A 144,179-nucleotide genomic window follows, 5' to 3' on the forward strand; every position below is an offset into this window, starting at 1 on the left:
TATATTTTATGACAAAACTATTTTTAGCTAGACTTTTAAAATTCATTGTATATAAATTAATTTACACTATATTATTATCAGTTTTTAGAAAGATTGTTCTGATGATGCGCTAAATGAAATTAATTAATAAACTTTTTTTAAATGAGTGACTTATGTTTAATATTTTAGTCTAGAATCGAATAGAGCTCAAAAATTATTTTTAATGTAAAAGTACATTAAGGACTTATGTTAAATATAAATGTAAAGTAACACGGTAACAAGTTGTGGACTTTCCTTTTATAGCAGCATCCTTTTCTATAGTACGCTAATCTACTAACTTAACGATGGTTCTCTAAACTAAAAGCCTCCTTGATTGTGAATAGAGATTTTAACTTATTACATGCCTTATTAGAGTTGTTAGAACTTATTTCAATACTTAAAGTAACTTATTTTGAGCGTATCATATGTAATAATATAAACTAAGATAAAATTTTATAAAAAGCACAAATTTGCATATTTATCTATGTCGAAAACAATAAAAGTTTTTAAGTAACATACGAAATTTTCACAACATGCACTAACGCAGTTTATTGACTAAACTGCTTCATGTGTTGTGTATCGTATAAAAGTAAGTATTTTAATTCACTGTCCACTCGTTTATAAACACAACAACTCGTCAGGCTGGATAGTTCTAATTACCAGACAGTGTTGCAAAATGACTAAGTTGAAGGTAAATTTAAATAAAGTTAATATATATTTTTGAGCATTACAGTACTATATTACTTAATTTTACAATTTCCTAATGACGGATGACTTGAAGGTACGAGAGTTTGAGAAACTTTGACTACTAGAACTAAAAGTTACCTTTAATTAAACGTCCTTGTAACTGTTTTATCAAATTTTTCAAGTCCATAAATTATAGTATTTATTATTTAAATGTTTGGGATGGGTGTCACTTTTATACGAAGTAAATTTTGCACGAGTCTACACTTTGCACGTATTCATCCTGACCCTAGTTGTTGCTTTAATCCTAACCTTGACACTAACCCTAAGTTTAACACGACCCTGATTCTAATAATAAAAGGCCCGCTGTCAGCCGGGATCAACTATGCGTAACTGTGCATAACAGAACAAAAATAAATGATAATAATAAGTTAAAAAGAATAGTGATGCAATAAATTAAAACAAAAATATAATAAATAAAACCAAATTATTAAAAATAAAATTCGTTCTGCTTCTCATTTCTTCATCTTCTTCGGTTTTTTATAGTAATCATTTTTCCTTTCTTTCAGTCTTTTGTGTACAGTAGATCTCTATTTAGCGTAGTCATTTGCAAGAAACTCTAACTCATCAGTTCTTATATTCAAACTTTTTAGGTCGCGCTTGTATACGTCCTTAAAACGTAGTTTTTGACGACCTCGGTTGCGTTTGTCAACGATCAACTCGTCATACAACAGAGACTCTGGGATTCGCTCAGCACCCGTCTTCAGAACATGACTGAGTCAGCAAAGCCTGCGCTGACTGAGGGTAAAGTACATGGTGGTAAGACTAGTACGTCTCAACACTTCCTCATTAGTGATCTTTTGTTGCTATGCAATTCTAAGGATACAACGAAGGCATATCGTTGGTTAAAGGTATTAATTTTCTTCTCCTGCATGCTAGACAGCGTCCATGTTTCATTACCGTACAGCAGAGTACTGCATACACAGGAACAATAAACGTTAGCCTTTATGCGAATGCTTAATTTTTGGTTGTCTCAAACTCTTGCAGTCAAACGAGCGAAAGTGCCTGAGGTAGGCAGCCTTGCCTTACCCCACTTTTGATTTTAAATGAATCAGAAATACTACCATCATATTGGATGCTTGCCCCTGTGTTTGTGTGTGAAAAGACTTCACAACGTTAAATAAATTTAGAGGAATTCCAATCTTTAGCAGTATAGCAAATAGTCCTTTTCTACTCACTAAGTCAAAGGCTTTAGTAAGGTCAATAAAAGCGATGTATAAAAACATGTTCTTTTTACTTTTCTTGTAACTGACGTACAGAGAATATCATGTAAGTGGTAGATCGTTTAAACCTAAACAAACATTGAGACTCAGGGTTTACTCTTTCAGCCAGCTTCTGGAGTCGAGGAAGAATTACTCTTGCAAAAGCTTTACCAGCAATCGCAAGAAGACAAAATTTCTTGTAATCATTGCAGTCCGGTCTTGAACATTTGTTTTTATATAAAGTTATGATCTTAGCATCACGCATGTCTTATGGAACCATACCTTGCCTCTAACACTTGACTAAAATTTTATGTTAATGAGGTAGTAAGCATGACTTACAACTGTGGAGCAAGTCCGCTGGCCTGCCGCCACTGCCTGGTACTTTTTAAGGGCCATCATACCAACGGCTTTACTGAGTTCTTCAGTAGTTATTTTGATCATAGTTATTTTGCAATCCAGGTCATCCATCATTGGTAGATTATCCATGATGATAGAAGCATCATCAGTAATAATATTCTGTGTAGAATACAAAAGAAAAAGTGTTGAACCCATCTATGTTGATCCAACTGCTTTTCTGATTTCTTCATAGACTGATTTGGTATTTCCTCTGTCAGCAGTATGTTGAATACGAGCACTAGCTTTTAACCAAAACCCAGTACCGCATTTTCTGGCTACTCTTCGAAAGTTTTTTCTAGCTTCACGAAGTCTCTTTTGACTCGAGCAACTTGGGTCATGTTGATAATCAACATAAGCCTGTCGCTTTATCTCTAATAGAGGAAGTAATACCTTGATGTTTTCTTCAAACCAGTCTTTGCTTGTATGTTTATTCTTTCCAAAAGATTTCAAGGCATTCTGGTTTATACTTTATTGGATAATCAATATGACCCTAGCTCCGTGCAAAAGTGAGGCTCGAGCAAAAGGTACACCGTGAAAAAGTGACGCTGTGCAAAGTTGACGGCTCGTGCTAAAAGAAGCCTTCGTGCAAAATTGTCATCGTGCAAAAGTGACCCTTTTTGCAAAAATTACTTCGTGCAAAAGTGGCTCTTCATGCAAAATAGATCCGTCCCCAAAGTTTTAGCATGTATTTTTATTTACAATTTGTAAACTATTTTTTTTGCTCATTTCTCTATATAACTTTTGAAAACTCTATATTATACCATACATTTTTACTGATTAAGACCAGCTAATTAAGTGTAAGACTAAAAATCAAAAAAAGTAAGACTCATGTTTGATACAATATAAAACATTTTTACGTTTTGAACTAATTTTGTTTTAAGCGTTTTCATTAAAAAATAAGTAAATTTGTTTTTAATTTTTACTATTTTTAAAACTATTTATTATATCAGTAAGTAAAACTTAGTAAAATATTTAGCTTAACGTACCGAAGTCTATTAGGTAAAATTACTTTGAATTTGAATAAAGTTTCGAGTATATAATTTGAAACCATGTTTTTTTTCAGCCTAAACTTAACTAAAAAATAATTTATACCACTATGCTATTGCAAACATTTATGAAAAAAGTTTATTTAACATGAGGCAAATAAAAAATTTAATGTCTAGTAAAAATTGCTGTATTTTATTGATTACTTGTAACTGTTGGTTTTTTTTTACTTATTAATAAGAATTTTCAACAATTATAAAAGTATTTACAAATAGTTGGTTTTCGAGTGTGCTGCGTTAACATTAAATGTAAATCAGAAAGTTAAAAAGTTATAGTTTTTCTTTATTTTTAAATAACATTTAGTTTTTAATAAAAACATACTTTTGGTTGACCTTTAAAAAATGAAATAAAAATCAATGGATCATCCTACAATCCACAACAATAAACACCAAGTTAAATTTAAGTGAATTTTTATTGTTTTGCTATTACTATATTAGACTTGTCCTTGAAATGTCTATGACACATGTTAAAATAATTTCAATGATCATAACTAATTTTATAAATGATTAACTTTGCACTTGTTTCGCAACAATATATGTATATATTTATTGTGTTATGAACATAGTAAAAACTAAAGTTTTAAAAAGTATATTAATCTAGTTTACTTGTAATTTTATAAAATCCTTGGAAGAAATATTTATTTAGTCAAGCTTGAGTCTATTTATTCTATATTTTACTAGAAACCGTAAAAATAATTTCAGATTTATATTTGACGAGTTTTAAAAATATTATGTAGTTGTTGCTGGATCAATTTTTTTATTTAAATAATTTTATGTGAAACAAACTTTGTTTCAAACAACTCATTTTTAAACATTAAGCAAAAATGTTTAAAGTATAACTTTTTTTTTTTTATGTTTTACTAAGTTATAGTTTTGTTTACTAAAGTTAAATAAAGTATAAATAAAGATATGCCAAGTAAATATTTTTTATACAACTAGGTTTAGTTGAACAAAAAATGCGATCTCTTCAAATAAAAAACTGCACATAATATTACGATGTTGATTCTATCTAAATTATACAGTTAACGCTTAAAACAATTAATGAAACTTTTTTTTTTATGTCTAAAAAGCATTAGTTGATCGTTAAAGTGGATTTTTTTAAATTTTTAACCAATGGTATTTTTTTAAAAGACTATCAAAGCTTGCAACATTAAAACCATGAATTTTAAACTTTGGCGCTAAAACAACTGCTAATACATAGTAGTTTTATTTTAAGTATTTTAACTATACTAAACTAGAAATACTTTCTAGTTTAATTTATTTGATAATGAAAAAAATTAAATCAGCTAATTAAGCTAGTTTAAAAAATCAATTTACAAATAATTCGCAAATATTAGATTTTTAAACTAGATAGCTAACGTAATAAAATGATAGTAGAGTGCGGATTCGGACTACCCTAGCTATCAATAGCATAAGACTTTTTGCTAATTTATGTAAACCAAAATGCAAAATTTAAATAAAACTAGTACAACATTTTGTATTTTTAAGGTGAAGTTTTTTTTTTCAATAAGCTTAAAGCTAATTTCATTTAAGTATATTTAATTTTTTAATAAACATAAACAAAAGTACTTTTCGTCCAAGATCATCAGCATTTAACTATCGATCAAAACTGCTGTAATAACATTATCTAGTAATAACTAAGAAGTTTAAATCTATAAAAATTAATAATCGTAAGACAACAGTTAATAAATTGTTTGTTATAATGTGGATAGTTTCAAAAAAATAGCAATACTTATTGATTTCCATTAAACTGTTTAGAAGCAATTAACATCTTAGGCCTGATACAAGAACTCAGCAAATAAGTTAAGTTAGTCTCTTTGACCATATTGTTCACTTTGTTGAGTTTACATTGATTAATACATTTAGTTAGTTAGTACAGTTGTGAAACATTTTTATTTCACTGATGCATTATTTAGTTAATTATTATAGTTGTGTTACATTTAATTAATCTTTTAAAGGTTTATTTTTCTAAGTTATAACCAATTGATTTATTAAAACTGTTTTAAATAAAAGTTTTATAATCATTAGATTTAAAATCATACTAAAACAAACCAACGATAAAAACTTACAGTCTAAAATTACACTTTTAAACTATTTAATTTGAATTTAAATCTAATAGTTTTTCAAAGTAAACAATAATATTTCTTTAGCTTCATCATTTTTTTTTTGTGCTTAGCGAACTATTATCATCGATTTGTTCCGAAAATTACTGAAATAACTGCTCCTCTCAATGAGTTATTTAGAGGTCGTCCTAAATCCACTAATCGAACTAAATTTAAATCAATGAAAGCCATATTCAAGCCTTTAACAACACAAAAGCTATATTAACACATACAACATATATTAGCACATAGATTGTCTTACGAAGATCATAGCCGCTAATGCTATTTTCAGATGCATCTGATACACATGTAGGAGCTGTTCTGGAACAGGAAGGTGAGAATGGAGAGATGCATCCTTTAGCATTCTTTTCAAAGAAATTGACACAGCTTAAGATTGTTAGCTCATCTTTTTATAAAGAGCTTCTTGCTCTTTATTTAAGCTTGAAATGTTTCCAATAAAATATTTTGGGCAGGAGGTTGTTAATAAGGTCGGAGAACAAGGCGTTTGTTGGGGCCATTAACAACAAATTAAAAGACCAGTCCCCTAAAGAGCAGCAATAAATCAGGATTACTGAAGAATTTGATCCATAAATTGCACACATAGCCGGATCTAACTACATAGTTGCGATGCTCTAATCAGGCCACCTTAGATAACAGCGATGCATGTAAGAGTATATCAACAAGATTCCAATTATACATATAGTTCTGAGTTTAGCGGCAGCGAGCTGAGCATAGATACTTTTGATGACACTGAGCAAGTAGTAAACTCAGACGTTTATCACTTAGGAAAGTCAAGTTCAGACGTAGAGTCTATAAGCTCAAAAACTCTGGATAGAGAGGCTATTGCAGTTTTCCAGAGTATGGAACCAGACTTCATCAAGCATGCACGCCTTTTAAAGAAAACTGTTCAGTTTACAAGACCTAAAAACATGGCATGTTTTATAGAGGATAGTTCTTCATAAATTAAGCCTGTTATATTGCCTGAACCGTTGCGTCTTACTGCAAACAACGCAGTTCATGATAGGCTTCACTTGGGAATTGATAAATCTATAGAAGTCATAACGAGAACTTTCTGGGGGCTGAAGTTAAAGGATGACGTCAGTCATTGGGTTAGTAACTGCACCACGTGCCAGCAGACGAAATTTCCCAGGAATAACAGGCCAAATATAGTTTTATTTTTTCCCAACAACACCCAACGTTTCCAATTTTCACATTTGGACCTCTTAGGTCCATTGGATAGGTCAATTAACTATAAATACGTTCTGTTGATCAAAGACAGAGCAACTTGGTTGTTAGTCACGGCTCTCATACCAGGTAAGGCCGCAATGACTGTTAGGAATGCCTTTGTATAGAACTGGATAGGGCATTATGGAGTGCCTTAAGTTGTTCTGTAAGATAACGGAAAATAATTCAAAAATTATTTATTGCAGGAGGCGTGTGAGCAATTTGGGAATTAAACAACGGTGTACGTTTTCAAGAACGCCACAGACGAATGGATATGTTGAAAAATAGAATCGGACAGTCAATGTGGCTATTTGGTCACTAGAAGATATGAAAAACAAGTAAGAAACAAATTGGGCACTTCACCTCCCATTAATTACTAGCAATATAAACAACTCATTTATTGAAGGTTCCCCATAAACCCCGGCTCAGTATGCTTTGGATGCTCTTTAAACTTATGTGGCCGAGTTCTTTTTAACTAAGTCGATGAGCTTCATCAAATTAATAGACCATCTCCTTTTGAAAATGTTGTTTTCATAATTTTATGGCTGATATCAGCCGCAAGTTGAAGAAAACTAAAATTTATTCATCTTACACCAACCAGACCTTTTTGATTGAAATTACGTGTGGCTCATAAAAAATAACAGGAAAAAACTAGATAAGTTGTATCAAGGGCCATACAAAATGGTAAGGAATAGATCTACAGAGCATTCTTTATATATTATTAAGGTTGGCAATGTGGTCATAGTATCTATAAGAAACTGTCGTCCCTTTAAACTTTATTGATGAAGTAAAGGTATTAATAGCTATAACTTAAGACCGAAAATGCCAGTAAATTACACAGAAACCCATAGTTCAGACGCATAAGGCATGCTTAATGGTATGGCAGACCATTTTGGGTTTGGGCTGTAGAATTTTTTTTTTGATATCGACTATTACTAGTTTGTTAATTTATTTTGTTTTTATTATTGTTTCTAATTTTTAACAAAAATGTTTATATCTAAAGTATTAGGAAATTTAAAAATATTTTTTCGTTATTTTTTAGTGTTTTTATGTTATTAATTTTAAAGTAAATTTTTTTATGAATACAAAATAGCTTAAAAAAAAAGTTGAAGAAATTTTTATGACAAGATACATTTATCAAACTAACTATTTATATGGGAGCCGATCATTTCTAACACGCTATCATTTATACCCCAATCATTTCTAACCCGATCACCTCTAATCCGATCATTTCTAACATGATTATTTCTAACCCAAGCATTTCTGGCCCGATCATTTCTGATCCGATCATTTCTAACTCGTTTGTTTCTAACCCGTTCCTTGCTAACGCAGCCATTTCTTACCCGATAATTTCTACCCAGATCATTTCTAACCCGATAAATACTAATCCGATCATTTATAACCTGATAATTTCTAACCCGATAACTTCTAACTCGATCACTTCTAACTCGATCACTTCTAACCCGGTCATTTCTAACTCAATTGGTAAAAGTTTTTTTTTTAATACAAAGTTGTTATTTTATTGAAATTCATGTTTATTTGTCTCAAACAAAACGAAGTGTTTATATAGTTCTACTAAAAATGTACTTATAATTTTAACTTAATTTGAACTTTCTATAGTTTAAAATTAATTACCTTGTTTTGATCGTTTTTTTTTATAAATTAAATAATAATTTTTTAAAATCAATAGTTTTGATTATATAAGAGTTACTAAACAAAAATAATATTAATTTAAGGTGAATTTTAAAACTTTTTTCTTGATTTAAAAGTTTTAACTCACAACAATTTAATCTAGTAAATTTTTCAAATAACTTAATTGATAATTTGCTACAGCTATAAAATGCTATACTTTTTTCCAATTTGCGTTTATTGGGTCGATGCTACAGCCCATAGAAAAAAATGGGACATTTTTAATTTTTATAGTCTGCGTAGCATATCTCAAAAAACTAACATAATTTTGTACTAACTATCTTTTCAATATTCTTCAGTGAATTAACCTTACTTGTCAGCGTGTTTTTTTTTAGATATTGGTCATTTTTAGTTTTTCCAATTTTGTTTTTAACTAATGTCTTCCTGCTTAGTCAATTTTTTCAATCTTAGTTCTCTGACGAATGAAAATACTTTTGTTAAGCATTAGAAAAAATAATTTTAATATTTTTATTTACGCTATGCAAACTAAGAAACACTAAAAGGTCTATAAATGTTTCTTAGTTTGCACGGCAGTTAGAAAAAACTTAAAATTGTTATTTTTATTTTTATTAAATAGTTAATATTGTTATTCTGTCAGTGAATTTAGATTTTCTAATTTATCTTTTTTGACTAAATAAGAAAACCGTAATTAAAGACCAAAAATGAAAAAACTAAACATTGCCATTATCGCAGTTAATTCACTAAAGGATATTGAAAAGAAAATTAGTAAAAAGGTATATTTTTTTTAGATATGCTACGCAGACTAAAAACACTAAAAGGTCCCTTTTTTTCTATGGGCTTTAGTACCGTCAAGTATAACAACGTCAAGGCCGTTGATGATCAAGTCTCGCCTAGTTAGTCTTCTCTTAAATTTTTAGTTTTGTCCTTTGTTTAAACTTTTTTGTTTCAAGTAGAAATTTATTAAGACTTATGTTGATTTTGCTTTTAATTTACTTCTTTAAAAAAAGTTAAAACAATGTAAGCACGTTCAAAATAACACAAAAAAAAATAAATTAAAAAAAAATGGTTAAATTAAGTATAACTACGATCAAAAGCTAATAAAAACTTTTTTATATAAAGTAAACTTCATTGTAAAATATATATCAACTTAAGTACTAGTTTAAGAAGTAATTAAAAAATTTGTTTATTATATAACCTTAAGTAAAAGTTTTAAGAAGATTAGCTTGACGAGATTTAATAATAAATTTAAGGAAAAGTTTACCACTAGTAAAAACAAAAATATTTAAGTTCGTTTAAAGTTTGTTTAAATTCTATCCTCTAAAAATTTCTGTGCAAGTTGTAGAACAATTTTTACAAGTTTTTAAGCTAAGTGAAACTTACAGACTATACAATAGTAATATCAACTGTACAAAACTAGCGCTTGATTTTCAGCGTTGCATCTAGACTGTAATGTGAAGATCCATCTATATTAATGTTAAACTTTTAAATGTTAAACTTTTAAAGTTTATTTGCTCTAAAAATTTGTTTTACTTACGTAATTGACGATAAGATATAACTTAAAGATAGTTAAAACAGCTTAGTTTAATAATTTAACAAAACAGAAAAAAATAATTCTAGTAAACTTTCTTAACCATAAAAAAAAATCGATTTAAGCAGATTGATATAAAGAAAAAGTCAAAATAAGGAAAGTTATTGTAAATAATAATAATAATAAATTATAACAAATTGATTATTTACAATTTAGTTTAATGAAGACTCTAAAAACATAAAGATATGCTTAAAACAAATAAAACTGTACTTTAATTAAACAAAAATTTGGTAAAAATTAGTTTGTTTTCAAAATAAATACTGATAGAAATAATTAAAAAAACAACAAATTTTTACTGGTAAGGTTAAAAACGATCGGGCTAGATCGGTTTAGAAATAATTGGGTTAGAAATGATCGAGTTAGAAACGATCGGGTCAGAAGTGATCAGGTTAGAAGTGATCGGGTTAAAAATGATCGGGTTAGAAATGATCAGGTTAAAAATGATCGGGTTAGGAGTGATCGGGTTAGAAATGATCGGGTTAGAAATTATTGTAAACCATTTATTATACTGTTAATATGATTTTTTTAAATTGAAATTTCAAATACTAGATGCTTTTTAAGTTTATAACAAGTTTTAAAACAGAATATCAAGTTTTGTTGAAAAATTATTTTATTAATAACGCTGAAATAAAGTCATGATCAAAATTTATCCTAACATTATAACTTAAAAGAGAACAATTTTATGACTTGAGACTTATCTAAGTTTTTTGATGGTGTAAAAGTTAATTCTTTTTTTAGTAATTTACTGTAACCAACTAATTTTAACAACAATTGAAAACGGGAACCGCTCAGTTCCAACCCGCGCACAATTCCCGCCCGATCAATTCCAACCCAAATCAAATCCCACCCGATCATTTCCCACCCGCACAATTCCCACCTGACTCAAATCCCACCCGATCATTTCCAACCCAAATCAAATCCCACCCGAATCAAATCCCACCTGATCATTTCCCACCCGATCATTTCCCACCCAAATCAAATCACACCCGATCAAATCCAACCCGAGTCTAATCCCACCCGAACCAAACCCCACCCGAGCATTTCCCATCCGATCATTTCCCACCCGCACAATTTCCACCCGAATCAAATCCCACCCGATCAAACCCCACCCAAATCAATTCCCACCCGATCATTTCCCACCCGAATCAATTCCCATCCACATAATTCATACCTGGTTAATTCCCACTAAATTATCAAACCCGATTATATTTATTCTTGTACGACTTAAAAATTTTAATACGTTTGGAAAACACATTCAAGTTTTAGTATTTGTGTTTTTTAAAATCATTTGAAGTATGAAATTAGTAAGGTAAAAACGCTTTTTTATTTAAGCAAAAATTGTTACTGTTGCTTGTTTTATCATGTTTTTAGTTTAATGTCATTTTTGTTTGTTGATAACTACTATAATTAAATAATTACGACTTGCGAGCAACAGAAACTTGGTCTGTTACTTGTAAAATGCTACCATTGTTACTAAATTTAATCCAGATCAGGTTTAAATAATAATTAAGTTTTTAGTATCGGAACCATTTTCTATCATGGTAACTAATTTATGTCTAACTAATTTTTTTTGAACGATTTGGAACAATTGACATTGACACTTAATTATATTTTAGTTTTTGTAATTAATTAAAACAACAAAATAATATAGTACTGTACAACATAGTTTTCTTTAATAAGAACTTTGGAATTTGAAAATTATATTAATGCTTGTCTTATTAAACTCTAGACCTAAATTACTTTTGTTCGTTGATTATTAGATTTTTTTAAATAATTATGGCTGGCAAGGAAAATTGGCCTATCTTTTGTAAAATGCTTTTACGGCTAATACAATTTAGTCCAAATCAGCTTCAAAGCAAATACAAGTTTTTTTAGTATCCAAATTATTTTTTATAACAAAGTATTCTACGGTAACTGATTTATGTCCAATTAAATATACCTTTGTAACGACTGTAGAAATTTGTATTGCACGGCATAATTTTTTAAGTGCAACTTTTAAAATTATTTTGTTTTATTAAGCTTAATGTTTCATATTTCTTGTTTAAAACAATACTTCCTAAGTTTAATTTAACACCAATTTTAAGTATTTGATGCCTGCGGCAAGAATTGCTTATTATAGAAAAATTGGTCTTTTTAAAAAAATATTTGTTATTCAAAAAAGTTCTTATTCGGTTGTTATTCAATTTTTTCTTTAGTTCTTAGCTTTTAAACCAACTAAATTAATTGTGTACTTTATATACCTAAAAATGAGCTTATTTTTATTGTAACTATGAAGTTTTTTTTTTCTAAAACATATGTTTTATTATTTATGTGAAAATAGATGAGTTAAAAAAAAAATTAAACAACAAACAAAAACTTACTGTTACACAAAGACTGATTGTAAGTGTATAAAATAATACAGGGTAAAAAACATTTGTCTTACTGTTTAATTTAAAATCAATATAATCTAAAATATGTTTAAATGCATACTTATCAATTGTCTTTTATGCTATTTTTAAACACTTCCTAAAAAATATTATAACTTAATATCTACCTCTATAGGACTTTTAATAATTGTTTTTTAAATATGTATGTTAAGAGCACTTTCAATAAATTTATCTTCATTAAGAATGTAATGTAGTATGAGAATTAATCAAAGATTTATAATTATAAATATTATTAACCAATTTCAGAAATAAAATAATTTAATAACGAACAAAAACGAAAACTGGCACAGATACTACAATATTTAAGTTATTGGCTTAAATGCCTTATATAAAAATTGATTCAACTGAATCAATCCCACTAAAGAACTTTGAATTTTTTTTTAACGTTGTGTTCTACATTTTTAAATAACTAAAATATCAACATTTTTTAAAATATAGAGATGAAAAATTGAATGTATATTTATAACCAGACAAATTATCAATAAACTTCCAGGTAACCGCACAGGTTCCAGGTAACCAGTTTAAATACCCCCCTGCAATTATGTACAGCTTATTGAAAATGAAAACAATAAAAATTTGTTAAATTAATAATTTCTCTCATTAAAAGTTATTATGAAAAAAAAATTTAATTGTTAAACGTTATTAAAGAAAACTTTTTTAGTCAAAATACATGAGGTAATATGAAATTTAAATTTAAAAAGAATGGAACTTGACTGAAACTTATAATCAATCTTTCTTCTAAACTTTACATGTAAAAAAATTCAACGGATTAGAATTTATGCATAAAACTATTGATCTAAACTAACCGTATAACATATATAAAGGTTCATGATTATTTTATTTGAAATATTTATGAACTGGATTGAGTCGAATGAGAATTCATTCGAGTGATAACTTACCTGGATGGGAATTGAACGTGAGGGAATTTATCGGGTGGGAATTGATCGGTTGGGATTTGATTTGGCCGGTATTTAATTCGTGTTGGAATTGTGCGGGTTGGATTTGATTTGGGTGGGATTTAATCGGGTGGGATTTGATCGGGTGGGATTTGATCGGGTGGAAATTGATCGGGTTGGAATTGATTCGGGTGGGATTTGATTCGGGTAGGATTTGATTCAGGTGGGAATTGATCGGATGGGATTTGATTTGGGTGGGAATTGATCCGGGTGGGATTTGATCGGGTTGGAATTGATCGGGTGGAAATTGATTCGGGTGGGATTTGATCCGGGTGGGAATTAAGCGGGTGGGAATTAAGCGTGGGTTGGAAATGTTAGTATACCATTGAAAACATAGAAAAAAATTCCCTAGAATACAACTTAAAAAAAAGATTCTTAATTCTTATATTTGATGTTTTTATTGATTTTCGTTTGAAGATATTTAACATTTTTCATTTTTGATATGTGATATCTAATTTATATTTGATATTCTAATGATTTTCTTTAAATATTTTCTATAAATTTTTAATTTCTATTACTATAGTTTTTTTTTCTTCTCATATAGTCTACTGTTTTCCCTGAAGAGAAAGAGGAAGAGAAGTGTGATGTTGCTACACACCATTACTGTTGTTATTATTTTATTTTGAGAAATATTCTACCAAGAAAGGATTGCGTGTTTTATAATAAAAGTAAGGAATAGAAGTGTAACGGACCTAATTTAGTATCAATATGAACCATTTTTAAATTTGAAAAATTCTGTTGTTGGGCAAGCTTTAAAACACCAAATAACAGGTTTACAAGTTTACTATAAGAAGTTTGAAGTTGATTGCTATAACGATCTGTCATCAGCTAGCTTGGTTATTGAATTGGTGTGGATTTTAGAGTGTGGACTTACCTGTTGGAACCTGAAATGACAGTGAGAGTCAATTGCCATTCAGTGAACAGACAACAAGAACTCATTTTCATTGAACAGTGTATTGCTAGTTATTTTTATAGTTGTTATTGTAATTTTAAATTAATGTTATAATAGTAAAATAGTTATAGCTTGGCCACATCTGTCTGGGGCGTACTTAAACATCTGAACTGGTTTGCCGTTGAGACCTGTTACGTCCGCGGCCTCTGTCTTACCTACTACAAAATCAAACTGAACAAACCGGCTTTGCGCGTTTACCTTAAAAACTTATTATGGTTGTTTTTGATAATGGCAGTTTGATAAACTAATATATTACTGTGTTGATCGTCACGATGAATAAAACCGTAGCCTTTGCTAACACACCAATCGGCCAATATTCCAGATACTAAAGTTTTTTTAGTGACTGAATTTTATTGTTTTGCTCTTTGTGACGTTGTAATTATACTAACTAAAGGAGTTTTTGTGGTTGTAAGTTAACATAGTTGAACTACTTTGTCATTATCTTAATGCTCAGAAGTATTTTGGTTTTAAGTGCAACCATTAACATTATGGTTGCTATTTTCAATATTCTTGTTGTCCACAAGGTTTTGACCGATGTGTCTTTGGATTTTTAAAAAGTAATTTGATTTAGACCGCTTTTATTAAATCTGTACCATAATTTTAAAAGTGGGTGTTGTCAAACAAGTTTTTAGGTTGTCCATGCCCATATTTGTTACGTCGAGTTGGAGGTTTATTTCTTATATGATATGGAAACTGCTATTTTTGTTGTGTTTTTGTTGTGTATAAAAATATTTGCAGTACCTCCTTGTCTTACGAATCAAGCAACCATTTGCCTACTTCACTGTTGAGATTTTAAGTACCGACAGAGTGAAATTGATTCTTTGGCAGTAGAACCCGTGGTAAAACCCCTTTTTTTCATGAGGTATGTACGTAGGATTTCAAAAATACTATCTCGAAGCTCTGTAGATAGATTACGTGCTGACATGTCATTGTTTGGCCAGAATTCATGCTTACTCAATATTTTTCCACATAGACAATAATGCCATGGTCGGCCGCTCTTTCTTCAAAATACAAAAACCGCGTCTTTGCATCCTCAATATCAAATTAAAATGGCTTCAGCTACCTGAGTCTCTAATCCACCAATCCATATGACTCAGGGTATAAGCGCTGCTTTGTATATTTTTCAGTAAACTTATGGTCTCAGGGTGTTAGAGCTCGTACCTCTGGCTGAATAATTTGGTGTTTCCCTTAGTATAAGGGCACTGTTACAATTTTGGAATAACTTTTCTTATACCCAATCTACTTTGTTCCTAGCCTGTCCTAATTATCTCTCAAACCTGTTTAATCTGATCTACCTGAGTCACCTCCCAAATTAACTCCTCAGGTTTTTGCGCCTAAGCAGATGTCATTCATCTTATAATGCTATAGCTGCTTTTTATCTTTCAAATTTCTATCTCATCAGTCTTATTTCTCTCAAATTATCTTCCAAAGTACTTGTTAACCCACTAGAAGTAGAGACTATGTGATATACATCGTGGCTTTATTGGCATTTTTAACGGTCGAGCATTACTACATCTATAGTAGTATTAGAACGTTTTATGTCCCTGTTAGAGTCTGGTCACCAGCCCAGCCTGATTTTGGGTACTACCTCCAAGGACGTTTAGAGGCTTTTGACCTATTTTTTGAGCTAAACACTTCAAATTTTCAGAGTTATTCTTGATTTTCTGATTCATGTTATTTTTAGTATAAATATATACCACCTTTTCATTTTAATAATATGTGAATTGCTGTTTAAAAAGTGTTATTTTAATCAATAACTAGTTATTCTGGTATGTAAGTAATTGTTAAAATGTTTTCAATACAGAAGCTAGCAACAACCAAAAATATAATACTTTCTTAAAACAATAACAAAACTTACTTACTTACTTCTTATCTAATATATGACGCTACCTAAGTTTTTTAAACATAAACGTTCATTAAAGATTTGACAAAGCATTTTATTGATTACTTTTGTTTTTGCAACAGTCTTGATAGTAATAATAAAAATTGTGGAGTTCATTTAAAGATAGCATAAAACTTTAAAAGCTTTTTTAATAATTTACATATATAACCTCAACCTAATAAGTACTTTTTTATCTATCGTCCAACCAATAAATAATTTAATACAAAGTAAACTCTAAACAAAACAGAAAATTATACTTATGAATTTTTAGTTATATTTTAGTTAAGCAGATTATTAAAATAGATACAATGTTTCACTCCTATAAAAATCTATAAAAGATCTCCAGTTTTTAATAAAGTCTTATTCCAGTAGGACGTAGTTCAAAAAAAAAAAAGATTTAAAACTTTAGATCTCATATAAATCTATAGGATCATAATCTACAGGAGTTAGACTGTATATTTTCTGCAAAAATAAAATCTAATTCGTCTCCTTTAAAATAAATAAGTTAAGAACTCTTTTTGTTCAGTATCAAGTAAACTACAATATCAATCTTTAGTTATCAAAATAACCTAACAAAGCAAAGCAAAAAGTTAAAAAATTCAACAAAATTATGTTTAAAAAAACGTTTTTTATAAAACAAACTGTGCTATTAGAATTTCCATCAAATTTTAGTCATTCCATCAAATTGTGTTACTTATAGCACAGATTACAGAAAAACATCGTTAAATCTAAGAAAATAAGTATACTTCAAAATTGTTGCTATTAGATATCACATAATAGGAAAATGTTACAATATGTTATTTTTAACAATAAAAATAGTTATGTTCAGCGAAAAATGAGTACTTTAGAATAAATTTATTAATTTACAATTTAGTTAGCTTAAACTTTAAATACCACAGTAAAAAAATCAAACAAAAATTTATATATAACATTTTATCATACTATCGTTAAGATATATAATGTTGTCACATCATATTATATTTGTTCTTTATTTCTTGTTTAAAACTAATTGCTTATAATCTAAATATAGTTAACTATTAATTTTTAGAAATTATATAAGAAATCTATTGAAGTAAAGTTTCTACTTTTTTGCATAAAAACCTGCATGCGATATTAGTAAAAAAGTAATGAACTTTTTATGTTTTTTGAATTTGTTGGTTTTAAGTAAAGCCAGAGAAGTCGTTCCACCATGTAGTAGGTAAGATTTTTAATTTTTTCTAATTGTTGTTTTCATTAAGACAATAAATTACGCTAGTAATTCTCTGACACTTAATTTAAAATATTTTGTTGTATCAAAAAGACTGTAAAAAAAATAGTTTTTATTTTGATTATTTTTCTATATAATGTTTTCAATATATAATATACTATTATAACTTAATAATATTACATTATATTTGGAAACCAATATTTTTTTTTTAAACAACTTAATAAAATATCTTTTTTGCTCTATAAAAAACGCTTTAAATTGACCATGGTTTATAAAATCATCATTGACATATAACAATAAATTTGTTGCACTGTTATTTTTAACGGAGTCTTAAAAAAGTTTAGGTTTTTTATAGCAAAACGTCTTTCACTAGAACTAAAAAATATTATTAGTAGTGCCTTAGGGGTAAAACACATCAAAAAAATTGATATTAGTTTAATTTTCTTTTAATTAGCTATAAGTTTATTATTACGGTTTTCATACACTTAAATTAGTTTTTGAAATATTTGACTCAGCGTCGGAGAGTTGAATAAGTTTCGTATCTAAAGACCAAATAAAGAAGATCAAAAAAGACAATATCTTTTTCTACAATTTTTATTTAATTAATTTTAAACTTTCTTCGACTAACTTTAGCTTTATGATAAAAGGTAATGTATGTTTTGGAAATACGATGCTTATTTTTTTGTTTATGTAATTTTTCACAATAGGACTTTTTTAATAGTTCAACGACCATTTCCTTTAAATTTAAGTTTATTTTCTTAGGAAATAAAAAAGAAGATACATTTTTAGTAAATTTTTCAAAACTTTGAGAAAATCCGCAATAGAAAGTTTTTTTTATTAAGTTTGTAATTGGAATTTTTTTTTACAGATAATATTTTATAGGTTAAGTAGGAACTTGTATTTGATAAAACAAGTTCATAGTAAAGTACTTAAGCTTTTTGATAAAAAAATTATAAAATATTTTGGTCTTTCTTGACTTAATGTATTAATCAAATACAGTATTACTAAAAAAATAGTGTTTTTTATGTATGTGAAATTTAAACATTTATTTGACACTTTATTTAAAAAAATACCCAAGATTCAATTTTCATAATAATATATATTTTGTGCTTTTTAATTCATCAGTTGTTTACTAAGCAATAAAAATTAAGTTTCAAATCTAGATTATATAGTCAAAATGTAATCAATGTAAAAGTAATAATAATAGAGCAAAGGTACAATACATAAGTACTTCTAATTACAATACAGCTAAAAAATAAATAAATCATACGTAACAACTTATAAAACTATTTATAAAAACAAAAAAATTGTATAATCAAAACCTCTATGTTTACGCAACTTAGGTTTTCTATCAAAATACATATAGCTTTAAGGTTAATTAAATCAAAAACGTTAAAACAATGTTGAACAATTATAAATCTTTTAAAGTTATAATTACTTGCACAATCAAGGTTATTAACTAAGTGTTCTGCAATAGCAGATTTTTTTGAAACATTTACTACTCTTATATATTTAGTTTCCTTATTACTCGTTTTACAAAATTCATCAATACTCTTTGGAATATGCTCTTTTATTCTTTTGCCTAATTGCCTTTGAGTCATTCCGACATAAATATCTTCACAGAAGCGGTTAAACTGGTAATCTACTATACTTTTTTTATATTCGGATGTCGGATCATTGACCCCCAGGTCTAATCATTGGTCTGGATAAGAAAATAACCCTCGGTTTTGCTGAGTGATAAGATTCACTTATTAATTGGTTGATGTTTCTCTCTACAACTCTTGATCTTGAGTCTTATTGACATAAGGTAATAATAAAGTAATCGAACACTTCTCCGGCTCTGCTGGCTTTATTTAGTTTAAACATTTAATATGTAAAGTAATTATTTTATTTACAAGCTATTGTCGATAGCTATTTTTATTTAGTGGCAATTTTATTTGATTTATTTCATCAGCAAATAATTCTCTTAAACAGATCTTATGTGCTCGATGGCAGAGCGTTCTTATCAAATTTTTCTTTCTTTTTATATTACTAAATGAATGGAAGTTTAAATAGTTTTCAGTAAAAGTTTTCTTTTTATAGACAGATGTCAAAAATTGGTTCTTTTGTCGTTTAACTAAAACGTCGAAAAAAACCAATTCATCGTTGTTTTCTTTTTCTGATGTAAATGTTATTGATGATTGTGTTTTGTTCAACACACTAAAGAGTTCATCAATCTTTTTCTTATCTTTTCGTAACACAAAACAATCGTCAACATATCTGAAATAAGTCATTTGTACTTAGAGATCACCTTTCTTTCTAAAGCCCATGAATATATTAGACAAAGTTGGCCCTAATGGGGACTTCCATTGTGTTTGCAATACATTTGTGAGTTAAATTTAAATTGCACACCACTAGTTGATAACTATAAAAGTTTGCGAAAATAGTTTTTAATTATACTTGGTATTCCAAGTCTGTACAGTTTGTCAACACATAAATAATACTTCATCTAGCGGTACATTTGTGAATAGACTATTGACATCAAAAGAAGCCATACATGTATTATTTTGATTAATACTTTTTATTTGATCAGCAAAAGAGATGGATCTTTCAAAATATAAGAAGAGAAATGTTTTAATACCCGATAAAGTTGGTCATTAAGAAATTTCGATAACTTATGTTGAGCAGAGTTAACCATGGACAAGATGGGTCTCAGAGGAACATCTTTCTTATGTATCTTTGGTAAGTCATACTTTTTTGGAGTGATGGAACCAACAGGTTTGATCAAATTATAAATGTCTTCATTATTTTTTCTAGTAGAAAGTAGATTTTTATGAACACTGTTAGTAAATGCTATTGCAGAACACTAAGTTAATAACCTTGATTAGCAAGCAATTATAACTTTAAAAGATTTAAAACTACTAAAAGTTGTTTCAACATTTTGATTTAATCAAATTTGAGGATATATTTATTTTAGTAGGAAAACCTAAATTGTGTAAACATAAAGACTTTGATTATACTGTTTCTTTGTTTTCATAAGTAGTTTTATAAGTTGTTACGTACGTTTTATTTATTTTTTAGTTGCATTGTTATTAGAAGTACTTATGTGTTGTTAACTACCCTTTGCTATATCATTATTACTTTTACATTTATAATATTTTCACTATATAAGCTAGATTTGAAAATTTATTTTTATTGCTAAGTAAACAACTGATGAGTTAAGCACAAAATATACATTATTATGAAATTTGAGTCTTGTGTATGTGAAGTTTTACATTGTATATTTAATAACAATGTAAAACTTTTTTATTTATATATAAACATTTAGAAAAGTATTTTGTTGGGTGTTTTTAAAAGTTAATTTTTTTAAAAACCGTTGTAAAAAAAGCTTACTTTTATTATTTACAAAAATGAGATTTACCTTAAAAAATGTTTAAAATTTATATGAATATAAGATAAGTAAAAAGTTTTGCGTATAAAATGACTACTAGTTTTTTTTTTGTTTAAAAAATATATGTGTATGAGTAAACATTAAAATCAGTCAAACATTCTCAAAAATGATAGTTTTTTCTTTCAATTTTGTAAATGCTAAAAAATATTTATGAAAGTTTATATATTTAGCTACATTTATTGCTACGGGCCACTTTTAGATGCAGCACAATCCGCTTTTGTATTTAATGACTCTAAATCGTTTGTCGATATGAAAATGAAAAATCAACCAGGTAAATAAATTTTATTTTATTAGAACAAATTTTAACTGTAGCTTTCTACTTACAATTAAAGCATACAATAAAATTGGTTAAAAAACCTATTGAAAAAAGCTGTCTCAATTCTTGAAAAAAAATATTTAGAGATCTTTTGTTTTGTTAAAAAAATTCAATTCTGCTGAAAGTTATTTGTTTTTAGAAAAATATAACACGGTCATTTTTTAGTTTAGATGTGATCAATAAAAAAAATATTAAGAATAATACTTTAACATGAAGAAAAGTTCATTGTAGTTTAAGGCTTATTAACATATGTATTTAAATATAGTGTAAGTTTTATTTTAGAGGTCACAATAAAAGTTTTTGGCTTAAAAATAAAGAGAAAATTCAACTAAAACTTTTAAAATCATGGTTTTTTTGATATTAAAACATTAATAAATTTAAAAATTTTGAGTATATTCAAACGAAAGTAAAAACAATTTTTTTTTTAATGTCTAAGTAGATAAACTATCATTAAAACTTTGTGCAGTACTGTAACTACGGTAATTATAAATAACAATTTAAATAAAAATAAATAAAACCTTCTAAAACAGCAATTCATAATTAGAACTTTGTTTTACATATTTTTGAGTTTTTGTTTGAAGACATTTTAAAAATTAGCTTATAGTTTTGTTATTTTAATCCACAATCGTTCTACAAAATCTAAATTATTTCTTATTGGTCTCTCTAACAATTGTACTTTATATGTTTCTTTTATTTTTTCGGTATATTTTCTTTACGTTACTTTTTATATTAAATAACGAAAGCAAAATGTTGCTTACCTTTATGATTTGATTATTTCCTACTATTTCTGTTAGTTCCATCGTTTAGTCAAATTATTTATTGTTTAGCATATATATATTTCTTTGCATATATTGCATGTTGCATCATTTATTCTATAATCTTTGCAATTTAAATTTTGTTTCGTTTTATTTCTTTTTTATTGTTTTACTTTTATTTATCATACTTTTTTTATAACTCCCAAAATTTCCACATAATGCAAATTTTCCACATATAGCTGTTTTATGGTTTTCATTGTTTCCTTTTTTCATGAATTTGTTTTTTTAGTCTTTTATTATCTTAATAAGTCTGAATTTTTACATTGTTAATCTTTTTTAAATTTTATAAATGGTTTAAAACTTGTTGCCCATGTGACTTTTTCAGTTTGTTGTGATACATTTTTAATATTTGTTTTTGTGTCTTATTAATTTTATTCAACTAATTCTTTAAATGCGCTAATATTTTTATTTATTTAAATTTGATTTAATACATTTTGTTTTCAGGTTGATAAGTGCATTTTCAAAGTCTTCTGTTTTTTAATTTAATTTTGTTTAGTCTCTTGGCTTCAGATAAAATGATCCCTCTGAATACATGTAGTGAAAATATGCTTATTTTTTTGTTTTATGATGTTTAAATAGAATTATTTGTACAGAAAACTAATACTTTATGTACAGGATTTTCAAACTCAGACCTGATCGTTGTTTTTTTTTTCTTTCCAGATCAATTTGTGATACTTAGGTAAATTTTTTATACCTATATGATATTTTAATTATTTTAAAGTCGAAACCAACATATTTAAAAAACTCTTGGCTTTGTAAAAACAAATTCTAAATGGCTCATTTAAGATAATAATAAAAATTACTGTTAATGCAAGTAGTGTTCATTAGTGTGGTACTATAAATACAGCAACCTTTGAAAAATTTAAACTAAATTCTATCTAAACTATAAAGTTTGCTGTTTGTTTTGCTGCAAATAAGCTTTAGAGTTAATGTTTTATTTTATTAAAGTTTATATATTGATAAAAATATTTTTATAATAAGTTTATAAAAATGAGGCTGGAGAAGGATTATTCTACCTTTTTCGGAGTTTCTACTTTAAAAGTCTACCATTTTTTTACATTAAAATGTAGTAAATTAATTTTTTCAATATTAAAATTTTGGTAATATTTGTAAAAATATGTATTTATTTACATAAAATAATATTTTGTTCAAATTTTGTTTATTGTGCTTTGCACTGACAAAGAAGGTACTGGAATTATAAACCAACATTCTCAAAAAAAAAAAGAAAAATTACTTTTCAATAACTTGTTGTATTTAAAAGATGAAAATACAAATTACAATAACGTTTTAAAAATATGTAAGCATAATGAACCTTACAGGGTGGAATCAATATTGATCGAGAAAGAAAAGCCTAAGTTAAACGCAGAATTACATTAAATGAAAAAAAGACTTATTGACATTTACTAATTAACATATTTTTACTCGAGTTCTTTTTGCTACATGTTAAATTTCGTGTTTGTATAAATCCTATATTCATATGTCATAATATTTTAAACTTACTTTTTATTATTGTTTACTTATCAAATAATTTTCTTGTTCATTAACTTGATATAGAAGTATAGTATAGTTTCAAAAACTATTTTGAAAAAAAAAAGTGTAATTTACATTTGTGTATTCTAAATGCAAATATTGTTATATGTTTTGGTTTTAAGAAAACAAATAGAGAGATCTCAACTACTGGAGGAGAAATAATGTATTTATTCTTTCAAGAATTTATTTTTACAAACTAAGTTTCGGTCAAAGACCTCGTCAGTGTTAAAATAAATCTTATTTAAATAGAATGGAAATATTATATTTGAACAGCTTTTTCCGGTGCATAACTTATTTAAAAAATATAACAGAATACATTTCTTTTTTTATAGATTTATTTTGTACGTTCGCAGTAAGGCTCATCAGAAATAATATCTTACTTAGGTAGAATGAATACAAATTGAAATAAAATCATACTGTAGTTTAATTTTTTTAAATGTAAAATGACGTAATAATGGAATATTAAAAATTAACTAAGTGCTTATGCTATATACATTTGATATACTAATAAAATATCGCTTGTTTAGTTTAGATTGTTTTAAATCTAACGAGTTTTATTAGTATACCAAATATATATAGTATAAGCACTTAGTTGATTTTTAACATTCGATTATTACGTCATTTTATATTTTAAAACTTTAAACTACAGTATGATTATATTTCACTTTGTATTCATTCTACCTTAGTAAGATAGTATTTCTGATGAGCCTTACTACGAAAGTACTAAAATAAATTTATGAAAAATGAAATGTATTCTGTAATATTTTTAAAATATTATGTTATAATATATTTATATATATATGTTATATTGATAAATTTTTATAATTAATAAATATTAAATATATTTATATTAAATAAATATAACATATTTAATATTTATAATAATAAATTAAATATAAATATTAAATAAAATTAATAAAATATATTATAATATATAATACTATATTAATGTTATAATGCAAATATTATATGAAAACTTACAAAACCTTCCTATAACAGTACATAATTTTGCATTATAACAGTCTTTTTTTGTAGTAAACTTTAAAAAGTTATGCGATCTTTGAATACATTTTTTAAAATTCAGTCCGAATTTTATTATTTCTAATAATTCTGGCCTGCCGACTAGAAACGTTACTTAACCTTACAGAAACTTTATTAATAGTAAAGTCTTCCGAGATGAAGTTTCAAATAAAGCAAATCGCTTTATTTGCATGTAAAGCGAGCATTGTCTGAAAAAGAAAGCATTTTTATAGATGAAAACCAAACCATTGATGTTGATACTAATAAACGAAGTTTTTCGTGTAATATTCTAACGAAGTATACTCTAAGTTTTTTTTTTTTTTTTAAATATATTCAACAAAAATAAAACCTGCCATTGGTAATGATTAAAAAAAGTTATAACCAGCTTTTGATAAACTTCAAAATGGTTTTTTTAATAAAAAAAACAAAACATGTATGCCAGCCCTAAAAGACTACTTTTACAGATATTTTTCTTAAAACGTTTACTTCATACTATATTTCACTGTATAATTTCTTATCAAAAAACATGCTTCAATATAGATTTATAAAAACTTTATACTATTATTACAATCAAAGGAGATTAATGCAAAAAGTACTCTTCGCTAATTTTAAGATTTTTTTACATACGTTTTATATTTTTATTATGAGGCAGGTAAATCAGAGTAGCTAAATACCTGGAATCCTGAAAAAGCCTGGAACTTTACTCTGGGGGGCCATTACAGCAATTTAGGAAGCCATGAGGCTATAGTTTGAAACTTACACTAGATATTCTGGATTTGATGGTAAAGAACAAAAAAAAAAGGTCTTAGGTGATTTTAAAAGGTAGTTTTTTGAGAAGTCTTTTGGAGGTGGCCATGACTTTTTTAATTCTTTAAAGAGGTCATTATGAAAAAAGTTTGGGAAACCCTTATTTAGGTTATAAAAATCCTGAAATTAATAAAAAAAATTAAAATACCTGGAATTTTAAACAGTTGTTACATGTGAAGTAGTGTAATTTCGATTTGACACAAAAATCTACCATGCAGATAAACATTTTCTGTAATCATCTAATTTATTTCTATTAAAAAAACATAAAAAGTAGCTTTACAGTATCTTTTCAATGTTATTGTACTACTGAACAAAGTTTTTGCTTTAAACTTAATTTTTAACTAAAAATAGACCAAAAAACATGTATTTTCAAAAACCTGGAGAAAACCTTAAAAACAGTTGTCCATTCTAGTTAATGTAAATTTATTTGTTAATTTAGTTGATTTTTGTGAATTTCACTTTGTTTATAAGTATTTTGTACGTAGTGTTTTTTCTTTGATTTTATGCAGTATGAAAAAAATAAAAAAATATTCTTATAATATTACTAACTAGTTGAGTTTTGTTTTTAAGTTAAAGTAAAATAACAAATATGTTTATGACTTATGAGTGGGTACTAAACCGAAAGATAGCTGTGCTTAATTATTTATCACACACTTATACATACCTTATTGATTAGGTCCCAATATTTCTATATACCTTACAACACTTTTTTTATTGAATACATTTAAAAGTAATGTTACCTATATTAAATAACTAATTTTGAAGGAATCTCTGTTTTAAATAAAAACTTTAAGTATTGTATTAGTACATTTGATTGCTAACTTTAAATTTGAACTTTTTTAAAATTTTCAATTAGCTGTTTCAGTTATTTCTTGTTGTATTATCCTAAAAATACTCAATTTTTTTTTCTTTATTAACCATTATATATTTTAAGACAGAGTTTATGATGACTTTTTGCATTTACTTTCTGAAACAAACAGCCAACTTTCTGATGAAAACATCACTAGTTTTGTTAAAACTAATTTTGAAAATCCAGGTAAAGAGTTTGAAATTTGGTACCCAGACGATTGGAAAGAAAAGTATAGCAAAATTGTTTTGGTTTTTAAATTTATATTTCAAGTTTATTAGGTGAAAATTAACTCTATAATTTGTTTTTTGTTTAATAAAATAAAATTTATTATTTGTTGTATAAACAAATAAAAGATCCTTTTTTAGATATTAATTAAGATTAGTTAACTTAAAAGTAACTTTTATAATGGAATTTTTATTTGTAATAAGCCTAAAAATGTCATAATAGTGAAGGTAGAACAGGTTTGGCTAAAAAACCTCGAACTCGTACAAAATTGGGTTGTTTGCAACGAATAAGAAACTAAAATTATTTAATACTTATAACTATAGCAATATAAACTTTTAGAAAACACTCTTTATGTTTTTTCTGTCCCTTGTTTTCGATAAGAAATTTAATGAATTCACTGAAACTACCAACGGAGGCCTGCAGTGTTTTCTGAGGTACTTTTGAGGCCAATTTCAAAAGAAAAGTTTTTAAGTATCAATATTTAATTGAGCAATAAAGTAGACGTTCGATCTAAGCATGAGCCTTGTCATAAAACCTATCAGATTCGAATCCGGCAATGAAGAAGACCTTTAATCCTAACTTTAAATCTTTGAAAATGTACTTGCTTAATTTGTTTAATGGATTAAGGTTTTTTAGTTAGGAGATATGGTCTTTCTTAATGCCGAGTTTAAATCCAATGAAATTTTCCAAATGGTCTAAAATAAAATCAAAGGTGTCATCAATTGCTTAATGCTTTAAATACTTCTCTTCTAAAAAAAATGAGCTTAAATATCCCAGAAAAATTGTGTACCTCTTTTGGTATTTTCATAGAAAGAAGGATACACCTAATCGAAAAGAAAGGGCAAGTTTTTTTTTATTTCCTTAGCTATTACATTTTAAAATTTAATTTAATCCACTTTTTGCAAATTATTTGTTATTACACCAGTCAGAGGACTTTTGGCCCTCCCTGTATATTGTACTCAAGCAGGGGGTAAATCTATTGAGGTATTAGGGGGCTGAGATTTTGTACTACTGGTACTTATTAAAAGGGTTCGCTCGTCAGATTTAATAGGTAGCGAGTGAGTCAGACCTACCGACTTTCTCTTTTCGGCTAGGCGGCTTAATCAGTATAAATGTGGTGTAATATATTTGTTACTAGAGTTTTAAATAGCTTACCTGAATTACTCTGCCTATCTTTTTCCGCTCTGCCCGTCTAGATCTGCAAACTTTTAAGTGGTAGCCATGGCTGTCCGTTGTCTTTATATCTTCTGCCCATTCTTTTATCGTCTGCTAGAGTGTTATAGTGATTAAAATACACTCCAAAAATTTTCTGCGACGTCATAACACTTATCTGCTAACGTATTTGATGTTTTTATGTTTCTGTTAGGTAATACAGTGCTTATTCACTTATCCGGACAGTTTCAGTCAGAAGAAAATTCAAAACATTTTCAATATCAAACATTAACATTTTTGTACGATATAAACATTTAAGATTTTATGCTTTAAGAAAATTTTGAGTGAATATATAAATTCAACAATTTTGTTCATTATTATAACATAAAATTTTTTTTCTCTCACTAGGTTACCCCGAAACAGTCATCAAGAAGACAATTATTGCAACTCAGTCCAAAATGAATCGTTTACCCTCTTTCGGCCCACATCCTTGCCCAGTGTACCTCCGCCTTCCTTATATGGGTGAAAACTCAATAAGACTGGCTAAGCAAGCTTCATTGGCTATAAAATCCACCTTTAACAGCGTTTCGCTACGTGTTGTGTACAACACCAACCGCCCGCTTAACGGAATCGTAAAAGATGCCACACCTACCCATGATTTGAGTAATGTAGTTTACATATTTAAATGTCATTGCGGAAATGGCTACGTAGGTCGAACATCTCAACGTTTCCACGTCAGGCGAGAGCAGCATGTCACGAAAAAGCTTAAAAGGTTTATTTTTAATGACAACGTGAAGCCTAAAGGTGAACATTCATCTATTCATCAGCACCTCCTCAACAACCCTGTTTGTGCCGAGAACTACCTGGATAATAGGTTTGAAATCCTATCCCAAGCTAGAAACACCTACCATCTTTCAGTTCTAGAGTCTTTGTTTATTAGATCTCGCGAGCCAAAAATTTGCAAACAAAGAGATTTTTACAATTTAAAACTTTACAAATAGGGTCTTTAGTAGTATTATTGTTGTCGTTTTTGTCGTGTTTTTTAATGTGCTTTTTATTTAATTAACTTTAAGGTAAAAATTTCTACTATTTTAAATGTTTTTGTTTTAGAAATTTTGTCTTATAAATTACTTCAAGTTAGTTCAGTACAGCTCTATTCTATTTTTCAAACTTTTTCTAAACAGACTTTTATACTTTATGACGTAACTATTTTTTGTTAGACTTTTCAAATTTATTATATAAAACTAAAATTACTCTACAATATTCTTAGTTTTTAGCAATTTTATTCCGAAGAGAGCTAAACGAAATTAATCAATAAACTTTTTTTTCGAAAATGAGTCAGTTATGTTTAAACTTTTTATTATAACGTAATAATACTAAAGATTACATTCTGTCTTTGCTCAAACTAGATTAGTTATCAAAAACCTTTGCATGTAAAGTAAGTCAGTCTAGAAACTTTAAAACAATGTTATTTAAAACATAACTTTTAGCTTTTTATTTTAACTTTCAATGTTTTTTTAACGGTAATTAAATATTTTCAGTGTCAGCCAGAAGCCACACCAGAAAAAGTTTCACAACTTATTAAATTCCGTGGGTTTTCTGCTGAAAAACTATAAAACAAACGTCTATTTTTTCTTATTTTGTAAAACTTCCAATGAAAACTGTTTTGTTAGGAGTGTTATGTTTCCGCTAAATTAACTTTAAACTTAGCCAAAGTTTTTCTTTTTTCTATATGTCTTTTTTTTCCTTGCAAAAATGTTTTTTTTTCATTTAGAGAGATAGGTTTACATAATTTTTTCTTGTAATAGATAAAATTAATTTACATTTTCTCTGAAATGCAGCAGTTGTCTTATTATATGAAAACATTGATTTTTTTACTTATCCGGAATTTTGGTTATCCGGACCAAATAAATATATCTTTCTTGGTTGAGTCTATTTACAAACTAATTACAAGAATGATAAAGTCCGTAATACAAAACTAAATGAAAGCTAGGTAAATACTTATACATCTTCCCCCGGATTTTATCTACAAAGGAGATAAAACGATACATTAAACTAGATAAAATTATTTCAAAACAATTTGTAACAACTTAAATACAGTTTTCAGGTCTAAAAATCAACGAAGTTGAACTCAAAATGACAAAAACATTTAAAAGTTACGATTAACTTTGTTCACTATTAAATAAAAATGTTAAAAAAAACTACAATTTAAACGAGCAAACTGTAACAAAAATTTGAGAGTTATTCTTTACTTTTCTTCACTCAACTGCTGAATACAGGCATTCAAAAACTTAATCACCGATTCGAACTTTTCAGCTTTGAAGAACGAAACCACACGCCATTCATCTAACCACCTTGAATCTTCACTCAATTCGCTGATAAACATCTCTATCATTACTTCAACTTCAAACTAAGTAGAAGGTGCATTACTGATTGCAGTAAACACTGAGGAAATACTGCTACACACATTTTCCAAATACTCGATACTAACCAACAGTTCGACTTTTTGAAAGTCAATCTCTGCGTCCTCATCCAAGATCACTTTGAATAGACGGCTGTTAGACAAGTCTGCTGCAAAGTCAACTACAAACTTAATGACGTCACCATAGGACTAAAATTCATTAATTAGACCATAAAACATTAGTTTACACGAAGCTTTTGAAAAGCATCATAAAGTCTTACACAGAAAAGCTGCGAATAATTTGATAATTTCACATATCATCCCAGACACATTGTTGTTCGCAAGAAAACTTTGGTGGTCTGTTTGCTTTTCTGTAGAAAATATAAGTCAAGAAAATATAGATCAAAGCAAATCCGAGCCATTCCAGTTCAACATCAATTTTGAAGAAAACAATTAGTACAGAGGAAAATTACAAAATGCTTATGTAAATAGAATCTTCCTTCTGGGAGTACAGAACACCAAAACTTTTCTTAAAATCTTTTTTCTCAACTTTACCAGAAAAGACAAACTTCTACAGTGGTATGTTTGCCTTTCTCAGGTAAGGGATACTACTTAAAAATTTGCAAACAGGAGGGGTAAATCTTCTCAGAAACTTACGATTTCGAACAGTTAAGCGACCTGATCCATCAACCTTGACAACATTGATGGCAGTCCTTCACTTCCACTACACTCCACTTTTCCCCCACTTTCTAGGAAAGTTACCTGTTTGATTTAATATCACTACATGATCACTGCAATTCAGTGGTGGCAACAATTTTGTGTTCTCACTTATATTTTTCAGAGACTTAACATAACGAATACTGAGAGATTCTTCCTTTTTACTCCCTACGTCACGCCACATTTTTGAGATCTGCGGGTTATTGTAAGTCATAACACTCTTTCTGACGTAAGGTAATGACTTCTTTAAATTTCGTCCTAAAAGGATCTGTGCAGGGGATAGTTTGCATTCTGGATCAGGCGTATTTCTCTGCGAAAGTAAAGCTTGTACCATTCTGTCGTTATTTAGTTCACCATTTAGACCAACGTTTTCCATTAACAATCGCTTAGTGGCCTTTACTGCTTGTTCTGCTTTACCGTTTGACATAAGATGATATGCAGATGACATACGTTGTTGTATACCCATTGTTTTAGAAAATCCTTCGTAACTTTTGCTGAAAACTGTGGAACACCATTTGAAGATATTTCAACTGGAACACCAAAAGTAACAAAAATACGACGCAAAGCTTTACATAGTCCTTTTGAACCAGACTCATTTGTACCTAGTTATGTTCTTTGTTGTTCTGTCCAACCTGTAAGTCTGTCTGCAGCTACAAAATAATACCACCCTCTGAAATAAAAATAATCACAAACTATCGATTCAAAATGAACTTTTTGAATCAATAGTTTATTTGGAGGTAGGCGAATATTGCTTTGGGATTTGTGCGGTTTTCGTCGCCATCCAGTGTGTAGAAGTACGTTTTTATGTCCCAGTACCTCCTTTTTCTTCTTCGCGTTATTCCGCTCGAACATATTTTTCCTACGACCTCGGCTGCAAAAGCTATCAAAGTTTTGTGTATACAATCCACCAACTAGAAGTGCATTCAACTCATCAGCATAATTTTTTGACCATGATAAACTTTTTCACGGGACTTTATCCAGCATTGTTTACAGGCAGAACACTCAATATACCTCATACTTTTATTGCTCCAAACAAATTTATTAGTTGATTTATTACATATGCTACAAGTTATTTTACCACTTGGTTTTTGTGTGGTTTTCTTTAAGGATTTGTATGAAAAAACTGAGGCCGTAACAGCGGGTTTTGACATTTCATAACGTGCCATCTCTTTTCCTTCATGAAACCGATTGTCTCATTGACATTTTTCTCGTCTAGATTTTCCCATCCTAGCACCTCTTTACGTATATCTTCATCTGCTAGACCAATTACCATGACATCTTTTAGGATTATGTCTGTAAAATCTATCATTTGATTATAGCCATCCTTTGGGCAAGTACATGTGTACGAGCAAATCCTGTCTTGTAATAAGAAAGTCTGATCGTCGTACAACAACTGAAACAGGAATAACTGCAAGCTGCTTGATAATCCTTAAAAGTTCTTGCTCACTTAAATTTACTACGTCTTCATATCCCTTCATAATAGCATCGCCTAGATCTTCCTCACAGCACTGGTACAGTTGACGACGTTTTTCTACCTCTATCATCTCCATGCTGCCCTTCACTTTTGCAGTTCACTTTTGCACTCTTTCTGTACACCGAAGTTAAAAATCTATTTTGTTTTCGTTTAATTTGTACGTCTAAAAATGCAAATTCACCATTGTTTTCTTTTTCTATTGTGAAGTTTATAGTATCATGAGCATTATTCAAAATATTAAAGAATTTATCCATAGTTTTCTCGCTTTTAAGTAAAACAAAACAATCATACACATACCTTAGATATAATAAATTATTTTTGAACGCAGGAACAGCTTTTAATTCAATATAACCCATAAATATATTTGCTAATGTTGGTCCCAAAGGGGATCCCATGGCTATCCCGTCTTGTTATGAATAAATTAAGGAATTAAAACTAAACTTGACACCAGAAGTTGCAAGTTTCAAAAGTTTTTTAAAATTCATCTGCTAGTTGTAGGTTTACTTAACTTAACCAATTTATTAACACAACTTTCAATAACCTCTTCCAACGGTACATTAGTAAAAAGACTTTTAACATCAAAAGATGCAATAAACGTATTACTAGCTTCCATCTCTTTAATTTTGTCTACAAACGTAAATGAATCCTTTAAACAATATGACGAAAAGTGTTTTAAAACTGGTTCAAGACACGAGTTTAAAAACTTTGCCAACTTTCAAAGTTCTGAAAACATTCCTTTGAGGCCCATTTTATCTATGGTTAATTCAGCACAACAAAAGTTGGCAAACTTTTTAAACTCGTGTCTTGAACCAGTTTTAAAACACTTTTCGTCATATTGTTTAAAGGATTCATTTACGTTTGTTGACAAAATTAAAGAGATGGAAGCTAGTAATACGTTTATTGCATCTTTTGATGTTAAAAGTCTTTTTACTAATGTACCGTTGGAAGAGGTTATTGAAATCTGTGTTAATACATTAGTTAAGTTAAGTAAACCTACAATTGGCAGAATGAATTTTAAAAAACTTTTGAAACTTGCAACTTCTGGTGTCAAGTTTAGTTTTAATTCCTTAATTTATTCACAACAAGACGGGATAGCCATGGGATCCCCCTCGGAACAAACATTAGCAAATATATTTATGGGTTATATTGAATTAAAAGTTGTTCCTCCGTTCAAAAATAATTTATTATATCTAAGGTATGTGGATGATTGTTTTGTTTTACTTAAAAGCGAGAAAACTATGGATAAATTCTTTAATATTTTGAATAATGCTCATGATCCTATAAACTTCACAATAGAAAAAGAAAACAATAGTGAACTTGCATTTTTAGACGTACAAATTAAACGAAAACAAAATAGATTTTTAACTTCGGTGTACAGAAAGAAAACTTTTACAGGATGTTATTTAAATTTTCAATCAAACTGCAGTTTAAAGAGAAAAGTAAATTTGCTAAGAACTTTGTGTCATCGGGCACACAAAATTAGTTCCCCGGAGTTGCTGCTAAGTGAAATCAAACAAATCAAAACACTATTAAACAAAAACGGTTACCCACAAGTGTTAGTTAACAAAACATTTACATGTGAAAAATTTGGATAGAATAAAGACAATAGGACCGGAAAAATGTGTAGTTACTTTAAAAATTCAATTTATTAATAAAAGCTCAGAGATGTTAGAAAAGAAAATTAGACAATTAGTAAGAAATACTTATTATGCAGCGAACCCTAGAATTGTTTTTACCTCTAAACCACTAATAACACCAGGTGGTAAGGATCCAGTATCAAAATTAAATAAAAGTATGGTAATCTACCAGTACAGTTGCTGTTGTACAGCAAGTTATATTGGATTAACAACTAGACATCTAAGGAAGAGAATAAAAGAACACATACCTAAATGTGTAGAGAATTTTTGCCTGTCAGATAAGAAAGATGATATACCGGTTAAGGTTTTAAACGCATCTAAACGTTCATCTATTTCAGAAAATTTAGTTAATAATCCAACTTGTGCATACAATTATAATATAGATAGATTTGAAATTATTAAAATTTGTTGTAATGTTTTTGATTTGATTAAATTAGAAGCCATTTGAATTTTGTTAAGGAAATCTGTTTTATGTAAGCAAAAAGATTTTGACTATACTGTTTCTTTATTTTCGTAACATTTTATAAGAATTGTTTTCATTTTATTTATGTTTAGTTTTACTGTAGATCAAAACGAATACGGACTTATTTGGTTTTAACTTTTAATAATTGCTTTTGTCTATTATTAATCTCTTGATTACTTTATGATGACTTGGTTATGATATAAGTGTGTAAAATCTTATTATTTGTTATCATTGTACTCTACTGAAGAGAATTGATCGAAATATATTTAGTGTTTTTGAAAGTGTGTGTCTTGAATAACTTATTGTAACATACTAGTCATTTATGATCCAATACAAAACATAATGAAAGCTAGGTAAATACTTATACACGGACATATTTACAGAAAAATCTTGCCCAACGTGTCTGGATAAGTGAATAAGCACTGTACACGCGAGCAGGTGTTAACGTCTTGCGTGTAAGAGAATCTCTTCATTTGCTATCAGCGTTAAAAGATAATTGAAAAATTTTCCGTTTTTTGATAACGATTAAATAATAATCTTCCAACTTGTTATTAGCTTTTTCAAGAAATCAGTTGGAAAATTTTTTATACGAAACTATTTATATAGATTTAGAAGCGATAAAAACCAATCACTTTAGAATCAATAAAAATGTTAAATTCTATTATTCTAAAGGTCGTTTGGTTTAAATTTCCAAAAATGAGTTAAATATTTTTTTAACTTATAATTGTTAACAATCACTAAATGATAAATCATTAATATTAAAATGATATCAGTAAAGTTATTTAAAAAATTAAAATTTATTTTTTAGCTTTATGTTGAAAAATATTTTCAAAAAACAACATTTTTGTCAAAAACAGGGCAGCAAAACAACACATGAATCAAAAACCCTATTTGACTAGTGATGTACCGGACTCACTATCCGGATCCGGCCGGATATTGCCACTTTTTTCTGATATCCAGATCCGGCCGGATCTTGATATGAAAAAAAGATCCGGTTCCTGCCGGAACTTATTTAAAAAAAGATCCGGTTCCGGCCGGATCCTAACAGAGATCCGGCCGATTCGGATCTAGTTAGTAAAAAAAAGCATACAGAAAAGTATTTTTTCAAAAACGATTCCTGTGTAAATTAAAAAGAGTCATTTTCGTCAGTTAAAATTAAACACCTACCGTGATTGGCTCATTTTGTACACGTGACTAATTTTCATTTGTTTACATTTAAACTATGAAATAAACATTTCAGAAATGCAAATCTTTACCTATGTTTTAAAATTAAAAACTTTACAAACAAATTGTCAACCTTATGGCTAGCTGTTCTATTGATTATTAGATTAAAGTAATTTTTTCAGTTTTTAAAAACCTCATTCTGACTCAGGCTAGTTTATACTCACTCTAGCTAGTTTTTTTTTTTGACTTAGACAGTGGAAACCCTGCTAGTTTGAAAATTTTTAGGAATTTTTGAATATCTTAGGCTGCCTCAGGCTAGTTTAGTTTTTTATAAAAACTCAGGCTAGTTTTAAGATTTTTTGAAAAATTCAGGCTAGTTTTCTTTTAGATTTTGAATGAGTTTGAGCTTATCCAGTTTTCAATATTTTGTGATTTTCTAGTTAATTTTGTTCAAGAACTTGATTTCATATTGTTAATTGTAAATATTACTTAAAATTTTCAACCTTGTGGCTAGCTGTTCTACTTGTTATTAGATTAAAGTTTTTTTTTTCAGTTTTTAAAACCCTCATTCTGACTCAGACTAGTTTATACTCATTTTACAGGGTTCCTATATCCCTAGATTTCTCTAGATATCCCTAGATTTTTGCAATTTTACAAAAAAAAAAAATCCTAAATTTCCCTAAATAAAATTGAAAAAATTATGAAGTTTTCTAGATTTCTCTATATTTTACTTTTTCTTTTAGTGCTGGACCAATCTTTATGATATAGATATTTATGATATAACATAAGTTTTTTTATAAAGTATATTTATATTTTAGATCCGGATATCAGACAAAAATGGCAATATCCGGCCGGATCCGGATCTAAAATATAAATACTAATATTTCGACCGGATTCTAATTTGAAAAACTATCCGGGTCCGGTAAATCACTAATTTTGACATACTAATTTCGATGCATACATACGAGCACCAGGTCCTAGGACCAAAAATTTTGACCTCTTTTGTTTTCGTCGTTCAATTAAAATTTGTTTAATAAATTTTTGAAAACTAAGAATTATAAAAAACTAAATTAAAGTTTTTTAAATGGCTCATAGAATACATATACAGAATTAAAAGTAGTGTTAAGGTTTCAATCGAAAACAAACATCTAGTTTTTAAAGCAGTGTTTCACAAAGTGTGCACATATAAACAGCTGTGTGTACTATGCATAGATATAGTTTTAAGAAGTACAAGTAACCAAAACTACTTTGTAATAACAGTGATTTTTTGTATTAACTGGTTATTTATCTAACAATCGAATAAATATTTTTTTTTTCCTGAGTGACCTCTTGTGCTTAGCATTCAAAAAATATACTTACCGGTTTAAAGAATAAACAGTTTTTAAATCAAGTTGATATGAGAATTTTTTTTAAGTTTATAAATTATCTTTCTATAAACTTATCCGTTTTTTTTGCTCACAAAAACTTTTAACATTAGATAAATTATTTGATTTTTTTAAAGCTGTGCACAGTAAGTTACTAAAAAAAGTCTTGGGCAACCTAGTTTGAGTAAACATAGTTTTATACAAAAGCTATTGCTTTTTTTCTTAAGAACTGTTAAAAGATATGTCTAGAAAATGAAGTGAGCTAAAATGTAGAACAATTTATTTGAACTACTTATCAAAATTCCACTGTACGCTACTGTATTCCAGTGCATCCCGAGAAAAATACCGTCTTAGGTTAATAATAGATGTTTTTTTTTTCTTTTTTAATCAAATGGTTAAAAAAGTTAATCTAGTTCAGCGATTTTTAACCTTGTGAAACTTATCTAGTTTTAGATTGTTAATGTATTTTTAAAAACTTTACAATTTTTATATTTAGTAAGCTTAAATTAAAATTATGGAAAGAAGGTAGTCTGCCCATTTCGGTTTTCAAAACTGGACAGTTTTTGAAAATTTGACTAAATAAAAATAAAAGGTGGTTAGGAACCATAAAAAACTACTGTCTCAGTCTTTTACAAGACACTAACATTGAAAAGATCTTTCGTTTATTGAATAAAGATTATCAATCCTATCAAAATAGTATCTTTTTGAATAAGAATTGATAATGTTCATTTAATAAACGAAAGATCTTTTCAATGTTAATGTTTTGTAAAAGACTGAGACAGTGGTCTTTTAATGGTTCCTAGCCATTTTTGTTTATTAAGCTTAAGGTTCAAAAAGCGTAATTTTTCGCAAAACTAATTAAAATCTTGTATATTAGGCAGGGGCGTAGCGTGGAGAGGGACACTAGCGCATGCGTGCCACCCAAAAAAAGAAAAATGTAAAAAAAAGAATGTAATATCTTTATCCTTTATAGTTTATTTTTTCTGCTTAATTTGCCTTTTTTCAACTATGTTTATCTAGTATTCAAAAAGTTAAACGAAATTTTGAATACCAATTAGTGACAAGTAAGGAAAGTACATGATATTACTCAATATACTGATTCGGTGCGTAATTGCAAATGCGCACCGATGTTGATGAAAAACTCCATAAGGAAAAATTTTATAAGTTCATTAACTTCATAAGAATTAAGACTCAAAAAGTACGCAACTAACCTAGCGCACCGCTGTAGTATAACCTTATGGCAGAATATTTTTCTACAAAAAGTTTACAAAAATACGTCACGCTTAAAGAAAAATAAAACAATTTTACAATTTTTTTTATGCTTCATTGTTAAGACTACTGCTAGTTTTCTGAACTTTATTTTTTAAAACATACAAGATAAGCGTGTTGGTCTATGAGAAATAAACTTTGTTTGTGATTTTTATTTTAAACAAATACAATCAAATGAGTTAAATTTAAAAAGTATACTTTTAACTATTTTACAAAGTTGTAATAAACTGTATTAACAGTTATAAAGTTGGTCTATTTTAACTTCTGTGTAACTTTATTAAAATTATGTGCAATCAGGTGTTGTTATCACTGTTGTATTGTATATTAAAGAGATTGATATTTTTTTCGTAAATAAAACAGAGACTTTCGTTTTATTGAATATATTAATTTTTAAAGATATAAAGTTTACTATAAATAATAAAAATAATTTTTATTTAGTAAGTTTACATTTTTGCAAGTATAAGTAATTCTAATGAAATTTATACTTTTATTTAATTGTTAAATTTTGTAGTATACAAATATTTTTTAAAACAGTTACTTCGAACTTATTTTACTTATTAAATTTATTTCAATTATATTACTTATAAAAAACTTTTTATAGCTAATTACAAAAGTTTTAATTTAAAGGATTTTTTGAGAAAAAAATTTGCGCACCCCCTGACCAAAATACCACGCTACGCCACTGATATTGGGTATAAATTTGGTAATTAATGTCAATAAAAAGGTAAAATATGACAAAATAGTTGAAAACCGATAATTTATTTGTTTGACAAACAAAAAAATTTAATCTAGTTTAATATTTAGTAAGTTTGTTGTTAGTACTTAAAAAGGTTAAAATTAATTAAAAAAATATATTTCAGTCCCAAATTTCTAAACTATATATCTGATAAGAACCTGCGGTTGTGGTCAAAAACCTTACACAGTAAATGGAAAGACTTAGGGCGTAAAATCAAAGACGATGTACTTCTAAATAGTGAATTGTACAGCATTATTTATGTTCCAAATGCTGTGATTGTCCCTGGTGGTAGATTTAGAGAGTATTATTATTGGTAAGAAAAAATCTAAAAATATTTAAAGAATTATAACTATAGTACAAACATATTTATTTAGTATAGTTGTTTAAAACGATGCACAATGATTTTTTTAATAAGTATAAGTATGTTCTAAGTCTAAACGTTAAGCAAGACAATTTTTTAATTGTTTTTTAAAACAATGACAGCAAACTTAAATATATAACTACAAAACTTTGAAGGGATACGTATTGGGTTGTTCGTGGACTTCTGCAAAGTGAAATGTACTCTACAGTAAAAGGAATATTGGAAAACTTACTTTTATTGGTTAAAAAGTATGGTTTTATACCTAATGGGGGTCGAATTTATTATACTGAACGCAGTCAACCACCATTTATTACTTTAATGACTGATGAATACATTAAAGCTACAGGTAAAAATTAGTTACTTTAATAATTTCCCTTACAAAGTATCATAATGTTTGTTTTATGGTTAAGTAGGTTGATTTATTAAAATTAAGATTTTAAATTTATTTAAGTAAAATTATATATAATTCAATAAAAGCTCCGCAGATATTAGTTCTTTAATATTAGATCATTTCAAACTAAAAACGATAAAATAACCTTTAATCACACCACTTGAATCATCAGACCTCAAGCTCTCGGTAGACTGAGACCTAGGTTTTGTATTGACTAATAAGATTCAATAAAACTTTATATTACCTTCAGCTTGTCTTACGGCATATAACTGTTTATAGGTTTTGGCTCTGATTACCTTGCCAATGTTTTCTTTTATCCTTAAAAAAAATTAATTTAAAGTTTCTACAAAAACACTATTTTGAAGCAAACATTAAACTTTATAGGTAACTCAAAGTTTACATTAAAAAATTAAGAATAAAAACTTGCTAACTTTACTAAAAATAAAGTATTTTTATTACTTTTGAAAATAATTAAGCTTTATATATTAAAAATTACTTAGTATTATTTATTATTAATTTAATTTATGCTACATGATAATATTTTTTCAAATTTTAAAGACAGTCATACTAAGTAATGAAAATCAAAACTATTTAAAATCATTACGAAAATTAAATAATTATTTTGTTCCTTATCGTAAAATACTGTTTTAGATTTTTAGTTTGAGTTTTCTGTTGATATATAATTAAGAAGATAAAAGTAAAACATATAAACATACACAAAAAAGGTGATATCAAGTTTTTGAAAACATACATAGATGTTTTATCACAAGAGCACTATTTTTGGGCCCAAAACAGATCAGTGATGGTTCAAGGACACCTTTTAAACGTTTACACGGTTAAGAGCAACCTATATCGACCAGAGTCTTACAGAGAAGATAAAGGTTATGCTGAAAAACTTGAAGGTTGTTTTAAAAACGTTATAAATCATTTACCAACACTTATTTCATAATAAAAATTTATTGTAATTCGTTTTTATTAAGACTTTTAAACACGTACTATTCTAATCATACTTAAAGTAAAATAAACGGCTTATATAAAAGTTTTGTAATACATTTAAAAGTTTATAATATATAAGATAATTTGCTAAAACTTTATAAAACTAAACTTTAAAACTTTATTCTTAAGCTGTCGTAACGTTTGTACTACGCACGTTCTTAAAAAGTTTTTATGTAGCTACTGTTTTCAACAAACTAAAAAAGATGTAAGCATTCAAGTCAAATATTAAATTTTCATAGTTATAGTAAACTTTCATTTTGATAGCTACCTTATAATTTAAACTAACCACATTAGAATATATTTGAACTTATAACTCTTATAATATTAACAAATGTATTTTCAATAAAGCTATGTTTATTTTTTAAAAGCTTGCAAAGATAAAAAAAAGAAGTCAACATCTAGGTTTTTATTACATCTGATTTAAAAAGAATCTTTTTTGACAATTAATTACTAAGTAGAAACTTAAAAAAGATTTAAAATTCACCATAGATTTAACCTGAAGATAATAGTTTGACTATTTTTTGTTTGTTAAGTAAAAGATTGTTTAACTTTTTTATTTCTTTTACATAGTAGTGTTTTTCATGATTTTTAAACATATCTTTTCAGATTTTGATGTAATTACTGATAAGCTCATTGAGCCAAACTTTGTTAATTGATAAAAATTTTGAAATTTTAAATTATCAAAAATATAAATTAACATAATGATCGAGTGAACGTACAATTTTTATTCATGATTAACCATGAGCTAGAACAAGGGTCGGCAAAGTGCGATTCTTGGGCAAAATACCCTCTTTTAGATAAACACTGTATTCCGCCAGGTATTTTTTAGCTCAAAATATACTTTAAAAATATAGTAATAACAAAAGCTTTTTTGTTTTAACTTAAAAATTAGGCTCTAAATTTAATGACTACTTATTACTAGTTCTCTACTATTGTTTATTTTATCACATTTTAGATTTAATGTACTATTTTTATGTTGATTACTACAAATATTTTGAAACAACTGCGACCCGTGGAAAACGTTTTTTTATGAAATGCGGTCCGCAAGCAATTTTTACTAGAATAGTTGACCCGCGACTTATAAAAGGATGCCGACCCCTGAGCTAAAACAAGTTTACTATTTACTGTTAAAAGTATTAGATTAAAAATTTAAAGTCATACTAAAGCGAGTATAAAAAACAAAAACTTACAAAATGAAATTAAAATTTTAAAACGTACTTTTGAAATGTACTTTTATAAGTTTTTGTAAGTATTTATATACCATTTGCAACTAAGAAAATATGCATTTAGATTACTCATTTTCTTTTATTCGAATTTCAGAAACGTTTTCATTACTAAACAAAGTTTATTTTTAATTGATTGGTACATTTTAAAAACATTTAGCAATTAGACAGTTTAAAAAGTAAGTTTAAAGTATTATGACTTATGATTTGAAAATTTAAACAACTGTGTAACAGACAAAAACAGCGCACTGTTTGAATACCTATTTATTTGCACACATTTTTAAAGCTCTGACATCGTACAAAACTTTAAAATTTTGAAACAATGTAAGTAGAGCAAACTCTACGGCCAGGAATAAATATTGATTAAAGAAAAAGGCTTAAGTTAAACACGCAAATAAAATTAAACAGAAAAATAAAGTTATTGAAAAATTAGTAATTAACATTTCTTTTTTAAAGTTTAGTTTTTTATATGCTAAAATTTGTATAAAACCTAAATTCACATGTAATAATACTTTAAACTTGTCTTTAAACTACTACTTACAAATATTTTTTAAACTAATTTACTACTTGAATAAATAAACTTTGTGTAGCTTCGAAAACGTTTGTGAAATTCAATTCAAAGAAAATGAGTAACCTAAGTTTATATATTCTTAGTTGCAAATGTTATATGAAAAACGTTAAAACTTCTAAGATAATGTTTATCATGAGAATATCAATATAAAGATATAAAAAGTCTTATTTGATAAAAGAACTTTTCTGTTTACATAAATTGGGCTTTAACGGTTGTGTTTGGCCGTTAAATGCATAAATAAAGCTTTAAGAATATGGAGCTTAAAAAAGTTTTCAGCTTTCATTAGAAATTAAAATTTTTCCTCCTCCTGAATATTACGTCATTTATGTTCTACAACTTTAAATGTTTTGATAAAACTGGTTCACTGGTTTGGAAAAACAAACGTACAGCTTTTTTTATGTTTTATGTAGTTGATTTTTATCCTTCTATCAGCGAAGAATTGATATAAAAATCACTAAAATTTGCTGATAATTATACTAGCGTATCTACTGAAGACTTAAGTCTAATAAAAACCGCATGTAAATCAGTACTTTATGAACAAGGAAACCTGTGGCGAAAGAAGATTGCAAATAACACCAGCTTTCTTTTTGATGTAGCGCAGGGATCGTTCATGGGTGCAGAGTTATGTGAATTAGTAGGACTTTTTTGTTGGACGGGTTGAAAAATATTTTTGGTTTAGAAAGAGTTGGGTTGTACAGGGACGATGGTCTAGCTGTACTGCCTAATTCTTCTTGCTTTTAAGTTAAAAGGCTAAAAAAACAAACGCACGCCTTCTTCAAATCTATGGAGTTACGAGTCACTGTTGAATCACCAATGTTGACAACTGACTACCTGGATGTGAAGCTCAACTTGCATGATCTCTCCTATATTCCTTATAAAAAGCAAAACGCAAAAATTATGTATATAAATAAATGTTCTAGCCACCAAAAAATATTATAAAACAGATAGCAAATATAATTAATCAACGTTTAAATAAAAGGTCAAGTAACGAAGAAAACTTTTTAAAATCATATCACGATTACGAATTAATAATGAAAAAATGCGGTAACAATGATAAACTTGATTTTGAAACACCGGATCAAAAAACTAAAACGGCCAATAAAAGTTAAAGAAAGCAAAATATAACTTGGTATAACCCCCTATTCTGTACTTCAGTCAAAACAAAAATTGGCAGAGAATTTATAAATCTAGTAAAAACATTTCAACAAAAATAACCCATTATCAAAAATCTTTAACAAACATAATATGCGAATTAGTTATTCATGTATGGCGAATTTGGAGAGTAATTAAGTCACACAATCAAAATATTAAACAAAAGTAGTTTAATCAACAATCAGCGTAATTGCGCTGGTGGCTGTAAATATGATTTGAAAGGGGGCAACTGCCGTTCAGAGAACATTATTTACAAGGCAACAATTAACTCTGACCTTGAAAAGAAGTTCTACATCGGCTTATGCTCCACTCAGTTCAGATTTCAATATGCTAACCACAAAAAATCTTTTAAAGGTGGTGTAAACGAAAATGAGAGTGAACTTTCGAAGTATGTTTGCGGCCTAAAGCACCAAAACATTGATTTTAAATTAACTTGGGAGGTAATAAAAAGAGCGCAGCCAATAGCAGATGGTAATAACTCTGTTTGTAGGCTGTGCTTAAAAGAATCAACAGCCGTTGTGTATGCGTTAAAAAAGGAAGGTTGTTTAAATAAGAGAAGTGAAATCATATCGTCCTGTCGACATATGAAAAAGCTCCTCTAAAATACAATAAATTTTGAAGTATTTTATAAAAAAAAATTATACAGTAATCTTCCTTTATTCTACCAACATATGTTTCTGTGTGTCAACGAATCAACACACTTCAACTGGGTTCTGTAAAAAAATAGTTACTGTAATGAGAGAATAGAAGCATAGAATAAAGTGGATGTATGCATGTTTTCATTAAAATAAGATATATTCTACAGATAATAGTTATTAATAGGTGAAATACTTAATATTAAATCCGACTGTTATAAAACTATATGATATTTGTGATTATTAAGTCTAAAATAAGTAAAGTAAGCTAAATTACACAACAAAAATATAAACAAACAACTCACGTTAATAGGAAAGGTAACTAATTCAAAATTTACTTTTGTTAACTAACGAAAAAAATACATTCGTTACAACTAACAATTACGTCACAATGTAAATGAGGTTATTTAAACTACTTAATTTGTATTGTAAAGAACATTGATTTTGTTTTTATGTAATCTATTTTGAACAAAAATAAAACATCAACCATTAGTCGGTGAATCAACAAAATTTAATAAAACTTAACGACGCTGAAGACAATAAAAGTCACAGAAACTCGATGTAACATGTATATTATATATTGAATGTTTGTAATGATTGAATCAAAGTTATATAGAATTAGGAAGCAGATTTAGTTCAAATGTAAAAATCAAAAAGTGTAAAAATTAAAAAATTAAACTTTAAGGAAAAAACAAAACACAAAAAACATAATTATTACTAGGCTTACAATGTACTGACCGATAATTAATTTACAGCGACATACATAAAATCATAATGATCTAAATTAAATATATATTGTATTTTATAATTAATAAAATAATTAATTGGTAAAGTAGGAGTCGGCTGTTTAATTTAAATATCCCATACAGATATTTTATACATTTAATAAGTAAATTGTGTTATATATGAAAGTTAAAATGTAAAACAACAAGGTAGTCATATGCTAAGTATAAACCTGCAGTAAAAAACCTACTAGCTCTCTTGGGCGTAGTAGGTTAAAAAGCACGGTTTATCTGTGATTTGAATACAGGCTTCCAATTAAACTTGGAAATTAACATATAAAGGTGTGAAGAATTATAGTCGGAGGGTAAAGTGAATATATGAAATTTCAGAGAATAGAAAGTGACTTGTGTGAAGTATTTTATAGTCACTTAACTGTGGTCTTTGTGAATTTTAGTTGTTTGATTAGTTAGATGGAAGATCGATTTTTGTAATGCACAATATTACGTCACACTGTTTTTTGTTTTTTTGTATAACTTTTGCATCTATGTTTACCAAAGTGCTTTTTATTTTAAATTGAACTGGCTGATGATTAAAGCGTTTAGCTTTATGAAACATATGTATCAGTGCTTTTAAAATCTTACTTTTACAATAAATTATTTAAAAGATTTTTAAGTGGGCTCTTTCGAAGGTGTTCAAGTTTATATAATATATATTAACATATAATATAATATATATATATATTTATAATATAAAAAAACAACTAATTTTCAAATTGTTTACTTAGTTTCAATGCTTTATGCATCTCCTCAGAACGAAATAAAAAACAAAGTAAGATTTTTAAAGAATCACACAAAAATCACATTGTGACGTTTCAACTAAAATTGAATAATTTTAGTTAGCCTATTTTAAAAACAACTTATGTACAAGTTAACTTATTTTTACTTTGTTTGTTCTTGTTTTTGGATTTATTTTGTTGTTATATTTTTGTTATTAATTAGTGGTTTTTGTTCTTTTAAAATACATTTTTTGATTATGGTTGCTGCCTTTCTTTTCTTTTATTTAATGATAATTTTTTTTTTTTTTTATTCAATCTCGTACTTTTCAAAGCAACATAAATGGCATGTTTTATTGTTTTTCGGCTTTGTTTTGGTTCTGCAGAGTATTTCCCATTTTAAATTATAGTCTTTTTTTGCGTCTTTTAACTCCCAAATATAGTCCGATAATTCGGTATTGTGCCTTCTTAATTTGTTAGTAAAGCTTGCTTTATGGTTGCTATATCTGTTTTTAAATGTTGTACTAGTGGAACCTACGTAAAACTTTGTTATATCTTCTGTTTTTATAGTTGCTTGGTAGATTATATTTTTTGATAAGCAATTATTGTTTAACGTTATATATATATATACGTTTGCTCTATAACTAAAGCATTAAAAATGAACTTTATTTTTTTGTGTTTTAATGGTACGAAAAGGGCTATTGTTAGTTTCTAAATTACTTACTTAAGTTTTTTAGGCAGAGACAAACAAGAATGGATGGAAAATGTTGCGTCAGCATGTGAAAGTGGCTGGGATTTCTCAAGCCGTTGGTCTGGTACGAAATTAATTATATAATCAGCTTAAAACTATTTACTTATCACTTTATTTTAACATTTAGACAACAACTCGGAAGAAAGCAATATTTACGATGAAACAATTGTGACACTAAACACAAAAAACATTGTACCTGTTGATTTAAATAGTATTTTAGCTAAAACAGAGAAAACACTAGCAAGTTTTTACATATTATTAGGTTGCTCTATTTCAGTTTTACTTTATTAATTTAAGTTTCAATACTATTACACCAAAAAGATAAAACAAAACAACTTTTCCTTATATTTAAACATTAAAAATTCAAGCGTTTTTTAATATATATTATCAATAAAACTACATCATACAGAATGAAACATTAATTTGGTACGATAGTATTTAAAACTAAAAAAAATATTAATTACTAAATCAGGCAGTAACTCAGTTTCACCGCTGAACGGATTATCAAACTTATAATATAAGTTATTTGAGATTCTACAATAAAAATAAATATTTAAGTAACAAGCTATGCAAAAATTAATAAAAAAATTGTGAAAATGTAGTTAAGTTTTATAGAAATATGTTATAAAGATTTAAATACTGTATAATGGCTAATTATGTTATTGTACAAAGCTAAAAATATATATAATTAAAGTTGAGTTAGGATTTTTGAAAATTATGTAAATAAAAGAAAATTTATTATATGTTGCTAAAATTTTAGTTGTTATTGTTTATGATTTATTATTATGAACTATGCAGTATAAAATGGTTTTAAATGAAAAATTCTTATTTTAAAAATCAAGAAAGTGTTTTAAACATAAACATAAAACTTTAGTTTAAATTAAGGTTTAAATTGTTGTTGGTAGTCTTTTTTGGGTGAACTTTGTGTGAAGTTTGTTGATTGTTATTGATGGCGCGAAGCATCTAACTTTACTGATGATGGCCGAAATAAATACTGTTTAAAACTGTTTAAACGAGCGTAAGATCTTATAATAAGCTGACAATGTCTTAGACGTTGAGCTGTGAACGATTTGGCTGCGTCAACTTTTCGGACTTAACCTACAAACTATCGCTTCAGTGCATATGTACTTAAGCTCACTTGGTTAGATACCAGCAGCGGTTTCTCGCAACTAAGCCTACCTGATGAGTCCTAATGAGGACAAAACCAGTCATAGGTTATCTCGGATGCTGTTGTTGATGGTTGTATGGTGAAGTTCATTATCTATTTTTGATGGCGCGAAACACCTCAACTTTGTTGATGATCGCCGAAATAAATACTGATTGAAATTAAGATAAAGAAAATTTTAAATACTAAAAATACCGTATAGATTATTACTAATAAAACCACAAAAAAAAAAGTTTTTCAGTAACCTTCAAAAATAAAGTTAAAGAAAAAGATCTAAGTGAAACATTACAATTCTGAGGGTTGGTAAAACACAACACTTAAATTTGTCAAGTATTTATTAAAGTTAGCCTTTAAAAAGTCGTTCAAATGATGGACAGTGAGCGATGAGTTCATTTATTTTTTATGGATTTTCGCATAGTATAGTCTTTTTTCGTTTATTTACGGTGTACTATTACGTAAGTTTCTAGGGTGGTTTGAGCCGCCTTTGTTCATATAATAAGTTCTAGAGTTGGATTTTCGGTATAGGCAGTAGCTGTTTAAGGGTAGGTTAGACATCCAGGAAATCTGTGTTGGTTTTACTTATATCAATGATTATAACAAACTATATTTCTGAAATTTTATGATTTAAAGATTTTATATTTTTTTGAGGCTTTATCCGGAAGATAACTGTACTACACGGAGACTATTGTCTCTGTATAGGCCTAAATTAGATGGACCTATGGTTCGTGATATCTCATTAAAGGTATATACACCTACATTGTCATTGAAAGAACCCATTGCTATTTCAAAATTGTTATTGTTGGATGTTTTTGTCAAGTCTGTCTCTCATACCATAACATAATGTTGTTTGGCATTTGTGTATCTATTTCTTGTTAGTGATTGTGGTGTATCGTTCAACAAAATGTATTGCTTTGGTGAGATGCTCTTTTTTAATGGATAATTTATGGTCCTTGGGTGTTAGCCTTATGAAGTTTAGGAGCTTTTCTATTGCTTATTTTATAAAATATTATGATACTTCAAATAAAATCAACAACATTTTTAATTTTCTGTCATTGTTGTTGCTTGAAGTACTTTTAAATACTTCTTCAGCAAGCAAGTAAAATAACAATCCAAAAGTATAATAATTGACATATCAAAAGGACAATTTGAGACACTTAAACGTTACAATTTTTTTACTGTATTGTTTATTTTATAACTGGAGATTATTTGGGAAGTATAATAACATTTATTGTTGGGTCATTTGTTTTTGTAGAATAGTAACAATATTATAATATTTGAGTTTCTCAAATCGTACTTTTGGTATGTAAATTACTCTGAGTGATTTTTTTGTCTTTAACTTGATTGCTAAATTTAAAAATTAATATACTTCAAAAAATCAAAAAAAAACTTTTATTTTACACTCATTATTATTGCTTGAAATAATTTTAAATGCGCTGTCAGCAAGCAGTTTGAAAAATTACTGGAGGAAAAAAAAATTATGCAGGTAAAAAGTTATTTTAACTTTTCCGGTTTTAACTAGAGACAACAATATACTTTATTTTTTATAAAAGTTTTAGAGTTTTGATGTTATACATTGTAAAAATAAATTTGTATACTTTAAAAAGTTAAATAAAATGCAATAGTTAAACTGCAAACTTCATTGTTTTTCTTTTCTTTTTAACGTCATGATATGTTTTTATAAAAACTTTTTACATACATAAGTTTTGTGTTTCTCCAGTTATTATTCTAATTGCTTGCTGACGAGGCATTTGAAAGTACTTGTAGGAATAATAATGTGTGTAAAATAAAAGCTTTGTCGATTTTTAGAAGTATATTAAATTGTTGTTTATAGAAATTCTTAGAGAATATTCGGTAGTTAAGCTATTTAATATAATTTTTATAGAGTTGCAGGCTAGCATAAAAAATTAGAGGTTTTATCTGATCTTATAATTACCATATTTTTGATTTACAATTTTTCAATATCTCTGGTATCCTAAGCCGAATGGTATTCACAATTAAAAACAATTGTTTGTGATATAAAAATGTTCAATACTTGGTGTTATGGTATCAATAAGAATAATAGTAAGTAGAAGTATGTTGAAAAACTAACATTTAACACAATTTTAAACTTTAAAAAGAAAAATTTAAGTTGTTGTTCTAATATAAATTTAAAAAATATTATTGTCAATACATATGTATAATAAAAAAGGAAAACCATACACTGATAATATATTAATATATAAATATTTAATAGTATATTCTGATAATAAACTTTGTAATAGATTCCACACTTTTAATACTACTAAGTGTTAGATATTTATATAGTTTATTGAACGATAAAAAAAGCGCTTAAAATATTAGGTCCTAAGACATGGTGTACGAAAAACTTTTCGGTTATCGAGTCGCACACCACAGATACCTTTTAAGGTCTTGTCCAGGACAATTAAATCATAGTTTTTAAGTTTTATCTAGCTAGAGTTTAGTTTTAAGGTAAACATAAAAGAAAAGTTTTACTTAAACATATTTATAACGTGTAGAAAAATTTTATTGTTACTAGTTTTAAAAGCTTTTTTTTAAATTTATTTGCTCATAAACAACTCCGGTTTAAAAAAATATCTTTTTGATTAAACTTAAAAATAATAGTTTTTGTCTATCAAAAATAGTTTTGTTGTTATTTTAAAGTCTAATTTTTATTTTTAATGTTTGTTTTTAATATACTTTTATTATAAAAGGAAATATGAAATATGCTGCTAACTATACCGAACTTTATAACAAACGAACTAAAGGCATCGAAGAAATTTTGTGGAATAATACAGCTGAATCTTATTTCGATTACAATTTAAAGACAAAAAGGCATAACACGTTTGTTTAAATTTTAATTTTAACTTAAAGAAGTACTTTAAGGCTCTTTTATATATAACTATCTAAACTACGGATGCAGCAAAACTATAAAAACTAGTTCAGGCGTTGGCTTTTTAAATTAACAGGCCCGCTACTAGCCGAAATCGGCTATGCGTATGGTGCATAGAAAAAAAAAGATAAATAATAATAATAAATTTTAAACACAGTGATGCAATAAATAAAACAGGCGAATAATAAGTAAAAGTAAATTTAACAAACTAAAAATAATTTTGCTTCTAAATTTTTCGTCTGATTAAGTTTTTAAAAGTATTATTTTTTTACTTTTTTCCAGTTTTTTGTATACAGTAGATTGTCATTTGGCCTTTTTAAATTAGATTCAAATTGACAGTTCATATGACATCAATTAAAATTCCGAAAGATGAAGTAAGGACAGAATAAAACAGAACATTTAAGATTACTAATAAGACCAGTTAAAGTATAAAAAACTAAAACCTGGTGTGTCTAACTTAAAAATTTCAATACTAAAATTTAAAAGCTAAGTTTATAATTACGAAATTCGTTAGCTAAGTTTGTTAATAACATTAATGTATAATTAAATTAACACTTTTAATCGTCGATAAGAACAGCAAACTTACTTAGTGAGGTACATTATTGATGTTTAAAGGGCTATCAAACTTAAAGGTCAGTCATGACTATAAAAGTTATTCATATTTGCTGGGTAAGCAAAATTAAAGTCTTTTTTGTTATTTTTTTTAAATTTTGACTATTAAAACTTGAGTTTTTTGCTTATTTTTTAATATGTTTGAGTAAGGTGGATAAGTAATAAAAATGTTAACAAAAGCTTTTAAAAAGTTTGCTGATTCAGCAAGTATGCAAATCAGGCTGACCTTTAGGCTTACTTTCCTGTTTAAAATATAAATTAAAACTTATAAGTTTAAATAGATTTGATACTTAAATGTAGTTTTAGCTTTGTTATTCTTATTTGCGTACATCTTCAAATTAATAAATTATATAAAGTTTTATGTTTTTTTAATCTTTAGCTATATAATAAAGATCAATTAGTTTTTATGAGGCGAAGTTTTGACTTTTTTAGTTACATGTAATAAAATTGGTTCAAAAAAACCAAATAAAAAGAAGAAATTGTCTCAATTCTTTTCCATAACAAAAGATACAGAGATCTAAAGTTTATTATACAAACATTTTTAATTTTGCTGAGAATTAATGACTTTTAAAGAAAATAAATAATAAATTTTTAGTTTGGATATGTTTAAACGAGGAATTAAAATTTAAATTTATCAAAACAATACTTAAATATGTAAAATTGTGGAACAATTTCCTGTAACTTAATAAAATATAAAGATTATAAAGAACGTAAAGATGGTGACTACTGTATCAATAATTTATTATTTTTGAGAAAAAAACAATTACTCAGTTTCACCGCAGAGCGGATTTTCAAATTGTAAATCTGTAGTAAAATAGTAATGGTAAAAATGACAAATAATTAAAAATTAATTTGAGTTAAGTTTTTTTTTAAAAATAAAAAAGTTAATAAAAATCAATAAATTAAGAATTATATTGATGCTAAACAATATTTAATTTAAAAACTATTAAGTTATAGTCCATAAACAAATACAATTAAACCATGGTATACAGTGGGGTATTGATATCTAATGGATTTAAAAAGACAAAACAAAAAAGGATTTTTTTTAACTTTCTCAAACTCCAGGTTTTTCCAAGTTATTTTTGCCTAAATTGTCGAATTCCAGGTTTTTCTAGCTTTCCAGGTAAAGTGGCAACCCTGATGTAATTAAAGGGATTAGTATTTAATTGCTTATTAGTACTAAATGCAAATTTTTTTTTAATACCTTTATACATTAAATTACTGAAGACAAGAATATGTGTAAATTAATAGTATGAATACTACTAAAACTTATCTTTTTATGCTTTGACTGTGTTTATTGTAAGTAATATACAACAGCTGGTTAAAAATAGTCTAAAGTTGTTATTTTTTCAAGTTTTTTCAATTTAAATTGTGGAATGTTTTAATATGCGTTTATGTAGTTTAATATGTTCTTTTCAAAATGTTTACGATTTGAACTCGAACTGTCGATTTTTAGTTGCCATGTAACGCAGAATCGTTTAAACTTATAAGTTTAATATTACAAAAGTCATTTACTTCACCAAAACTATTTTTATGCCACCTATGGTATAATAAAAAAAAAAAAAGAAACTTTTAATTTTACAAAAACTAGGTATATATAAAACTAGATGTTCCTACGCTTTTTAGCATAAATATTTATTTTTGATTTAAGGTTTGTTTTTTATTTAAGTTGACATTTTTACATGTTAACTAAAAATCTTTAATTTTCTTCAGTTATTTATTTTTTGAACACAAAAATACTCTAGTGATATTTCAATTCTTTTTTACATGTTATTTGAAACTACAAAGCTTAAATTTACAAAATTAGCTGGAAGATTAAAGCTATACACGTTAAATTTTATTTTCAAAACATTTTATTACCTTTAACTAATGAAAAAAAAATTAATGTGTGAAATTTTTTTTAATACTTAAAAGTATTTTTGTAATAAAAAGTAGTTTTATCACTTAACGGTAAATTAATTAACCAATTAGTTATTTAAATTGATTTAATTAACAAAATTTAAAATATTTATCTTATTTAGAGTAGTTTAAACTGTTTAAGGTAAAAAAAAGTATATAGCAATTTTTTTGCCAATAGCTAGAAAGGAATAATTGAGTGTTAAGGTACTTAAGCCCGCTTAGTTAGACTTAGATAAGCGTTTTATTGAGAGTTTCTGCTTGTTGAGTTCTAAAAATGACGAGACCGGTCATATATAGTCAAGAACACTGTTGTTAATAGTGTTTATTTGATGACGACGAAAAGGATTGCCAGAAATAAAAAATACTTAATAAACTCAACTTCTGCTTATTTGTTTTGAAATATTTTTTTGTTATATGTTTGGGTAATCGGTTTGGGGTAAGGGTTTAGATTAAAACTTTGGGAAAACGGGTTAGGATAGGGATTTAGACGTTATAAATGCACTGTTGACTTATTACATTGGCTCATATGTATAATTTAATGAATAAGAACTTTTCCAAAACCTTACTACTGCAGCAGATTCCTTTTTTGAATATTCATGAGTTAATAAATTGTTTAGATTAGTATACTTATTTTTTATAAAAGTTTAATAATATACGAGACATTGCCAACTTCTGTTTTTCTTAGTTTTGCTTTTTTATTATGTTCATTTTGCTGGGTCAAAAAATATTCTGTTTTAAGAAAATCGAAATTCACTCAGCAATTGAGATGTTTTTATTAAACATGTTGATATCTATAAAACGCTTATTTTGTTTGTTTTTTATGATGCTACTTAAACTGAGAAATGTATAGGGGCTTCTCAGTTTTTAGTAGCATATTTATTTGACTAACTAAGCTGGGAATTTTATTATAATAAAATTTATAACACAATAGCTGTATAGAATACTGTCATATTTTAAATATTGAGCTAAAAATATATTCGATTTGAGAAAGGGGTTTATATTTAACCTTAATAGTGGGTGATTTCGTACAAGTAGTCTGTAAAATCATGGACTTATTTAATAAAATGAATAATACTTGTGCTCAACAAACTACAGTACTGAATCAACTAATACAAAGTTATATACTTCTAATAAAATTAAGTATTTAAACGATAACTGTAAAGTTTAAATATTTTATTCAATTAATTTTAAATTTTTGCTAGATTTTATTTGAAAATGTTGTTTTTTAAGATATTTTTTTTAGCAGCTACATGCTGTAAAAATACCAAATAGAAAAATTGGTTTTTTACACCTCTAAATATTTAATCATTTAGAAAATACTTTGCTTCAAATTTTAACTTGCTCTGGAGTAAAAGTTTTTCTTTCGAAGTTGACCAAGATTCTAGAGAACAACTTATGTATGCGACTATGAAAGTAAGTTTGTTTTCAAAGTATGTTTGAGCTATTAAACACTTTAAGGTGGATTTTTTTTTATCAAAACAGTTAAAGAGCTTTTTTACTTCTAAAAAATTGTAAATCTTTAGACTTCATAAAAGATGTTTTTCTTAGTTATTTAAAAGTTATTTTTTTAGGATTTAGGAGTGCTAGAATATCCTGGAGGTATACCAACCTCTCTAACAAAAAGTGGTCACCAATGGGACTTTCCAAATGCATGGCCTCCTCTTGTTGTTAGTTTATTTACTTTTAAGTTACTTTACTTAATTTTTGTACAGTTATTTGCATTTAAGTCTAGTATACTCTGTCCTTGACAAGACATTAGACTGTATCCGTGGTGTATGACTCGATAACCGAAAGGTTTTTCATACACCAAGTTCTTAAACCAAATATTTTGAGCGCTTTTTTTTCGTTTAATAAGCAGTAAGCAGTAGTAAAAAATAATCAAACTAAAACTAGACAATTACTAAATGTGTTAATTATAAAAGTATGTAGTTTAAAAATTTATAAAGTATAAAAAGTAAAAACTAACATTTTCGAGAACTCCATGAAAACTGTAGCTAAATTTTAGTTTTTATATTATGATTATTTTTTTAGAGCTATCATAGTTTTAAAAGTATTAAAAAATTCTTCTTTCTATAAAAAAGATTTGAGTTTATTTGTATATACAATTTTATTTTTATACTTAATTGTTATTGTTAGTCTTTTTCATATTTTGTCATTTGTTGGTTAAAAATTGCTTATGGTGTGTATTTTCTTAAAAATATTTTTAGTACAGTTTTGTTAAATCCGCTTACAGCATAGTGTTACATATTTCTTCATTAACATTTTTATTTATCATGTTTTAGTTTTAAAAGTCTTATAGAATTAGTAAATTGACTTAGCTTAAACATTTAAGATATTGTTACAAAATCTATATGCAAATCACTCATTTATAAAAGTTCTGAAGGTATATTGATTATTTCGTTTAGCACCTCGTCAGAATAAAGTTGCTAAAAACTGATAAAAGTTTGGATAAATTTTAGTTATTTAAAATAATTTTTAGATATCTAGTTAAAAGTTTTCTGTTACGTTATAAAAAGTCAAACGTAAAAATCTATGTAACATTTAAATTAGAATTCAGCAATAATTTAATAGTTTGAAGTTGTTTTTAAGATAGAATTATAAGAATGAAAGCATTTAAGACTGTAGAAACATTAATTGGAACTAAATAAGAATTAAAAAATTAAATAAAACCGACAACAATAAAAATACTAAAAAACGCTTTATATAGTTTTAAAACAACTTTATATAGTTTTAAGTTATAGAAATATCGTTGTTTTTAATAACTTAAAGAAACTTAAGTTTATTTAAAAATTACTAAATATACTAAAGTATAACTTAATTTAAATTTTGATTAGATTTTTACATTTGAATTTTTTTGGCGTAACTATTTTCAGCTAGATATTTTAAAATCATTATACAGAACTAAAATTTATACCATACTTTTATATTTTAGCAACTTTATTCTGGCAATGTGCTAAACGAAACTAATTAATAAATTTTCCGAAATTAAAAAAAGAGTTTTTTGTATATAAATTTTCCTATAAAAATCGTTACCAAAGGAAAACTTTTTAAGATATTGTATTATTTAATATTTATTTTAACAGTTTATTACTAACAAAACAATGTTTCACTCCTATACTTGCATATAGGAGATCCTCAGTTGTTGTAAATAGGTCTGAAAAAATTTTTGAACAAAATAAATGGAAGTAAAACAAAAATGAAAACTAATTATTTAAAAGCAAAAATAAAACTTAAATATACTAAACTTAAGTAAAAATTTTTTAGTTTATGATACGCTTTTAAGAATTTTGTTGGTAAGATAGACTAGAAAAATAGTAAAACATGACTCACATTGAAGTTAGTTGTCAGAAAAACAAATAGAATACTAAACACAACATTTGCAATTGATAATGCTATAAACTGACTGTTGAAACTTAAAGATGAAAATTTCTAAGTTAGATTTATGACGTAACTAAATTGTTGTTTAAATTGGCGCACAATTTGAATTAGTATACTTTAGCTAGAAATTTAGAAAACTTTTTGTTAAATTGCCTTATTGAATAAAGATTATGTAATCAAAAGTTTTAATTTGGTATCGTGTTTTGGTGTAAATAAAAAACTGAAAACAATTTTTACATGGGCGATAAAAACTCTTTACAATTACAAATAATTTGACTTACTAATCAACGGGTGCTAGTTTAAGTTTTAAAGCAGAGCTTTTGGAAATGTGGACAGTTTGCAAATAGTTCGTACCTCTTATTTAAGTTGACTTTTTTCTTAGCATTGGCTATCTCTATCTTTTCTAAAATACAGGTTTTGCAGATGCTATGTATGCTTTTAATTTCCCCAATGTGGTGAAGGATGCTCCATTTTATGTCGTAGGTGATTTTTTTATGTTTCAAATGCCAAATGTATTTTGCTAGTTCGGTCCCGTTATCTTTATAATTTTTGAAACTGTTGTTGTGGTTGTACCATCTATTTTTAAAAGTGTTTCCGGTCGAGCCAATATAATATTTTATTTCCTTTGGAGATGTTATCGTAGCTTTGTAAATTACATTTTTTATTAAACAATTGTTATCCAAGGGGCATGAGTTTTTTGATCGGCAGTTGCAGGATGGGGTATTGGTGGTGACGTTTTGTTCTTCGGTTTTGTTGGTTTTATATAGAGTTTTCTTGTTATGTTTTTGTATTATTACCTTAATATTGCTCTTACAGCTGTAAGACAGTTTACAGTTATTTTTGTTTAATATCTTATTAAATGTTTCGTTTTCCTTGCAGTGTTTATTAGTTATCTTGAAAAATGCTTTGCCGATATTAGTTTTTACGGATTGGCAGAACGGGGGGTTAAAGTAAATGATTTTCCTTGATCGGTTTGTTTTCTTTTTAGTTTGGGTCTTTACATTTTCTGTATATTTTAGCTTATGTTTGAAGTTGGAATTGTTTAAAGCATTTTGGTATGTGGCTACGTGGTTGTTAAATATTTGTTCATTTTTGGATCAATTCTCTTCTCAATCATCGCTGGGAGGTTTCTTTTTATAACTTTAGGATGATTTGATTTGTTATTTATATATCTTACCTCTGAATTTTCTTTGCGGTATGGTTTATATATATTGTTAGTCAGGTTTAAAGTTGTATCTAAGAAATTACATACGGTGATAATGATTTTAGAACTGACAGATGATAAGTTTTTCTTGCTCTAGACAGAATTTGGAATCTAGGTAGTTCTCAGCACAACTAGGATTGTTAAGGAAGTGTTCATGGATAGATGACTGTTCACCTTTGGGCTTTACGTCGTTATTGAATATAAACCTTTTTAACTACTTTGTAGCATGCTCCTCTCGCCTGACATGGAAATGTTTAGATATACGACCAAAGTAGTCATTTCCGCAATGACATAAAATGTATACTACATTACTTGATTCATGGGTAGGTCTAACCTTTTTCACAATTCCGTTAAACGGGCGGTTGGTGTGTACAACACCAACCGCCCGTTTAACGGAATTGTTTTCGAAAAAAGCGAAAAGCTATTACAGGTAGCTAATGAAGCTTGCTAAACTAACCGAATTTCACCCATATAAGGACGGCGGAGGTAGACTGGGCAAGGATGTGGGCCGAAGGAGGGTAAGCGGTTTATTTTGGACTGAGTTGCGTTAATTGTATTCATGATGACTTTTTAGGGGTAACTTAATGAGAAAAAAGTTTTGTGATTGTTTTCCAATTCTAAATCAAAACAGTGAGCCGTGCAAATCTTAATTTCTCTATTAGTTATGCGTTGCATGACCTTCTTCATTTTTTGTTTGATGGCACAAAATGAATCTTAGGAAATTTAATATTGACTAAAGTTAATTTTTTGTACACGAAAGTAGAAAAGGTGTTGTTGCACTTTGTAATAACCTTTATATCAAATAAGTAACAAAAAATCAAACGATTTACTTAGATGCATGAATGTGTTTTAATTCTGTTAGTTTAAAGTTCACTGAAGAAGGACTGTTGTCCGAAATCAATTTGAACTAAAGTATGCAATAAACCATCGTTTGATTTTTTGTTACTTATTCGATATAAAGGTTATTACAAAGTGCAACAACACCTTTTCTACTTTCGTGTACAAAAAATTAACTTTAGTCAATATTAAATTTCCTAAGATTCATTTTGTGCCATCAAACAAAAAATGAAGAAGGTCATGCAACGCATAACTAATAGAGAAATTAAGATTTGCACGGCTCACTGTTTTGATTTAGAATTGGAAAACAATCACAAAACTTTTTTCTCATTAAGTTACCCCTAAAAAGTCATCATGAATATACCTAGGCTAGTTTTTAGTTACTCAGACTTGCGTATTTGCCTAAAAAATGGTAATTTTGTTCAAAAAATTATTTATAATTTATTTTCTATTTTTAATTTCAATTATAACTAATATTTATAATTTAGTTTTTAATTTAATTAAAACACATTCATGCAACTAAGTAAATATAGTGAAAAATTTATTATGACGTAGTAATTCAAAACTGTGTATAAAACCAAATTTTTAGAGCTAGAAGATTTTTTACATCATAGTAATATTTTTGTCAATATTACTACGTCAAAATATTTTTTTTACTTTTATTTACTTAGTTGCATGAATGTGTTTTAATTGTGTTAGTTTAAAGTTCACTGAAGAAGGACTGTTGTCCAAAATCGATTTGAAATAAAGTATGCAATAAACTTGTAGATTTTTAAACCATCGTTTGATTTTTTGTAGCTATTGGTGCAGGAAAAAAATCACAAGTAAAAACAATTGACTGTGTCCTGGACCGCTTTGATAATTATATACAAATCTAGTCTATCTAATAAGTAAAATTATAAGAAAATATTTTCTTCAACGGTAAAAGTTATACAGTAAGAATTTTACAACTGATCTAAACAAATGTTTAAAACTTCTTCAAGTAGTACTTTTGTAAAATAGTGTTTAAATTATTGTTAATTGAACGATCAAAAAAGGGCTCAAAAAGTTTGGTCCAGGACCTGGTGTACGTAAAACCTTTCGGTTATCGAACCATACACCAGAACAATTTAACGTCATGTCCAGGACAGTTAACAAACTTATTATGTCAAACGAGACCATATACTTGTTTAGTCAGGTCAGATTATTTAAGCTTTTAAGACTAAAAACAAAACTAAAAGAATCAGGTAGTTTGTAAAATAAGAATTTTTTAATATTGGTTCTAAAACAGAAACTAAAAAGGTAGATAAAGTTAACTGTGGTGACTTAGTCATAGATTAAATGGGTGTTAGTGGAATTTATTTTTTATGTTTTTTTGAAAGTCTATACAACTTAGGGCGCTGTGACCTAACAGGTCTGATTACTCGTTGTCATTGCGGAAATGACTACGTAGGTCGTACATCTCAACGTTTCCATGTCAGGCGAGAGCAGTATGATACGAAAAAGCTAAAAAAGGTTTATTCTTAATTACGACGTAAAGCCTAAAAGTGAACAATCATCCATCTATGAACACCTCCTCAACAATCCTAGTTGTGCTGAGGTCTATCTAGACAGTAGATTCAAAATTCTATCCACAGCAAAAACTTTTACCATCTTTAATTGAAATCATTGTTCATAGAACTTGCGAGTCGAAAATTTGTAACAATTGTCAAGGTCACACCATCCACGCTCCATTTACAAATCAATTGTGTTCCGAGAGTCAATTAGACTAAGGAGAGATAATTAGACTCAATTTTCTTTAAGCACTAAAGGTTTCAAAAAATTAATGTTTAAAGTCTTGCTTCTGCAAAACTTTAGTTGACGATATGGTTAAAATTACAGCAGAATGGAAAGATCGGTTTGGACCTCCTTTGAAAAAGGCAAGAGAAATTATCGAGAATGTAAGTGTTCGGATGACAAACTTTCCAACACTTTTAAAACTCACAAAAAAAGAAATAGAATTGAACCCGAGTGTTTTAGTGCATATAAACGTTCACAAACAACTGCAACACTATTAACCAACTATAAGATCCAAGCCCATGAAGATAGTGATAAAATTGGTGGGTCTCACCCGAGTTGATATGATTACTATGCAACCGAGAGAGCGAAGGAAGATGGTGAAAAAAACAAGTTTAATAAAATCAAAGAGTGGCAACATTATCAAACTAAAAAAAGGAATTTCAAAACTTTTTGAATTTATGCGGCAAAGTGATGAGCACTTTGAGAAAAGACAATTACGTCTTTTTTCCAAAGATGGTGCTCTCACAGACATAATTGGTAGAACATAACCATCAGCAAGACAAATGATCGAGCTTCTATCAATCTTCACTATGCCAACAAACATCCAACATCCAGCAAAACCTTTGAAAAAGCATATTCGATTATTTTTACAGACTCAACAAGCAACCATACAAACTTAGATTATTTATAGATTAAATAGGTCAATTTATTTCAAGCAACCGTAAACAACCACTGCCTTTTTATAGATAATGGTAAACTGATAAAACCAATAGTTTTACAATAACCAGTTTTTTATTAAGATAGTTTTATAAAAAAAAATATTTTTCTAACAGAAAAGATTTTAACCGTTTGTTTATTTGATAAAATTATTACTTAAAAACAATAGTTTAGGAAAAAACATTTACTCGTTAAAACTTTCAAACTTTATTTTTTCATATAAGATTGGTTTCGAAAAAGTTATTTCTATCCATCAATAATACTATATCTATAAGATGAGAAGTTTGTAAGAAACATTTTCATATTAAAATAGGTTTTTATACTTACTTAAAGTTTCGTTTTAGAAAAGATTTTCATCTTTATTCCATCGATAACAGTAATTATTTCTTAACAATAATTTACATATAACAGTTCCCTACTTAGATAGTTTTTAATTTAAGCTTTATTTCGGAAATTTTTTTGCTTTTATTTTCATTTCATTTAAATTTATTTTTACATACAAAAATATCATTATAATGTACTAAAAATCTTCTAGCACTTTACAAATTAATTTTATACATAGTTTTGAATTACTGCGTCATGATGTATTTTTTCACTGTTTTTAAGTTAGTTGCATAAATGTGTTTTAGTTCTATCAGTTTACCGAAAGTTTATTGACGACGGGCTGTGAACCTGAAAACTTTTTAAACTTAAATGTTGTGCAACAAAAATTTATAGACTTTTCAAAACAATCGTTTGACTTTTTTAATTGTTATAACTTTTCAACTATATAAACAGCGTTTTTTAGTGTCTTAATTTTGTCGGTTTTTGTAATGCTTTACTTTTTGCAAAGTTTTACTTTTTAGTTCAGTTTCAAGTAAATTTGTAACTCTGGCCTGTGGGGATGGGCTACTTTTAGAAAGGGAGATAAAGCTTCTCTTATTTTTATTATTAACTTTTTTTACAGCCAAACGCTTAGAGCGTTTGGTGCTGGGGGCCTGACCTATATTTCCCTGATCCATATTTAATAATTGAAATGTTAAATAATAAGAAATATAATATAGATAAATAGTCTTCAAAACTTTATTTTAAAATTTTAATTATGTGTAAAACTGTATAAATTCAAAACAACTAGTTTTAAATTTTTAGGACAGTTTAATATTTTCGAAATATAAAACCAAATTGAATAACTTATCAAGCTGCAAATTCTAAACTGTAAATTCTCAAATTCAAAATACATTAACAACAACCTCAATCAATGAAAACATTAACCGCCAAATGACGAAAATGACTAAAACTTAAATGTAGTTTAATAACAGGGTGAATTTGTTACAAATTTTCTACAATCTTAAATGTTTTCATTCTATCAATTCTATATTAAACATAACTTTAAACCAATAAAGTATATCTTAATTCTAAATTAAACTTTCAAATTTTTTTACATTTAATTCTTTACGACGTAACTGTTTTTAACTATTCAAAATTTAAAGTTAATCATTTGCTAATAAAGATCCTAGCGAAACAAGCTAACTGGAATACATAATGAATAACAAATTTAAACAGTTTTCTTTTTTTATTAAACTAACACATATTTCTGTGTCAACGGAGCTCTGTAAAATAATAAATACTTTTAGGAAAGAATAGATGCTAAAGTAGGTGTATATATGTGTTTATCTAAAATAAGAATAGGCACGACTAAATGCAATTTCCTAGATATATCTCTAGATACTACTAATAATACATTTAAACTATACCAAAAAGAAAACTCCAGCACCAATTATATTAACATGTATTCGAATCACTTGTCCATTATCAAAAAGAACCTACCAACAATGATTAAAAAAAGACTCAATAGACTCTCAAAAACCGAAGAAATTTTTAATGAATCAACAACCGGGTACCAGAATGCTTTAACTAATTCAAATTTCAAACACAAACTTATATACTCAAACCACCAAAAAAACCAAAACAAAAAGAAACCAGCACGAACAAGAAAAACAATCTACTTTAACCCAAACTACTGTCAATCAGTAAGAACCAATATAGGTAAAGCTTTATTGCAACTAATAGATCAAAATTTTAAAGAAGGTCACAAGTTAAACAAAATAACAAACAGAAATAATTGAAAGTTTCATATAGCTGTATGAGCAATATAAAGAAATTAATCCAAAAACATAATCGAAAATACTTAAAAACAAAAAACGATGAACAAAACGAAACACTTTGCAACTGTCGAACAAAAAACAAATGTCCCCTTAAGAATAAATGCTTAGTTGAAAATGTAAAATATAAAGCGACTATCAGATCAAAAAACGAAACAAAAAACTATTTGGGCTCAACGGGTGGTACTTTCAAAAAAAGATGGTAAAACCATATTAGTGACTTTAAAACCTATAAAGAGAACGGAACAGAATTATCGAAGTATATATGGAAGCTTAAAAATAACAACATTGACTACAAAATAGACTGGGAAATTATCCACCGTATTGGCAAAGCCAAAAACCCACAAAGCATTTGCAGTACTTGCATATTAGAAAATTTCGCGATCGCCAAAGCCGACAGAAGGGACAACCTAAATAAACGGTACGAATTCTTTTATTCCTGCCCGCACTTCCGAAAACTCAACTTCAAAACTTAAGTTGCCCGTAATACAGGTTTTATGCATGCTATTAATAAATTTTTGTGTAGCTATTATTTTCTTGAAACTAAAAGTCCGAGCACTAAGTACTTCACTGATACAAAGCTTCCTCAGACTTATGAAAGTTTGAAGATAAAGTTCATACTGAGGTATCAGAAGCTTCGTTTTTGTCATTTACAAGTGACATATTGACAAATTAGAAGACAAATACATCATACCTTTCTAAAACAGCGCATTGGTTAAATGAAAGCTTTGAAAACAAACACCGAGCTTTGCACTGTGAGGAATTAGAAGGTTCTCACACTGGTTTTAATATTTGTGAAAACATAAAGGAGATGCTTGAAAATTTGGGTATTAATATGAATCGCATTCACGGTTTTCTGCGCGACAATGCATTTAACATGAAGGCTGGTATGTTGATGTTAGAATCCTCTTCAGCACCCTGTTTCATTCACACGCTTCAACTGATAATTAAATATTCACTGTTTTCAGAAAATAACTTAAGTGTGTTGATAGCCAAGGCCCGTCAAACTTTTGGCCACTTTAATCATTCTTCTACAGCGTGCGAGAAACTAAAAAAAAACCAGGTCACTTTAAGTTCATCAGTATCAATGCAAAAAGCCTTGTTACTTGTGCAATATATTGAAACAATGTGGAACTCAACCTACTTAATGCTGAAAAGATTAGAAAAATTAAAAACAAATGTTCAGAACTACGAAGGCTAACAACAAATTTGAACCCGAAAATATTCTTACAGCTGATTAATGGAAACTTTTTTGCCTCTTTATTGAACTGCTCGAACCTTTTATATAATAACGCAGAAGTGTAGATAAACAACGCATTGCTGCTAAGTGTAACCCCGCATGCAGCAGTTCTAAAAAAGTTTTTTAGTTATAAAGCTAATAGTCCACCAGGTATAGATCAAAGTAATTCTACAACTTTGGCAACCTTGGCAGATAATATGGAAGAGGCTTTAGAAAAAATGTTTTATATTATTAATAACAGCCACACGAATCAACCTTTATGAGAACGACTTGTTTTAACTCACAACAACTGTTGATCTACGGTATCGACTTGACATTTTCCCTGCTAATCTCAAACAGAAGGTTGTGAGGCTATTGAAATCACAAGCAAAAGTTAATAGCTGTCGTGATACTGGTCAAAGTAGTCAAGTTCCTCTAGTACCGCCTAATAAACCTAAAGCTCAAATACCTACAAATGATGTTCCCAAAATTTTTTTGTTGTTCTATTCTACATTTAAATCGGAGAGAAGTGCAAACACTCACGAAAGTGAGCAAAAATTCCGTTGATCAGGAAATTGAGAAAGAAATTAAACTATTTTTGGCTAAAGAAGTTGAAGAAGCTTGTCTTGGTGGGACTCAACGGGAAAAATACACATCTTGTCAAGTTTGCAAGAAAGTATCTTTCAGCACTACCATCTTCGATTCATTCTGAAAGATTATTTTTAGAATCTAATACTTGTTCGAACAAAAGCGGAATCGATTGCTTCCAAAAACCGGATAAAAACTTTTATTTCTTCATCAAAACTTGAAAAAAACAAGAATAAGTTTCTTTGTAGCTTGATGGCGTTGATATGAGTAAATGCTATTTACTAAATTACTTACTTTTGTTTATGTAAACAGTTGCAAAAGAAATTATTGTTAATTTTATAGTTTTAATTTTGTAAGTCTTATGTAAAGCCGTAAATAAATAAAAAAGTTTGTTATTTTTAAAGCATTGTAACATTTGATTTATTTTATTTTACATCAAACAACGCACAAAATTCAAAATTATTCGTATAAGTAGCTTGAAATTAAATATTTGAACTGAGATTTCTTATAGGTAGATTTTTTGTTTATTTACAACGTTCTTTTTCCTAGTGTTAAAATAAAACATTTAGACAATAAAATGTGTTTTTTTTTAAATTCAGTATTAAACAATTTTTACTTAATAATGGTATTATATTAGTTAAAATTTATAAGTTTGTTCTCTATTGAAACTACACAAAACTTGAAACATTTCTGATCTTAAATTATAAAAAAGATCCGGAACCGGCCGGATCTTAGATTAGATAAAAGATCCGGAACCGCAACCGGCCGGATCCTAAATATTAGATCCGATTGATAACTAGTTACAGTTAAGTTCAAACGAGTACAACCCACACAAAAATTTATTACTGATTTTTAACTACTAGAGAAAGTACAAAAAAAACGTTACTAACTTTTTAAACAACAATCGGAAATTTCGGGGTAGAACCCGGAGATGAAAAAAACACTCAGATGTTAGGTGTGGACAATGAAATGAAGCAACACTTTCCGAATGTAGAGTGGTAGCTGCTAAGTCGAGCGAAAGGTTGTACTTCGACTAAAATGGTGTAATAGAAGACGTAACAATTGGGAAATTTTAAATGCGGCTGAAACCTTAAAAAAGATTACGTAACCATTGGAAAACGGGTCGGTCTTTTTATGGGTACTATTTTATTAGTAGAATTTCTGCAATCAATTCTGCCCATAATTTGATGTGATGTCATTAAAATTACGGGTAGTATTGAGATGTTGCTGCAATTAAATGAAAAATAAAACAGTTTTTAGGCCTTTTATAAATATTATGGATAGTTTTTGTAGTTAAGATTTTATAAACAAAAGAATAAAAAACAACTTCAATACAAATAAACTAATTGTTTGATTTATATGTGCATTTATTTAAATTTTATTTTGTAAACTAACAAAAGTAGTGGCTAGACTTATTAAAAGGTTATGTGTATTAATTAATTATGGGTATCTTTTATATTTAAGACTTTATAAAGAAAATAAACAAAAACTTGTATACACTTAAACCAATTGTTTGATTTATATACATTTTTTTTCTAATTTATATTTAGTAAACTTATAGAAGTAGTTGCTTAGCCTTATGTGTACTGTTTTATGGGCACTATTTTGTGTATAGAATTGCTTCAATCAATACTGCCCATAATTTGATGTGATTTCATATAAATTATGGGTAGTATTGAGATATTGCTGCAATTAAATGAAAAATAAAACAGTGTCTAGGCCTTATATAAATATTATGGATAGTTTTTGTAGTTAAGATTTTATTTACAAAAAAAAACAACTTAAACACAAATAAACTTATTGTTTAATTTATATTTACATTTAATTAAATTATATTTTGTTAAAATTTGATAGTTTAAAATTTTGTTAAAACTATAAAATAGTGCCCATAAAACAGTACACATAAGGCCAAGCAACTACTTATATAATTTTACTGAATATAGACTACATATATACAATTACAAATCAAACATTTGATTATGTTTTTTCAAGTTTAACTTTTTAATTTTGTTTATAAAATCTTAAATACAAAAACTATCCAAAATACTTATAATATACCAAGCCATTATTTTTGTTAATTTACAAAATATAAATTACAAAAAAATACTGAAAAATCAAACAATTGGTTTAAGTGTGTACAAGTTTTATTTTTCTTTATTAAATCTTATATAAAAGAAATATCCATAATCTTTTAAAAAGTCTAGTCACTACTTTTGTTAGTTTACAAAATATAATTTAAATAAATGTACATATAAATAAAACAATTAGATTGTTTGTATATAAGTTGTTTTTTATTTTTTGTTTATAAAATTTTAACTACAAAAACTATCTATAATATTTATATAAGGCCTAGACCAGGGTTTCCCAAAGTGGGCCAAGCGGCCCCCTAGGGGGCCATGACAGATACTCATGGGGCCACAAGTAGCAAAGAGGGAAGAGGGGGGGGGGGGGGGGCATGAGCAGTAAAGGAGCCACAGGGGGGCCATGAGGCTATAACTTGAAACTTACACTAGATATTCTTGAGTTGCAGATGAAGAGCAAAAAAAAGGTTTTATGTGTATTTTATGGTAGTTTAGAAACTTACACTAGATATTCTTGAGTTGCAGATGAAGTCCAAAAAAAAAAGGTTTTATGTGTATTTTATGGTAGTTTAGAAACTTACACTAGATATTCTTGAGTTGCAGATGAAGAGCAAAAAAAAAGGTCTTATGTGTATTTTATGGTAGTTTAGAAATTTACACTAGATATTCTTGAGTTGCAGATGAAGAGCAAAAAAAAAGAGTAATCTTGTTGAAGAGGGCCATTGCTTTTTCAAATTCTTTAAAGGGGGCCATTTGCAAAAAAGTTTGGGAAACTCTGGCCTAGACACTGTTTTATTTTTCATTTAATTGCAGCAACATCTCAATACTACCCATAATTTTAATGACATTATATCAAATTATTGGCAGATTTCATTGCAGTAGTTCTACCCATACAATAGTACCCATAAAATGTCCTACCAATAGCGAACTTCGACTGAAATGATGAAACAGATGACATAATAACTGGAAAACTTTGTAATTTTAAAAATACACCATACTGGCAACTTTGCCCCTTACATTACGAGAAACGCGCTGCATTTAGCAAAACTAAGATAATATGCAGAAATGATTCGAAAGAATTGGCTCTAGTTCTTCCATTTGCGCAGAAACTTCTTTTACTTTTATTAAATACTTGTGTAAAACACTTTTCAAGGCTGTAAAATGTCATCTTTTAACAAAGACGGTAAATATTACACACTTAAAAGAATATATACTTATTAAAAGAAAGTTGGAGGACATTGTCTTTACAAAAGGCTATATATTTTTTGTTCCACAGTTGCAAAATGTTTGGTTTTCTTCATCGTTTGGTTTTTTTGTTTTTAAGTATTTTCGATTATGTTTTTGAAATAATTTCTTAATATTGCTCATGCAGCTATAAGAAATTTTACAATTATTTCTATTTATTTTTTTGTTTAACTTGTGACCTTCTTAAAAATGTTTATCTATTAGTTGCAGAAAAGCTTAACCTATATTGGTTCTTACTGACTGGCAGTAGGGTGGGTTGAAGTAGATTGTTTTTCTTGTTCGTGTTGGTTTCTTTTTGTTTCGATCGTTTTGATGGTTTGAATATTTAAGTTTGTGTTTGAAATTTGAATTAGTTAAAGCATTCTGGTATCCGGTTGTTGATTCATTGAAAATTTCTTCGGTTTTTGAGAGTCTATTAAGTCTTTTTTGATCATTTTTGGTAGGTTCTTTTTGATAATGGACGGATGGTTCGAATACTTGTTAATATAATTGATGCTGGAGTTTTCTTTTTTGTATGGCTTGAATGTTTAAGTTTGTGTTTGAAATTTGAATTAGTTAAAGCATTCAGGTATCCAGTTATTGATTCTTTGAAAATATCTTCGGTTTTTGATAGTCTGTTGAGTGTTTTTTCGATCATTTTTTGGAGGTTATTTTTGATAATGGACGGATGGTTTGAATAGTTCTTAGTATAATTGGAGTTTTCTTTTTGGTATGGTTTGAATGTATTGTTAGCAGTATTTAGGGATATATCTAGGAAATTACATTTAGTCGCACCCATATTAATTGTTATTTTAAAACCGAGTTCATTAAAAGTTTTTATTGTTCTTCTTTTAACCTCTCTAGCTCTTGGTTACTTTTTCTGTTTATTATTGCGAGGCCGTCATCCCCTTAAGTTACGATATCTTAATAGTTATTTAAGTTCCTAGTCTTATGTTAAAGTAAAGTAAAATACAAAATAAAATAACAAATCAAAATATAAAGCACTAACATGAAAGTTATATAAATACTGATTCATGGACTAAACCGTCGTTAAAAATTCGAAAAAATATTTAATAGTTACGTCACAGTATTATGTTTTAATATATGGTAGTGTAATTGTTAAATATTTTTTAGAATGATCAAAGACGGTTTAATCTTATGAATCAGTATTTCTACAAATTTCATGTGAGTACTTTATATTTTGATTTGTTATTTTATTTTGTATTTTAGTCATATGAAATTTCTGTCTTGGACAAAAAATTAATATTTATCCATGAAGTATCACTCGATAACCAAAAAGTTTTTTCGTACAGCTGGTCCTCAGACCTAATTTTTTGAGCAATTTTATTTCGTTCAATTAACAGGATTTCGTTTTTTATTGACTAAATTTAATAAATTAAACAATTAGAAATTGTGTAAACAATTTCACTGATATTTTCACAGAAATCAAGTTACTGAATACAAATATTTTTGCATTTTCATAAGGTTGTCAAAGTTCAACATTGAATTTTTTTATTTATTTTAGATTTGTCGTAAAACAACATATAGCGTGTTTTATTTTAAAAGCTGGGCACTTTTTAACAATAGTGCATTATTTCATGCAAGTTGAGTTACTTAATATATTTAATTTAAGAAAAGATATTTGAATGTTACTCTTGACCTAATTTAATAATATACAATATTTCATTATGACTGTTTTTATTATGACTTTTCATTATGACTGTTAAGTTGGCGTTTGTGAAAAAAAAAAAAATTTTTAGTTATCAAAATTAAATTTATTAACCATCTCAGTTTTAAATTTTTCATTATAGTTATATTTTGTTTAATTCTAATTTTATTTTAATTATGTTCATACCTGTAATTTTGTTTATAGCTTTACTTTAGGGATGGTAACGTATGGCCAACAGATACTTTTGGATCCAACACAATTTTTGGCTTAAAAATATCTTTTGCCTATAAAATAGAATTGAGCTTTCTAGATAAAAAATATTTTGAAACGTGCTTTTAGTTTATTTTTTAATAAACAGTAGTGCTCATTAAACTGTCTTTTAATTGCAACTTTACTTCTAACGAGACTTTTTAATTTTCTTTAACAAAATGTTACAAAATTTCGCAGTAACTTATTTTTTAATGCAAATCTCGCCGGCGAAATATTTTTCTGGTTAATCTGATCCGCTTATTAGAAACTTGCCCACCTCTTCACTAATGACTGCACAACTTCTTTGACTTTGTAGTATTTTAAATACTTATTGAAACATATTATTACTTTCTTAATTACTGTGTTATACATTTGTTAATAAAAAAGTTTTTTAATTTTAGTTTAGTTTTTAAAGTGTGTCTTCTTTGACTTTGAAAACTTAGAATTAAATTACTTAAGAGGAACACATCTAAATTGTTTTTATTTTTGTTAAGTGTTTTTTTTTTAAATATGTTGTTGTTATAGCTCAAGACTCGGCAAACTGCAACCCATGAGCATGATTTTTAAAAAAAGATGCGGCCCATGAAGGTAAAACCTGTGGCCAGCAAACATGCAGTTTTTTCCCGCGAATGAATATTTTGAAACATACACCAGATATTCTAGGGTTTAAACTGCAGAGTTAAAATGAGGGTTTTATTTTTTTTCTAAATTTCACGAAAATGCAAAACTTAAGCAAAAAATCTAAGGTAAATTTTACGGAAAATTCGAAACGTACTCTAGATATTTCGGGTCTGTTATAAAAACTATAACTGCGGCCTGCGAGTATGTTTGTTTTTAAAATTCGGCCCGTGACCAGCAAATGTCTGCCTATTCTTTCTAAAGCTAAAGTTATTTAGTTATGAAGCTAAACAGTTATAAAGTATGTTTTTATATTAACTTGAAAACTTTGCATTTAATTATTTAGTTTTCTTTAACTTATGTTAAATATACACCGAAACGGAATTTAAAAAAAATCTGTTATTAACAGCATATGGTTATAGAAGGACTTGCGGAAAGTAAGAACGAAAAACTACGAAAAGAAGCTTATAAACAAGCGCAAAAATGGATCAATTGCAATTACGAACAATATCAACAAACTAGTAGTATGTTTGAAAAGGTTTACAAGTTTGAAAATTCTTAATTTGTATGAGTTTATTTTAAACTTACCTAGTTTTTACATTTCAATTAAAATAGTACTTCTGTTTTTTTCAGTTTACTGTTTTCAGTTATTACTATATCAACTAGTCTTATTCGAAAGTTTTTAATTGTGTATTATAGTCCATAATAACCTTTTTTTTAGCTTTTAGTTAAAAGTATAACCATAAAATATTTTCTTAAATTATCCTGTTTTGTCACAGAATAAGCCTACACAAGTTTAAATAACAATTACGTTACGACCTTTTTATAATTTACGATACTTGTGATTATAGCGGTTATATTTTACAAAAGAAAAAGTAAGCAGTAAAAATGTTAAGTAGCTGAAGTTATTATTGATCAAACAGCTTAAAAAAACAGTTACAAGACTAAAAGGTGGTATCTCTAAATTTTGGATACCATTATTAAGCTTCTTTTTTTTTTTGCTTCATTGGTTTTCGCTTAAATAAGGATGATATCACTGTAATGATTTGTTTTACGGAAATACTAATAGTTTCTATACTATAGGGGTGTGGTTTGAAGGATGCTACTACATCTTTCTGAAAGTTATTATTTTAAAGTGAGAATATATTTTATAACCCCGGTATAATGGGATTTTTATTTTCAAACTGATTTAAAATTATTAGAATTAAATTACTAAAATTAAGAAATAGAACAAAAAAAACAGTTTTATATGATAACTAAAGACAAACACAGCAACCACTCATTTAACTAACCTAATCATTTAGGTGTTATAAATGTACTCCAACTAAATCGACTAAGAATTTACCAGCAGATCAGTCAAACGACATGGTTAGGGTTTATAAGATATTGGTAGCGTTTAAATAAGGGTTACAAATAAGCAATGAGTATGCATGAATTCAACTACATAAACATGCGGAAGACAAGCTAGGAGATTTTATGGTCGCAATTGGTTATTGATAAAATCTGTTCACTGCGTAGCTGAATTGACAAAATCAGCGGCTGTAATCAAAGATCCAGTAATTAATGCGGAAAATCCTATGGTTGATGAGGAAGATCCAATGTTCAATGTGGAAGATCAAAAGGTTAAAAAGAAAGGTAAATTGTTCAATATTAATAACTTATAGAAGACAAGTACATTCTAAATACTGAAACAAAAAATGACAGCAGTTTGATTTAGAAATACATTTACATTAAGAACGTTAATCCTCTTATTTGCTTTTAGAAACACTGGATATGTTATAGGAAATGGAAAACCAGAGTGTTTTTCAGCTATCGTAAACTTTGAGATTCATAACAAAAATTTTACAAAGTTAACGCAGAATTTATCAAATGACCTACAAGAGAAATAGATAGGCATAGATGGTCAGCAACAACGGAAAAATACCTTTTAGATGTAAAGGACTGCTACCTGTAAGACTTTACCGGGAAAAAAGTCTAGGATGAGTCCCCTGTATTACTACCTCATGCTCAAGATAAAACATGGTAATGTAAGCACGTAAAGGAGCAGCAAAGCAAACTGAAAGTTTTAGTGCAAATACTGCAAGAAATAACTTCCTACAAAGACTGCATTTTTGTAGCAAACACAAAAATAAACTTAACAGGACCTATTTGATTCTTGAACTACATAAGTTTAAGTTATGACGTATGAACAAATTCTAATTAATACAAACTTTAGAGGTTAAGCAAGTAAAACTAAAGTAAAGATATATTAATAAATTGTTAATAATTTTGCTTTCCATTTAATGCTATTTGCGTGTTTAACTTAGGTCACTCTTCCTCAATCAATATAGATTCCAGGCTGTAGAGTCCTATAATAGTACTTTTAAAGTTTTATTACGATAAGATTATATGTAATCATTCAAAAGTTCAATTTGATACTTTATCAATCTTCTTCAAACAATACTTTTTGTGCTATGAGTGAGATAGTTGGATGTAGAGTTATGTAGCTCTTTATATCGTATTTTATTTTTTTACAGATCGTTCATTTTTTAAACTAAACAACCTTGAATGTAGTTTCTTCGAAAAACATTATTTAGTTTGATAATGGTTTTTATTTTAGTTTAGTAACCATATCTATATTACTCATGTTTTAATTTTTAACGCATTACATCTATTTAAATCTTAACATTATTAAATAAACCCACAACTTTTAAACTAACTTACTAAATTTTATCTTAAAATCTAGTATGATGTTCGGTATAGTAACGGAATGGCAGGAAGTGGTGGTGAATACAATGTACAAGAGGGTTTTGGATGGACAAACGCAGTAGTTCTTAATCTAATAAACCGTTACAACTCATCCTTAACCGGTTTGTTTTAGATACTTTAAATAAAAATTAACGTTAATTCTTTGAGCTTGTGTAAGTTAAATAGAAAAAATTTAACTGAAAACATTGTATAATAAATAATTATTTGTAAAGATCTTTCAATTAAGCATTTTCAACAACATTTCTTTGTAAATAACAAAATGAAACAAAAGTATACTTTGATAAAAAATTTAATAATGTAGCCATAAAAAATGACATAATAATTGTGTGTACAATTTTAAACACTTAGTACTAATGTTGTACAACCTCTTAATTTAAATTTAGGTTCAAGTTGAAGAGACTAAAATTATTTACTTTTTATCATTGTTGCTATATTGTTTATTGTGCAATGTTGGACTAAGGCATCAAAATCTGAGCTACTTAAACAGGACACACAAGAAGAAAATAAAATAAATTTATATTCAACAATGTAACATAATAAATAAACATAAACAAAAAATAAACAAAGATAAACTTATAAAGAACTAATTATTAAGTTTAAACTTATTTATTTAATATAAAAGGTGATAACTTAGTACATACAAAAAATAAATAGTATATGCATATTCATAGAAAAGTACAATAGATAACCTTTCAAAAGCATTGTTTATAAGACATAACACATTTGAACAAGATTAATAAAATAAATTTAAAAGTCTGTTAGGGGAAAAGCGTGATAATAAAAATAATTAATATTATAAATAGAAAAATGAAAGAATCAGTAGTTAATTTAAATGTAATAAATATTATAAAAGATGTTTTTGTTTTTAGTGCAAAGTTATTGAATTTTACTGACATTTGAATTTTTCAAATAAAATCTTTTTTGTTTTGAGCAAAAATGTTCCACCTTCTCACACGATACCACATCCTGTGGTAACTTGATCCACATTGTCATTGCTCTGTGAAAAAATTAACCTTGTAACTGACTGTTATTAAAATTGTGTATACATTTTATTTTTCTATTATTTCCTAATAACTGATATTTATTATGAAAAAACTAAAAATTGAATGAAAAAAGAAACCTTATATTTGCCATCAATAATTTTATAAAGAGTTAATAAATCAAATATCCCGCCTTCTATATTCTAGAGATTTCAATCAACCCTTAACCAATCTTTTATTATATGATGTATTGGATATGTAGCAACGTTTAAGCCTAAATTTTTTAGTATTCGCGATAAACAAATACTTTTTTCGTTTTATTTTAACTAATAGATTATATCAAAATTGCCTGGTTGAATGATTTCTACAATAAAGTACTGATTACATAAAAAATTAAAACTAAGGTAATTATTTTCTTAGAAAATATGTTTCTCAAGTAACCCTATGGCCTGTCTTAGGAATTACTTATATATATAGAGCTAAGTTACTTTTTATTGAACTAAATACAAGAGCTAGAGAGTTATAAATATTTTAATCTTTTTAATTTCCATTAATAAAAGCAATAAAGAAACTTTCAGATACAGGTTGACACTATCAAAGTTAAAGTAAAAACAGCTTACATCAACAAAACCTCAATAAAAACATTAATCGCCAACACACAAAAATGGCCGAAAACTAAAATACAATTTGATAACAAAGTTCGAATTCGTTACACTTATCTTAGTAAAAATTTAACTAAATATTCGTTTAATATACGTACTAATTTACTTGTTTATTTGTTACCGATTTTGGTGAGAAAAATATGTACTTGTTAAGCAGTTAACAAAATAGTAAACTGCTCTCTTACAATGTTGTTTACATTATAACTTAAACTTAAAACAAAACCAAAAATTTAGATGTTGAATAAAAACTGACACAGAAACAAGTTTATATTAATAAACAGCACAAAACGAATATCATTATAACTACGCGAAACATCTCAAAATTGTTTGATAATGGCTGAAATAAATGTTGCTAAAAACTGATCAAACGAGCGTAGACTAAAATCTCACAATAAGCTGACATTTTATTAGAAGTTTGTCTGTGAACGATTTGGCAGCGTCAATTTTTTTGGATTTTACATACAAAGGGTTGCTTCAGTGCATTATATTTAACCCCGCTTGGTTAGATGTCAACAGCGATTTCTCACGACTATGCCTTCCAAATGAGTCCTAATAACCGGTCGTAGGTTGTCTCGGATGCTGTTGTTGTTGGTCGTGTAGTAAAGCTCATTATTTATTATTATATATAAGTATAAGTAATATTGACTATTTCATTATTTTTACAGTTTCGTTCATGTTTTGTTAATACTTGTTGATATATTTGAAGTTTTTCAAATGTTTTTTTTTAGATAACTTTTAATTTAAACTTTTTTTTGCTACAATAATTTACTAAAAACAACTAAAGAATTTACTTTAGCTAATTATGCATTTATAAAATTTGAAATAAGCTACATCTAAGTTTTTGTTTATGTTTTCGAGCATGAGCAAGTTTAAATTATCATATAAACGGTCTTATTAGAGTGCAGTTCATTATTTTGTTAATTGTTTTTTTTTTTTTTTTACCGACAAACGGTCACTTCAGTACTTCGTACTTAAACCCGCTCGGTAAGATCTTAACAGCGGTATAACTATGCCTACCAGGTAAGTCCTAACTAGGACGAAACCGGTCGTAGGCTGTCTCGGGTGCTGTTGTTGTTGATCTTGCGTTAAAGTTCATTAATTATTATTGCTTGATAAGGTCAGAATTTTTCTCACCGAAACCGGTCACAAATAAAATAGTAAAAAAGTACGTATATTACTTAAATAAGCTTTTTACTAAACAATTTGAGCAATATTTCAAGTTGACACAAATAACTATATACTTAATATTTAGAAAAATGTAAGTTAGAAAAAATCACCTTTTTTTAAAGTTGTTTACTATTTAACAGAATAATATGCTATATGTTATTTAAACTTTATACTATCACTGTTTAATTCAACATAAAAACACTATAACAACTATTAGGCAAAATAAAGTTTTAGATAAGCTTTAGGATTTTTACAACATTTTTTGTTCTAATTTCTATAGTTGACTATAAAAATTATACCAAAATAAGTAAAGTCATACTTTAAATAAAACAACCGTTGTTTGGTGTTACTATTTTTAGTTTGACTACTTTATTGCTAAAAGTATTTTTTCAGTGAGAACTAGTGGCAAAGCAAAGTCGTGTGAAATAAACTTCGCTTTATTATTATCACTTTTTATCATTGTTATACATATTTAAATAAACAATTGCAACTTTTTTTTCTTTGATTAAAGAACAGTTATATGTACAAAATACCTATTTAGACATAATACAATTATACGTTGTGTTTAAATTTACAAGATTATTCTAAAAAATATTTTTATAAAGTTGTTTAACTATCTAACTGTTACCACTAAACAAACACGTTAGTGCTAACGCACTTATACACGTATTTTAGACGGGAACCAACAGCCTTTTATAAGTCGCAGGCTAAATTTTGAAAAAAATGTTGCTCGCAGGCTGCACTATATAGGATAAAATCTTCGCGGGCTGCAATTAATCTAATAAAATTGTTGTAATCTTTAAACATGCTATTTTAAACCATACATGTAAAGATAAGTAATGAAGTAGCACTAGTAATAAGTACTTATAAATTAAGAGTCTAGTTGTGAGTGTTATAAAAAAGTATTATTTTAGCTGTAAAGTAACTCACAAGCCGCATATTTTTACTTTGAAGGTGGCATTTGGCCCGCGGGCCGCAGTTTGCCGACCCTTAAGTTGTACTGATACAAACGGTTCATCGTGACTATTCTGTCTGACTGGATATAATAAAGACAATACCAGTTCGCAGAGTGACGCGTTGATGTTGTTGATGGTTGTATGGTGCAGTGTAGTATTAATAAAGTTTTAAATATGAATGAAAAAAGTATGCACTGCATTATTGAAAACTTTTACATTGCAGCCCTCGAGCAGTTTTTGTAGAAAATTGTTCAGTTACCTTTGTAAGAATACAGACCATACTTTTTAAAGCGAATTGCTTAAATTAGTGGAGTATGAAATTTTAATTTCAAACAAAAAAAAAAGATTATTTCGCTCCAGTCCTCAAATTACTTAATAACTTTAGCACTTTGACAACTTTGGAACCGACTCCTATATTAAAGTAAGCAGTAGATTACAGTAAATTATTTATCGACAAAACAATTTAGGTATCGTTCTTTGTAGATAAATTTTAAGTAAAAACTATTAAGTACTTTAAATAAGACATGGTTACGTTACAATTAATTTTATTTTACTTCTAAATTCATGATTAGCTTAAAGAAAAAACTATGTTAATATACTATTGATATTGAGATTTAAATAAAGTGCAAAAAATTGTCAAAAACTAAATATATAAAGAGAACAAAACAGAACAAGTGATTCAATTACAGTAGTGTAGATAATTAAAATACATAGTAAATATACATAAAACATAAACTAAACACCGGCATAAGTCTACAGAGCCTAAGCCTGGACTTTCGTATGCCGTTAGACAAGCTCAAGCTTAACATAAGATTTGATCAAACCAATTCGATTATCAGACTACAAACCTAAAATCCGAGCTAAATCCTCAACATCTAAATCAACTTCATCTAAAGCATTAAAATCTACAATCTCATTAGTTTCCCTAGTCTGCGCGCTTTCTTCTGTGTCATGAGCGCTGTTTATGGTCGCTTGAATGTTGCTGGGAGGTTGTGAGTTCGATATCACTTTAGAGTCACCATTGAAGTCAGCAGATACTGATGGCTCAGTATCTGCAAGACCTGTTAACTTATTTTTTATCTTAAGCCCTTCTTAGTCTTAATCATTTCTATTAATATAGTAACCACTTAAATAATAACTTTGATTAAAAACAACTGGTTACAAGTTACACAGCAAAGTTTAATAAACAATATTTAATAAAAAATGTTATTTTAAAAAAGACGTATTAAATCAAGTGAAATTGTACAAAAAGTTAATAAAACTAAATAATACTCTAATATTTTGGTAAATTTTTAAATAAGCAACAAAGTTTAATCAGTCTATTATTTGGTACTTTCTTTTAAAGCAACAAATTTATAAAAGTTCAAACGCTTAACTGAATTCCACTCAAAGATTCAATTTAATTCAAAGTGGCAGAAAATGATGTGTCATTCATCAGAGTTCATCTGTAACTGACCGTTGCTACAACAAAAACAGCTTTTGCATTAAAAATAAGTCGTTAAGCAAACGTCATAGTGCTTATTACAAATTTAAACTTTGCAGTGCTGCAAAATAATTAATTTGTAAGTAAGTTTACTATTATCACAAAGCAGGGACAGTTAGCGATTTCAGCACACAATTACCAGGTTTCCTTATGCCACAAAGAATAACCTTTTATTTTACAAAATCAAACATGGGCCCTTGATAAATATATTTTGAAATTCAAAATTTAAAGAATTTTAAAACTTTGATCATATTTTTAGAAATAGTCATACTAGAAAAAAATCTTTAAAATTTAATCAGGAGACTTCATTAAGGCTAATTTTCTAAAAACTTTGATAAACTATTAAATATTTGACTTTTCTAGGTTTATAAAGCTATTTACCTCAAGTTTTTAGCAGTTGTTACTAGTTATACTTATAACAATTTTAGGACCAAAAGCATGATAGTCTTACTTTATACTTATTCTAAAGAGAACGTAAATATTTTATTAAATTCTCTGAAATTTCTTCCTACACAATTATAAAAGTATTAGTGTGAATAACTTTTTAAAAAATGTCTAAAATTTGTAGAATGAAACTTTCTTTTAATAAAATGGTCTTTTGTAGGCATTTTGTTTTGTGTTTTGTAAAGTAATCTGAAAAAATTATATATAAACTAAGTAGAAATAATTTAAAAAATACATTAAAACAGTTAGCTTAGTTGTCATGGTGAAAATAAAAAACATATTTTTATTAGTGGTTGATCATATGGCCTAAAAATTGTCATAATTCAACAAGAAAAAGTTTATTTTCTAAAGAGTTATAATTACAAAGTATATTAATATGTGATCAACTATTTAACTTAGTGTTTGGGTTTCTATTTAGTTTTAAAAGATAACAAGTGCTTCAAATTAGTATGATAGAAGAGTAGATAAAGCTATTTGAAAATTAAGACTTTTAAATTTCATCATAAATAAAAAGATTGTCCAAAAAGGAATAGATTTAAGGTAATTTTCTAATTATTTTGTATTCTGTAATTTTATTATAAAAAGTTTTAAACTAATTATTATATTTCAATGTTAGTATATCTAGGTATTTAAAAATTAAAATGGGATGAAGGTAGTCTTCCTCTTTTAGTTTTAAAGACCGGACGGGATTGAAATTTAGATAAACAAAAATAAAAAATGGTTAGAACCATCAAAAAAATCAGTCTCAGTCTTATACAAACGCTTTGAAGAGATCTTTCGTTTATTAAAAAACAAACATTTTCAATTCTTATTCAAATAGAATCTATATGTCTATATAAATGCCTCCCAGTAATGACACAAAAACGTTTAAGTACCCTCTATTCGAATGAAAGGATATTTAACGAAAAAAAGCATCGTACGACACTGAATTCAAAATCGAGGTTTTAAATGTAAATTAAAATATTAAAAATTAGATGTAGAATGAAAACACAAAAAACCGCGCAACCGACATATAATGTGGTATAATCCTCCATATTGCTCTTCAGTTATTAAAAACTTAGGTAAAGAATTTTTAAAGCTAGTTGATAAACACTTCCCCTGAAGTCAGCAGATACTGATGGCTCAGTATCTGCAAGACCCGTTAACTTATTTTTTGTCTTAAGCCCTTCTAAGTCTTAATCATTTCTAATAGTATAGTAATCACTTAAATAGAAGCTTAAATTAAAAACAACTGGTTATAAGTTACACAGCACAATTTAATAAACAATATTTAATGACAAATGTAATTTAAAAAATACGTATTAACTCAAGTAAAATTATACAAAAAGTTAATAAAGCAAAAGAATAATTTAAAAATTTGGTAATTTCTTTAATAAGCAACAAAGTTTTATCTACAATTTAACACTTTCTTTTAAAGCAACAAATTTATAAAAGTTCAAACGCTTAACTGAATTCCACTCAGAGATTCAATTCAAAGGTGGAACTGCGGTCATCAATCACAGTTCATCAATAACTGACCGTTGCTACAACAACAACAGCATTTTGTATTAAAAATTGATCGTTAAGCAAACGTCATAGGCTTTAATAAATTTAAACTTCTCAGTGTTTACAACTAGTTAATTTGTAAACTTAAAAACTATTATCACAACGCAGGGACACATAGCGATTTCAGTACATTTTCCTTTCTTTTTACCCTTTTTTGGCATTCTTGGCCAGGCTCCAACGATAAGCCTCTAGGTCATGAGTAGACAGGAAAAAAACACACATACTGGTTCGCTAAACAACTACTGACGTAACTCATTAAACTGCTTCTTTTCTCTTGCAGCTGAAACAGGTTGCCCGCCTGCAACTCGCACACTTCTCTAGACACTGCTGGTGATTTCACAAATGTCACGAATCAATGACATGTCATTTTTTTTTTGTACCAAATTAAAAATTAAACCACTTTTGAAGATATAAATAAAAATAAATTAAAAAAGAGAGAAAAACTTGTATTAAATTTGTACAGGTATTTTAACCAAAAATAATATTTTAATAACTAAAAAGAAAATTAACTACTAATAGAATCATTAAATAAACTAGTTACCAAAGCAATAAAAAGAAAGAAAATAAAATTATAACCAGTTGTTTTCCATTCACTACCCTTAAATATACATAAACGCTTGAAAACAGTAAAAAAAAGATACTTACGCCGAATGCTTAGAATTCATCCGAGCTAGATGCTTCGGCATAACTTATGGGGACTTTTCGTTCCCTTAAATTGTATGTTCTAGTTTCCTCACAAGTCGTAACTCTTGGAACAGACGCTTTCACGTTCCTTATAGAAACCTTTACCAACCCAGAATTCTTTTGAATAATCATACTTTGCTCTGAACAAGAAAGCACTTTATATGGGCCATGGTAGAGTGTGCTAAGTTTCCGCTTATTTTGTCTCCTAAGCCAAATCTATTCGCATTCGAAAATCCCTGGTTCATAGTATCATTTATTATTGTGTCGCTTAAATTGCCTACCAATTTTAGCCATCATGTTCAAAAATACTTTAGTTTCTAGAGTGTTGGGTGTGGTGATAACGTCAGTACCCTTAATTTTGTCGAACATTACTCTCCTTGAGAGATTCTGGGCCGTCCCGAGAGCATATTGAGCTGGGGTATAAGGTGAACCTTCAACGAAGGTATTGTTTAAAGCTGTCGTTATCAGAGGCAAATGCAAAGCCCAATTTGTCTTATCAGATAACGCGCGAAGTGCAACATTGATAGTCTTATGTTGCCTCTCAATGAAACCGTTAGTTTGAGGGCTGTATGGGGATACCAAACGATGGTCTATTCCTAACTGCTCGAACGCTTCGGTTAACGCGGTGTTAACAAATTCACGGCCGTTATCAGAAACAACTATTTGAGGGATCCCAAATAGACCTACCCAGCATTGAAAAAAAGCATTCCTGATAGTCAAAGCTTTCTTATCTGTGATCGGCATAGTTACAAGAAACCCTGTGGCTCGGTCTTTGGCAGTTAGAATATACTTATTATTACAAGATGACGCATTTAAAGGACCGACAAGATCTATGTGAACGAACTAAAATCGATCCGTATTGTCTGGAAAAAAAAAACTTTTTGGACGATTATATCTTGTTACTTTGGTCGCTTGACATACCTGACAGCTTTAGACCCAATGAGTCACATCTTTAATTAATGTAGGCTAGTAATAGTCTTTTGCAATAGACTCGATTGTTTAATCAATACCCAGGTGCAACCTATCATGGGCCATTATAAATGCTGTTAGGCAAAGAGATTCGGGCAGAATGATCCGCTTATTATTTTCGTCTACCACTACCGCTAAATTTTCTGGGTGTAAATATTCGACCGCTTTCTTCATGTTACGTGCGTTATCTACTAGCTCCGGTTCATTACATTGCAAGACCGCAATAACTTCCCTATTTATCATATTAAAGCTAGTCGTATTTTCCCCGATCACTTCATTTAACGGACTACCTAAAATTTCCTCTTCACCGTCTAAATCACCGTAATCGGACTTGCTGTCTTCAGCCTCCGACTCAGACGTATAAACAAAGTCAGAATCCTGGTTATACGCACGAACATGCATTGCCGACTGTGGGGGTCGGCTTAAACTACCCGCTACTCTATTATCATGGTCATCTATATGCCTTACTATTGGATTGAATTCCTTGATTGCGCATATCCAACGATGTTCCGCTTGAGAATGATTACCCACTTCGTTTGTAATTGCCCTTTCTACTGATTTACTATCAGTACGTATTATTAAGGATCTCCCCAATATTCTGCTTTGGAAGTGCTTAAGAGACAAATACACCCCGCGAAGTTCCTTATAAAAAGTAGAACGTACTTTTTAAATGGAGGGAGCTTCTTTGAAAAAAAAAGCAAGCGATTGCATTCCCCCCTTTCTCTCTTCTTGTTCCAAAACTGCGCCAACGTGGCTGTCCGTGAAGAGAATCAGGGGTTTTGTGTGGTCTTCATAGCTTACTGTTGCTGCTTCAACTAACAGAGCTATTGTGTCATGATAAGCTTTGATCTGACCATCAGTAAGTTTGATAATTGCCCTATTGCTTGCCTTAGATCCCCCCGAAATTTCACTATGCGGTGCCGTTATTTCGGCTATGTTTGGTATAAATCGATGATAGTAATTGATCATACCAATTACCCTTTTTAAATCTTTGCGCGTGTTTGGTAACGGTAGTTTTTTTATCGCTTCTACCTTAGATTCCATAACATCAACCCCGTCAACACCTACTGTATGACCCAAAATATCTACCTTAGTTCTAGCAAAAGAACATTTTGCTTTATTTAAAAATAAACCGTTTGTCGATAATGTTTCTAAAACCTGTTTTAAATGTGATATGTGACTGTCCGCGGAATCTGAAAACACAAGAATATCACCAAATATACAAAAGTGAAGGCCCCACATGAGGACAAGATACTATCCAACTGCTGGAAACGTGTTGACGCATTCCGTAACCCGAAATAAGTCACCTTAGGGACGAATACCCCGGAATTAGTTATGGTAGCAGCATATTTTGGTTAGTTTGGATGAAGAGGTAAGCTTCTTTAAGATCTAACGTGCTGAAAAAACTGGTATCTCCCGGAATTCTTTCCTAGAGCGTATCTATGCGCGGTAGCGGGTATGAAAATGGACGTGTGTGGGCATTCAATACTGATAATCAACACAAATACGCAATTCACCATCTTTTTTGGGCACTACCGTGATTGGTGGTGCACACATGTTGGCATCTCCCTTTATAACAGCACCTCTCGCAATTAGGTCTGAATATTTTTTATCTACCTTTTGTTGACAAGTTAAATTACATCTTCGCGCCTTAATCATTCGCGGTTTATAGTTGTCAACTATAATTTCTGGAAAGTGGTTGTGTTTTCTTGGAGCAGTATAATCAGGAATTTTTGTAAGCTCAGGGTATTTCAACAGTAGTGTTTCACACTTGGTCTCTAACGTAGTTATGTTATTACTATTCCTAACTTCCCCCGTATTAATTGACACAACTACCGACGCAGGCAAGTCAGCGGCCCTAAAAAGTTTAGTCGTTTTGTTAGATAATTGATGCGTCAATTCCAACGTGAAAGGGCATATTATCAGTTTGTTTGACATTAAAATGTCCATACCTAAAATGCCATAACTCCTATACTCTTAAGTAACCCAAAAATTATGTTTAATGGTTTTTAAATTACCTAGCTTAAGGTCAACGCAGGCACTCCGTATGGGGTGGATTTCATTGTCGCTAATACCCTTTATAGTTCTACTGAACGGCTTAAAGTAGTGGTTTATGCCATTTGTTAGATTCTTAGGCAATATAGAAACTTCGCATCCAGAGTCAATTAAGACAAGAACGTTTGTAACATTGTCCTTTGCAAATAATAGACTTTGAGGCAAAGTTTTCGGATTAATAGACGATTTATTTGACAAAGCAAACGACCAATTAGTTTTTACATTTGGTTTTGTCGTGATATCATTACGCAAATAAGAGTGAGAGTTTGTTTTAGGTGACGGCTTACTAGGCTGCCATGGTTCGGCAGAGGGACGAATTGGTACGGCTTGTACAGGCTTATTAAGAGGAACTCTGTTCCCATCCTCATGTCCTCTCATTGTTTTGAAGATGGGAAATTGTTTTTTTGATCGTATTGTTGCCGTAACGGGGACATAGGGCAAGTTGCAACTGCAGCACAATAGTCTGCCCTATCTCCAAACTTTGCATGTTTGTGACAAAGCGCGTTCTGTTCGTAATTCGTGCGCTTGTTATAGCCTTCCCCAAAATACCCCTGACTACGATTGTGTTCATAGCTGCGGAAATGTTCCCTTTTTTGTGGGATGTTCTCATGCCATTTTTGTTTGTAAGAGTATTTCTTATTGTGCTTGAAACGCTGAGGTTCGTATAAAAAGTTTTTAGAATTTTCAAAGACCCTCTGTTGTTCACTATCGCATATAAACTCCGTACGCCTAATAAACTCGTTATATTCGAGCCCAAAACATTCCTTAATTTTGTTTTTTAAGTTATTAGGGGCATGTTTGTGCATAAAGTATTTAATTCTGTCTTCCTCTTTAGATTTTGCCCATTGCTTAGCTGACAAAAACAAGTCCTGGAATTGAACTGGTTCTGGCCATGATGGGCTTGCACCTAAGATATGAGGCAATTTGCTACCTTTGCCTTGTAAAAAATTAACAAGACTGTTATACGTTCTGTCTTCGTCATGTGTCTCAACAAAGTCTATTATATCAGAACGGGGCCGAATTCTCTGGAGAATTTTAAACTTCTCCATTTCAGAGGTTGTACCATAAGCCGTACACCGGTCTGCAAAAAAACGTAACTCCACAGCCGGATCACGTACGGCATCAATTTTTTGAAAAAGCTTACAATTTTCAAGAGTTTTATTCTTGAAACTTCTTTGTGTTGACATTTTGCCTAAAGCGTGCGAGGTCTGATTGTTAAGGGTGAGGCCGCTGTCATTTATGGTGTTGTTCGTATCTAATCTCCTATAAACTGCTTTTAGTTCATTTTTTAGTTTATTTTTTTTCTCTAAAACCTTAGCTTGCTCTAATTAGTGAGCTAAATCCTCAACATCTAAATCAACTTCATCTAAAGCATTTAAATCTACAATTTCATTATTTTCCCTAGTCTGCGCGCTTACTTCTATGTCATGAGTGCTGTTTATGGTCGCTTGGATGTTGCTGGGAGATTGTGAGTTCGATATCACGTTAGAGTCGCCATTGAAGTCAGCATATATAAAATTATACAAAAAGTTAAAAAAGCTAAAGATTAATTTAATAATTTGGTAATTTCTTTAATAAGCAACAAAGTTTAATCTATAATTTGGCACTTTCTTTTAATGCTACAAATTTACAAAAGTTCAAACGCTTAACTGAATTCCACTCAGAGATTCATTTCAATTCAAAGGTGGAACTGCTGTCATCAATCAGAGTTCATCAATAACTGACCGTTGCTACAACAAGAATAGCATTTTGTATTAAAAATTGATCGTTAAGCAAACGTCATAGTGCTTTAATAAATTTAAACTTCTCAGTATTTACAACTAGTTAATTTGTAAACTTATTAACTATTATCACAACGCAGGGACACATAGCGATTTCAGTACACCCCGATAGCCACTTTTATAATAAAATTTATAATAGAAAGACAGTTAAAATTTCTTATAGTTGCATAAGTATGTAATGTTAAAACTTTAATAGAATCTTTAATACAAGTTTTGAGTAAACATTTTGCTGCATAGTTTTTTTTTATGCTGAAAAACTTATTGATTAATTTGTCAAATTTATTATGACATTATTTAATTTTCTACCTGAAAAAATGAAAAATATATAACTAATTGAAATTTTAAAACATACTAAAAATTGGCTTTTTAATACTGATGATTATTCTTATAAAAATTATGAGCATGATTATTTTAAAAATATTTCCAAATTTAATTTATTTGAAGAGCAGTGTTCCTTTAAAACCTTTTATTATGTTTTAACTTGTCACAGTTTAAATTTATTATTTAAAACCTTGCAACTTGTAGTCAAGCATTGTTACTACAGTTTATAAACTTTGATAAATTATTTTTCAAAATGTTTTGTACAACAGGATTCCCCTTTACGTTTACGTGACTCCCCTTTGGGCTGTTATGCTATAAAATTCAAAATTTGGATTAAAAGAGGTTTATGCTAAGCTAACAGCTGCTGTGGAAAATAGCTCATTTTTTAACAAATTTTCCGCGTTTCAGCTACATTTGGCTTCTATGCCTGCTAAATATTAAAATATTAAATTACTTATATATGTTATTCGAAAAGGTTAAAAAATTGTTAGAATTTATAAAACTTTTTGCTAAGCTTATATTATATGCTTACTAATATCTAAAAACGCAATGTAAAATATTATTAACGCGCTTAAATTAAGATGAGAGTTTTTATGGTGTCTAATACATAATATAAATTTTTTTTCTTGAAAGAACAGATAAAATCATTTTAAAATATAAAATCGAAGCAAGTTAACAAAAAATCAGTTTCTTTTTATATGCGTCAATTAAAACTAGTTTTAATAAATGTTTGAACCATAAAGCTATTTATACAACCAACATTTTTTTCCGAAAAGTGCATACTTTACATAAAACTCATATCTTTAAATTTTTAGAGAATTTTTACTGGTTTTGCAGCAAATTTACAATATTACAGATCTTTCAAGCATTTTTTGTTTCATGTGAGAATTCTAAATTGCTTAGTTAAACGAAAGTGCGTAGATTTGCGAGTGGTGACTGTAATCCAACTTAAGATAATTACTTTAAATTAGTATCTTAATTGGGAATTGTTTAAACAGGTCAATAACAACGAAATAAAATAAATATAAACTAAAATTATTAAAATTCATCTATTATTGTGCAGGTTTAAGTACTAACTCTGTCTAAGTCACGGTTGCCTAAACTGGGCCATATATCGTAAGGAAAAAAGTAAATGGATGGGTAATGATCTACGATGATGGTAATACGTAATAAAGCAGGCAATTGTTTTTTAAAATTCCTTGATAGGGGCAATTATGAGAATGAGTTTGAATAGCCCTGGTCTAAGTACTAACTAGATTATAGTTATGAAACCACCCTATTTTATTAACCAATCAAGTTACTACAAGCTTATATATTTTAACTCAAATACCGCGAAAAATAATTAATAAATTTCATAGCAAATGATTGAGATCTTAATTGGCTAAGATTTGTTTCTGGCTAAGATACAAAAAAAGGTCAGAAAATGTTTGTATAAGAAAGCTACTTGTAATAGAATGAGTACAAATTATCTAAAAAATCTTAAGTTAATAAAAACATTAAAAACAGGATAAAGTTATTTGCTATAGCTTCTATTGCACTACAAAGTTTTGCATAAAAAAACTTTTTCATCAATTACATGCCTGTCCTAAAATCATGGTAACTCAAGCTAGTTTGACACTTTTTAAAAAGTCAGGCAAACTCGACTAATTTAAATAATTTTTCTAAATCTCCTGCTTGTTGTTTTGAGTTATTGTTTTTTTTTCTAAAGTTGTGTTTTTATCATGTGCTTTTGTCACTATTTACGTATTTTTAGTTATTTCATTTTGATTATTATTTTTATTGAGTATATGACTCAAATTTATACTTATTTCTACTTTTTATGAACTCAGGCTTGCTTTTTTATATTAAAAAGTGGAAACCATGGTTAAAAAATAAACTAAATTCTGTAAAGACTAGTAAGATGAAAACAGAGCAAATGACATTTTTTACTGTAGCTTTTTAAAGATCAATTAATAAATTGGAAAACAGATTATAATAAAATTATTTTGTTGGTTTATTTTTGATAAATAAAATGATTATGAAATCAATAAAATTTTATTGTATGCTACATCTGGACACTTTTCACTATACAAGTATAATATTTAAAAAACAGGTATTAGGAAAGCTTAATTAAAGGAAAATTAGATTATGGTTACATGTTTTAATTAATTTAAAAATATTTTTGTATATCAAAAGAAATTTTTCATCCTAAAACATGTTGATCTGAAGAAATATAAAAATGTTATAAGTGATGGTACTTTATTAGTATCTCCTAAAAGGGTTCCAAATTGTGTTTTAAGGTCATAAAACATTTTTAGTTAGGTTGGCTTACCTCTTAGAGCTTTCCGCCTAGAATCTTTGAAAAATAAGCTCAAGGTAAACTGTAGAAGAGCTAAAAATAGGACCTTTGAGTTTTTAGCTTAAAAATGTTTTACATACAGCAACTATCAACATGTTTCGGTATGAGTTAGGAGTCTTTATGTACAAATTCAAAAAAAGCATGTTGCCTGTTAATTTCAATCCTTACTTTACAAGTATAAACAAGATTCACAACCATTCAATGAGATTTTCAGAGACAAATTACTTTTTTCCTCGAGTAAATAGTCTTTACGGTTCTAAGTCCTTGTCATATCTTGGATGTAAGGTATGGGAGGAAATTCCAAAAAGCTTAAAAGAACAAAACTATCTTATAGCATTTCAATCTGGACTGAAAAATGTATTGCTCAGAAATCAATCAGACAAAAGTCAATCTTAATTTTCAGTTTTAAATAGTATCTCATAAAATGATTTCTTAGTTATTAGGTTTTACTCTCTATTTATTTTTTATTTTTTTGAGAAAAATCAATGGCAGCTGTGTTGGCTGGGTGTGAGCAGAGTTGATTTGGTCTTGGGTATAGTTTTTGAACAAGCAGTTTTTATTTACTAACTTAAATTTTTTTCTTTTTTTTATGTTAGTTTATAATTAAGTATGATTATTATTTTTATTTATTTATTATTATTTTTAAATTTTTTAAAATAATTGTTGAGTTTGTTTTAGAGTAACAGATTGATTAGGGTTTTTGAACAATATAGTTGAAACTTACTTTGTTTATTTTTATTTCTAAGTGAGATTTATTAATTGATTTTTTATTTACTTAAGTAGTTGTTAAGTCTTTTTTCTTATTTTTGTTTTCTTTTTTAAACGCATTTAGTTTTAGAAAAAGAAAATATGTTAGTTATAGCATTTTCACAACTTCTCCCTTTTGTTCTATTATTGACCTTTTTATTGCACTTTTCAGGGTTGCTCTTGTAGAGAGGGCAACAAGAAAAATGTGAACGTACATGAGCATAACAATTGAAATCTTTGGGAGGAGACGGTTTGGTGCCCATGGTAGACTATGATTTTCATGGTTAATATTGGCAGTAATGGGTTTAAAAAAGAGTGCATACTATTTTTTTTTCCTTTAAAAATTAATTTCTTTAATTATTTTAAGTTGAAAAAAAAATCATACATTTAACTTAAAATTAGATTTTATCTAAGTTTTAAAAAAGCTTATCAAAGTTATTTATACATATATGGTGTGAGGCTCGATGACCGAAAGGTCTTTCTCCACACCAATCCATTGACCATAGTTGTGAGCGTTCACTTTTTTCTTTCTTACTATCACATGAACACCCTGTCTAAAATTTAAGACTGTTTAAAGAAAGTTCAACTAAGTTTTTTTTTTTGATGTTCTGTAGTTTTTTATTGATCTTTTAATTTTTTTTTCAAAAAGTTAAATAGTTTTTTTTCTAAAGCTTTCTTCAAACCTTTTTTTGGTAATTGCCAAATGTAAAACATTTTAAAGGTTAAATATCACTTAACTAAAAAGTAGTTAAAAAAATAATAAACTTTCCCCTTACTAAAGTTATTAACTATTTATGTAGTTATTCTTTCTTAGCTATTAAAGTTTTCATGAAAAATGCTGATTATCAAGCAGTACATTTGTTGTTGTTGGATAAATAACTTAACTTAAGTTTCTTTTTGTATCACTTAGGTTAGGGTTTCCTATTGTAGGTGATACTGCTCTCTTAGGTTTTTTTTTGCCTATATTAGCATTATCTATGAAGATTTGCAAAAATAAATGGTGAATAGTTAAGGGGCAATATCTTATATGGGGGAGGGTGAATACTTCTAAGTCTTCTCTAAGGTAGGTGAAAAAAATCAATAATTTTGGCAAACTCCTCCACAGGTTAAAAGGAAAGAGTATCAACATGTTTACTTTAATAACATAAAATATATGTGTAAAAAGAAATAAACTTTTGTTATTTTTATGCTACATATTTGTTTAAATAAACTTTGAGACAATTTTTTAATAAAGATAATGTTTGAAAAACTTTCTAGACAAACCTATGATTTTTTAACTTTTTAAAATAAATAACTTGAAAAAACCTGTTTAATAATTGCCAAATAAGACTAATTGTTATTTAAAAATCCTTTCTTTACATATGGTTTATAAATTTTTACAATCCTGCTCTTAGAAATTTAGATATTAAGTCTAAGTATATATAAGAATCAGAGGTTCTTGACCTAAGTTAAATTAGTTTGTTTTTTTTGTTAGTAAAATTGTTTTTTAATTTTGAGTTTTTCTTCTAATTTAACTAGTTACTAAAACTTGTTAATAACTTTCAAGATAGAACAAGACTGATTAAATGAATATATTTATAATTGTATATAACTTCAAATCTAATTTTGTGTGCAATATATTTTTGTGTTTTTATTATATTCATACTTGATTAAAGATAATCCTTGAGGTCACAAAAACTTCAAATTGTTTCAGATAGCCCTAGCCATCTAAAACTAGTTTATAGTCACTCACACTGGTAATTTTTTTTCAAAGAGTGTCAACCCTGTATCTAGAGAAAATTCATTGAGTTTTTATCAATTACATTATATTTTTACTTAAATAAATTAATTTTTAATTGTAACAGTGCAGCTAAAAAATAGTTTTTAATGTTGTAAAAACCTAGTATTCTTAGTTTTGTAAAAATATAATTTAATAACAAAAATTTAAAGTATTTTATGACCAAAATAACTTTATAATAAATTAGTAAAATAAATTACTATAAGTAACAAGGTTGTCACACACTCAAGACACTCCGGATATTTCAGGATATTTTGTAGGTTTTGCAAATCTCCGGATGACTCAGGACAGCTCAGGATATAAGTCAAGATATTTTTAATTTAATTTTTTAGGTCAGTAAATTTTTAGGTTTTTTTCTAGATTTTAAATGTAATTTAGCTGATTTAATTTCAATATTTTGTTATTTAATAACCTATTTTGTTAATAAACTGGGTTTTTACTAGTTTGGAATGTTTTTTTTCTTAAGATTTAAAAAAAAATTCAGAAGACTCAGAACAGCTTTCTGTCACTCAAGACAGATTTTTTTTGACTCAAAGAGTGGCAACCCTGAAGTTATTCATAATTATTAAAGATTAGACTTATAAATTTTAAAGAAAAATGATAAAAACTAGTAGGAAAAAACAAAAAAAGTTTGAATATAATTTTTTTCTTTATAGATATGCTATCCCTAAGATATCTATTGAACTCCATATTAGGATTTTCCAAAAATAGCAATTTTGTCAATCAAGTGGCTATAAATTATAAATCAGAAAAAAAACAGTAATTTGGTGATTTGTGAAGGAGCAATATTTAATAAAAAGGGTATGATTATTTTTGTATTTCTGCCAAGGGGGCAATCAAAAAATTAGTTTGAAAAACTCTGCTCAATATTTATCTTTTGTATCTAAAAAGCTACTTAAAATATAAAAATTGTAGTAACAGTCGGTAGTTTAGTTATTAAAAAAAAATATATACTTATTAAAGCCTTTAACTATTTATTGATTCTAGTCACTGAAAATATGATTCAGCCATTTGAAATCATACAGAACGACCTATTGTGTTTTATTGATTTATTTAAATACTTTTGTTGAAGTTTAAGACCACATCAGGATGAACAACTTTGAAAAATTTTTGCTTAAAAAAATAAGCTACCAGTAGTTTTACACAATGATTAAAATTCTAAATTTTGTGTTTAGTATAAATTTTTAATTCTATTTAAATAAGATAAGATTTTATGTAAGTACTGACAAGGTCTTAGACCAAAATTAATTTTACTACTTAAAATCCTCAAAGAATAAACTATATTAGTTCTCCTCTAGAAGTTGAGATCTTAGTATTTGTTTCTAAAAGTCAATACATATAATAAGTCATAGTTTGTTGGTAAATTAAAAGAACTTATGTTTTAAAAAACAACCAACAAAATACCATCATATTTTAGCTGCTTGCGTCTTATATTAAAATAAAATCTTGATTAAAAACAACTAAATGATTTAGAATAGGGATTAAGGTTAATTTCAGTAGTATTGTGAAATATAGATTTAGTTAAAGTTCATTTAATATAAAACTTACTCTTTTTAAATGTGTTACATTGAGTAGATATAAAATTAAATTTTTGTAATAAATGGAGAAAGAGAGCAAATTTATGGGATGTTCAGAATATCCAAATAGTGATAGTAATGAAAATATTGCTTTAGATAATTCTGCAACTCAGCTTTTACCAGAAAAAGGTTCAGCAAGTGTAGTTGTACAGCTCAATGAGGTTGGTTTTCACTGAGGCTTTGTTTTGTTATTAACTAAAATATTTAATTATATTTTTTAGTTGAAGAATGAAGACTTAGAATCTGACAGTATTGAAATAAAAACCAAATTGGAAGAATTTTATGCTGGGAAAATTATTCAATGGTTATTGATTGTATTAATATGTAGATTTTTTATTGTATATTATTTGTTTTAAACTATAAATCAACCTAATGCTTGTTTACAACTTTAAAGTTGATAATAACTGCACATATCATATATAAAAGTAATACAAGTATTTTTAAAGAAAGTTTGATATTAATTTCCAGTAAAAAAAACTATTTACTATTTTATAATCATTTAAATTTACCAACTACTTTCATGTAAATAATTTTTTAAGTTGTCTAATTGTATGATATCATTTGAAGTCTTATTTTGTGTCTTTTTATATTGATGTTTTGTTATAACTGGTTTATTTTGAGTTGATATTTTAATTAAAAGTTTACATTTTTTTACATAAGCAGGTTTGTTACTATTTTTTCAACTTTATATTGCCTATCAAAATTCAAAGTAGTTTTTGAGATATAGTCAATCAATGTTGTTGAGTTTTATAGATTATTATAAAAGGAGCAAACCAATAAGGAAGAAAATATTATTTCATTAAATTTTTTCTTATTTTTTGGTTTCTAACACATCTTCTCCGAGTTTTTGCAGTTAGTCTGATAGTACTACAGGGTTCGTGCGCGTCAGGCTAAATCAGGCTAAATCATTTTTTTTTTTAAAGTTGAAAAACGTCCGGCTAAATCAGTTTTTTTATTTAAAAATTTGAGAATCTCAGTTTTCCTCAGTTCAAATGCTTGAAAATCTTTGATTAAAAAAACTTAAGAAATCTTTTTATGATCAAATTGATATGTGTTTTTTCATTTCTAAATAAAGATATAGTTATTAAAGATAAAATCAGTCAGTATTAGTAAAAATAAATGCTTAAAACCTTATTTTATAAGAATCTTCATTATTTTGTTTTGAGTAGATTATATATGTCATAATTATAAAAATTCATAAAAAAATACAGTTTAAATATTACAGTATAGTTCAACAACTTATCTGTTTGTTTGAATTTGTTTGCATTAGCTATGTTTTTCAGAGCTTAGTTGGTTGAACTGTTTTAGTTTCTAATTTAAAGGTTTATACCAAATACTTTTTAGATTTAAACTCTTAGCAGTTTATTAATATATTTTACTGTTTGTTTAAAGTTATTGGAGATATTCACAACACCAAAACTAAGCTTTAAGATATAAGTACTAGGTTTTGTGAGAGTACAAATTTTAGGTACAATTCATTTTTCTTTACAAGAAAAAATTTTAAACATTTTTTCAAATTAAAGTGTAGGCTTTTTAAATCTGATACAACATCAACAATGACTGTATTTATTTAGAGTTTAGGATTTATAATTATGTATCAATTTTAAGTATTAGTCAAATTACTATAATAAACATAGTTTAATTATTTTAATACTCGTGTAAGCGTTTCATTTTAAATGTTAATAACACATGACAATGCACGTCATTTTATTATAAATCTTCTGGTTATAATGTTTTTACTTAGTGCTTAATTAAATTGAAGAATTGTGTTTAGTAATATATATATAAAGTTTCTACACTAGTAACAAATTAGATATAACACTTATTTTAAAACTTATCACTGAATTTGTTATGTTAAGGGCATAAGGGAGTCAATCACCTTTTCACAGTTTAGTCTTATTTTATTGAGTTGTAACTAAGCTATGACTTGCTTTCTGCATACTTTTGAAGCTCAAAATATTTTTGAAATAAAGCTGGTTGAAGTCGGAGACTATAATAGTACTAATCAAGCCCCCCATACCTAAAATGACGTCTAAAGGGTATTTTCCTTACTTTGAAAAAATGTCAGGCTAAATTGGTCTCAGTCAGGCTAAATGAAAATAAAATTCGCGCACGAACCCTGGTACTAGTATTCAAATAATCCTGACTTAAACAATTTATTTGATTAAAGATAATTTTTTAAATTGACTATATTTTTCCTCTGAATCAGGGTTTCCCAAACTTTTTTCATAAGGCCCCCTTTAATTAAATAAAAAATGCTATGGCCCCCTCCAAAATGATTTCTCAAAAAACTACCATTTTAAAACCGCCAAAGACCTTTGCCTTTTTTTGCTTGCATCATCAACTTCAAAATATCTACTGTAAGTATCTGCTCATGGCCCCCTAAATTTCTGTGATGGCCTCCAGCGGGGCCACTTGGCCCAGTTTAGGAAATCCTGATCTAAATTTTACAAAAAAAAATTCCAGCTTGAAGTAGGGGTAGGGAGTACTTGGGTAATGTTTGCTGGACTTATGAGTCAATATGATTTGGATGTGTTTTTGCTTCATTAAGAGGAATCTGAAAAAAAGTACAATTTTGTAAAAAAAAAGCTGCTGCCCGAAAAACTAATTTCAACCCAAAAATCACAAATTTTCAATTTTTTGACTTCAACAGTAATTAAATCAGTTATAATTGTCCTAGACTTATAGTTTATGTCTTTTATGAAAGCTTATACTTATTGACATTACTTAAAGTAATATTATTTGCTTTTGATGTATTATAGCGTCATAATCACCCTAAATGTGCAAAATTTGTCTGTAGAATGTAGGGGTAAGGAGTGCAGCAAATTTTTTAGGTCATATTGTAAAATTCAAATAAGTACATATGATTGGGATGCATTTATGGTTAGTTTAAAAAAAATCTAAGAAAAAAAACAATATTTTGCTAAAAAAAAACAGTTGCTGCTGAAACAACTGATTTCAACCCAAAAATCACATTATTTTTGATTTTTCGACTTCAACAGTAATAAAATTACTTATACATGTTCTAGACTTATAATTTATATCTTAAATGAAAGCTTATAATTATAGGTATACATTAAGGGCATATGGGGGGGGGGGTTAAACACTTTTTTTGAAATTTAATCTTATTTAATATAGTTTTTACTAAGCTACAAGATGCTTTTTACAGATACAAAATTTTCAATAGTTTTTGAGATATAGCCGGCCAATGTCAAGGGCAACAATAGGATCCTTATGGGAGGCGCAAATTAAAACTGCAAATAACTAGAAATCACTAAAAATTTATCACCTCCTATGTTTTTTGAAATAACTACCTCAAATTTTCAGGAAATGTTTCTTGCAATATTTAGAAAATTCTGTCGCAACAAAATTAAAAAATAAAAGTTTTATATCAAAAAAACAAACAAAAAACTGTTTTTTTGTTTGTTTTTTATATAAATTTTTTATTTTTTAAAAATTCTTTCCGACAGAATTTTCTAAATATATCAAGGAACATTTCCTAAAAGTTTGAGGTAGTTATCTCGAAAAGCATAGGAGAAGATAAATTTTTACTGAAATAGTCTATTTTTTCCGTTTTAGTTTGCGTCTTCCATAAGGAACCTATTGTTGCCTCCAACTTTGACCGGCTATATCTCAAAAAATTTTGAAACTTGTAAATCTGTAAAAAGCATCTTTTAACTTAGTAAAAACTATATTAAATAAGATCAAATTTTGAAAAAAAGTGTTTTATCTACCCTCTATGCCCTTAAAGAAATTTCAACTGCTTTTGTTGTATTATGACGTTATTATTACACTAAATATGCAAATTTTGTCTGTAAAATTGTACTTTATTTTCTAATATAAAATGTAATTTCTTCTGCTATTTTACTTTTAGTTTTTTGATTTTGAATATAAAGTGTGTCAAGTCAGCTAGGCAGAAAGATATTATTGATGTAATGTCATTTCAACTGCATGTTGATGTATAATACATTTTAAATCAATTTCAGTTATTAGAAATTATGATTATTTAGAGCATTTTATATAAATAAATACAGCAACAATTAACTGCTTTGATTTACAAATTAAAAAGATTTGATTAAAAGCTTAAACATTAGAGAATAAAACATTTAAAGAAACTAACAAATTAAGTTTTAATATCTTTAGATGTACAATACTTAATAAACTTTAAGTAATACTAATTTGAAAATAAAAAATTAATACAGATAAATATTTATTGTTTAATTGAATAGAAATTGTTAAATTTAAAGAATAAACTACACTAGTTTTAATAAATTTACATGCACTTACTATGATATATAAGTCTAGATCTTTTACTCTCAGACAGGTGCTGTCAATAATCATAATTTCTAATAATGGAAAGTTATTTAAAATGTATTTTATATATATATCAATATGCAATTGAAATGACATTACATCAGTAATATCTTTCTGCCTAGCTGTCTCGACACATTTTATATTCTTAATCTAAAAAATAAAAGTAAAATTGCAAAAGAATTTACAGACAAAATTTGCACATTTACTGTAACAAAGGCGTCATAATTCAACAAAAGCAGTTGAAATGTCTTTAATATATGCCTATAATTATAAGCTTTCATTTAAGATATAAATTATAAGTCTAGGAATGTATAAATAATTTTATTACTGTTTAAGTTGAAAAATCAAAAAATATGTGATTTTTGGGGTTGAAATCAGTTGTTTGGGCAGCAACATTTTTTCTAAGCAAAATATTGTTTTTTTTTTAGATTATTTTAAACTAACCATAAACACATCCCAATCATATGTACTTATTTAAATTTTACAACATGACCAAAAAAATGTGCTGCACTCCCTACCCCTACATTCTACAGAAAAATTTTGCACATTTAGGGTGATTATGACGTCGTAGTACATTAAAAGCAGTTAATATGTCTTTAAATATCTGTCTATAAGTATAAACTTACATTAAAGACATATATTATAAGTCAGGACATGTATAACTGATTTATTTACTGTTGAAGTCAAAAAATCGAAAAATATGTGATATTTGGGGTCAAAATTAGTTTTTTGGGCGGAATACTTTTTTTTTGCGTTGTTTTATTTATTTTTTTCAGATTCTTCTTAATGAAGCAAAAACACATCCAAATCATATAGACTTGAATGAATATTACAATATGACCAAAAAAATGTGCTGTACTCCCTACACCTACTAATTTAAAGCTTTTTAAGGAATGTATCCTAAAAATTTTAAGTCTTTAGCTAAAACAAAAAGAGGTACACTTTCAGTTGCTTATTTTTTTCTGAAAAAATAGATAATACAAAAAAGAAATCTACCTGCTTGTATTCGAATTTTTTTACAAAACCAATATATCTTAAAAGATAAACAAAATTGTTTCATTATATAAAAAATTTCTTCTTAATAATAGCTTAATTTTTCATACTAGAGCGATGTAATTTTTGTAAAAACCTACCTCATTATGCCTTGACAGAATGGATTTCAAACTTATTTATATAAATCTATTATTATAATTTATTAAAATTTTTTTGTTTTAATTAAAAATAACATGATTTTAATTTTTTTAGGATGCAGGCTATTTTGTAATTAAAATAGAAAACCTACCCTTTGTAGGCAAAAGTAGTTTGATGACGGTTTTGCTTTATTTGCTTTATGTTTATTTTTGGTTTTGATAAGGTTATATTTTCTTAGCTTTAATCATAGTTAATATTTTGATTAGTTTTGTGTAATTAACTTTGTGTGTAATAAACATTTTTTAATTTTGATTACTACTTTTACTATTTAAATTAATATTTATGTTTTATTTATTGCTATATATATCCACTGATAAGTATAGCATGAAATATATTTGGTTTATTTCAATGAGTACAATTTTCATTCACTACAGTCAATGAAATAAATCAAATATATTTCATGCAATTCTTATCTGTTGATATAAAGCAATAAGTAAAACATAAACTTTAATTTGTATAGTGATAGTAGTAATCAAAATAAACAAATCTTAGTTATAGAAAACTAATCAAAATACTAATAATTATTAGAGTCAATTAATTAAAAAAAAAAAAAAAAATTCAGTGTATAGTTAAAAAATTTATATGACTTCAAATGTTTGCATTGTCAAAAAGTAGTATTAAGTTTTAATATGTTTAATAGATATTATTTCTAGATATATTAAGTTAAATATCTTTACTAATTTTAACAGGGTTGCCACTTTACCTAGAAACCTGGAAAAACCTGGAATTTATCAGTTTCAGCAAAAAAACCTGGAAAAACCTGGAGCTTTAACAATTTACACATGTTCAGTAGTAAAATTTCGATTTGACTCAAAAAAATTATCATAAAAAAAAATTTTTTTTTGTCCTCATCAAAAATTTTATTTACTAAAAGCCATATAAAGTAGCTATACAGTATCTTTTCGATATTTTTATACTATTTAACACAGTTTCTTACCTTAAACTTAACTTTAAACTAAAAATAGACCCAAAAATATGTACTTTTAAAAACCTGGAAAAAATTTAAAAAACCTGGAAAAGTTAAAAATAATTAACTAGTGGCAAGCCAGTTTTAAAGATTAAAATAGAATTATAATTTGTAAAAAAAACTGTTTCAATATCAAGCTGTAATAGTTTTGACTTTAATCATAGTTTACTAATTTTGGCATAGTTTTATACAATCAGAATAATTTTATAAATAAATAAAAAAATCTTTATACTAAAAGGGGAACAAAACATATTTATTATGCAATACATTTCCTAGTAAAATTAATACTTAAAGAATTAATGGATAATTAATAAACATTGTTGTTGGTCTTGCGATAAAGTTCATTAATTATTATTGATGTTGCGAAAAACATCTCAATTATGTTGATGATGGACGTAATAACTTCTGGTTAAAGCGGAGCAAACGAGCACAGACTGTAATCTCACAATAAGCTGACAATGTCTGAGAGGTTGGGCTGTGAATGATATAGCTGTGTCAGTTTTTTAAACTTGACCCACAAGCGGTCGTTTCAGTGCTTCGTATTTAAGCCCGCTTGGTTAGACCTCAACAGCGGTTTCACTCGACTACGCCTGCCTGATGAGTCCTAATTAGGACGAAACCGGTCGTAGTTTGTCTCGGATGCTGTTGTTGTTACTCTTGCGGTAAAGTTCAATATTGATAGCGCGAAACATCTTAACTCTGCTGATAACTACTAATAGAATTAAAACGGTTGTAAATTTGTAAGCAAAGTTTTTGAGTTCTGTCACAGCTTTCTTCCTGTTTTAACAATATTTAAGTTTAAACATATGCATAAACTTTAAAGCTATATACTTCTAAGTATGTTTATAAATCCTTGCTATATTTAGGTTTGTCGTTAAGCCAAGAAAGGAAATTGAAAAGGTTATCAAGGAGAATAAAAGAAGAGCATCAAAATTAATAAAATTTCTTTTTGTTATAGGTTTGTATTAATAACCAATAGTTCTAGTTTCTTTACCAAAACTATAATTGAATTCTATTTGTAGTTTCAAGAATATTTAGTAACAAAAATTATAAATATAAATTATCTTAGGAATAACATGTTACTTAGTGGCTGCTCTGTTACATAACTTCAAAAAAGCTATGCCTCTTTTGGTTATTTGGATTTTGTCTGTGCTTTACAGTTTTTATTCATTGATTTCTTCCTCTTTTAAATCATCAAGATTTACACAGCTAGTTGTAGATATTTATGAAAAGAAAAAAAAATATGTTGCATGGTAAGCCTAACGTTTTATTAAAAAAACTATTAGCTATTATAAAAACATATTGAGCTGTTATATATTATCAGGGCATCTGTTGCTGCTCTTATTGGGTTATTTGGATTTTGGATAGTTATTGACACTCTTCATCGTCCAAGCCAGCTAGTTTCTCTTGGTGGATATTTTTTTTTCTTACTGTTTTTGCTGTTTTCGTCCAAACATCCTGAAAAAGTAATTTAGTTTTATTATAATAGTAATATACATGTTCTTTATGGGAGGCGCAAACTAAAACGGCAAATAACAAGAAATAACTCAAAATCTATGTTCTTCTACGTTTTTTAGACAACTACCTCAAATTTTCAGGAAATGTTTCTTTGCAGTATTTGGAAAAACTAAAAAAGAAAAATTTTATAACATAAAAAAACAAAAAAAGAACAAAAAAAAATGTTTTTTATTTTGTTTAATAAATAAAAAAATAGTTTAATAATTTTTCAAAATTCCTTGTGAAAGAATTTTCTAAATACTCCTAGGAACATTTCATAAAATTTTGAGGTAGTTATCTCAAAAAACGTAGGAGAAGATAGATTTTTAGTGAAATAGTCTTTTTTTGTTGTTTTAGTTTGCGCCTCCCATAAGGAACCTATTGTTGCTTTATGACTTTGACAGGCTATATCTCAAAAATTAATTTGAATTTTTTAAGTCTGTTAAAAGAATCTTGTAACTTAGTAAAAATTATATAAATTAAGATAAAACTGTTAAAAAGTGAATAACCCCCCTATGCCCTTAAGTTATATTTTATAATAATAAGCTTTTTTTTCAAATATATTATTTTAAGATTAGGTGATAAGTCCATTGTTTATTTTTATACTTAATGCAGTGCATCATAGTTTTTTATAAATTTTTCCAATACTATATAAGTATTTTATAAATAGATTAAAGTAAGTATAATTCAATAAATAAAAAATGATTCAGCTATTGCAAAATTCTAATTCTACTCTTGGTGCACTTTAAATTTAAAAATTGTTGCAGTACAAATCTAAATGCAAATTTGAACTGGTACAATTTTTACAAAAGGTATGCGGAAAAAAAAAGAAAGATATAGGTTAGCCTGTTATTTAAAAGTAGTTAATATTAGTTGAATGAGTGGAAATCTAGTAATTGGTATAATTTTGAATCGAGTCTCAAGTATCCAGATATAAGAATAAATTAAAACTTTTAAGCATAAAAAATGACATATTTAAAGTGTAAATCATAAGTATGTACTTATTCTTCAATTAAAAAGACCATATGGGAGCCTTAGCTATTGGACTCTTTTTAGTGCTTAATACTGGGTTGCCACTCGGTCAGGAAAAGTCAGGAAATCAGGAAAAGTCAGGAAAAATTTTTTAAAATGACAAAAGTCAGGAAAAGTCAGGAAAAAATGGGGGGTTTTGAAAAAAAGTCAGGAAAAGTCGGGAAATTTGATAACGTTTAAAAAAAAAGTCAGATTTTTTCAGTTAAAATTTACAAAATTCCATGTTTTCCAAAGCCTTCAAATGGTAAAAATTAATTAAAAGTCCTTTAAAGTCAGAAAAAAATTCCAAAATTTTCCTAGAAATTTACAAAAATATTTAATTTAATTTCCAATGCCTTCATTTGGTATAAATTAGTAAAATATCCTTTATAAAACTGCAAAAATTTTCTATTAACATATTAAACAAGTACCGTACTTGAACAAGCAGATTTTGTAAGCTTTTTAGTATTGATGGTCTGTAGCAAGGACACTTCCATAGTGAAACTGTAATATATATACAAAAGTTTATCTAGCATAATTTTAGAATCAAAGTGTTTTTTGTTTAAGTAAATAATTGAGTTCTTTATAATTAAGCACTTAGTTTAGTATTTTATGTAACAATTTAATGTGTATACTTCTTTATAATTTTTTCAAAGTTATTTAAATTTATGAATTAAGTTTTAAGAGAGTTATATGCCAAGATTAAGTTTACTTATTATTTGTATTTTTTGTAGAGTAACTTAAGTTTTTAAAGTAAATAAGAGTATATTTATTTGTTACAAATTTTATACTAAATGATAAGAGGAAATATTTTATACAACAGATATATAGTTTACTTTTTTATGTCTTTTTTTACAGTTACTTAAGTTTATTTTTAACTTCTAGGTAGTTTTACGACTTATAGTACAACCCTTTAAACTACAGACCCATTTCTTTAACAAGCAGTTTTTGTAGAATTTTCGAACACATAATTTCTCTAAAAATACTTGATCACCTTTTTTTAAATAAGCTAATTTCACATAAACAGTTTGGTTTTCTACCTAATCGATCATCTAGTTATCAACTGTTGAATTGCTTACACTCATGGTTGGTTTCATTTCTAAGCAATAAGTCAACTAAAGTTATTTACACAGACATTCAAAAGGCTTTTGACTCTGTATCCCATTTTAAACTAATAAAGACTTTAACTCAATACAAAATTCATAAAAGTTTAGTTAGCTGGTTCAAAGAGTTTCTTGAAAACAGAACCCAAAAAGTAGTTATTGGTAACACTTTTTCAGAGTCTTTACCTGTTTTCAGTGGAGTGCCTCAAGGAGGGGTTATTGGCCCACTTTTATTTATAATTTATATCAATGATATAGCTTTAGAAGTAGATGTCGATAGCAACATAAATCTCTTTGCAGACGATACAAAAATTTTTAGCCATTCTAACACAATTCTACAAAAATCTTTGGATAAAATTTATCATTGGCTAAAAGAAAGAAAACTAGTTTTAAATCCTAGTAAATGTCAGGTTCTAAACATTCAAAAAAATACATCTAGTATCACCTCTGAATTTAGAATAAACAACATAAGCTTACCTTCAACTAAAGTGTTTAAAGATCTGGGAATTTTTATTGCTGAAAACCTAAAATGGAACCACCATATCAATTACGTTTATCAAATTGCATCAACTATTTCTTTTCAAGTTTTAAAGAGTTTTAAATCTACAGATATAAACATTCTCAAAAAAATTTATCTCGTTTACATTCGTCCTAAGTTAGAATACAACACACCAATTTGGTCTCCATACCTGAAGAAGGATATTAACCATCTTGAATCCATTCAAAGAAAATATACAAGAATAGTCTTCAACCGTTGTAACATCTCATACACATCTTATTTTGATAGACTCTCAAAACTTGGTATTAAGTCTTTAGAGTATAGAAGGATTGAGTTTGACTTAATTACTTTTTTCAAACTGATTAATAGTGAAACTACAATTAAGGGCATAGGGGGGGGTAAACACCCTTTTTTGGTTTTTGATCTTATTTTATATAGTTTTTACTAAGTTACAAGATGCTTTTTACAGATTTTAAAAATTCAAAATAATTTTTGAGATATAGCCGGTCAAAGTCGGAGGCAACAATAGGTTTCTTATGGGAGGCGCAAACTAAAACAGCAAAAATAGACTATTTCACTAAAAATCTATCTTCTCCTACGTTTTTTGAGATAACTACCTCAAACTTTCAGGAAACGTTCCTTGATATATTTAGAAAATTCTGTCGGAAGGAATTTTTAAAAAATTGAAAAATAAAAATTTTATGAAAAAAATAAACAAAAAAAACATTTTTTTTTTAGTTTTTTTATTATAAAATTTTTATTTTTTAATTTTTTTAAATTCTGTTCCGACAGAATTTTCTAAATATTGCAAGGAACATTTCCTGAAAATTTGAGGTAGTTAGCTCAAAAAATGTAGGAGGAGATAGATTTTTAGTGATTTCTAGTTATTTGCTGTTTTAGTTTGCGCCTCCCATAAGGATCCTATTGTAGCCTCCGACTTTGACCGGCTATATCTAAAAAATTATTTTGAATTTTTAAAATCTGTAAAAAGCATCTTGTAGCTTAGTAAAAACTATATAAAATAAGATCAAAAACCAAAAAAGGGTGTTTACCCCCCCCTATGCCCTTAATTTACAGTCTATTTTTGAACCTCATAAATGTACTTATTTACTGAGAGGTAACAGCAGAAAATTTACATGCAGACATAATTTCAATAATAATGTTTGGCATAATTCTTTTTTTTATCGTTCAGTTGAATTATGGAACAAGCTTCCAAACGAATTAGTTTCTTGTAAAAAAGTTGAGCATTTTCGGTTAAGGTTAAAAAAGTTTGATTTAAATAAATATTTTGTTAGCAAAATTAATAAGTGATTTTTTTTGTTGTTATTTCTTCATTAACCACAGGTTGTATTTGTCTAATTTGGTTTAACCTATAGCTTTATTTTATTAGCGGCGCCTTTCCTCTGTGTATAACAAAACCTGTTCCTTAATACATAGTTTATTGGGCTGTTAAAGTGCTAGAGGCCTTGGGTTCAAGTTTTGTTTATAGTCAGTGTTCTCAACATTTATCAGCTACTACGAAAGTTCAACAAACGCTGAGTTATCTGAGTATTAAAGATTTGAAAGTAAATATGAAGCAGGCTCTCCTAAGAAAAATGAAAAACGTTGTTCATAAAAAAGCGGTTCTAGTTATACGAATAAAAGTGAAACAAGTTGTATGGATAAAAGTTAAGCCGGTTACTCAAATGAAAGCTGAACCAGTTGTTCAAATAATGTGAAGCCAGTCGTTCGAATGAAAGTGAAACCAGTTTTGGAGTGAAGCCATCTGTTCGGGTGAAGTTGAAGTAGGATATTGTTGTTCTCTTTTCGGAAGCACCGGAATTATAAATTTTGTGTTATAATTTTTGGTGTTTTTATGTTAATTTTTAAACTTTAATTAGTTAAACTCAGTTTTTTTTTCATTTTTAATGTACAATCTTGGTTTATTTTTGTCTTTTTGTTGTATGTCTTTCTGTATAAGTGGCCTAGGTTTTGATGCCTGGGTCCTTCATATGACAATAAACTTACAATAATAATAATATGCTAAGTCTGACTAAAGTTTACTTTTATAGTTAGATAAATAGCTTATTACTGGTAGAGAATAAAAATGTTTTTCGTTTTAAGGTGTTAGATTAGAATTGTTTGTACAGAAAACTATTACTTTATGTATTTGGTTTTCAAACTCAGACTAACCATTGTTATTTTTTTCAAATCAGTATATAATTGTTTTTTTTGTATTTTAATAATGCAAAGTTTACATATTCTAAAAAAATGTGTGCTTTATTGTTTTAAAGTTGAACTGTAAAAATTTGTTATTGTTTTAAGATTTTAGTTGTGTAAGTTCATTATTAATTTAAGGTTTTAATTGTGAAAATTCCTTGTGTGTCGTTTGTTTATCTAGATACATTTATGCTAGGAAATGCTAAAAAATGCTGTTTTTTTCAGACAAGCTGTGTTTATAAGGTATTAATACAAGTATTTTGCTGATAGAGCTGTTTATTACAAACATCAATCATACACAGATGATTTAAGTGATGTGCTGGAAGTTTAAAGAATTCAGCAAAAAACGTTTTTAACCTGCATTAAAATTAGATTGAAAGCTTTATATAGTTTAAAGTGTTATATTATGTATATTAGAATAAGTTTAATTTAAGAGTTTGATTTAGAAAAGTCAGGAAAAGTCAGGAAATTTTTTTCAGCTTGATCAGTGGCAACCATGTTAATATAACTCAAATATAAATAATAATGAAGATATAAGGAGTTAAAGTTTATAACTACAAACGTTTCATAAAATCTAATGTTTAGTAAATCTAATCTATGTTCTTTTTAAATTTTTAAACAATCTTCTTAAAATTTTAATATACAATATGATTTAAGACAGTTTTTAGCTCAAACTTAATTTATATAAAAAATAGCCTAAAAAACTTGTGTCTTAAAAACAATGAAATTTTTTTCAAAAAAGCCCTTGGCAACTCTGTAATAAGTTTATCTTTACATATATTTTATATAAAATGACTTGTTTAGTAGTATTGAAAGGTACAGTATTTAGAAGCAAACAAAATAAAACTCAAGCTTTGTTTTTTTTATAAACTTAGTTATAAAAAAATTAAATTGTTTTTAAATAATATCGTATTTGTATTTAAATGATACTATATGCAACGTAATGTTAAAACCATAGAGAAGGGTAAATTTTTTTTTACTTTAAATTATCATTCTTCTTTTTCAAAGCTATAATTATACACTATACTTATAAACAAATAAAAAAAAATTCAATTAATTTTAAGATATAGTTCGTTACAAACATATTGAGTATAAATTATTTATTGCCATTTTCTTCGAATTTTGAAAAGTTTACTGTAACAATCTACCTTTTCCTTGATTTATAAAACAGTTGACCTCAAAGTTTCACGAAGTGTTAAGTGTAACCATTAAATAAGAACCTTTATGACTAAACACATAAAGATTTTTTTTTGAGTAATGACAATGTTTGAGAAAATGAGCAAATATAATAGAAATATAATGAGAAAAAAATAATTTGGAGAAAAGATTCCTTGAAATCAAAAAATATTATGAAAGAATTGTTTATTATTAAGTTAAAAATAAGTTGAAAAGTTTAGGATAATTTATTAAAAATTGTAGATGAAGATAAATTTTCAAATGAAGTCAACTTTTTTTTGCCTTTTTAGTTTGGTCCTTGCTAAAGGATTTTATTGAACTCTCCAACTTAATACCTTTATGTTTCAATAACTGATTAGAATTTTAAGAAAGGTAATTAACGACTGCTGATAGCTAAGTTAGATATTTTTGAAATTAAATAAATTTGTAAAAGCTCTTAACCCCCTATTGCCTTATCATGATTTTAAAAATAATAGCTTGTACATGTGTTACTAATCAAACTGCATAAAAAGATTTTGGTCATTATGACCAAAAAATTGATTTTAAAATGCATTAACTAAGAGTTCATTAAAAAACTCTTTACAGAAGATAAATAACAGAATTTTTTAATAAATTTATATTTTTTTGGCACTAATTGTTAAGGTAATTAAAAATTTTAATAATGTTTTGTTTATAATTTTCTTTAAATTTATTTAAGAAATATTTTTATAAAGGTTTGCCAAAAAACCTGTAATCCTAAAAAATCTGGAATTTGACCAAAAAAAACTGGAAAAAACTGGAGTGTTATAAATTAAAAAAAAAGGACCTGTAAAAACCTAAAATTTTAAACAACTTTTACATCTGTATAATGAAATTTTGATTAATTGCGAAAAACCTATCATATACAATAAATCTTTTTGGTATAGTTAACAATTTCATTTTTATAATTTTTAAAGTATAATTACAGCATCTTTTCAACATTTTTATACTACTTAAGACAGTTTTTACCTTGAACTCAAATTTATAACAACATTTTACTAAAAAACGTATTTTAACAAACCTGGAAGAAATTCAGAAAACCTGAAAAAAAATTAAAAAAAATCTATGGCAACCTTGTTTATACCACGCTATTCATAAATTGTTTGCAATTGAAAGATGTTGATGCTAATAAGAAGATTTACAGTTAAAAAACTGCTTTTAGTAATACAACTTTAAGAATCGTAATAAATGTGTAAGTATGTTAAAACTAAGCATAAAATAATATAATTCTACTTATGCAAATAGCAGTTTATTATAATAATTAATTAGCTTTTTTACCTTAATTACTTTTAATATAGGTACATTACAGACCAGTTTTTGGAGGCTGTCTGATTCAAATTCTGCTTGCATTTCTATTGCTTAGGACAGATGTTGGATACCAGTTTTTTAAATATCTTGGAGAGATAGTTCAAAATTTTATTAATTGTGTTGATAATGGTGTTGAATTTGTATTTGGTTCTTCATGGGCACAGCATTTTTTTGCTTTTAAGGTTAAAGCAAACTTATATTTCTTATGAAAAACAAATATTTATGTAAAACAGTAAAAAAAAGTTTTTAAAATAAAAACAGTAACTGCATCACATATATTAAGAGCTTTGTGTTTAAACATTTAAAAAGTGATGAATAAAAGCGAATTAGAATTGTAAAAGATTTATAAGTAAGGTGACGTTATAAATCTGTAACTATTTAAGTATGAAAATACACTCTACATTCTGAAAACTAAGTTACTTTTATGTTGTTAAATAAATGAGTATATTTGCTATAACTGTTCAAAATATAGTTTTAATTGTTTGCTAACAAAAGATCCTAGTAAAGTAACTTCACTGGAATATAAATAAAAACAAATTATACAGTAATCTTCCTTTATTCTACCAACATATGTTTCTGTGTGTCAACGAATCAACACACTTCAACTGGGTTCTGTAAAAAAATAATTACTGTAATGAGAAAATAGAAATCGGTTACATGGTTACAATGTGAGAAATGATCCGTTACATGGTAACTGCTTAATTAAAAATGTTGTGTATAAGGTGCGTGTTAAATGTAAACTTAGTGAAGATAAAAACAAAAATAATAATAATGTTAATGATAATAATAAGGATAAGGTGTATATTGGTTCGACAGGAGGTCACTTTAAAGATAGGTACACCGGGCATAAGTATACTTTTAAGCATGTAAATAAAAAGAATAGTACAAGATTATCAGATTTCGTTTGGCCGTTTGGCAGTATTTTGATAAGTATGGAACCAAACCAGAAATGGAATGGAGCATCCTCCACCACGCCAACAATAACATCAGTAGCGCGAGCAAGATCTGCCAAATATGCAACCTTGAACGAATGGCAATTTTAGCAGAAGATAGTAAACAATTACTAAATAAATGACGTGATATTTCAAACAACTGTGCACACAACCGACGGTTCTTCTTCAAATAACACCTTGGCGCCTTCTCACCTTTCATGCTTTTCATTCACCTTCCACATACACACACACATTCACTTAACATATATTAATATAATTGTATATCCTAAGTAACATATAGTTTTATTCATTTATTATTTATATCTATTTCACACAAGTCACTTTCTATTCTCTGAAATTTCATATATTCACTTTACCCTCCGACTATAATTCTTAACACCTTTATATGTTAAGTTCCAAGTTTAATTGGAAGCCTGTATTCAAATCACAGATAAACCGTGCTTTTTACCTACTACGCCCAAGAGAGCTAGTAGGTTTTTTACTGCAGGTTTATACTTAGCATATGACTACCTTGTTGTTTTACATTTTAACTTTCACATATAACACAATTTACTTATTAAATATATAAAATATCTGTATGGGATATTTAAATTAAACAGCCGACTCCTACTTTACCAATTAATTATTTTATTAATTATAAAATACAATATATATTTAATTCAGGTCATTATGATTTTATGTATGTCGCTGTAAATTAATTATCGGTCAGTACATTGTAAGCCTAGTAATAATTATGTTTTTTGTGTTTTGTTTTTTCCTTAAAGTTTAATTTTTTAATTTTTACACTTTTTGATTTTTACATTTGAACTAAATCTGCTTCCTAGTTCTATATAACTTTGATTCAATCATTACTAACATTCAATATATAATATTTATGTTACACCGAGTTTCTGTGACTTTTATTGCCTTCAGCGTCGTTAAGTTTTATTGATTTACTAACTAATGGTTAATGTTTTATTTTTGTTCAAAATAGATTACATAAAAACAAAATTAATGTTCTTACAATACAAATTAAATAATTTAAATAACCTCATTTACATTGTGACGTAATTATTAGTTGTAACGAATGTATTTTTTTCGTTAGTTAACAACAGTAAATTTTGATTTAGTTATCTTTCCTATTAACGTAAGTTGTTTGTTTATATTATGTTTTGTTGTGTAATTTAGCTTACTTATTTATTTTAGACTTAATAATTACAAATATCATATAGTTTTATAATAGTCGGATTTAATATTAAGTATTTCACCTATTAATAACTATTATCTGTAGAGTATATCTTATTTTAATGAAAACATATATACACCTACTTTATTCTATGCTTCTATTCTCTCATTACAGTAAATATTTATTTACAGAACCCTGTGTGTTGATTCGTTGACACACAGAAACATATGTTGGTAGAATAAAGGAAGATTACTGTATAATTTATTTTTATTTATATTTGCTATAGTAGTGTAAAACTCTAGAATTGCTCAGACGAGAAACTTGCGATTCTACACAGCCAATACAGTATGATATAAGATTATTAAATATGATTGAAAGCAATTCATCTAATAAATACTTCTCGTATTTGCAGCTTCGGTTTTGTTTGTGTTTAACTTTAAAGCTAAGTTGTTTTAGCATATTTTTTTTTTGATCTGTTGTTTAAAACTTGAGATTTTTTTTATCATTTACTTTTCAAATTTTTACAAATATGCATTATTAATAGCCATTTTAGAATTGATCTTCGCTTCTGTTCCGTTTATGATGTCCCATTATATGTAGTTATTTTAACTTTTGTATTTTAAATTACATATATTATTTGATATTCCTATTTATTATCTTTTATGTTGATGCATGATTCCGGTATATATCTTTGATTGTGTTTACTGTTATACTTATGTTAAATTGTCCTCTGTTTTTAGTTATGACAGTGGCTAATTTGTATTTACCAATATAAAAAAATGTTAACTTAATTTTATTGAGATGTTTAGTTTGAACAGGGGTTAAAATAAAAATGTTTCTTTTCTATTGTTATTCTGTGTTGTCAGTTTTTTTCCGTTTACAAAATTGTACTTGTAGTTAGCTGAATTTAAGACAATTAAGTGTTTTTGTTTTGTTTATTGATGGAATCTTCGCTATTAATAAGTTTTGAACGTAATTCAACACGATAAGAGTTTATTTTAAATAAAAATTTTTGAAGTTTACATTTTCTTGAGAAGATTTAAAAAGTTTGACTTAAAACGTAATTTATAACTTAAGCTATTTTTTAGAATCTTCTAAACTAAGTTAATTATTTTCAGGTTCTTTCAATTGTGATATTTTTCAGTTCGTTTATATCAACGCTATACCATCTAGGAGCAATGCAGTGGCTAATATTAAAGATTGCTTGGGTCATGAGAATTATTCTTCGTACTTCCCCACCAGAATCCATGGTTGCCGCAGGTATTTCTTGGTTTTCTTATTAAGTATAATCGTTTCCCTACTAATTTAAAAAAAATAAAAGTTATTGTATTAAACAACTTAAGTTTAATAAAAATCAAAACCAAAGTATATAATTAAAGTTTCTCTGTTCTTAAGAAATGTTTGACTATACCTCTATCAAACTATATCATACCTCATATGTAATTTTGTATTAAAAGTGGACTAAAAAAAAGAGTTTAAAAAAAACTTAGAATAAATTTCAAAAAAAAAACATTTAAAAGCACTGTGTATGTCTGTTTCAGACACTTTTTATTTAATTGTTTTTCTATTTCAAAAGTTGCAAAAAATTATAAGTTTCTTTGAAAGTATTTCATAGTGTATGATATGAGTTTTCAATTATTTATTATTGTAGAAATGTAGTATGTTAGACCTTGATATAAAAGAGTTTTTACTTTTCTAAAATGGATATTTTAGCTTTTTGGTTGAAAGACTATCGAAATCTGATTGTAAAAGACTAAACTATAAAATATATTTCGGACCTGAAAGGTCTGCAGTGCTATAATTGTTGCAGTACGTAGGTATTTAATTAATTCAATTTGAATGAAGTATAAAGAAATTTAATGAAAAAGGTTACTTTGCAGCTAAACCAAGATTAATTTTAAGGGCATAGGGGGGTCCGATATTTTTTTTTTTACTAAAAATAACATTGGATCTTATATGAAAGCTTGAAGTATAAACTACAAGCCAGTTTTTATAGAATTAAAAAATATTATTTAACTTTTGAGATATTGTAATTTAAATAAAAAGTTTCCGATACAAACGTATGGACCGCAAATTCTTCGGGATCAATTTTTTCGGAATTTTAAAAATCACTAAAAACCTATCTTCTCCTCCATTTTTTGAGCTAGAGACCTCAAATTTTTAGGAAACGTTGGAATTTTAAAAATATTGAAAAATAAAAGTTTAAGGTAAAAAAAACAAAAAAAAAATGGGTGGTTTTTCTTAAATAAAAATGTTATTTTTTAAAATTAAAAAAAATGAAATAACTATGTAATCTTTATTAAACCTTAATTTTGACAAAAATGTACAACTTGGTTTAATATAAATAACAGGGTTGCCTCACACTCAGGGAACTCATGGAATTTAGGGAAACTCAGGGAATTTTAAAGTTATAGAAAATCTCAAGGAAACTCAGGGAATTTTGGTTCTTTTTTATTAACTAAGGGAAACTCAGGGCAGTTTTGGTTTATTCTTAAAATTTTAGGGAAATTTTAAGATTTTTTAAATAGTCTCAGGAAATTTTTTTTAGATCTAGAATGAGATTTAGTTAAACCAGTTTCAATATTTTGTTCAAAAAATTTAATTTATTTATTTTTAAGTGCTTATTTAGGATTTTTTAACCTTGCGGCTGCTTCTTCAATATGTTGATTGATAAATAATAAAATTTTTAGGAATTAAAACAACTCAGGGAAACTCAAGGAAGTTAAAGGTTACTCAGGGAAGATTTTTTGACTCAAAGAGTGGCAACCTGAAATAATTGGCGGTTTTGGATTATAAAGTTACTAATATAGAACTCTGTGAAACTTGTAAAAAATATTGAAAATCTTTTCATGGAAAAATAAATGCATTATTTATTTTAAATGAAAACGCAACTATAGCAAAATATGTGCTGTAGTTTTACAAGTATAGCGTTTTATAAGCTGCATATGTTGCACTATATATATGAACACAGCTTAAGTTTTGCTAATTAATTAGTTTGGCTAATATATTACAGGTAACATATTTGTTGGCCAGACTGAAGCCCCTCTTTTAATTGCTCCTTTTATTGAAAATTTAACAACTTCAGAATTACATGCTGTGATGGTTTGTGGGTTCGGCACTGTATCAGGCAGTGTCCTTGGGGCTTACCTTAGTTTTGGTGTTAGTTTGTTTACTTATTTTCGTTGTCAATAGAAAATAAAACATTTTAAAATAAACAGAAACTTAATAAATACTAAATAAAATTTAGTTGTTTTAAGTTTTATACATATATATTACTTACTATTATCAAAACAAATTATACAGAATTCTATCTTAAACATTGATCAACAACTTATTCTAAAAATTTACTTCATTGAAGTTTAAGTTTATTTACGTTTAAATTCTAAATGTTTTCATTTTTTTGTCGCTTATATATTTTTATATTTAGTTGACTACAATAAAATGCATCATTTAAAATTTGCTCAATATTAAGAATATACAGTTTTAAATATTTTTCATAATTAATATAAGATTTCTACTATTAAGATTTTCAAAGTCACCTTAAAATTATCGTTTAAATTTATGATACGCCTTCGTTTAAAATTAATCAAACTTATGTATATTTTTATGTCTTTTTATCTTAAATTTATCTTTATTGTGGTCAAAAAGTTTTATTATGTTATTGTTATATGCAAATAAGTTGATTAAGAAGAAAGTGTAAGTTGAAGTTAATCTTTATTTAAAAACTGGATTGAAATTTACTAAATTTGGTAATGTTATCAGTTTGATTTTTAAGTTAAGTGTTATATTTTACAAGCATAATGTTTTTGATGATTTTTATAAAAGTAAAATAAATTTAAATCTGTAGATTTTAATATTCACTTAACATACTTCAAAAAGTTTTACATGTATTTTTGAATATGCAGATTGAACCTGTGTACGTTATAACAGCTTGTGTGATGGCTGCTCCTTGTGCGCTTGCTGTTACTAAACTTCTCTACCCTGAAACAAAGCAGTCTAAATTTTCTTCTCCTGATGCTTTGAACATGCTCGAAAGGTCAGTTGTTTAGCCTAATATTAAAACTATATAGTAAATTTTACTAGAAAAAAAAACCAGTGGATGATACTGTGTCAAATTCGCCCTTTTTTGTTAATTTGTAATTTTAATCGTTTTCATGTATTCGCGGCTAATGTTTATTTTTTTGATAGTTGTTGTTATCATGAGCTTGTTTTTATTGCCAACCTGTATTTTGAAAAGTTGTAAGATATGAATTGTAGTACACTTAATTTATTGGTACTACTCATTATAATTAAATCGTACCTTATTTAATTACTATCTAATAAGTACTAGATTATATTTGAGACTACTTTATATAAATCACACAAGACAGTTAGGGTGATGTTGTAACCAAAATTGTATTTTTGTTATTAAAATCTCCGCCATGTGGCGCGAGAGGGTCAATATTAACTTGGCCACGTAATCTTTTACTAAACTTTTAATCGACCTTTAAAATGCACTTCACTTCTAATTTTCTAGTTGTCACAATAACACCTATTTTTATCATCAGAATTTATTTGTTTGTTATCGTTTATTCGCAGTTTTGTCTTATCACTATTACAGATTTAGCTGTGTTTTTTAACTTGAATAAATTCACATCACATTTAAATTATACTAATTAAGTTTATTGATAATTTCATTAAAATTATAATTAACGATATGAGTTCAGGAAACTCAGGAAACTAATTCCCTAATATTGTAAGTAACTTACTAACACCAGGTTAAAAAAGGTCCAAACCCTTAGCAGAAAAAAGAGACGCAGGCAGAGCATCTTCTTTACCTAGTAGCTCCTACATGGAACCTACAAATTCTAGCTCACTTCCCCTAACTTAGACGCGCAACCCCCGTTGATATTAACAGTAGCTCCTACAGGCCCTTTAGGACTACAAATGGTGACCCTGTGTTTAATATGAGTACCAAACCTTCTAATGCTACTGAAGTAGAAATACTAAACTCTTTGAAGTTAAGAAATTTATTCTGAAAAGTATTAATCTTTAGCGCTCCATTATGGTAAATAGAATTTTTTATCAGGCAAGCACCTTAAAAAACTTTTAGCAATATAGGATAATAAATTCAGTTAACACTCAATTTAAAAGTTTAACTAAAGTTATTTTTAGAATCAATTATAAGTTATTCTATGTAAATTTAAGCAAATGATAGAGCAGCAAACAATGTTTTTTACAAGTTGATCTTATTTTATAGGTTTTTTTCCAAGCTTGAAGATTATTTTTATTGTTTTGAAAAATTCAAATTATTTTTTGAGATATGAATAGTCAAGGTCGGGCCGCATAATAGGCCCCCTATGGGAAGGGAAAACTAAAATAGCGAAAAAAGACTATTTTATTTAAAATCTATCTCCTACATTTTTCAAGCAATCTTCTTCAAACTTTCACAGTCCAATCTTTATACAGTAACAAAAAAACGTTACTTTGGAATTAAAAAAAAAGTTTGTAAAAATATTATTTTTTCGAAAAAAAATACACTTTTTTTTTTAATGTTTGAGATAAAAATTTATTTTTTTTACATCATTAAAATTCTAAAGTAACGTTTTTTCCTTTTAATATAAGGAACATTTCCTGAAAATTTGAAAAAGATTGCTTGAAAAATGAAGGAGGGGATAGATTTTTTGTGAACTTTTAAATTTCCGAGAAAATTGACCCCAAAAATTTGCGGTCCATACGTTTGTCTCGGAAACTTTGTATTAAAGTTACAATATCTCAAAAGTTAAATGATAATTTTGAATTCTATAAAAACAGGCTTGTAGTTTGTATTTAAAGCTTTCATATAAAAGCCAAAATTAATTTTTGTAAAAAAAAATGTCGGACCCCCCTATGGCCTTAACTTGTAGTAAATTTTTACGGAAAGCATTTGCGATTTAAGAAAAAATAATGTTGTTTATTTTGCCTAAGCATGGAAATTAAAACTAATAACTTTGCCACAGTAGGAATTTAATTGCTTTCACATATTGCTTTTATATCTTGTTATTATTAAAATCGTTTGTTTCAAGCAATATGTTTAAGAGGTTAACTGTATTGTGTTCTAATAAAAAGACGTTGATAGCTTTAAAAACTTTATTTTTTTTGACAATTAAAATTTTAATAACGTTGTTTTTGAACAAAGCTGTTAGATATTAAAAAATTATTAACACTTTTTTTTTTACAAATTAATCCCAACCGACTTATGAAATATTAACTTGAATTTTTATCAATATATTAATGTTCTTTTATTGCTTGCCTTGTATATATAACAAAAACTTTTGTATTTGATTTTATTGTAAACTAATGGTTAAGCAAGCAATACTATTAGAAAACATGATTATGTTATATAATAATCATAAAAATTGTAAAAAAATTACAAATTGTCTCTTAACAATGCTAGCAAGCAAGACATTGTTTTATACGAAAACAACAATACTTGCCCTTGGGCAAAGCCTAACGGAGAAAATACCACATACGTCATCAGATGATTGAAAAGACGCGAAGCAATGTTTCTGACGTTCGAAGTCACAAGTAGCTATTATACACCACAGCTAATGTTACAAAGAGATCAAACCGAGTTGAAAAGAGGTATTCAACGGACAGAGGTGCTTAGCGCCTAAAAATGGTCAGATTGGAGAGACGGGCAGAAAAATCAGCAGCTGACGGCCGCCGATGGAGTGAACACTTATTAAAATTTCTGACAGACAGTATTATCTACTTTTCACTATTGTATAAGCACTTATAAAAATCACTTTGAACTTAAAAATAATACTATCTAACATTTTTGTACATTTTGAAAATTAATATTCAAAAATTATGCATTAATATTTGTAAGAAACACTTAAAAATGTTGCAAGACCCCACCAAAAGACTTCAATTGAGGACTTTAAGGTGGGAAAATGTAACAAAATATGCATTTTGATGTATTTTAAATGACTGCCAGGGGGCGTTAGACGATTTTATATCAAATCACACAATAAAACTTTAACAATGTTTATTATAATGCTCATTAGCCTCTAGCTTGCGCACTACGCGCAGCTCGATATGTTGTTCGTTATTTTTGTTTTTGGCTCAGCCATAAGATCGTGCAAAAAGCACACTAATTTTAAGAACTTAAGACACTGATTGAATTTAAGAACTTTGTTATGATTGTCATTTATAAGAACTTTATGTATATTTGTATAACTGTATTGTAATGTGCTTAGTTAAGCCATAAGACTGTGCGAAACGCACACGATTTCATTATAAGAACTTTAATATTATTTTTGTTTTATAAGATCTTGATGCTTATTTGCATTATCGTATTATATTTTGCTTAGTTTAGCCATCTTTGTGCATGAAGCACGACATATATTAAGACTCTGTATTATTAGTAGTATTATTAGTAAGACCTATTTTGTATTTAAGATTGTGACAATCAGACACTATAAGAACATTATTAAGACATTTTAATTTGTAGAATTTAGTGTTTACTTGTGTTTATATTCGCAGTTTTATTCTACTAATAAATTGGCTGCTTTATCATTTCTACTTCCTAATTTTCACATTAATATCACGTTTTCAATAAACTCACTTCATTAAAGAATTTATTTATATTAACTTTATTACATACTTATTAATTACTAAGTTAAACCTAATGAGTAAGATAAATTCATTAAAAACCTTAAGAGCTAAACGCGCTAAGCGTTTAGCACAAAAAAAGTGGACTTCCCCCAATTAAAGGTAGTTCCTACCTCAGGCCCTGGAGGACTACAATGTATACATTATATAAAAGAACTACAAGACTATATTATAACAACACTATTTCAAAAATATAAGTTACTTTTACAAATAACTTTGAATAGATAAAACCTGAAAACAATTCAAGTTTAAGTGAAAATTACTTTAAAACTTTAACTATTGTGAACTATAAAATTTTGAAAAACTCCAAAACTATTAAATATTGGTCAAATAATAATTCTAATATTGAAACCACAAAAATACACTAAAAGATTTACTTGCAGTTATATTTAAACAATATGTGTATAATTCTCAGTCTATGGGTCTTATCTAACCACTCTATCCCATAATAATAATATCATTGCCTGAGATACGTGTTCTGGTTAACTGATTTTGTGACACTCAGCATTCCAACACTTAAGTTTTAACAACAGAAAAACATATGAATGATGCATTCCATTACAAAATATTAAGATTTCTATTTATAAGTCAACTCAGTTGAACATTATTTGAATATTGTTTATAAATTGTTTGTTTCTGTATTGATGTTGTTAATTTAGATTACGAAGTTTAAACTATGATTACAACTAATTGTTGTGATTTCTCAAATAGATTTAACTTATAAAATTAGAATATTTAATATTTACTTTTTTGAACACTTTTATAACCATGGAGCAGAAAAATTTAGATCTTGACCCCAGGACCAAACGCTCTAAGCATTTGGCTGTTGAAAAATATTACAGTAAGAAGAGCTTTAGCTCTACAGTTAATTCTAAAAACTATGAATAGTAATCCTTTAACTCAAGCCTCAAGAGTTACAATACGACTTTAATTTTTAAGATTTTACTATCAAAATAATGTTTCAATCGTTTAAACAATTTAGACGAGATCTTCATGTAGTCTTAAGAACTTGTTAGGGTTGTTTTTGGTAATGGCAGTTTGATGGACAAATATATCAGTTTCTTGATCGTCACGGTGAATAAAACCGTAGCCCTTGCAAACATTAAACCACACCACTCGGTCAGTAATTCCAAGTTCTAAACTCTTTTTAGTGCATGAGTTTTTGTGTCTAGCTGTTTTGGACGTTCTAATTGTATTAACTAAAGGAGTTTTTCTGGTGGCAAACGAACATTGTTTTACTGTTTTGTCATTATCTTCATGTACAAAAATGTTTTGGTTTTGTGTGTAGGTATTTACATGATGGTTGTCATTTTCAATTATGCTGTTGTACTCATTATTTTGACTAATGTTTCTTTGGTTATTAAAATAGTAGTTTGATTTAGATCGTTCTTTATTAAATCTATTACAACTATAACTTATATTTTTGCTTCCTTACTTGTTTTCCTTAAATCCATGTCACAAATATTCATGACGCACCTTTTGAAATCTGCTAATCATAATGAAAGGCAACTGGACACCCTGTTTTTCAAGTGGTTTGGTATTAGGTGTAAGTATAAAATTTTTTGCAGTATCTCATCGTTTTTCAAATCAAGCAACCACTAACTTCTTTGTTGAGGTGGTACCCATTAACCGATTCAAATTGCTTCTTTGGATTTAAACCTTGCAGCAAAACTCCATCTTTTTCAATGAGATATTTACGTGATTTTGAAAATTTTCTATCTTTAGGCGCTGTACACAAAATATAGTCTGACATTTCTTTGTTTAGCCAAAATTCACGAAGCACCCAATACTTCTCTGCGTTTTCAATGATGCCATGGTCGGTTAAGCGTTCTTCGAAATAAAGAAATTGTACTTTTACATCATCAATATCAAATTTGAATGACTTCAGCCATTCGATTCTACTGTCTCCATAGTTGATTGATCCCGATTATGAGTTATATTCCATGCTGTAATTTTCCGTCCTAAGTATTCTGTGTCGCAACATGTTATGGTCTCTTAGGCTGGTTGCATACCTTGGCGTTTCTGTGTCAAAACTAAATTTTTCCTGGTTTATTCTGAGTAAAGCATTTCCTTGTTTTCTTTTCAATGTTAGTGAATATACATTGCAAGTGTATGATACAGCATATTTTTGTTTAACATAACTATACTTCAAAATTATACATTCTATTTTTTCTATAATCTGTTAAAAGTTGAAATTTTTTGTAGTAAAAGTTTAAAAAATACTTAGGTAATTTGTATACAATTGTTAGGCTTCTTTCATTAAAATAATTTCAGTAAATATTTAAAATTGAAAATATAACACAAAACATACAACAAATCAGTTTAAAAAGTGACAACTTTATTAATCTAATAATTTTGTTTTTCTTATTAAAATTTTTTAACTAAATTTATTTTAATAGGGATAGTAGAAATATAATAGAAGCTGCTTCATCGGGTGCATGTAGTGCTGTGCAGCTTGTACTAAATATTGCCGCCAATTTAATCGCTTTTCTATCTTTACTTGCTGCTCTTAATGGGTTTTTGGAATGGTTTAGCTCTCTTATAGGTCCATACAACTTAAATTTTCAGGTTAGTTTATACTTTTTTATAAAGTTTTTGTTGATATTTATATATAATTACTTAAGATAGTAGTTGATTTTTTTTTGTAAATTTTTAAGAACACTTAAGATGTTAATATATTAAAATATTTTTAAATATTTCTCTAGTTTAATTTGTCTTATTTATTTAGCTTTTGTAGGATTGTTATTAAAAGGGTAGTTAAATAAAATTTACGATCATTTTTACACTTTTTATTTATTTTCAAAAAAATGTTAAAATAACTATAACAATGTAATACTTAAAGATGTAAAATAAACAATTAAGTGTCTCAACTTAAGCAAAAACAAGGAGACAAGTTACTGGGATTTAATTAAATTTTTTTTAGTTACAGCTTTTCAGTTATAATCTAAATCCTAACTGAAGAGCTCTACAGGGCGAAACATTGTTTTGTATTTTGAATCTGTCTTGACAAAATCTCCAGAATGTTATTATAATAAAAACAATTTGCATTGCTAGTATCTGTAATAATAAACTACGTATTAGCTCAGAGTTTGAATATAAGTAAAATAGTTTTATTTTGAAAGTAAAGATGCTTTTTTATTAATGAAAATTTGTTAGTTACAAGTTTGTTGAAAACCGTTGTAAATAACTGTTTCCTTTAAAATAAAAACACTGAGCAAGAGATTTTTCGTTAATTAAAAAAAAAAAGTTTTTAATTCTGTTGAAAAATACTTACTTATAGAGAAATATAATAAAATCTTAGTTTGGATATGTTCAGAAAGAAATAAAATTCAAATTTATTAATGATGATGTAATTTATGAGACCTGATTTATGCACAGAGTAGTCCCTTGTTACAACATCTTCAATACCTACATACCATTCATCGTGAATTTATTTTTAAAGAACTTTGATTGTTACTCTTAAAAGGAATTAAAAGTTTACAAATTCAACTATTTGATAACATTTTGAATGACTTTACAATACTCTTGTTTCAGAATGATTTAAAAAACTTTATGTGTAGCCTGCCAAAGATGTTGGATGTAAAAGATTGTAAGATATTAAGGGTGTATAGAGCTAGGCATAAAACAAAGACTTAAACTAAAAAGAAAACAAACTGATCAAGAAAAATCATTTACTTTAATCCCCCGCTCTGCTAGTCCGTAAAAACTAATATCTGCAAAGCATTTTTCGAGATAACTAATAAACATTGCAAGCAAAACGAAACATTAAATAAGATATTAAACAAAAATAGCTGTAAACTGTCTTACAGCTGTAAGAGCAATATTAAGGTTATAATACAAAAACATAACAAGAAAACTTTAGATAAACACAACAAAACCGAAGAACAAAGCGTCACCACTAATACCCTATCCTGTAACTGCGGATCAAAAAACTCGAACCCCCTAGGTAACAATTGTTTAATAAAAAGTGTAATTTACAAACCTACGATAACATCTGCAAAGGAAATAAAACTTTATATTGGTTCTACCGGAAACACTTTCAAAAATACATGGTACAGTAACAATAACAGTTTCAAAAATTATAAAGATAACGGGACCGAACTAGCAAAAAACATTTGGCATTTAAAACATAACAAAACCACTTACGACATAAAATGTAGCATCCTCCACCACATCGGGGAAATTTAAAGCATACGTAGCATCAGCAAAACCTGTATTTTATGAAAAATAGAGAAAGCCAATGCTAACAAAAAAGTCAACGCAATCTGTCCACATTTTCAGAAGCTCTACTCTGAAACTTAAACTAGCACTCGTTAATTAGTAAGTTAAATTATTTGTAATTGTAAAGAGTTTTTATCGCCCCTAGAAATTTTTTTTATACATTAGAATACGATGCCAAATTAAAACTTTTGATCACATAAACTTTATCCAATAAGGCAATTTAACAAAAATTTCAAAATTTGTAGCAAAAACATATTACTTCAAATTGTACACTAATTTGAACAACAATATAGTTACGTCATAAATCTAAATTAGAAATTTTGAGCTTTAAATTTCAACAGTCTGTTTATAACATTATCAATAGCAAATGTTGTGTTTATTATTCTATTTCTTTTTTTTTTGCTACTAATTTTAATTTGAGTCCAGTTTTATTACTATTTTAATGTATTTAATATTATAATTTTTTTTCTAGTCCATATTACCAACAAATTCTCAAAAGCGTAACATAAGCGTAATATTTTACTCAAGTTTAGTATCTTTAAGTTTTATTTTTGTTGTTAAACTATTAGTTCAGTATTTTGTTTTTAATCTTGTTTTACTTTCATTTAATATGGTCAAAATTTTTTTTAGATTTTTTTACAACAACTGAGGATCTCCTATATGCAAATATAGGAGTGAGACATTGTTTTGTTAGTAATAAACTGTTAAAATAGATAATACAGAACACAAATTAATTTAAATTACTTTAAATCTTTCCTTCAAGCACAGTATATTTTTCTTTATTAGATTTCTTTTTTTCTCGATCGTTATTAATTATTTTGGAAGTTGTACTTCTAAAATTATAAAAGAAATCTTATTCAAATAGAATTTATAGAATTCTATCTGAATAAAATTTCTTTTATAATTTTAGAAGTACAACTTCCAAAATAATTAAAAAAACAGATAATAGACAGCTTTTATATGTTAAATAAAGAAATAGAGATAGAATAAGAAATAAATAATATCTACAACAAAAAGTTGTCTGTTACTCAGTGTTTTGTATATTATTAAACAATTTCAAAGTAGCATTATAAAATCTAACTAGTAGTTCTATTTAAATCATTTTTTACCAAAAATTAAATTTTTTACTAAAAATGAAAAAGCAAGTTTCTACTTAAAAAATCAGAAGAATTTTTTTTAAAACCAAAAGCTAAATTGGGAAGTCTCAAAGCTCATTAAATGTTTTTTATTTTTCAGCTAAGGACCTCAAGCTTTTAACAACATTTAAAAAAAATTCTTGTTTTAGTTTTGAATTTTAAATAAAATAATAAGAAACAAAAAAAAAACATTTAAATTTCCAAGTTTTTAAAGATTAAGTATTAATAATGTGTTTATTGTAAAAATTTAGAGAAAATTTGTCTAAAAGTCAAGAACAACAAAAGTTTTTAGCAAAATATTTTTTCAATGTTTTTAGCGGTAGGACTTTTTATGTGTACTATTTTATGGGCACTATTTTATGTGTAGAATTGCTGCAATCAATTCTGCCTATAATTTGATGTGATGTCATTAACATTATGTGTAGTATTTACATGTTGCTGCAATTAAAATGCTGCAATTAAATGAAAAATAAAATACTGTCCAGGCCTTCTATAAATATTATGGATAGTTTTTGAGTTTTATATTTATAAACAAACAAATAGAAAAAAATTGAATACACATAAACCAATAGTTTGATTTATTTGTACATTTATTTGAATTATATTTTGTAAACTAAAAAAAGTAGTGGCTAGACTTATTTAAAGATTATGGATAATTTTTTTTTTTAAGATTTAATAAATTAAAAAAACTTGAATACACTTAAACCAATTGTTTGATTTGAAAGTATATTTATGTAATTTATATTTTTTATATTAACAGAAGCAATGGCTTGGCATATTATAAATATTTTGAAATTTTTATTTATTTAAGATTTTATAAACATTAATTAATTAATTAATAGATTAATTAATAAAAAAACAAAAAGAAATTAATAGTTACTGACTGAGGGTTAGGGGTATTAGTGATAGTAATTAAAAAACTAATACAAATTTTTATGAAAAAAATATTAACTACAACCAATGCTTTATTTCTCTTTTAATCTATAGAGCAACAGTAAAATCTAAACAAAGCAACCAGTTAGCACGTGGGATCTACGGGAAAAAGTTTTTAACAAATATATAGGAATCACTAATCTTAATTCAACAACATTATGAAAATAAATACAACAGAACTGGCAAACTATATTTGAAATTTATAATGTAATAATATAGAATAGACAATGAAATACTAAACAGGACAACATCAAAATTTAATACTTAATTCGGCTGCAGACTTTGTAACTTAAAAAAAAATCGAAATTGATAAATCAAACAAGACTATAACACTTAACAAGAAAAGGGATAGACAAAATATATCCATTACCAAAAATTCTTTCTTGTCAAAATTAAACCTAATTTAATGTTAAATTAAAGTAAGATAAAGCCGCGCACACGAGCAGTTTAAAACATTCTTCTGATACAACCTTTCCTTTCCATATTTCACAAAATTTTTAAGAGTGGTTACTAAAACTTTTTCAAAATGTACAAATTCTTAAACCAAAAAAAAACTAAAAGCAGTGTATTTTTTAAACTACTTACTGCACAAAAACCTTTATTATTACTAGGTCATAAAGTTTTAATAATTCTAAATTGCTACCAAGCAGATAGAATTATCTCATATATGAAACAGCTGTATAAAACTGTTGTTGATTACATAATATCAATAACACAGCCAATAGCAGATGGTAATAACCCTGTATGTAGGCTGTTCTTAAAAGAATCAACGGCCGTTGTGTATGCGTTGAAAAAAGAAGGTTGCTTAGTGTAAGAAGTTAATTAATATTGTCTAGACGACATATGAAAAAGCTCCTCTTAAAATAAAACAAATTTTAAAATATTTCATAGTCACTTAATTGTAGTTTTGTTAATTTTAGTTGTTTGTTCGGATGGAAGATTAATTTTATACTTAATATTTGTACTGTACAAAATTAAATAATTGCGTCATAATGTTTTTTGTTTAACTTTTGTATCATTGTTTAGCAAAGTGCTATTTATTTCAAACCGTACTAGCTGATGATTAAAGCATTTAGCTTTTTGAAACATATGTTCTGGATTAAAAAAAATCTACTTTTCATAATAAAGTATATATATGTATATCTAATTATATAAAAACAATAGTTTAGACAGCTGTTTCGTACATGAAATATAAAGCTTCATGTACTCCTTAGTAAGCTACAGTTTATTACAATAGTAAACATAAATTAAGTTTTGAATTTTTTAAATAATAATTATGACAAAGTAATGATACAGTTTATTCTACAGTTAGCTAAACTTGTAACAGTTAACTATTGTAATAAACTGTAGCTTACTGAGGAGTACATGAAGCTTTATATTTCATGTACGAAACAGCTGTCTAAACTATTGTTTTTATATAATTAGATAAATAATTAGCTCCAATTTAGTTTGTCGAGCACTATCGACCAGAACTTTTTATAAAATCTTTAGTATATATATTTATGTTATATGATTAATTAATTAAATATTTTATACAGTTATATGCATATATATGTGTATATATCTTAACGTGGAAAAAAAAATTTAGGTTTTGTGCTCCTACATTTTCTACCCAGTTTCTGTGTTGATTGGTGTTGAACCTGTTTATGCAAAAAAGGTAAGTTTTATTAATAAATGGAAAAGATTGTTTTTATTTGTCAAAATTTTTCTTATAAAGCTAAAGTTAACAATACTATCTGATAAGTTTATGTTTCTTATTACAGGACTGTCATGGTAAGTTTATCTACTTACAGGGTTACCACACAGTCAGGCTGTATTAAGCAATTAAAATTTTTTGAGATTCTTGAAAAACTCCAAGCTAGTTTGATTTTTTTTCAGACTTCATGCTAGTTTAGGCTAAATTAAGTTTGAAGTCGCTGTATATTTCCTTAACTAGTTTTCATAAACGCCCTCCTTGGCAGAAATTTAATAATTGTCCCCATTTTCTAGATATTGTCCAATTACTAGGTAATTACAGGGTTGTCACTTTACCTGAAAACCTGGAATTTGACAATTTAGGCTAAAAAAAAAACTGGAAAAACTTAGAATTTTAAACAGTTTTTACATGTTAAGTAGAAAATTTTTGATTTGACACAAAAAATATATTATATAGATAAGCTTTTTCTTGTCATCATCAAAAAACACATTTTAAGTAGCTTTACAGTATCTTTTTAATGTTTTCATACTAATTAACACAGTTTAAATATTTATAAACATAATTAACAATTAAACTTAAGTTTAAACTAAAAATAGACCCAAAAACAAGTACTTTAAAAAACCTAGAAGAAATTTTAAAAGCATGGAGAAAATTTACCAAAATTCAGTGGCAACCCTGTAATTACCAATTTATTTTATCCGCCTTACTAATTCAAACCCTTTGGTAGCTCAAATTGCTTCTAAATAAAAATTCAAGCTGAATTAAAAAAAAATTGCGCACACACTCTTTATGATAAATTATAATATTTAATTTTTCAAAAGTTTGTTCTGCAAACAATGTTTCTCTCAAACAGCTTGTCCATAGTTATGAATCTAAAAATTCTGAAAAAATATATTTGAAAGTCATGGAAAATGGATTGTTTTGTTATTTAAGAATTAAGTTTAAATATTGATAAAAAAAAATGCAATAAAACTTTACTATACAGTTCAAATAGTTATTTCAAGGTAAAGCTCAAGTAACTACTTTGTTAACAAATGATAAAATCGAAAAATTTCAAACTAGAGATGTGAATTAGATGTTATGGGTCTCTTTAATCAGTTAAATTTTATTAAAAATTGTATTTAGAGTGTCCCACCTGTTGAACCTAAGTAATTTTTCATATGTTTACTATGTTAAATGTTGCTTTATATATGACGTTTCCGACCAACCATTTGATATTGAGGGGACATTTATTGTCCGTATTACTACATCAGTGAGTTTAAAACTTAAAAAAAGTGTTTTTGTTTGTCACAAGATTGTAAAGATTGAAAACGATAAACTATCAAAACGCATCAGGATATTTAAAAATAACAACATTACTTTAAAATAGACTGGGAAATAATTCATCACATTGGAAAATAAAAAAACCCCATGCATCATTTGCAGCACCTGCATCCTTAAGAAAGTTGCAATCGTCAAAGCTAATAAAAAAAAGAAATTAAATTAATGATACGAGCTCTTCTTTACTTGTCCACACTTCAAAAAACTTCAAACTTGTCTATACTATTAGTATAATGTATGTTTAAGAAAAAAAAATTGTAGATTCTGTTTATAAAAAACTAAAAAAGATTGAAATATTCTTTAAATCATGCTTAAAAGTTTTGTAAACTTTATGACTTAAAATAAACCGTAAGTGGTCAAACATTGTTAGTACAATAACACTTACCTATTAAACTTGCTTGAATCTGTATTTAGAAAAACAACAACTAGGTTTTGTTTAATTATTTTAAATTTTTACGAACTAAATTATAACTGATTTGAATTTCAGTTTGCAAAATAACACAAAAACATTAAATTTTTTGTATTTTACTTATTTTCAGTTGCATATTTTTTAATCTTTTTTTTAATCACTGACGAGCTCTTTGACGGAAAAATTATTTACAGAATAAACTTGAGAAAAAAAGTATATTTTTTTCTCTCTCAAAGTAAAATTCTCTAATTTATTTCTTCAAGAAACAAACGTATAATAATATGTTGTAAGCTAAGCTTTCTTTTTAATTTTTTCTAAACTAAATTAAAAATATAACTTTAAAGAGGTTGTTTATATACAAAAAGTTTTAGCATAGTTTACTTTTATAAAAAATTAAATTATAATTGTTCACACAGTCTTCTAAGTAAAATACCTTATGATATAGCTTTTGTGCCTTTTTAACTAAAAAAATTTTAATCCAATTTGAAAATCCAAGTTAATTGTAATTGCATTTTTAATTTAAATGTAGTTTCCAATTAAAGAAAAGAAAAAAAGGTTTTCTTAAGAAAGAAGAAAAACTAAAAAAATATATGCAAACTGAGCTAAAATAAACAAATATGTAAATATAATTATATGTCCTTTTTTGAATTTTTAGAAAACTTTAGATTTAGTCCTTTAATTTCGAAATGATCCCAAGTTCTCTTATTTTAATATGGTCTTAATTTTTTTTATTATTATTAGAGCTTCAAACACAATGTTCTAGTTTTTTTAATTTTATTTGTTTGGTTTTCTTATGGTGTTTTATATGCAACTCAATATTATATATTTAGTTTGTATATTTCAATGTTTGTACTAGTTTTAAAAGTTAGTTTGCAATTAAGTAATTATGGTAGTCGAAATGTTCAGGATTACTTCTTATTCTTAGATCTTATTGTTGTTTTTGTGTTGATATGCGCTTTTAAATTTTACTTAATCTCCTTTGAATCAACTTTCGCCATTATTTTTCGTTTCAATTATACTTTAGTCAATATCATTTTGCTTTTTGTCTCTTATTTAGAGAACAATGAGTTCATTTTTGGGTCTTAATTTACAAGTTTTTTAATTATTTAAGTTTTTAAGTACTTTTTATGTATTGTTTGTGTTTTATTGCATTTTTATCAATTATTATGCAGCAGTAAGTTATTCTGATATTATTTTAGTTTTGACTTTTTTTATGTTTTATAAAGGCCGCTGAGTGAGTTTTAATATTCATTAAACATTGATAACACCCTGCTTATTAATTTTAAAGTTAAAAAATATTATTTTTAAACATTCAGATTGCTGAACTAATTGGTACAAAAGTTTTCATCAACGAATTCATCGCTTATGAACAATTATCAGAATTGATAATTAAAAGGAATAACGGAACGTTCGACTTGATAAATAATTTTACCGGTGAAGTAAATTGGGTTGATGAAAAATCTGAAGCTATTGTAACATATGCTTTATGTGGATTCGCTAATATTGGATCTCTTGGCATTATGCTTGGTGGATTAGGTAAGTCAAATACCTAAAAAAGCTGAAATCTCAATTCCAATTAGTTTTAAATTGAAATTAAGTTTTTATAATTTGCACATACGTACAAAAGTATTGAGAAATTTTAGATATAAGTTAAATAAATTAAAAAATGTCGACAAATTCATTGCATCGTATTATTTACGTTACATTTAAGTAGAAAATGTTTTTCAAAACACACTTATTCAACTACTGCTGTGTTTAACTAAGCTATAAAATATTATATCAACATGTATAAAAGCTAGATAATGGATACGTCATAATAAGTTGAATAAAAACTGTGGAATAAAGACTGTTCAGATAAGAATTTGGTAAAAATTAAATACACAGTACTTTTAATCATAAGTAAGTAGATAGAAAACTTAGGTTTGTGAAAGGATAAAACAATAAAGTACATACATACAAGTTTTAAAGCTATATAAACGTATATAATAATAATAAAAAAGCTATGAAAACGTTTAAAGTAAAATTTAATGATCAGAATTTAGTTAATGTAACTATTTAAAAGGAATAAAGCTAAAGTATTAAATATTTTAAGTTTTAGAGCAATTACACTAAAATATACTTCTGCAATTAAAAAATAGTATTAAAAGTAAACTAAAAAAAAGTTATTAGAACAAAATTAAATTAAAAGTTAAAAGAAAAAAAATTGAAAAAGTTTGTACAAGTTAGTATTGTAAACTAACTTTTGTTTACGAAGCTTAGGCTTATAGGTTTTCATAAAAAAAGGTTATAAAACACTTGAATGATTTATTTTAAGCCCTTAAGTTAAAATTGTAAATTTGTTGTCATTATAGTTTTTTGTGCATTCCGGGTAGTTAAGTAAGTGATCTTCAATTACCGAAGGACTTTTGGTCGTTCTATTATCTCTATTGGCCATCCAGTTTCTGAGGGGTTTTGAAATGTGCTGATCCCTTCTCATATGGAATCTCTAAGAAGTTCTCCCAAAGTAGACACTGTCGCAGTGACACTTAAGTTTATATATAACATTATTATTTTCAGGATCGGGAGTAACGTCTTTAAATATTCCATTTAGAGGTTTTCTGGGGAAATGACTAATTTAAAGATTAACTGCTCCGAATGAACTATTGATTGTGTGTTTTAATTTATTTTCCAGGAACTTTGCTTCATTACCTAAATTGGAATTCAATACACTGAGCACTATTTTGGGCATTGTTTTGCAGGACTATTGCATGAGTACGAATTTTTCAACAGTTTTCTATTGAAATTTTAACGAGTGCCTTAAGCCAAAGTCTCGGCTAACAATTTCCAAGAAACGTTTACTGATTTTAGTCTCTACCTAAAGTTAGAGGTCTCTAGTTCATAAAATGAAGGAGAAGATAGATTTTTAGTGATTATTTTAATTTGCGAGAAAATTGACCCCAAAAATTTGCGGTCCATACGTTTATATCGGAAAAATTTTATATAAATTACAATATCTCAAAAGTTTAAGAATATCTTTTAACTATATAAAAACTGGCTTGTAGTTTGTACTTAAAGCTTTCATATAAGATCCAAATTTATTTTTAGTAAAGTAAAAAAAAGTAGTTAATTTAGATAAATTTAGTAAAGTAGTTAGTCGGAACCCCTATGCCTTTAAGTCACACAATCTAAGGATTTTAAACAAAAGTAATTTAATAAAAAATCAGAGTAATTACGGTAGTAGCTGCGAATACGATTTGAAAGGGAGCAATTGCCGTTCGGAGAACATTATTTACAAGGCAACAGTTAACTCTGACATTGAAAAGAAGTTCTACAGCGGCTTATTCTCAGTTCAGATTTCGGTATGCTAAGCATAAAAAATCTTTTAAGGGTGGTGTATACTAAAATGAGACTGAGCTTTCGAAATATGTTTGCAACCTAAAGCGCACATACATTGATTTTAAATTATCTTTGGAGGAGATAAAAAGAGCACAGCCAATAGCAGATGGTAATAAACCTGTTTGTAGGCTATGCCTAAAAGAATCAACAGCCGTTATGTATGCGTTAAAAAAAGAAGGTTGTTTAAATAAGAGGAGTGAATTCATATCGTCCTGTCGACATATGAAAAAGCTCCTTTTAAAATACAATAAATTTTAAAGTATTTTGTGGTCACTTAGCTGTGGTTTTTGTGAATTTTAGTTGTTTGTTTGGTTAGATGGATGATCAATTTTTGCACCGAATATTTGTAATGTACAATGTTTAATTCTTACGTCATATTGTTTTTTGTGTTTTTTGTTAGTTTGTGTATGAAAATATAAAGTGTCATAAATTAAGTAATTTAGTTGTTAAAGGCTATTTATAATAAAATGAAAGTTTAAAACCATCGTATGATTAAAAATGTTACATAGTTAACTCGCAATAAAATATTTAGGTTCTCTTGCTCCAAAACGACAGGGAGAAATGGCCAATATCGTTGTTAGAGCGTTGATTGGTGGAGTTTTTGTCAGTGTACTTAACGCCTGTATTTCTGGTTACTTTAATTTATATTTTCAATATGAGTCTGTATTTAACAACTTGTAAAACAAAACTGTATTTAGAGAGAAATACAACTACATAAAAAATAATAATGAACATATAATGAACATATAAGTACTATATATTACATACATATGTTTAGTATACAAAACAAACTTTTTTCTAGTACAGCTGTTTCAACGTAAGAAAAGTATCTATATACATATGGAGCTTTATTTTTGTAAACAAAAGAACAAGCGTTTCTGCTTATAAAAAATACACTTTCTATGTGATTTTTAATTGTAAACAAATTAATTCAACCACATGCATAGAAATAAAAAGAAAACAATTTCCAATGTTTACTTAGCTTTAATGAAATGTAATTACAGTTATAAAGTGAGTCGTTTTTAACTTATGTGTAATTTTTTTTGAGTCAAGAGTACTTTTATAAACTTATTTACTAAGTTATAACTACAGAAGAATAATAATTAAATTGTAATCAAGTACTTTTTACTTTAAAGGTTGCAATCAAAGTTCTCGACTTAAATAAAAGGAGAATGATCAATGATAAATTTAAAAATTTTTATTACAATGTTTTATTCGTAAGGATTGAAATCTCGTTTTTTTAAACGAGTGAAATATTGTATTGTAATAAAAATTTTAAAATTTATCATTGAAATTGTAACTACTAATAATTTCAAAATTATATACTTGAGACTTATTTAACATGCTACAATAAGACTTCTATATTATGATTTTCTTATTAAAACATACTTGACCAGTTAATATAATGATTAAAGCCGGTGATGTGTATTGTGTATAGGTAAACTAAAAAAACATATAATTAACCAATTTAGTTTTAAACTAAATTTAAAGAGACTACTCGCATTGTGATTAAAAAAAAATACTAGTAAAGTTTTTAATTATTGTAAGCTGCTTATCATATTTATTTAATTAAAACTTTAAACAAGCCATAAGGGTTCTAAAATTTTTTTTTCAGCAAATTTTATTACTTGCTCTTATTTAAAAGCTTAAGTTAAAACTGTAAAATTATTCAATTATAACTATTACATTTTATTGTACTCTAAACTTTAAATCGAATTAAAAGTTAACTTTAATTGTAAACAAAACTATATATTTCCTTTAATCTTATCTAATAAATAAAGATATGAAAACATTTTCGTCTTTTTTTTAAATTTATTATTTTAAACCTTGTTATTTTTTTTACACACGCTACACATTAAAAAAAGATCGTTATATTTTCCTAAATTTATAAGATTCATCCTTTATTATAAAACATCAAAATAATTGACTAGTTATCTTTAATATTCAAAATAAACCAAATATATTTTGAAAAAATTGTTTTTAAGCAGAAAAGAAAACAGCTATCTATTATACTTTTTAAACTAGATTCTTTTTTTATATAAAAACAAATAATTTATATCGTTAAATTTATTAAAAGTTAAGGCCATAGGGGGGGTAGAAGCCATTTTTTGACCAAAAATAACATATAGACTTATATTATAGTAAATTTCATAATCTTTCAGATGCTTTTTTTAGATTTTAAAAATATTAAGTAACTTTTTTTTTATGACCGGTTATATAAAGGGTTGTCTATATAAAGGGTATATAAAGGGTAACTTTAAAGCCGTTTTTCTCAAGTTTTTAAAAACGGGCTTTAAAATCTATCTTCTCCTTCATTTTTCAAGCAATCTTCTTCAAATTTTCAGGAAATGTTCCTTACATTATGAGAAAAAAACGTTATTTGTGAATTTTAATAATTTAAAAAAATAAAAATTTTATGACAAAAATAAAATAAAAAAAGTGATTTTTTATCAAAAAAAAATTTTTTTTTCAAAAAAAAAAAAATTTTTACTTAAAATTTTTTAAAGTCACAAATAACGTTTTTTTTTGTTATTGTATAAAGAATAGACTGTAAAAGTTTGAAGAAGATTGCTTAAAAAATGAAGGAGGAGATAGATTTTGAATGCATAAGTCTTTTTTCGCCGTTTTAGTTTTTCCTTCCCCATAAGGAACCTGTTATGCGGCCCGACTTTGGCCGGTCATATCTCAAAAACTAATTCGAATTTTTAAAAACGGTAAAAAGCAACTTGAAGCTTAGTAAAAACTCTATAAAATAAGATCAACTTGTAAAAAACATGGCCTACCCCCCCCTATGGCCTTAAATAAAACTTAAAAACAGGTGTATGAACCTAAAACATACACTCTTTAGTATGACAAAAAAAAAAGAAATATCATTAATCCTAGGTGATCCTGTTTAAAATAAGCAATTTTCGGTTATTAATATTGATACTACTTGATAATTAAACAGAAAATCAACACAAAAAGATTTAATTTAAATGTTTACGGATAGTTATAAAACATAAAAAGACACAATTCTGATTTTATAAAATAAACAGTTAATTATGTAACCATGATTCACTTTTAATTAAATGGTCGATAATAAAATAGATTAACTCAGCTAAAAACTTATTTTTACAATTTAACGAAAATAGCACTTAACAAAAACAAAGTTAAATCTAATAAATAAAGAAACTAAAACGAAATACTAAAACAAATTATGCATTACTAGTTAAAACAGTCAAATATAGTTCTTTAGTTCAATCAAAATAAAAGCTTGTGAAAAAGAGTTTGAAGAACTTTATTTAAGTGAAGTTACTAAGTTTGTTTAGGGCGTTTAACACATGACAAAGTGTTCACTTTGAACCAACATATGAAGTTGGTAGAGTTGCAATCAATTTACAATTGGGATTACCCGTAGGTAGTATTCCCATCCTTCAATTCTCAAACAGAGAAAAATAAATTGTCTAAAAGTATATACATTCTGTCCACATTTAAATGGTCAAAGATATTAAAGCTAAATTACTAAACACAGTTTTTAATCGTAAAGCTCTTGGAAACGATGTAAGTATAAAAATTTGTGGTCTTCAAAACTTTTGATACTAATAAATATTGGCAGTCAAATATTTTCTTTGTTTATATACTTTGCCAATAACTAAAAGGCATTCAAATTTTATAATTACTGTGGGGAATGGGACTACAAAAGTAAAAAAAGTTACATTATAAGGTAACTTTTTATAAGAAATCTATATTTGCAAAAGAGAATTATTTCTCAAAAAATCAAAAACATGTTCTGTTGAGTCACTGAAGAATCTACCTAAACAACTCAAAGAATATGAGTCGATTAAAATAGTTTGGTTTACAGTAAAACATTCTTTAGATAAAAATTTTATCAGGGTGGTCAATGTTGTTTTATCTAAATAATTTTTAAGATCTCTATTTCAGTACAAAGGTACACAACCAGGGACGTAGCTAGCTCAAAAAAGTTACGAATCTGCAAAAACTAAAACATCTGAAATAACACGTCTTAGCGGTAACACAGCAATTTAAACTACCTCTAATATTATTGAATTTAATCAGAAAATATGCAGTTATGCTAATACATCGAAAATTGAATGTTGAAGTACGAGTGATAACTGTATACAAGGCAATTTATTTTGCTCCACACCCCATATGACTCTTTATGTCATGCCACTTGTGTAAACCCAGAAACATTCATTAAAAAAAATCACAATTTAACTCAAAAACATTAATATTGTTTTCATTCAAACATTTAAACGTATAAAATCAAACATTTAACGTAGTCAATAGTAACAACAAGTTATGCAAATTTTTGTAACATAAAATTGTATGATTTTGATTTTTGAAGCTACAGCTTCCAATAGGTTTAATTTTGCATTGTAGCTTTTTGACAAAACAAAGCTTTAACGCGCTAAATGTTACAATTTGGATGTATTTAATTCGTTCAATTTTTTTACGACACTAAAAATGCTAAAGAGTACATATATGTCAAAATTATCTCTCAGGAGTGCATAACTAAGTATAAATGAATACTAAAAGCTAAGAAAGCAGAGTCTTTTCAAGCTGTAACAAAAGCAAGTTTTTTCGCACATAAGTATACGTTTCTGTAGATTTGCAGAAACGTACCAAGCCACGTCCCTGTACACAACCAATGCTTTGTAAAAAAGTAAAAGTTGATGTTAATCTTAACAGGAAAACTTTTGTAAATCGAGTTTACAAGTGCTTGTTCACCATCTGTGGCAGAAGATAGGGTTGAAGAATTGAATGAAGGAAACTATTTGAATTTTTTGATTTTGTTAAAGAGAAAAAAAAAAGTTATAATCTTTTTCGTGTTGGAAACAAGGACCTTAAATACTGGATTAGAACTTGTATTTCTGAAAGTTACTTTTTTGTTTTTAAAAGTAATAGCTGTCAAGAAATATGTTCCTAGATTAAATGTTCTGTCTATACTTAAAACCGAACCTAGTTGAGCAGAACATGTGACCATGTCAACAAACTGATCCTCTGTGAAAAGGATAAATGAAGGTAAGTTTTTATAGACGTTAGCAAGTATAGAATCAATGAAAATTTTGATAGACTGAATGAATCCATCACCTATTTTCTTTAAACAATTCTCTAGATCATTCGCCAAATTATCTCTTTAAAGTCCTTATGCTTGTTGTTAATTCTATACTTAACACTTTTAATTGACTTATTTAAATTTTAATCATCAATTGTATTCTTAATTTTTTTACTTTTAAGGTTAACATCAATTTTAACTTTTTTGATGGAAATTGGATCAACTCTAGTTTTTTTTACGAGACAATGGTTGGGTACCTTTGTATTGAAATAGAGCTCTTTTAAATTCTTTAGAAATAACAAAAGTGACCACCCCGATAAAGTTTTTATTTAAAGAATGTTTTATTTTATACCAATGAAACTTTTTACTAAAAACGAAAGAACAAATTTCATACCTTTTAAACTGCATTCTTTAGTAATAAATACACCCTGTATTGATTAGCTATTTTTAATCTTGATATTTTTAACATTCGATAATTAGCCAATTTGTTTTATTGCAACGTTCTATACAATATCACTGATACTACTTTTAATATCTGCTTTATCAAAAATCTAAATAATAACCAAGATAGAATTTTATTTTATTTTTTATAGTATACAATGTACTTCTCATTGTAATATCAAGGTTGCCACTCTTTTTGACAAAAAAAAGTGTCCTGAGTCAATTAAAAACTCGAACAATTCTAAGCACACGAATTCTGGCATCTGAGGGTGTTTTAAATCAGAATGATACAATACCTTTAAGCAGATGCCAGAATTCGTGTGCAAAGAAATGTTACACATGGCTATTTTGGGTTTTAAGTTTAGTTTTGATGGTAAAATGTAAAACAGAATGATGGGGTTGCAATGGGTTCACCTTTAGGTGCTATCTCGGTTAATATTTTTGTTGGTTACCTAGAAAGTGATTTTTTTTTGAACTGTGAAAGTCCTCTTTTATATCTTCGATACGTAGATGACACTTTTGTCATGTTTGAAAATAGACAAGAAAGTTCCAATTTACAAAATTACCGAAATAATTTTCACAAAAACCTTAATTTTACAAAAAAAGAAGAACACAACAATTCATTAAACTTTTTAGATGTTTGTGTCCGACGATCAGTTGATGGGAAACTTTTAACTAAAATCCATCGTAAATTAATTTCAGAAGCGTTATATGTTCCGTGGGCATCTTTTGGTCCAGTCAAGCAGAAGTTGGAGTTTTAATGGGTATGGTGAAGCGTTTCACCAGACTTTGTTCTCCTTGCTATCTTAAAGGCGAGTTGAAAACAATTCAAAATATTTTCCTTTCCCTTGGTTATCCAGGTAAGTTAGTTTTGAAAGTTATAATAAGAGCAAGAAGTTCAACAGCTATAAAAATGATTGGCCCTCAGAAGTGTCCAGTATACTTAAAACTTCCTTACCTTGGAAATATTTTTGAGAGGTTTTCTATGAACATTTTTGAGGAAATAAGCCAGGTTTTCAGCTCTGTTCGTTTAGGAACAATTTTGTATACTGATCAACCTCTAAGTGGAATTTACTAAAATGTTTCTCTCACCCAAGAAAAAAGTAACATCATCTATAAGTTTTACTGTCACTGTGGTAGTGACTAAGTGGAAAAACATCTCAATGGTTGCACGTAAAAATAGATAAGCATGTTCCGACAATCTTGAAAAGCTGGTTTGATTGTCGTTCGGAGAAACCTACGAAAAATACTTATCGGCAACTGGGCAACATTTGTTAAACATACATGAATGTGCATAAAAATATAAAAAAGAGAACTTATCAGTCTTAGTTAGAGCGGAGAACTCTTTTCAGCTAACATTTTGGAAGCCTTATGCATTCAATCTTTAAGGCCCAGTTTATGTAAGCAGAAAAAGTTCGTATACCAAACTAGACTTTTTAAATACTTATATTAAGTAATTTTAAAGTAACTAGTTTCTCGTAAAATTTTGTTTTTTTAAAGTGTAGTTTTCTTTTCATCTTTATCGCTGGTTTATTTTAGTTTGATTTTAATCTAAAGAGTTTTATTAGTACAACAAGTTCTACAGTATAAGCATTTAGTTAGTTCGATTATTACGTCATTTTATATTATAAAACTTTAAACTACAGTTTATTCTTATTTCAATTCCAAATCAGTTTAGTTTATTTTTGATAAGACTTACTACGAAAGATCTCAAATAAATTAACGAAAAAAAAATGAAATGTGTTTCGTTATATTTAATAAAAATGCTTATGTTTAATATTGAGAATTATTTTTAAATATTCTTCTCGACTTAAACTGTCCATAAGTGAATAAGTTAACAAAAATAATTTCTGGTAATAGATTATAAATTCGGCTACTTACGTATACTCTTTATAGTTTATTTTAGAATATACTGATAGAATTTGAAAACGATTACTAATACAGTATAATGAGAAAGAATTTAAGTGTTTTTTTTTTAGTTGTCGCCCTCAATGAGAACCTATTGGCCTCTATAAGTTTAATAGTTTTAATATCAAAAATTACATATAGTTCTAAAACACGGTAAAAAAGACGATTGCTTGGTTATTAATGTGAATAACTAATTTTATAAAAAGTGATTAACCTCCACCACACTTTAGGCCTTAAGTCAGGATTTCTAAAACCGATTTTCATAATCGCCAACTAGGTAGAAACTTAAAAAATAATAATATTCTTTTATTAGTTAATTACCCATTTAATTGTTTGAACCCATACTAGTTATTGACCCATGGTAATCAAAATCACCCCAAGCAAAGCCCTTCTAAAAATAACAACGGCTGTTTTTTGTATGCAAATTATTTCTTCAATTGACGATGTTTCTATAGGCGTAAAGTATGAGCTGAACTTTAATTGAAACAGATTCAATTTGAAGGTAGTAGTAATTTAAATTGGACTACGTAGAGCTGTTCAGATTTTTTTGTAAAGTAGTTAAAAAAAAAAATTGATTTAGGGCGATTTCTTCTGTATAAATATTCAAAATTTAACGCCTTACTAATTCATCTCTGAGATATATATCTTGAGCTTGTTTCTTAAATTAAAGCACTGTATTTTAGTGATGCTTAAAATAATTAAGTTGAAAGTTAAATCCATAATAACTTTGTGATTTAGAAAAATAACTCTCTAGTTGATAAAGAAATAAGTATAGTTTATAATTGTATTATTTAAATTTATTATTTTATTTGTTCTAAATTTTGTGAATAATAGGTTTCTTATATGAACCAAAACAAATATACTGTGGATCAATACTATTGCAAGACTTTAAAGAAGTAAAGTTACTTAATCGTCTCATCAAGTGCTGCAAAAGAGATAACAGCTCAGGGTAAGATTAAAACTTATGGATAACAGTTGATGTATTTTGTTGATATACTTAAATATATATTCATTTTTACTTTGTCAAGTCCAACATTAAATATATGTTTATGGCTAAGTGGTTAAATTTATTTTGTTTAAACAGGATTCATACTATTGCAACATTACAGAAATGCGACAACTTTTTACACACAGATGGAAATTTGTATGATTAGAAATTGCATTTAGTATGATTATTAAGTAAAAGCATATATTCACAGCTAACTTACTGTTGTGATTTTCCTTAGTTAGATTAATTCTTAAATAAAAACCTATTATATACAAATAGTTTGATTTAAATTTATAATTTAGATTTTTTAGTATGTCATTTTACCGTGCTGATTGTATAGTTTTTTTTTTATTTGATACATACAGTATTTTATGTTTAAATTAATAGATTTAGTTTGGCAAAATACATCCTATTTTTTTACTTTCGTAACTTTATTAATAAAAAAAACTAATGTTTTCATAATTGTTTTAGATTAATATTTACAGGAGTTAACTTTTTATATTATTTTTCAATCATACAAAAATGCTTTTTTTGTTCAGTTATATATATTGTGTCACATGGTAAATGAAATCTATGTTTTTAAATAATGGTCTGTCAAATAGAGTGTTTTTTGTAGAATCATCAGTATTTTTATCCGTTCACTTCTCTCTTAGCGTCGAGAACTTGGAAATCTTAATATAAACTTTTTTTTTTAAATTCAACTACTTTTTAAAGTTACTTTTTATAATACAATATTAAAAGTTAGTGTTATTTTGTTAGTAATATTTTTGTTTTTTATGTAATTCATTAATTTGTTTGGCATGTTACTTATAGCTTTTGGTCTATATAAGTTGAAAATAGCTATGTTTAAATCAAGGAAGGAATATCAGTGTTTTTTGGTGCTAATTATTTAAACGTCATTATTTTTTACGAAGTTATATTAATTTTATATATTTGGGTTAATAACAGTGTGGTTTTATGTATTCAACGTTGCAACAAAGTCTGAATAGTTTGAACTTTTTTCAAATCTCAGGATAACTCGAGATATTTTTAAGATATTTGAAAATGTCAATGCATCTTTAAATATTTTTATTAAGTAGACCCAAGGCTAGTTTAATTGATCCAGTTTATAACCAATTTAATTGATTTTGAAAAAAATATTTTATAACTTTAAGCTAGCTAAGCTCTTTGCTACTTTAGAATTTTTTTTATATCTCAACTATTCAAGGGTTGCTTACCGTTTAGCTAACAGATCTCTCGCTATATAGAGAATGAAATGTAGCTTTTTGAAGCAAGTATTTAACGTTTAAAAGAAAAAAAAAACTGTTATTTCAAATCAAAAATAGTTCTGCAAATAGTACTACAGCTATGCACGTTCAGTATACTAAATTTAATGTAATGATTAATTTTAAACGATTAGTAGACTTAAGTTTTTTGTTACGGTTTGATCATACTAGTTTTCAACTTTTTTTGATGTTATTTGTTTACTATCAGGTCCATACATCTAAATAAAAATGTTTTGTTTCATATTAGAGATATATACAGATATGTAATTAATTAATATGTTACTAAACATTAAGATTTTAACTTTTTCTACATAGAATAAAACTACCCTTGATATAAGCATAAATTAAAACATAAGTTTTAAAAAGGTTAAATTGATTTAATTTATATCGGGTTGCTAAAAAATATTGAGTTTTACAACTTAAGTTAAAAAAACTGTTTTTGAGAAATATCAAGGGTTTTGAACAAAAGTTAACAAATAAACCTGGAGTTTTCTATGTGAAGTTTTGATAAAAACCTTATCATAAAATTAAGATTATATTTAAAATACTTAAATCAGTTCAAAAACACTGTCAATTTTTGATTTGTGATTTTTCTTCTGCATTAATACTTAAAAAAACATTTTTTTTCTGCAGGGTTGCCACTGTTTTAGTAAAAAAAACTAGCTAGAGTGAGTATAAACTAGGCTGAGTCTAAATTACTTTAATCTAATAATCAGTAGACCAGCTAGCCAAAAGGTTGACAATTTGGTAGTAAAGATTTTAATTTTACAACATAAGTAAAGAGTTGCATTTCTGAAATGTTTGTTTCATAGTTAATGTAAACAAATGTAAATTAGTCACGTGTAAAAAATGAGCTAATCACGGTAGGTGTTTAATTTTCGAACGTATTTCCTGACGAAATGACTTTTTTTAATTTACAAAAAAAAATTTGAAAAATTCATTTCTGTATCCTCTTTTTTACTAACTAGGTCCGAATCGGCCGGATCTCTGTTTGGATCCGGCCGGATCCGGACTTTTTTTTCAAATTGAATACGGCCGGATCAGGATTTTTTTTTCATATCATGATCCGGCCAGATCCGGATATCAGACAAAAATGGCAATATCCGACCGGACCCGGATAGTGAGTCCGGTACATCACTAATTACAACTGATTTGTTTAGAAACAGCCTATTATAACGTGAATAGTATTATTATATGTATAAAGTTTTTTCCCAAATGAAAAGGTTTATTAAATTGACTGTACATTATATTAGAACAGGGGTTGGCAAACTACGGCCCGCGAAGGGTGAATCTGCGGCCCGCGAGCACGCTAATTTTTTGAATGGAATGCGGCCCGCGAAAGAAAATTTCGTGGCCCGCGAGTATGTAAATGTGGCCGCTGAGCAAAAATATATATCAAGTTGAATTTTTTCGGTAATTTGATTAGTTTGGTTTTAAGTCTCTGTATAATATTTAAAAATAATTAGAAGAAATTACTGCTTTAGTCTAAAAATGTGAAAAATACAGATTAGCATTCTAACATGATATTTTTCTCAGTATCATAATAACTTCTTTTTAACAACAGCAAGTAATTATCTGAAAAAAGAGTGTAAAGAGTGCTCGGATTTAATAAATTAGAAATATAATACCAATTTATTAAATAAACTAAATGCAAATGTTTTCCATTTTGTACAAAAGTAATGCACAGTAACTAAAGTGTCATTTCTTTATAGCTTAGATATTCTTTTTCAATATTTTTTATACCTAAGTTACCTTTATAAATTTTTTATTTGTAAATGAAAAATTTTAGTGTATAAACATTTAACATAACATAGTTGTAAGAAATAAGGTTTATTTAATTTTTGTTTTGACACATATTAATTTTCAAAAGTTTTCTTTGCACTTCGAATTAATTTCTATGCACACCACCTTTAAAAGATGCTTGTACTTTAAACCACTTTTTAATTAAATTTTTAGTTAGTTAAAGTTTAGTTTATGCGTAGTTTTCTAACATTGTTGTTTCTACATGTAATATCTAAATTGTTCACAGTTCACACACATTTAAAACAATATATATGACATAAATTGATAAAGTTTTTCAATAAAATTTGATAAAGTATATTCCTAAATAAAAAGACTTATTAAATTAGTGGTACAAAGTATTAGAAGAATACTATAACCAAAAATCGAAGTTATTGAAATAGTGTACATAAAAAATTTTTTATCATAAATATTTGTCTTTAATAGCCAATGTTGACGTCAATAGTAGTTTTAATACTCTTAAACCAATATATTTATATAAAGAGGTTTGTTAAATTAGCTGTTTAAAATATAATAGGAATACTTATATGAAGAATACTTTTACTATTACATTATAATTGCATGAAAAGGTCGCAATCTCTTGCCACCGAAACTGGTCGCAAATAAAATATAAAATTTGCATTAATCTATTTAAAGAATACTTATACGAAAAATGATATAGTTCAATTAGTGTACGATAAACATTGTTTATTGTAAGTAATTCGTCTTAAACAGCCGATTTTGACGTCAAAAAGAGTTTTAATACTTTGAAACTAATACTCCTAACCGAAGAGGATTTTTAAATTAGCTGTACGAAATATTACAAGAACACTATTACCAAAAAATGAAATAATTCATAGATTATACGATGAAAAAGGGTTATTATCAGAGATGTTAAAATGCTAAAAGTTACTATGGTAATTCAGCAATGAAGTGTTTTATTTTTGGTTTGTTTTAAGTTAGTAATTTCACGCTTGAGTAAACAAAGCAGAGCTTTTTAACATGTCTGGTTATTATAAGTGTTTTGTTTAAAACAGCCTATTATAACGTCAATAGTTTTTTTTTTATATTATTAAAGTTATACTCCTAAATGAAGAGGTTTAATAAACTAGCTGTACAAAATAGTAATGAATACTGTTACAAAAATCAAAATAAATCAAATTATGTACGATAAAAAATGTTTTATACAACTATTTCGTCTTTTACAGCCGATTTTGACGACAAAAAGAGTTTTATAATTTAAAAGTAATATTTCTAACCGAAGAGTTTTATTAAGTTATCTGTACGAAATATTACCAGAATATTATTACCAAAATTTAAAATATATAAAATAGTTTACGATACATAAGGTTTATTACAAGTATTTATTTTTAACTAGCCTATTATTAGGTCAATAGTATTTTTTATATGTTTAAATTAATATTCTAGAATGAAGAGGTTAATTAAACTAGCTGTAAAAAATACTAGAAGAATACATTACAAAATAACATCATAATTCAAACAGTGTACGATAAAAAAATATTTATTAAAAGTATTTCGTTTTAAACAGCCAATTTTGACGTCAAAAAAAGTTTAAATATTTAAAAACCAATATTCTTACAAATGAAATAATTAAATAAGCTGTACGATAGATAACAAGAATTTTATTACCAACATCGAAATAAATCAAATAGTATACGATAAACAATGTTTATTACAAGTATTTCGTCTTAAACTGCCAGTTTTGACGTCAAAAGGAGTTTTAATACTTTAAAACCACTATTTCTAACCGAAGACTTTTATTTAATTAACTGTACAA

General features: G+C 27.3%; 2 protein-coding genes across 2 annotated transcripts; both read left to right on the forward strand.

The window, feature by feature from the left end:
- The first annotated feature begins 5,784 nt into the window (after positions 1-5,784).
- LOC145828574 (trehalase-like) lies at positions 5,785-73,726 on the forward strand. The gene is made up of 16 exons (XM_082936329.1): positions 5,785-5,839; positions 6,292-6,441; positions 6,520-6,745; positions 20,991-21,091; positions 26,243-26,387; positions 38,885-39,073; positions 39,277-39,467; positions 40,238-40,414; positions 46,322-46,399; positions 46,463-46,597; positions 50,266-50,341; positions 54,215-54,314; positions 54,473-54,568; positions 70,994-71,122; positions 73,310-73,433; positions 73,716-73,726. The coding sequence occupies exons 1-16, from the start codon at positions 5,785-5,787 to the stop codon at positions 73,724-73,726; spliced, it is 1,983 nt and encodes a 660-aa protein (XP_082792455.1).
- A 19,094-nt stretch (positions 73,727-92,820) lies between these two features.
- On the forward strand, positions 92,821-140,539 carry LOC145849694 (solute carrier family 28 member 3-like). Its single transcript, XM_082954716.1, has 15 exons — positions 92,821-92,979; positions 93,040-93,122; positions 100,157-100,248; positions 100,360-100,543; positions 100,615-100,756; positions 108,092-108,283; positions 111,338-111,479; positions 113,233-113,378; positions 114,125-114,255; positions 120,254-120,422; positions 125,733-125,801; positions 128,886-129,105; positions 131,477-131,575; positions 139,184-139,298; positions 139,434-140,539. The coding sequence occupies exons 1-15, from the start codon at positions 92,842-92,844 to the stop codon at positions 139,501-139,503; spliced, it is 1,992 nt and encodes a 663-aa protein (XP_082810842.1). The 5' UTR covers positions 92,821-92,841; the 3' UTR covers positions 139,504-140,539.
- Positions 140,540-144,179: the final 3,640 nt, after the last annotated feature.

This window comes from Thalia democratica, chromosome 2 (genome assembly GCF_965202585.1).
Source record: "Thalia democratica chromosome 2, ktThaDemo2.hap1.1, whole genome shotgun sequence".
NCBI lineage: Eukaryota > Metazoa > Chordata > Thaliacea > Salpida > Salpidae > Thalia > Thalia democratica.

Bases quoted from the DNA above. Each gene is read 5' to 3' on its own strand.
- LOC145849694 (XM_082954716.1), top strand. From the start codon at position 92,842: ATGGAGAAAGAGAGCAAATTTATGGGATGTTCAGAATATCCAAATAGT. The intron at 100,757-108,091 runs GTAATTTAGTTT...CTTTTAATATAG, and splicing joins CGTCCAAACATCCTGAAAAA to GTACATTACAGACCAGTTTT. The intron at 111,480-113,232 runs GTATTTCTTGGT...AATATATTACAG, and splicing joins AGAATCCATGGTTGCCGCAG to GTAACATATTTGTTGGCCAG.
- LOC145828574 (XM_082936329.1), top strand. From the start codon at position 5,785: ATGCTATTTTCAGATGCATCTGATACACATGTAGGAGCTGTTCTGGAA. The intron at 5,840-6,291 runs GTGAGAATGGAG...TTTATCACTTAG, and splicing joins AGCTGTTCTGGAACAGGAAG to GAAAGTCAAGTTCAGACGTA. The intron at 26,388-38,884 runs GTATAGCAAAAT...AATATATTTCAG, and splicing joins CCAGACGATTGGAAAGAAAA to TCCCAAATTTCTAAACTATA.